The 141,259-nt window shown below is 50.3% G+C and overlaps 3 protein-coding genes across 7 annotated transcripts in view; 2 read left to right on the top strand and 1 right to left on the bottom strand.

Moving 5' to 3' along the window:
• The first annotated feature begins 31,395 nt into the window (after positions 1-31,395).
• AHCYL1 (adenosylhomocysteinase like 1) lies at positions 31,396-79,351 on the top strand. 2 transcript variants are annotated; one of them, XM_077839145.1, is made up of 17 exons: positions 31,398-31,575; positions 62,236-62,347; positions 63,117-63,260; positions 64,453-64,553; positions 64,968-65,070; positions 65,719-65,813; positions 66,804-66,910; positions 67,440-67,556; positions 67,783-67,846; positions 69,328-69,416; positions 69,995-70,065; positions 70,912-71,006; positions 71,175-71,273; positions 72,103-72,171; positions 73,371-73,449; positions 76,419-76,539; positions 76,933-79,351. In XM_077839145.1, exons 1-17 carry the CDS (start codon positions 31,468-31,470, stop codon positions 76,937-76,939), a joined length of 1,581 nt encoding a protein of 526 aa, XP_077695271.1. In that variant the 5' UTR covers positions 31,398-31,467; the 3' UTR covers positions 76,940-79,351. The 2 variants fall into 2 exon arrangements, with proteins under 2 accessions (XP_077695272.1, XP_077695271.1); XM_077839146.1 differs by lacking the exon at positions 76,933-79,351 and having other exon boundaries at positions 31,396-31,575; positions 76,419-76,543.
• Positions 79,352-82,652: 3,301 nt separating this feature from the next.
• STRIP1 (striatin interacting protein 1) lies at positions 82,653-101,803 on the top strand. 4 transcript variants are annotated; one of them, XM_077839254.1, is made up of 21 exons: positions 82,653-82,808; positions 84,423-84,492; positions 86,090-86,164; positions 86,838-86,972; positions 88,061-88,181; positions 89,444-89,512; positions 90,609-90,715; positions 91,354-91,481; positions 93,474-93,656; positions 93,892-94,109; positions 94,652-94,717; positions 94,972-95,035; positions 95,554-95,625; positions 96,133-96,207; positions 96,683-96,780; positions 97,714-97,840; positions 97,948-98,048; positions 98,656-98,722; positions 99,156-99,260; positions 99,504-99,708; positions 100,490-101,803. In XM_077839254.1, the coding sequence occupies exons 1-21, from the start codon at positions 82,689-82,691 to the stop codon at positions 100,735-100,737; spliced, it is 2,454 nt and encodes an 817-aa protein (XP_077695380.1). In that variant the 5' UTR covers positions 82,653-82,688; the 3' UTR covers positions 100,738-101,803. The 4 variants fall into 4 exon arrangements, with proteins under 4 accessions (XP_077695380.1, XP_077695378.1, XP_077695379.1 ...); XM_077839252.1 differs by having other exon boundaries at positions 86,045-86,164; XM_077839253.1 differs by lacking the exon at positions 82,653-82,808 and adding an exon at positions 83,091-83,383 and having other exon boundaries at positions 86,045-86,164.
• Positions 101,804-124,024: 22,221 nt separating this feature from the next.
• Positions 124,025-141,259, bottom strand: part of ALX3 (ALX homeobox 3) — a 23,570-nt gene continuing 6,335 nt past the window's right edge. Inside the window, exons 2-4 of the mRNA XM_077839581.1 lie at positions 132,987-133,300; positions 127,393-127,521; positions 124,025-124,342 (exon numbers count right to left, since the gene is read on the bottom strand). Coding sequence (XP_077695707.1) covers positions 124,025-124,342; positions 127,393-127,521; positions 132,987-133,300 — 761 coding nt within the window. The remainder of the gene's footprint in view (positions 124,343-127,392; positions 127,522-132,986; positions 133,301-141,259) is intronic.

Genomic DNA, 141,259 nt, shown 5'->3' with positions numbered 1-141,259 from the left:
TAGAGGCGCTTAGCAGGAGCACCCCCCTAAGGGAAGGCAGCTGCTTTTGTCCTTGCTGCCAGTGCCTGTTAAACTCTGCAAGTGGACAGGTCAAAGCCTTCAGTAGATGGATCTAGATGGGGAGAAGCTGAGTAATCCAGCTCCTGGAGGAGAGCTGGGGTCTCCTTAGCTGAGGAGCATGAGTTGATTTAGCTGATGACCTAGCTCTGGGAGGAGGGCTGAGGACCCCTGGTTCAAGAGACCGAGACTGTGAATTACAACCCACCTCCAGCAAGGAGGACTGTGCATCTCCTGTGCCCAGGATGGAGAAGCCTGACCAGAAATCCACTCAGCCCTGAGAAGGGGAACAGTGTTGAAAGACTCTGGGTGCAAGTGTCTTATTTCTGAACCCTGAGGGAGCTGAGGGTGGGGTTCTTGCAGAACCACACTGTGCCAGCAATGGTAATGATTTGGGACGGCCCCCCTCTTACACTGGTTGTTTGTTTCCTGCTGAGTCATTCCACCCACTGTTCCCAGGCTTAATGAAAAGTGAGGACATTCCTGTGCATTATGAGCTGGGCTTTCTTTAAACAAATTGCAGCAGAATTGTAACCTGGAATCTAAACTGACCACGACAAGGGCTCTGGCCCTTTTGGTTGGGATGCTGTTCTTCAAAATGGGACCTTAGTATAACAAAAACGATGATGACTGCCTGCATCTGCAGGCAGCCTGAGATGATAGCTGTCTGTGACAGGAGTGTGTCTTGTTCCTGTTCACCTCAATGGAGTGTTAACCCTGAAGTCTAATGATAATGTCTAATGAGCTCTTTAGCAGAAATATCAAATGAATGTGCTGTCATGGTAGTAACAGATATTGCAGTGGCATGCTATGGGCCAGCCAGCTCCTGTTCATGGCAGCTTAGGCGTGTGAGGAATCCAAACCTTTGTCCCCTCCAAATTCATAGTCAGCCCCCAACACCTATCCTCAGTATTGGAACTGGAGATAATGCCTCCTTCAGAATACCAGAAACCTCAACTGCCTCCTAGCTACTGAAATCACCTCCCACACAGTCCTTGGTTGCAAAAGACTCAACTGTCCCCTGAGCAGCTGCCGAAACCTACAGCTTCCGCCCCCTCCCCCACGACAACTCCTATGATACAGCTAGTTTTGCAATAAAAAAAATTTAGGGCTGTTGATTAATTGCAGTTAACTCACGTGATTAACTCAAAAAAATTAACTGATTAAATTAAAATTAATCGTGATTAATCGCCCTGTTAAACAATAGAATACCAACTGAAATTAATTAAATATTTGTGGATGTTTTTCTACATTTTCAAATATATTGATTTCAATTACAACACAGAATACAAAGTGTACACGGCTCACTTTCTATTATTATTTTTGATGACAAATATTTGCACTGTGAAAAGGAAAAGAAATAGTAGTTTTCAATTCACCTCATCCAAGTACTGTGGTGCAATCTCTTTACTGTGAAAGTGCAACTTACAAATGTAGATTTTTTTTTTTTTGTTACATAACTGCACTCAAAAACAAAACAATGTAAAACTTTAGAGCCTACAAGTTCACTCAGTCCTACTTCTTGTTCAGCCAATTGCTCAGACAAACAAGTTTGTTTACACTGACAGGAGATAATGCTGCCTGCTTCTTATTTACAATGTCACCTGAGAACAGGTGTTCGCATGGCACTTTTGTAGCTGGCGTTGCAAGGTATTTAGCATATCCTGCACGTAAACATTCATATGCCCCTTCAGGCTTTGGCCACCATTCCAAAGGACATGCTTCCATGCTGATGATGCTTGTTAAAAAAATAATGTGTTAATTACATTTGTGACTGAACTCCTTGGGGGAAAATTGTACGTCTCCTGCTCTGTTTTACCCGCATTCTGCCATGTATTTCATGTGATAGCAGTCTCGGATGATGACCCAGCACATGTCCGTGTTAAGAACGCTCTCACTGCAGATTTGACAAAATGCAGAGAAGGCACCAATGTGAGATTTCTAAGGATAGCTACAGCACTTGACCCAAGGTTTAAGAATCTGAAGTGCCTTCCAAAATCTGAGAGGGACGAGGTGTGGTGCATGCTTGCAGAAGTCTTAAAAGAGCGACACGCCGATGCGGAAACGACAGAACCCGAACCGCCAAAAAAGAAAATGAACCTTCTGTTGGTGGCATCTGACTCAGATGCTGAAAATGAACATGCGTCGATCCGCTCTGCTTTGGATCTTTATCGAGAGAACCCGTCATCAGCATGGACACCTGTGTGCGATTTGCTGGGGAAGGAATAGTTGCCTCTCTGAGCTAAAGCACGGTAGGTTTACAGGAGGTTTCACCTGCTATGAAGCACCAGCTGTGAAGAGGCATACAGGTCGAGGGGGAGCTCTGGTCTTGTCCAGGAATGGGAAGAGATGCTTTCCAGCTCCTGACTCCTGTGGCGAGTCATAGGTTCTAAGGGCAGACGGGACCACGGTCATCACCTAGTGTGACTGGCTGTATAGCACCGGCCAGAGAACGTCCTCAAATAATTCCTAGAGCCGATCTTTTGGAATAACATCCAATCTTGATTTAAACTTTGCCAGCGGTGGAGAATCCACCACAACTGTTGGTAAATTGTTCCAGTGGCTAACTACCCTCCCTGTTAAAAATTTACACCTTATTTCCAGTCTGAATGTGTCTCGCTTTAACTTCCAGCCATTGGATCACGTTTTGCCGCTCTCTGCTAGACTGAAGAGCCCGTTATTAAATATTTGTTCCCATTGTAGATACCTATTGACCAGAATCCAAGTCATCCCTAAACCTTCTCTTTGTTAAGCTAAGTAGATTGAGCTCATGGAATTTCTCACGAGAAGGCAGGTTTTCTAATCCTTTCATCATTCTTGTGGCTTTTTTCTGAACCCTCTCTAGTTTAAATTTGAAGGGGTATTTGCAGAACAAGGGAAGTAGCTGTGTCGGAGGATACAGTGGGATTTCCGCTATGAGCACCCAGTCACCTTACTTCCACCTCGTATAGGACACAGACCCAATAACAGCATCTCTGCCAACTAAAAAAAGCAGGAGGGGAAATTCAGAAACGGTCCCTAACTGCTGAGAATAATAGAGATTTAGGCACAGTTCCAACCTTACTGTGAATAATGGGTCAGAGCCGTCCTCTGTAGTATTGTCCAAAGGTTACGTATACATAAGTCAGGAATTCACAAGTCCCAAATTATTAATACTAGAACTGGGGAACTCCGAAAACCAAATGTACCCCAAGAAAAAGTCCTTCCAACCCAAGCACCCCAAAAATGTACAACCCAAGGAGCTTGGTTTAAAAATGGGTCTGAGGTTCCCGCCATAAATAGAGGAGCAACTGTAAAATTGTATCACAGCCCTGAAAATATGGACACATGGCAATGGGAATGTAATAGGTATACCCAGACCACGTGCTCATTAGGGTATGGCGGTGAATCTGTGTTCAAATGGGAATTCAAAAATAAATGGATAATGGTAAGGAACATCACCATACCACTCTGTAGCGGGGCAGTTACCCCGCTCCTGGGAGAAAAGGGAGGCTGATTGGGGAAGCGGCCACAGCTGGGGCCACACCCAATCAGGCCACAGCTGGCCCTGATATAAGGGCTCACTCCAGCCTGGGAGTGGGAAGGACCTGGCGGCCTGGGAGTACAGGGTACCTGGGGCAGAGCAGTGCTGGGGAAAGGCAAGGGGAGCTGGGGCACTCCAGCCAGGCAACTCCCCAGGCTGAGGCCTTGTTAAGGCCTAAGGAGGTACTGGGGCTGCAGAGGTAGCTGGTCCAACCCCCTTGCCAGTGATGAGTGGCCATCACAGACTGCAGTGTGCCCCAGGAAAAGGGGGCTAGATGATGATTGGCAGTAGCCACTGAGGCAAGGTGGGCATAGAGGGAGGGGGTTCCCTTGAGGAGGGGAGACCCAGAGCATGGGGGTGCTGCTGCGGGGAGCACCCCAACGTAAGGGATACCAGGGTCCGGGAGGGACACGGGGCCTGCGGCAGGCGAGACACCAGCCTGCAGGGGGCACTCTGAGGTTGAGGAGCTAATTCCCAGCACGACCAGCAGGAGGCACCGTGGCGGTGAGTCAGCGATCTCCTACACACCCAATTTAAAAAATGGGAAGTATCTAGACAAAAATGTCCTGAAGAACATCAGTGTGCTTTAAAATGCCAGACCTCATATACAGGGAATATACAACGTATCCATATGTATATACAAGATATTAACCAAAGTAACCCAGGAACATCTTAACCAACAGTTTCCCTGAATGTATAAAATGGCTAATTCTGGACCGTAACCATGAACGCAGATACATATATAATGGGTCCAGATTTAAAGTTTTTGCAAACTTATTCCCTGAAGATTGGATAATTAACGCTTATTACCCTAACTGTTCTAAATGAATTGTACAATATAAAATATATTGGGTCTGGGATGTGAAAAAAAGAGAAACGGTTTTGAAAAAAAATCCATATGGAAAACACTAAACACTGGAACAAAACTGAAAAACACATGGAGCTCCTCTACCCTAAGGGAAAATATAAAAAAGACTTTAAAGCAACGGTCGCAGTCAGCACACAACTGGGGAGCAAGGGAAAATAATAAATCGAAAGATGGGATAGTCTGTGATGAAATTAAGTAAATTGTTGGAAAAAAGTATTCTGAATATTGTTAAAGAAATAAGGAAAATTCATGCAGAATTATCCCAGGGAAAAGTGTGTATAAAAGCCCAGGAAATCTTGGGAGAACAATGAAAAGATATCTTGAAACAGGTCCAAAAAGGAACGTGGCCCCAAACTCTTAACTGGGCATTATGTTACTACTCTTATATTAATCAATCATTCCAAGATACCTGAAAAGTGCAAGTGCAACCATGTACCATACACCAGGGCACTCTTGTCCTTTCCGGTATAGCCAATGGAAAGGCACAGGAAGTGTATTCGGTAACATATGCCAGAGCCTGGAGAAATAAGACCAGGTACTATAAAACAGTACCAGAAAAAAATGAATGATGGTAAATACCTGAATTAGGATGGAAGCTGTCAAGGTTCCTTCCCCACTCTGAACTCTAGGGTACAGATGTGGGGACCTGCATGAAAGACCCCTAAGCTTATTCTTACCAGCTTAGGTTAAAAACTTCCCCAAGGTACAAACTTTGCCTTGGCCTTGAACCATATGCCTCCACCACCAAGTGTGTTAAACAAAGAACAGGGAAAGAGCCCACTTGGAGACGTCTGCCCCCAAAATATCCCCCCAAGCCCTACACCCCCTTTTCTGGGGAAGGCTTGATAAGAATCCTCACCAATTTGTACAGGTGAACACAGACCCAAACCCTTGGATCTTAAGAACAATAAAAAATCAATCAGGTTCTTAAAAGAAGAATTTTAATTAAAGAAAAGGTAAAAGAATCACCTCTGTAAAATCAGGATGGTAAATATCTTACAGGGTAATCAGATTCAAAACATAAAGAATCCCTCTAGGCAAAACCTTAAGTTACAAAAAGACACAAAAACAGGAATATACATTCCCTCCAGCACAGCTTATTTTAGCAGCCATTAAACAAAAGGAAATCTAACGCATTTCTAGCTAGATTACTTACTAACAAAAAAAGAAAAGGAGTACTTGTGGCACCTTAGAGACTAACAAATTTATTTGAGCATAAGCTTTTGTGAGCTACAGCTCACTTCTAACTAACAGAAGTTCTGAGATTGCATTCCTGATCTGTTCCTGGCAAAAGCATCACACAGACAGACGAACCCTTTGTTTCCCCCACACCCTCCCTATTTGAAAGTATCTTGTCTCCTCATTGGTCATTTTGGTCAGGTGCCAGCGAGGTTACCTTAGCTTCTTAACCCTTTACAGGTGAAAAGGTTTTGCCTCTGGCCAGGAGGGATTTTATAGCACTGTATACAGAAAGGTGGTTACCCTTCCCTTTATATTTATGACAGAAGCAAATAATAAAAGCCCAATAAAACCAGGTTACCTTGGTTAAAAAAGGAAATTGAAATTTAGAATGAAAAGGAGGTAAACTCACCATAAATTTACAGTGAAAAAATGGTTGGTGGAGATTATATAATTTAAACCAAAATATATGTTGGCATCAAAAGGAAAAGGGTAATGTAACAATAAACAACCAAACCTGGTTCCTGGACCACGGAGTGTGGTGTATTCGTGGAAATATCAATGTCACCCTCAGATGACTAAAACCTTTATGGCTCACCCTAGATTAACATCGCCAAATTTAAGGGCAATAGCGTGGAATGATACAAATTGGAATATGAAGATACAGATGAATCAAGGCACACTAGACCAAGTAGAACGGTCAACTAAACTAATAGTATCTGTAAAAAGCTCTGCTTGCTTGAAAGTATAAAATTGTGAAAAAAGCTATAGAAAAAATAAGGTCTCAAATGTGTGCTTGGTACAATGTTGTATGTCAAGTAACAACATGGAAAGGGGTTGAATGGCCAATGTTATTTTGGATTTCTGGAACTGCTGTATTATTCTATGGATGTTTCTGTTGTGGATATCAGATGTGTAAGCAATATAAAAAAAACCCAAGCTTTGCGAAAAACTTATCAAATGGAGTTGTCGAATTATGTTACTAATAATCGTAAAAGACTGCTTGACATTTTATAGAAACCAGAAAAGGAGATACAAGATCTAATAATTAGCGTACAAATTGTGGGTATGATTGATGCAATATTACAATTATCTTTGGTAATTAAATATTGAATGGGAGACTGTTGGGATGGTGCCAAATTGCTGTGGCCGTACTCAATGAATGGGGTGAACATCACTTGACATGACTTAAACATGGCTGACGGGCTGCAGAGGATCGGGGGAGCAGGTTCCCTTTAAGCAGAAGTAAATTTGATAAAGAATTGGCAAAGTCTGCGCATACAATCGATATTGAACCAATTGGTCAGCAAATATGGGCCCATGCAAAAGTAAATATCACATGTATAAAGTTCCAGCATGGAGCACAGGTCGACCTGGTTGTAGTGAGTCACCATGCAAAGAGCCAGAGTGAATGACTGATGAGTGAGTAAACATGGGGTGATCTTCATTTGGTGCCACCACCCCCCACCCCAGCCCCTTCTAAAATGCTAATTAGGTGAAATTAGTAACCACACACCCACTGGGCATGCTTTTAAGACAGGTGACTCCTTTGCGGGGAAAAAAAGTATAAAAATCAAGCAAAGTACATTACTGTGGTTGGCATTCCTTAATTGATGCTTGAAGAAGCAATGCTGCTAGACACAGTAGCCAAAACTCTGCTCTGTGGGCTTGAGTAGGACTGTGACCCAGAGGGGTCTCAAGGCGCAAGACCTTGCCTCGAGGGAACCCAAGACAGACCAGAGGGCTGAGAAGAACAGACCAGGAAGAAAGAAGCCATCTATAAAATTGGTAACCACCTTCTTTGTTTGCCAAGCAGGAACTGTGTGAGGCTAGCGCAGGGCCTGTTTGTGACAGAGAGACTCGTTAAGAGGAATGTATAGCTCTTAATGTTTAACATAGGAGCTATGTGCTAAATATGACCCCTTACGGCTTGTGTAATTCTTTCTCAATAAACTGCTGTGTATTGAAGATAAGTACTGTGGACCTTTTTTACTGGTATGACAGTAATCTGCTCCACTGGGAGCCAATAAAGATCCATTTCAGGGGTAGTCGCACCCCCTGTTGTCAACAATCAACATCCATCTTGAACTGTGGACACCAGAACTGGACACAGGATTTCAGCAGTGGTCACACCAGTGCCAAATGGAGAGGTAAAATAACCTTGCTGTTCCTACTGGAGATTCATGGTTATGCATCCCAGAGTCACATTAGCTCTTTTGGCCACCATGACCCCCAAATCTTTCTTAGACTCATGATGGGGGATGTTGGGAGGTCCGGTTGCTACTACATAGCTCAGCAGTGCCAGTAGAGACCACATGGGCTGGTGCTGCGGCCCCCATGAGACGCCAGCTTGTTGCAGTGGCCCCCACACTCAGAAGAAAGCTGGGGGAAATTCATTCCTATGCCAAGGGCTTGGGAACCATTTAAACCCCGGTTTAGGACTTACTTTGAGGGCTCAAGAGGGACTTGCATGTGGGACTGGTGCCAGACCTCTGCTCGGCTGTGAATTTCACTCTGAGAGCAAGCAAGGTAGAGACGTCACACGAGGAGTGCTGAGAGACTTGATACAGAATGTCCCCTTAAGGCTAGTTGGGCCTAGGGGTCAACCCTACCCTGTCCTGGGGTGCGGCCCTTTAAGATTTTGGGAGGTCTTGTGAATGCAAAGATCTAGGAAATAAAAGATATGGGAAGAGAGGAAGCAGTCCTGGGAATAAGTAGTGGGGGGAAGCCCATTACTGTTTCTTTAAGGGCCCAGAACCAGGAGACTTCAGAGTGGGCGGGACAAACTTCCCCTCTATCCCAGCCAATTGGGATGAGCTTTGGGAAGAGGACCACTATATATACTACCTCCTTCTCACATATGAGGAAAGACACCAGCTGGGGAAGGTGCTGATAGGCCCTGCCAAGCCCAAAGTTAAAGGAACTGGTTGGGGGAAAAGAAGCCAGCTGGAGGAGCTGACTGCGGACCCTGCAGCTGGCCTGAAGTGCAACCCAGTGCCAGGAGGAGGGCTGGGGGCTCCTGAGCTGGGGGAAGGCAAGCCATCAGGATTCTTCTGTGGACCTAGAGCAGGGATGAGCTGGAGGACAAGAAGGAGTGGTGTGCACTCTGTAAAAAAAGGGTTAATACACCAGACCCTCTGAAGGGGGCATTTTGTTTGAAGCAATCTGGTCTGGGTAATTGAATGGAGAGCCCAAGCGGGTGCTGAGGGCAGTGCATCAACAGGACTGTGAAGGGGTGTTCTCAAGGGTGGCCCCCTGTTTCAGAGGCAGATGGGACTAGTCTCCAGCGATCTGGAGATCTTTGATGTGAGATGTCTCTGAAGGCGAGGGCAGATCAGTGCTCGTAATGCTGGCATTCTGACACCCTCGCCAAGGTTGATGGAGCCCGGAGAACACTTATCTGAAACTGACTAACTGGAATTTGCTCTGTGTGGTACATTGCTAATTGCTTTAATCTTCCTGCCCATCGGTACTGGGGATTCCTGAGCACGGAGGGAAGTCAGTAGCCCCAGGCTATTGTCCCAATAAAACACTTAGTTGTCACTCAAGATCTCTTTCGCCATGTGTTGCCAACTGGCATGATTCTGTCGTAAATCTCAGGATAATTATTAAAAAGAAAAGGAGTACTTGTGGCACCTTAGAGACTAACCAATTTATTTGAGCATGAGCTTTCGTGAGCTACAGCTCACTTCATCGGATGCATACCGTGGAAACTGCAGCAGACTTTATATATACACAGAGAATATGAAACAATACCTCCTCCCACCCCACTGTCCTGCTGGTAATAGCTTATCTAAAGTGACCATCAGGTTAGGCCATTTCCAGCACAAATCCAGGTTTTCTCACCCTCCACCCCCCCACACAAATTCACTCTCCTGCTGGTGATAGCCCATCCAAAGTGACAACTCTTTACACAATGTGCATGATAATCAAGTTAGGCCATTTCCTGCACAAATCCAGGTTCTCTCACTCCCTCACCCCCCTCCAAAAACCCACCCCCATACACACACAAACTCACTCTCCTGCTGGTAATAGCTCATCCAAACTGACCACTCTCCCTTGGAGAGTGGTCAGTTTGGATGAGCTATTACCAGCAGGAGAGTGAGCCCTCACCCCCCTCCAAAAACCCACCCCCATACACACACAAACTCACTCTCCTGCTGGTAATAGCTCATCCAAACTATTACCAGCAGGAGAGTGAGTTTGTGTGTGTATGGGGGTGGGTTTTTGGAGGGGGGTGAGGGAGTGAGAGAACCTGGATTTGTGCAGGAAATGGCCTAACTTGATTATCATGCACATTGTGTAAAGAGTTGTCACTTTGGATGGGCTATCACCAGCAGGAGAGTGAATTTGTGTGGGGGGGTGGAGGGTGAGAAAACCTGGATTTGTGCTGGAAATGGCCTAACCTGATGATCACTTTAGATAAGCTATTACCAGAAGGACAGTGGGGTGGGAGGAGGTATTGTTTCATATTCTCTGTGTATATATAAAGTCTGCTGCAGTTTCCACGGTATGCATCCGATGAAGTGAGCTGTAGCTCACGAAAGCTCATGCTCAAATAAATTGGTTAGTCTCTAAGGTGCCACAAGTACTCCTTTTCTTTTTGCGAATACAGACTAACACGGCTGTTACTCTGAAACAGGATAATTATTGTCTCCTTAAAGCCCCAGCTCCTGGAGGAACAAGTGGATATGTGATGATTGAGGCCTTCATTCTTACAGAAAAGGTCAGTTTCTAGCCCTTGTGGCTGCGGAGAAAGCGTCACAATGTGACACCCCCCCTCCCCCCGTGCACCCTAAAGGCTCAAAAAGCAGAAGGCAAATCCAAAGAACATGAAATCTATTGGTTTTACATCATCTCATGGATCTAAAGCCAATCTTGTGGGTTTTGGTGAGCCTGACTCATGATATTTGAACATTTGGGGTTGGCAAGACTGCATGTCCCTTCCCCAATGGTACAGTTGTGAAATCAAGGGGTCTGCTGCCCTGGGGAGGGCTAAGTGCCCCCTCACTCCCTCGGGGTGTAAATCAGGAGTAACTCCATTGAAGTCAATGGATTTATAATGCTATACAGCTGGTATGCTAGCTGAATCAGGGCCTGAGCCTAATGCACAGTCAGATCAGGGAAGGAGCCATCTGCGGTCCCTCTTATCATGGGTATTTCATTCCTGTCTCCATCTCGGCTGTGGTGTGTTGTGTTGAAGCGGGACTGTTCTTAATGTTTCCTCTGAATAGTGTGGGGGTGCCTCAGTTTCCCCTATGCAGTTCTTAAGTATCTAGGTGGTGGGACAAGGGTGTATGATCATTGCAGAGCCCTAGAGGGCAGGTGTGTGCAGGGGTCTGGACACAGAGAATGGTCAACACCCTGTTTCCTGGCAACTGATGGCCTGGCCCTTACCCCCTGCAAGGTGAGAGCTAAAGGGTTGGAGAACAAAGGAATCTGGTGACCTCCTGGCCCGGGAAAGGGACAAAGCCCAGAGGAGGAGGGGGTGGAGAGTGAGTCAGTTTGGGCTGGCTGGGGACATGGAGTGAAGGGCAGACGTGGTTGTCTGGCTCACTGCCCCCCAAAATGGACCCGGCTGAGGGGTCCTGTTCTCTGCACCTACAAGCTCTGTGTTAGACCATGTTCCTGTCATCTAATAAACCTCTGTTTTACTGGCTGGCTGAGAGTCATGTCTGACCATGGAGTTGAGGGGCAGGACCCTCTGGCTTCCCCAGGACCCCGCCTGGGCAGACTCGCTGTGGGGAGCGCACGGAGGGGCAGAGGCTGAATGCTCCGAGGTCAGACCCAGGAAGGTGGAAGCTGTGTGAGCTGTGTGTCCTGCAGACAGTCTGCTCACAGAAAGGAGACTTCCCCAGAGTCCTGACTGGCTTCATAGGGAGCAGTTCCAGAGCATCGCCCGGGGACTCTGTGACATGTGTGTTTTATTTTAATGCTTTGGAGTTAAAAAAAAAGTTTTTAAAAAAAGCGGAGGGAGGGAACTGGAGAAGAGAGAATGGGTCAGGAGGAGGTAGGAATGGAGGGGAAGAGAAGGGAAGAGAGGAGGAGGAAAGAGCTAAGATGAGGAGGCGAGGATGAAAGAGACTGGAGGAAGAAAGGAAACGTAGAGGAGGAGAGGGGAATGGAGGAGACCTGGAAATGGAGCGGGGTTGGAGAAGGAAGGTGAGGGGACTGCACAGCAGGAAGGTGGGGAGGCCCTGAGGTCAGTGCAATTCTGTTGCAGTGGACCTAACTCCATCCCTCCTTTAAGGAGGGTTCTCCTCGCTTTCTGTCCCCTCTCAGCACACCCACAGAGCTGCCTCATCTGCCTTTGTTTATGCTGCCCTGTGACTCACTGGTGGAGCTGTTCTCGGCAGCCATATGGATCAGCCAGGGACAGGCACATGCAGATGCCTCCCTCGCTGGGCGCACTGGGTCAGTGTCTGGGATGGCTCCTCCGGAGGCTTGCTCTGGCTGTGAGTAAGCCAGGCACCCACCGCTATGCAAAGTCCTCAGGGCAGCTGGGCCTTATTGCTGATGGAGCATCAAACTTAAACCTGCCAGGATGGGGGCCCAGGGCAGTGCAAATAGGACCCCCACCGACTTGCCAGCCTGCAAACACAAGGATGCTTGAAACCCACTGGGAACAGGGCTGTGGAGTCTGTTGTGGGTTCAAGCCCAGCACAGTAGTGACTGGGAACTGTCACCTCTTCTGCCTTACAGGCAATGAGTTGATGTCTTTGTGTAATGCCCAGGGGATGTATCGACCTCACACCAAGCCTGGGGGCTGATCTTCCCACCCCTTTGTGCCAGAGGCAAAGGGAGTATTTCTAGCCCAATTTTACAGATGGGGAGCAGAGACATTAAGTGACCTGCCCAAGGTCACACAGTGTGAGAGGCAGCTAAGTGGTCCCTGGCTGCTTCTTCTGGTCAGTAGGGGGCGCTCTAGCAGGCTTGTGGGTTTCCTGGGCTATAGGAAGAGCAGCACCGGGGAACTGCTGCGGGAGGCCTGGATGAGACGGGGTGGGGGAGCCTTGGCTGCGGTAGGAGGCTAGCTAAGGGGGAGGGGACCGGGCACTATAGCGGCAGATGCAATTGAAGGACCATCGATGACACAGAGAATGGTGTCCAGTTGTAGCCGTCGCAGAAGCGGGTTTGGTATTTGAATATGCAACGAAGGGGAGGAGCTTAGAAACAGGTCCATTTGCTTGGCTGATATTGACCAGTGGCAGTTGGGCGTGTTTTACGATGAGCCGTACAATGCAGCATCTAATAGAGCCCAGACTTCCCAGGGCAAAAGCACCTGCCTGCTGCCATAGGACGGTGAGAGACGCTCAAGTTCTACACCCAGCTCCTGATAAAGAACCCTGCTCCGGCTGACTCCAGACAGATACTGAATACCTTGGGCATGGGAAAAAGAGCCCAGATCAGATAGACTCAGCCCATCCTGGGAAATCTTTGCTCCGCGCTCTCCCACAAACACACCACAAGCCCACCAAGAAGGCTGACGGGGCAGAATCCTCCCGGAAAGGAGCTGGAGACAGGATTTCCCTTAGCCAGACTCTTTCACTTTCTCACAACTGTGCCAACATCGCTGGTTCGAAACTGGCCAAGATCAGCAGGGGCTTTTGGGAGGCCCGTGTGAAATGATTTGGTGGTTTGGGGCCAGGTCCTGAGCTGGTGCAAACTGGCCCAATAATCCTATTGAAGTCTATGATGCTACCTGGCTTTAGACCAGCTGATGATCTGGCCATTTAACTCCAGTTCCTAGAGAGCAGCGTTAATGGGGTGTGGGGGGGTGGGACATGGCTTTTTGAGCAAGCTGGATGTTTTAATTTGGGGCAAAAAAATTTTTAAAAAAGGAAACCACATTTTTGGGGGGAGGGAGAATTTTTCTGTTTGTGAAAAATGATTTTTTATTTTTACAGGTTTTGGTTTTTTTTTTCCAAACACAGACATTGTTTCAGAGGAGCAGCCATGTTAGTCTGTATCCGCAAAAAGAAAAGGAGGACTTGTGGCACCTTAGAGCCTAACAAATTTATTTGAGCATAAGCTTTCATGAGCTGGCCGTAAGCCCCAGGCACTTCCATCTGAGACTCCCCAGAAGACTGCACCTTTGAGCAGCCTTTGATCCAGGCATTGGTGAGCTCTTCACCTGATTATTACAACTCATAGCACCTTGCAATGAAGCTACGCACCCTGAAAAAGCAAAATGCAGCAGCAATTCTGCGTAGCAACCCAGGTAAGCATGCATGCATCAATTCAGGGCTCTGCATTCGCTCCCCTATGAACAGTGCAAGGTCTCTGCCCAATGACCTCTGTGAGATCAACCCTTGCTACTCAAGAGATACCTCTCCCTGCTTTACCAGGACAGCTGTGTTCCCCTGGCACCATCAGTGGGATGACATTGACCAAGAGGGGCAGGCTTGTGGGGGTGGGAGACAGAACTGTCCGAGCAGCTGAATCTAGAGACTGTGGAACTCACTGCCACAAGAGATCAGAGCCCACAAGCGTCGTTGCCATCAGAACTAAATGCAAAGCTCGCTGCTTAGATTTCCCTCAGTCCAATTTTCACACACTCACATCTAGACAACACACACTGTCTCACACATTCACTCTCTCTCACAAACACGCACAAATTAACGCCCCCCCTCCCCCTACCAAGCCAGCTGCTTTGCCTCCAGGCTGGGAAGGAAGGAAGGGGGAGAGTGAGATTAGTATTGTTGTTTCTATTTGAATACTTGGATGGTGCTTAGATGCTGAAGTGCTGGGGGCCATAAAGCAGCTGGAGAGATGCCAGCAGTGCAGACCCTGGCATGGAGAACCCTGCCTGGCTAGAAAGCTCCCAGAGGTGGCAATGTGGCCATGTCAGCAGAGGAGACTGGGGAGAGTCTCAGCATGATTTCCCGGCTTGTGCCCAGTCACACAGCACCTTAGTTGTGACCTGGTTGTCACCTTCCGGTGCACTGTCAGAGCCGGATCTGGAACGGGAATCCTGCAGTGTGGGGTGGGAGGAGACAGCCCGGCAGACACTGTGTCGCGGCCCCCAGCCTGATCAGGGGCAAACCTACAATGCAGCAACTGTCCTCTCACCCTGATCCCAGGTCTGAGGCCTGAGATCTGTCCTGCTTACTCCACTCCTAGGTAGGATGACCACCTGTCGCTAATTGGGTGGGACAGTCCCAAAATGTACATTTCAAGTCCTGCTCCCGGGCTGAATGACTCTAGGGCCGCATTTGTCCCAGATTCCCTGCCGCTCCACACCACACCTGCCCGACACTCACGGGTGGCACCAGCCTCTTCCTGATGGGGGTAGGGGGCACTGAGGTGGTAAGCGGCCGACCAGAGGGCCCGGGCTGCTGTGGGGAGCCCCAGAGTCCTGGACCCTCCACCTGCTCTGGGCGGCGTGCTCTGCACCGTGGGGACACAGGCTGGGAGCTGCTCTTGGGCCCCCCGACCCCCTGCCCAGGGCAGGTGGAGGGTTCCGTGGCTCCCCACAGCAGCCTGGGGTCCCCGGGCATCTCTTACCATTACCCGACTCCAGTTTCTGGCCTGGCCAGGGGGAGGGGCCTCAGGGGAAAGAGGAGGAGCAGGAGGTGGGGCCACAGAGGGGGCGGGACTCCTGCATGTCCCATTTTTGCATTTTGAAGAGGTGGTCACACTACTCCTAGGGAGGACCAGGCCTCCTACCTACAGCCCATCCCTGCATCCAGCCCCTTCCCCCTCCCGCCTGCCCCCCACCACTCTACTCCTTGCCACCTTAATCCCAGTGCTTCATCTGTGCCAGGGCCACATCAGTTATGAAAGTAAAAAAAAATTGCTTGAGCCCTGGCGCCTAATTGCTTACAAGTTAAGCACTGCTTCCTTCCACCTGCTCCTCCCAGATCCCTGGCAGATATACATCCCTCAGCTCCGAGGAGGCCAGGCCCCCCCACGGAGGCTGGGATTTTGCTGGGTCGCCCCACTAATCCAGATGAAGTGTTGCTTGGATCTAGCAGCAATGGGCGGACAGGACCGAGGGGCCGGGCCCAACACAAAGGTCAAGGAGCTTTCTCCTGGCTGTCCGTACGGCTCCGTTGCCTAGCCAGACAGTTTCCTAATCAAAGCCGTTCCCAGGCCCAATGGCCACTCCCTTCTATGCCTTCAGTCTGTGCAAACCCAGCCCGCTACCTCCCTTCCCCGTGGTGCTAAACAGCATTAAGACACGCTCACGCCTTATTAGCTGCTTGGAAAGCAGCCGCGTTCATGCTCCCTGGGCGATTATTAACTGGAATTCCAGGCTGCAAGCACAGTGTGTGTGTGTGTTTACCACACAACCACCCTCACAAACAGTCACACGCCTAGACAGACACAGGGCGAATGATCTGAAAACCCGACAGGTCTGTTCTGCTCAGCCGGGCTCCGCCTGCCCGGCTTGCCACCTTTGCAGCTGGAGCCAACGGCTCAGACCACGGCATCAGCCTGTCACGACGTGGAAGGCCATTACTTTACCCTGAAGCGCCACTGCGGTGTGTCCTCGCCACGACGCAGGACACAACATCGTCATGTCACGAGATTTCACGCCGGAGCCACGTCACAGGGCAGCGGTGTCACGGTGCACCACAGCCTAGGGCCAGCATGCTGCAGAATGCAAATGGCCCACACATACCATAAATAAACTTTAAAATCCCTACCGAAAGGACCCCCCCTACAGACGACTCAAGAAATTTCATGATTGTTACTGTAATTTCTGAAAACACCTGAGCGGGGCCACTTAGCTAATATAGTATGGCGGGGCCACAAAGGTGTCTAAATCGAACACTGAAGTGAAGACCAGACTGAATAGTGTCTACAGAGCAATAAACCAACACCCAGGGCTGTGTATCTAATCGCTTATGGCACCCAGATGTCGGTGACGCAACTCAGCACCCACAAGCAGCCTTGTGCGTCACCAAGCAGGACGCAGTGACTAGGTGTTACTTCCTCCCTTGTGCACGGTAAAAGACGGCCAGTGGTTGTCACGACACAGTGTATCGAAAGGGTCGGTTTTCAGTTGAGTACAGGGGGCTGGCTCTTCAATAAAGCTCAGTGCGGAGGGTGCTGAGCAGTTTGGAAAAGCTGGCCCTCATTGAGGGGCCTCACACCTAATCCACCATGTTTGTACAGGCAGAGCCAGGGCAGTGAGAGCTGATTTTTACCCCGAAATGGTTATGCCGATCGGCCCTCTAGTGCGGCTTTATTTATACCAGTACAGAAGTGGCCCAGTCTGTCTGTGATGGGCTCCTTTAAGGAGAATTAGCCCAGCTCGGCCCACCTGTCATCATTAAAGCCCAGATCCACAACGGTACTTCAGCTCCTAACTCAGCTGGGGCTAACTGCTCAGGTGGCCGCTGGGCAGCTAATTGACTGGGGGGGCACCTGGGCCTGAGAAAAGGCTACCAGAGCCCAGTGCCGGGGGGGGGGTCACCTAAGGAGATGATGCTCCCAAACAGCAGGCGGCCACAGCTGCTGTTGCCACCACGACCTACTTAGCTTTCCAAGCCGAGGGGGAAAGGCCTGAGCAGGAGAAAGGGATCAGCTGGGAAGAAGCTGGCTGAGACTGGCCACCAGCCCTGAGTCACTCCCCAGCCCCAGGAGGAGAGCTGTGGACTCCTGCATGCAAGGAGGGTAAGGCTGCCTGCCCAGGGGTAGATCTGTGGGACTCCTGGCTTTAGGCGAGGAGGCCTGTCAGAATTAGTGCCCAGGCTCCCAGGAGAAAGGTGGATTTAAGGGGCTCCTTAAAAAAAGAGCTAATCAATATCCTCCCCCCCCCAACCTTGGGAAGGATCTTGATTTAAATACTTTGTTCTGGGAGTAAATCACTGCAAGACCGGGAGAGGAGCCCAGTGGGCCTGCAGAGCCATCCTGTGCCACACTGGCCTGCCCCTACCAGTACAGCTTATTCCCCGTCCTGGAGCTATATGAGCACCTACGATAACAATAGCTTCTTCTCCGGCACTTTTCATCAGTAGGCCTCAAAGCACTTTACAAAGGAGGTCTGTATCATTTCCCCTGTTTTACATGTGGGGAGACTGAGATCGAGGGAGGTGTGAATTGCCCAAGCCATCCCAGCTGGCCCATAACAGAGCAGGTCTCCTGAATCCTAGTCCAGTGCTTTATGCACTAAGCCACTCTGCCTCTTTATGCCGTTATAACTGTATCCACACCAGGGGAGGCAGGGGGACAGACCCTGTATGGTTAATTAGTGTAGACAGGGCCTAAAGGGGTGCTGAGCTCTTGAAAATCCAACTCCAATGGTAGGTGCTGAGCCCTCAAAAACCTGACCCTGAGCTTGCTGGACCTGTCATGCAGGTGGTCAGGGCCGATGATCACAACGCAGGGCTGGATGGAAATCTGACCCTCTGTACCTGCGTTTCTCCCTGTTACTCATGCAAAGTAGCACCTTACTCCATGAGGAGCTCTGGAATCCAGGCTTATGAGAAAAGGTCCCATGAACAGAAGGTCTCCTCACGATTAAACAGGGTCATGGGACTTGCTGCTAAAGACCCCTCTCCTACCTAGAGAGAAATGGGGGCGGGGGTGTGGAGTCACCCTGTCCTGAAAGGAAGAGGTTTCCTCCTTTAAACTGACTTCCTTTCTGCTCCTCTGGCATTACACGGGCTCTGCCAGGGTTAAAAATGTCCACATGCTGCAGGTTAGGATCATCATCTGATGCTGAGCTCTGCCTCTCTGTTGGACTTTGACTGCAGGCTCCGGACCAGACTGGATCCTTTGCTCAGCCTTCATTTCCTCTTGCTGTTCCCAAGCAGACACCGCACCGGCTCACTGCTGCTCTCTTCTGGCCCAGACGCTCCGTTCGCCCAGCTTGGCCAAAGGTGGCAGGACGTGGACTGTAGGCAGCTCTGCTCGGGGGCCAGAGTTCACCCCTGAGGGATGTGATGGGGGGCGGTCTGGGGAGGGGCAGTGGGCTGTGCTCTGGGGAGGGATGGCAGTGGGGTGGAGCATGCTCTTGAGGGAATGGGATGATGCTGGAGAGGGATGTTGCTGGAGCGGGGAATGACAGGGAGTCTTATCCTCAGTGAAGGGGCCAGGAAGGGTAAGGATGGGTGAGAATCTGACCTGCACTTGCTCTCCAGAGGAACACAAGCATCATGCAGTAGGGGCCCATCTTAGCCTGTCTCTGACAGTGGGCTGTGTTCCTGTAATGCTACCCGCAACACCCCTGCTGGGAGAGGCCAGGACTTGGAGCATCTGCAAATTCCCCCAGTGTCAACTCTGGCGCCCCATTTCCTCTAAGCACCTCATGTTGCAGGAGGCTAGCCTGGGCTCCTGGGATATCTATGAGCTCTCGCAACCAAGCTCTTGCTCAGCCTGTTAATGTTTAGTGAAAGTTAGGGAATATCTAAGGGATCTTGCAACCACTCTGGGCAGAGGGCAAAGCTTCTGTGGTTTGTGCTCCAGCTAGTAATCTGGAAGTTACATAATTCTGCTCCGTGAACTGCCTTGCATGGAGAGGGATCAGCTCAGCAACCCACTTGGCACCAGGGCCCGAGGCCAGGCCCATGCTGAGATCCAAAGCTTAGAGCTGGGGGAGGAGGGCTTGCCACATGCCCCTCCCTGGTGAAACCGATCACAGGGAAAAAGGACTTTGGCGTCTCCCTCTGAAACTCATCCAGTCCCCATGGCCTCCTGCCAGCCAGCCCCAAGGCATTCCGGTTTCCTGCTTAGCTATGCCTGGGTGGAAGGAGATACATTGCCTACCCAATGCTCTAGCCAGGGGGAAGTAGAAGGCCCATTGCTGGACTGAGGTCTTTAGCTGGCAAGGTGCCCCTGGAGGGTACCAGTGTTTGGGGCAAGGGTGGGAAGCACCAGGAGCATCCCATTGGTTAGCAGGGTAGATGCTATCACCCCCATTCAGCCTCTCTTTTCTGCCCACTCAGGCTCCCTCTGCCCCAGCCATAAGAGGATCTAAACAAAACCCAGGACGCAGCTGGCTGCCTGGGTCAGGGCCTCAGGTGGTGTAAACCAGCAGATGCTCAGTGGGGCTTGCACCAGTCTACACCGCACCAATTTACACCAGCTGAGGGTCTGGCCCAGAGGCTGTATTTCTGGTGCCCCAGGCAGGATTCCACTCCCTCCGAATTCTCTGCCATGCAATTGGGTGCTAGGAATATTGGCAGCTGCCTCCCCCAGCTCTCCGCCTGGTCCCTTCCAAGGGGAGGGATTCAGGCAGCTTCATTTGCTCCGCTTTTCTTCTGATACTTCATAAGGGTGTAGCACAAACTGGCCTACCTTTAACCCTTGCTTATCATGACAAGGTCAATACTCATGTGTCATGGCAGGGGTCAGTGTATCGGATGTCCTGAATCTGGTGGCTACTGCTTCGGAATCCACTTCCCCCCTGTCCGCCCTTACATCCACAGCTCCTCCACATGCATCCCAGCCCCTCTCTGCTTTCCACCTCCCTGTCCTTACTTTCACTCTCAAAGAAGTCACAGTGGAGACAGGGGGGCATCTAGAGAAGGCAACAGGTTTAGAACTAGATCGCACTTTGTTTTTATGCTACCCATAATTTATCCTCTAGAACTTGCTGCTACAAGATATCAGGCCAGATCCTCAGCTGGTGTAAATTGGTGTAGCGCCATTGACATCCACACAGCAACAATGATGTATGCCAGCTGAGGGTCTGGCCCATTGAATCCAAGGGCTTGGTGGGGCTCACTCAAGGAGATACCCATGTATGGGAGAGATTTTCAAAAAGTGTGTACAGGATTAAGAAGTGCGGGTGTCAGATCTCCCCCTAAATTGGTAATGGAAACATGCACAGTTAATAAAGATCAGATAAAAATGATAAGGGGTTATAAACCCTCATGCTTCAGGGCATAAGCCAACCACTAGCGGACAGGGGAGAGGAAGAAACGTCCCCAATTGCTGGTTATTCTATAATTGTCCACTCAGGGGTATCTCGCATCATCCTCTGAAGTAGCTGGCACTGATCCTTGTCAAGGTTAAATGGAACCTTTCTGATGGGCTACGGTGATCCCTGTGCTCTCATGTTTTGATGCATGCTGCTCTCTTCCCCCAAGGGACTCCAGGAAGGATGTCATTGCTTCATCTGCAAAGGGACTTTCCAGTGTGCAGCCCTGCCAACCACAGACATTCACAAAGGATGAGTCAGGCCTGCAAGCCTCACTGCTTGAAAACTCCCGACATTTTTTTTCTTCAGAGAATAGATGTGAGACTCTTCTGGCTTCGAGCCTTTCGGGGTCTGATTTTTCTAGCACTTCCCTGCAATCACAAGGGAAAACAGGCGATTTTAAAAAGAAAAAAGCAAGCTCAGATTCTCACCGAATCACCTGACTTCAGGAGCTGGGGCTTTAAGGAAAACACCAGAGAGCATACAAATCTTGATGACAACACCAAAGCTGGCGATGCTGATAGCACCGGGCTCTGGGACCGTACGAGGCCCTGGAGATTGCAACCCCAGGGAACCAGATCAGGCCAGGTACAGAGCCAGACAGAGAGTCTTGCAGCTTGTCTTTGTGCTGATGCTTCTGTGATAACAATCTCCGCGGCTTGCGGGCTGCTGCTGTGGCTCTAAGAACAGAGCTCGGCCACCTTCCTCCAAAGCGCTCCAGTGGCTTTACGCCGACTTATTTGCATAGAGGAGAAAATACAAGTGCTTTTGAATGGAAGCTGTTCAAGAGACACACAGGTTACTTGAGATTGATCCTGCAAAATCCGGGGGTTGCCTGAAACGGAGCCTGGCTCTGGCTCTGGCTTTTTGCAGAATCAAAGCTGAGCGGATGTGAACAAAACTAAGCTCTCACCCAGCTCCTTCGAGCGCCGCTGGGAAGCTGCCAGTGTCAAGAGAGAAGCTGAGGACTGAACAGGCTGAGGGATCCTGAACTGTCCGCTCTGGGTCAGGGTGGAGGGATGCGGAAGAAATGTCCAGCCTGATTCCTCAGAGCCTAAAGTTTTGGATGAACTCTGGACGCAGCCTTTGAATTCTCCAGGGGCTTCTCCAAAGAGATGGGACATGCTGCAGGACTGGCGGACAGCCCCTTCTTCTGTGGTATCAGCAGGATGGGATGTAATGGGGTTACCCCTAGCCTGTTTCAAAGCGCTCTCCCCAAGTCAGGTTCTGGGCCTCTTTATTTGGGCCCTAAGGTGGGCCCCAGCCTACTGGCTGGATTTGCATTTCACTCTCCAGGGGTTAATCTGATGCCTCCAGGGGCGGAAATAAATATCGTGGGTGGTATTTCAGCTCCTGGGCGGCGGCCATATTAAACTCCCAAACCAGGGGTGGTAGTAAAACTGGGGTTTTATTAAAGTTAATATCCAACAGCAAACCCAGCTTCCATAACTCCCACCCATCAACTCAGTCTGACCACAACACCCTACCCATTCTACTGGGTCCTCTTCCCACTTCCCCGCTATGTTCTCTCTGACCTTTTCTGCAGAACCTCAACTTCCTAAAGCAGAAGATGCAGATAAATATCACCCAGAGAGTAAATATAACCCTGACTTTTCTCAAGAGTGCTACGCTCCCCATTCATAAATGTAATGTCCTCCCAATGTTTCTGTTAAAATATAAAACATTCAGTCTATCCATTTGACTTATTAGCAGTCGTCCCCAAGTTCCAGCTCTTAAACAGTTGTTCTCAGCTGAGTCACCAGTTCTGGTACCTAGAATGGAAACTTCTGCACCTCTCCACATTAAACAGGAAATTTCTATGATAAGTGTAAATTCCCTAAAGATACTCATCTCTTACGAAGGTTTCAGAGTAGCAGCCGTGTTAGTCTGTATTCGCAAAAAGAAAAGGAAGACTTGTGGCACCTTAGAGACTAACCAATTTATTTGAGCATAAGCTTTCGTGAGCTACAGCTCACTTCATCGGATGCATTCAGTGGAAAATACAGAGAGGAGATTTATATACACACAGAACATGAAAAAATGGGTGTTACCATACACACTGTAAGGAGAGTGATCACTTAAGATGAGCTAATACCAGCAGGAGAGCAGGGGGCGGGGAAGAAAACCTTTTGTAGTGATAATCAAGGTGGGCCATTTCCAGCAGTTAACAAGAACGTCTGAGGAACAGTGGGAGGAGCGGGAATAAACATGGGGAAATAGTTTTACTTTGTGTAATGACCCATCCACTCCCAGTCTCTCTTCAAGCCTAAGTTAACTGTATCCAGTTTGCAAATTAATTCCAATTCAGCAGTCTCTCGTTGGAGTCTGTTTTTGAAGTCTTTTTGTTGTAATATGTGACTTTTAGGTCTGTAATCGAGTGACCAGAGAGATTGAAGTGTTCTCCAACTGGTTTTTGAATGTTATAATTCTTGACATCTGATTTGTGTCCATTTATTCTTTTACGTAGAGACAGTCCAGTTTGGCCAATGTACATGGCAGAGGGGCATTGCTGGCACATGATGGCATATATCACATTGGTAGATGTGCAGGTGAACGAGCCTCTGATAGTGTGGCTGATGTGATTAGGCCCTAACAGCTCCTATGTGATCCCTGGTATAACCATGTCTCTCCAAGTCACTGGGCAAATGGCAAGCTATTTAGAAAAAAAAAATCTACTAAATTAACATCATAAACTGTTCAGAACTATAAAGCATGTTATTTAGAGCAACATCCATACTTTAAATCAATATCACTTCGTTTGCCGATATTCCATCAGTCTTGGATATAATGCAGAATAAGGTGCCGGAATAGGTATTTTGCACGGCCTATGACAAACATGAGGATAACCCCAGGGTTCATTCACCAGTCCAGGAGTTGGATTTAGACACAGATAAGTACATGTCTCTAATGTTCATATGTCAATGTCTTCTCTTGCGAGTCAGATGACCATGCATGTTGGGTCCCTCGCTAGTTTAAATGAGAGTAATTGGTGGATTCTCCATAAGTCTTTAAATGAAGATTTGAGGATTTCAGTAACTCAGCCAGAGGCTATGGGCCTACTACAGCAGTGGGTGAGTGAGGTCCTGTGTTGCGCGATGTGCGAGAGGTCAGACTATTAGATGATCATGATTGTCCCTTCTGGCCTTAAAGTCTACGACTCAGTGGAAAGCTCTCATGATCTGTCCTTTTGTGTGCTCCTGGTTTCAGGTTCCACGGGCTTGTTTTGGCATTCACGTCTTTCACTAGCGGGTGTGAACGTCACATCAATCTGATCAGCAGTTTCCATGTTTACAGGATCAACGACATCCTCATTTCTCAGACATGGATTGAATGTTTCTGCCTCTGGATGCAGGCAGAGTCTCTGTTTCAGGGGTAGTATCTGCTCCATCACAGAATCACTGGAGTCCAAATTCCTGTCCTGATTTTGATCTCTTGTGGCACTAGCTTGTCTTGTTCTCTGTGTCTTCCGCTGGGTAGTTTAGAGGGCAGCATTATACCAAGCGTAAGAAGTCACAGGGAAGTAAAGAGACATCTTTCTTTATGCAAACTTTACTTTTCTGTTGGCAGCTTTTCCTGGCAAAAACCATAGCCTGCTACAGCCGCACTCCTGGGAAACCAGGCCCAAATGCTTGCAAAAGTAAAACATCTGCTAGGACCTGCCTATACCCCAAAGTCCACAGGCACAGAGGCCGCATCCAACCTGCCAGCCAAGCAGAGACGTTATTTCAGAAAAATTGGGGGGGTGGAGAGGAGAGAGCATTGTGTCAGCATACGGAACATATGTAACTATAATTCCGGAGTGGAGGGGTAGCGGAAGATATTATGGTCCCGATAGGCCTATGAAAATCACCTAGTACCAGCTGTGCAGAGAGGTGCAACTGCGCCACCTGGGGGCCTTGCCCAGCAAGTGAGCCCTAAGCCTGCACTGTGTGTGACCACACACAGTGCCAGCTTGCTGCGGGCTGATAGTGCCCGTCCCCATAGCTGGGTGCCTGTGGGGGGCTGGGCATTTGGGTGCCTTGGTGTTTATCTGCAGTTGCATGTTTCACAGGGTTTTTTATGCCGCAAGGAACTGTCCGGGCAGCAATCTGGTCTTCTCAGGCTATTTCGGTTGCTGGACTGTCTGTGAATCTGGGAAATCCTTTCCTTGCCCTTAGATGTTGCTTATTTCTACATAAGAAAGGCCATATTGGGTCAGACCCATGGCCCATCTATCCCAGTATCCTGTCTTCCGACAGTGGCCAGTGCCAGGTGCCCCAGATGGAATGAACAGAACAGGTAATGATCAAGTGATCCATCCCTTGTCGCCCACTTCCAGCTTCTGGCAAACAGAGGCTAGGGACACCATCCCTGTCCATCCTGGCTAAAAGCCATTGATGGGCCTATCCTCCAGGAACTTATCTAGTTCCTTTTTGAACCCTGTTATAGTCTTGGCCTTCACAACATCCTCTGGCAAGGAGTTCCACAGGTTGACGGTGCGTTGTGTAAAGAAATACTTCCTTTTGTTTGTTTTTAAACCTGCTGCCTATTAATTTCATTGGGTGACCCCTAGTTCTGGTGTTACGAGGAGAAAATAACTCTTCCTTATTTACTTTCTCCAGACCAGTCATGACTTTATAGACCTCTATCATATCCCCCCTTAGTCATCTCTTTTCCAAGCTAAAGGCACAGTCTTACTAATCCATCCTCATATGGAAGCTGGTCCATACCCCTAATCATTGTCATTGCCCTTTGCTGTATCTTTTCCAATTCCAACATATCTTTTTTTGAGATGGGCGACCACATCTGCACCAAGTATTCAAGATAGGTTTTAGAGTAACAGCCGTGTTAGTCTGTATTCGCAAAAAGAAAAGGAGTACTTGTGACACCTTAGAGACTAACCAATTTATTTGAGCATAAGCTTTCGTGAGCTACAGCTCACTTCATCGGATGCATACTGTGAAGAATACAGAAGATGTTTTTATACACACAAACCATGAAAAAATGGGTGTTTATCACTACAAAAGGTTTTCTCTCCCCCTACCCCACTCTCCTGCTGGTAATAGCTTATCTAAAGTGATCACTCTCCTTACAATGTGTATGATAATCAAAGTGGGCCATTTCCAGCACAAATCCAGGGTTTAACAAGAACGTCTGAGGAACGGGCGGAGCGGGGAGGAAAAAACAAGGGGAAATAGGTTACCTTGCATAATGACTTAGCCATTCCCCGTCTCTATTCAAGCCTAAGTTAATTGTATCCAATTTGCAAATGAATTCCAATTCAGCAGTCTCTCGCTGGAGTCTGGTTTTGAAGTTTTTCTGTTGTAATATCGCAACTTTCTTGTCTGTAATCGCGTGACCAGAGAGATTGAAGTGTTCTCCGACTGGTTTATGGAAGTTATAATTCTTGACATCTGATTTGTGTTCACTTATTCTTTTACGTAGAGACTGTCCAGTTTGACCAATGTACATGGCAGAGGGGCATTGCTGGCACATGATGACATATATCACATTGGTAGATGTGCAGGTGAATGAGTCCCTGATTGTGTGGCTGATGTTATTAGGCCCTGTGATGGTGTCCCCTGAATAGATATGTGGGCACAGTTGGTAACGGGCTTTGTTGCAAAGATAGGTTCCTGGGTTAGTGGTTCTGTTGTGTGGTATGTGGTTGCTGGTGAGTATTCGCTTCAGGTTGGGGGGCTGTCTGTAGGCAAGGACTGGCCTGTCTCCCAAGATTTGTGAGAGTGTTGGGTCATCCTTCAGGATAGGTTGTAGATCCTTGATAATGCGTTGGAGGGGTTTTAGTTGGGGGCTGAAGGTGACGGCTAGTGGCATTCTGTTATTTTCTTTGTTAGGCCTGTCCTGTAGTAGGTGACTTCTGGGAACTCTTCTGGCTCTATCAATCTGTTTCTTCACTTCCGCAGGTGGGTATTGTAGTTGTAAGAATGTACTCTTAGCCCTGCAGAAGCAGCTGTCCTATCTCGGGGCCGCTCCTTCTGCCCCTCCACCCCCATGAACATGATACAGTTCTGTGGTGACCTAGAATCCTATTTTCGACGTCTCCGACTCAAGGAATATTTCCAACACACCTCTGAACAACATACTAATCCACAGACACCTCCCTACCAACACTACAAAAAGAAGGATTCTAGGTGGACTCCTCCTGAAGGTCGAGACAGCAGACTGGACTTCTACTTAGAGTGCTTCCGCTGACGTGCACGGGCTGAAATTGTGGAAAAGCAGCATCACTTGCCCCATAACCTCAGCTGTGCGGAACACAATGCCATCCACAGCCTCAGAAACAACTCTGACATCATAATCAAAAAGGCTGAGAAAGGAGGTGCTGTTGTCATCATGAATAGGTCGGAATATGAACAAGAGGCTGCTCGGCAGCTCTCCAACACCACTTTCTACAAGCCATTACCCTCTGATCCCACTGAGAGTTACCAAAAGAAACTACAGCATTTGCTCAAGAAACTCCCTGAAAAAGCACAAGATCAAATCCGCACAGACACACCCCTGGAAGCCCGACCTGGGATATTCTATCTACTACCCAAGATCCATAAACCTGGAAATCCTGGGCGCCCCATCATTTCAGGCATTGGCACCCTGACAGCAGGATTGTCTGGCTATGTAGACTCCCTCCTCAGGCCCTACCCTACCAGCACTCCCAGCTACCTTCGAGACACCACTGACTTCCTGAGGAAACTTCAATCCATCGGTGATCTTCCTGATAACACCATCCTGGCCACTATGGATGTAGAAGCCCTCTACACCAACATTCCACACAAAGATGGACTACAAGCCGTCAAGAACACTATCCCCAATAATGTCACAGCTAACCTGGTGGCTGAACTTTGTGACTTTGTCCTCACCCATAACTATTTTACATTTGGGGACAATGTATACCTTCAAATCAGCGGCATTGCTATGGGTACCCGCATGGCCCCACAGTATGCCAACATTTTTATGGCTGACTTAGAACAACGCTTCCTCAGCTCTCGTCCCCTAATGCCCCTACTCTACTTGCGCTATATTGATGACATCTTCATCATCTGGACCCATGAAAAAGAAGCCCTTGAGGAATTCCACCATGATTTCAACAATTTTCGTCCCACCTTCAACCTCAGCCTGGTCCAGTCCACACAAGAGATCCGCTTCATGGACACTACAGTGCTAATAAACAATGGTCACATAAACACCACCCTATACTGGAAACCTATTGACAGCTATTCCTACCTACATGCCTCCAGCTTTCACCCTGACCACACCACACGATCCATTGTCTACAGCCAAGCTCTGCGATACAATCGCATTTGCTCCAACCCCTCAGACAGAGACAAACACCTACAAGATCTCTATCAAGCATTCTTACAACTACAATACCCACCTGCGGAAGTGAAGAAACAGATTGATAGAGCCAGAAGAGTTCCCAGAAGTCACCTACTACAGAACAGGCCTAACAAAGAAAATAACAGAATGCCACTAGCCGTCACCTTCAGCCCCCAACTAAAACCCCTCCAACGCATTATCAAGGATCTACAACCTATCCTGAAGGATGACCCAACACTCTCACAAATCTTGGGAGACAGGCCAGTCCTTGCCTACAGACAGCCCCCCAACCTGAAGCGAATACTCACCAGCAACCACATACCACACAACAGAACCACTAACCCAGGAACCTATCCTTGCAACAAAGCCCGTTGCCAACTGTGCCCATGTATCTATTCAAGGGACACCGTCACAGGGCCTAATAGCATCAGCCACACTATCAGAGGCTCGTTCACCTGCACATCTACCAATGTGATATATGCCATCATGTGCCAGCAATGCCCCTCTGCCATGTACATTGGTCAAACTGGACAGTCTCTACGTAAAAGAATGAATGGACACAAATCAGATGTCAAGAAGTATAACATTCATAAACCAGCCGGAGAACACTTCAATCTCTCTGGTCACGCGATTACAGACAAGAAAGTTGCGATATTACAACAGAAAAACTTCAAAACCAGACTCCAGCGAGAGACTGCTGAATTGGAATTCATTTGCAAATTGGATACAATTAACTTAGGCTTGAATAGAGACGGGGAGTGGCTAAGTCATTATGCAAGGTAACCTATTTCCCCTTGTTTTTTCCTCCCTGCTCCGCCCGTTCCTCAGACGTTCTTGTTAAACCCTGGATTTGTGCTGGAAATGGCCCACTTTGATTATCATACACATTGTAAGGAGAGTGATCACTTTAGATAAGCTATTACCAGCAGGAGAGTGGGGTAGGGGGAGAGAAAACCTTTTGTAGTGATAAACACCCATATTTTCATGGTTTGTGTGTATAAAAACATCTTCTGTATTCTCCACAGTATGCATCCGATGAAGTGAGCTGTAGCTCACGAAAGCTTATGCTCAAATAAATTGGTTAGTCTCTAAGGTGCCACAAGTTCTCCTTTTCTTTTTAGTATTCAAGATGTGGGCGTACTATGGATTTGTATAGAGGTAGTATGATATTTTTTGTCTTATTATCTATCCCTTTCCTAATGATTCCCAGCATTCTGTTACCTTTTTGACTGCCACTGCCCGTTGAGCAGATGTTTTCAGAGAACTCTCCACAATGACTCCAAGATCTTTCTTGTGCGGTAACAGCTAATTTGGACCCCACCATTTTATGTGTATAGTTGCAATGATGTTTTCCAGTGTGCATTGCTTTGCATTGATCAACATTGAACTTCATCTGCCATTTTGTTGCCTAGTCACTCGGTTTTGTGAGATCCCTTCGTAGCTCTTCGCAGTCTGCTTTGGACTTAACTATCTTGTGTAGTTTTGTATTATCTGCAAATTTTGCCACCTCACTGTTTACCCCTTTTTCCAGATCATTTATGAATATGTTGAACAGTTCAGGTCCCAATACAGACCCCTGTGAGACACATCTATTTACTTCTCTCCATTCTGAAAACTGACCATTTATTCCTGCCTTTTGTTCCCTGTTTTTTAACCAGTTACTGATCCGTGAGACGACCTTCCCTGTTATCCCATGACTCTTTACTTTGCTTAAGAGTCTTTGGTGAGGGAACTTGTCAAAGGTTTTCTGAAAATCTAAGTATACTATATCCACTCGATCACTCTTGTTCACATATTTATTGACCAACTCAAAGAATTCTAGTAGATTGGTGAGGCACGGATTTCCCTTTACAAAAACCATGTTGACTCTTCCCCAACAAATCATGTTCATCTATGTGTCTGATCATTCTTTTCTTTACTACAGTTTCAACAATTTGCCTGGTACTGAAGTTAGGCTTACCGGCCTGTAATTGCCAGGATTGCCTCTGGAGCCTTTTACAAAAATTGGCATCACATTAGCTATCCTCCAGTCATCTGGTCCAGAAGCTCATTTAAATAATAGGTTACATATCACAGTTATTCTGCAATTTCACATTTGAGTTCCTTCAGAACCCTTGGGTGAATACCCTCTGATCCTGGTGACTTATTAGTGTTTAATTTATCAATTTGTTCCAAAACCTCCTCTAATGCCATCTCAATCTGAGACAGTGCCTCAGATTTGTCACTGAAAAGAATAGCTCAGGTTTGGGAATCTCCCTCACATCCTCAGCCATGAAGATGGACACAAAGAATTCATTTAGTTTCTCCACAATGGTCTTATCTTCCTTGAGTGCTGTTTTAGCATCTCAATTGTTCATACTCCATAAAGCAACCAAAAGACCCTAGGTAAGAGACAGACTCCAAATCCTGAGTCATGTGGGTGCTTCCTGATTCTCCGCAAGGGCTGAGGGATTCAGACCTGTTCCCAGATATCTCCCCCAGCCCAGGGGCAGAACTAATGGGGGAAAGGAGGGTGACTGCCACCCTTGTGGCATTTCAGTGTATGGGTAGTGTGTTATACATCATACTATGGAACTGACAAAAGGAGGTGTATGCCACGACCTTTTGCATGGGGCTGGAGAGTAAGCCCACCCTGCACTCACTCAGCAGTGGCGGCTCCTGTCCTGGCTCTGTGACACGGCACACAGGGTTGTGTGATGCTGTGACCCCGTGTTCCAGGTCAGGATGTCACTCAGGTAGATTTGGCCTAGCCACCCCTCCGTCATGACCAAACCAGAGTGATGCTGTAACCCTGTGTGCCAGATTGGCGGGGGGCTGTCCATAAATTACATAACACACTATGGGGGTGGTGTATCCTTCCTTTTGCACCTTTGTTTCACTGTTACAAGTGGTGGGGGGAGGCTTGAAAAATCACTCAAAAAATTGTTATGCAATTTATGGACAGTCCCCGACACCCAGAGCAGGAAGCCAGGACCAGCTGAGCAGGGGCCACCCTGCCACTGCCCCGGCACTGAGATCCCACCCACCCTTTGGGCTGGCCCAGATTTCTCTGGGTGCCAAGTTTACCCAGTGTGTCCCCCCCAACCCTGCAACCCCCCCTCCCACCAGCAGCAGGTCCCCCAAGCTGAGCAGCACCACCCCAACCTTGCAACCCCCCTAAACCACGCAGTGCCCCCCCATACGCAGCACCCCAAACCCAGCAGCGCCCCCTAGCAATGGGAAGCCCAGTGCTGAGCTCAGCCCCCCCCAGTTGCTCCCCGGCCCCAGTCACACACCCCAGGCCCAAACGAGGGGCCCCTGCAGCCTCAGGTGTGGACAACGGGACCCCCGCCCCATGCCAGACCCACGGCCTGTCCCGAGCTCGCTCGCTTCCGTTCCTTTCCGCCAGGGGGCGCCGCTCGACCTGCCCGCTCTGCGCGCACGGCGTCGCCTGCCCGGTCCCTGCGTACGGAGCGACGCTCGGCACCGCCCCGTGCGTGTGACGTCGGCCGGTGGCGAGCCCCGCCCCCCTGCCGGTGCGCGCGGCGGCCGCAGTCCCCCCGCTGCAGAGCGCTCGGAGCCGGAGTCTCCCCGCTGAGCCCCCCCCCGCGCCGGGCCCTCCCGGATCCCCCGGTTCGCGCCCCCGCCCCGCCGCCCCCCTCCCCCCGCTCCAGGATGTCGGTGCCGGAGTCCGCCGTCGGGGACGAGATGAAGCAGGCCAAGGAGATCGAGGACGCCGAGAAGTATTCCTTCATGGCCACGGTCACCAAGGCGCCCAAGAAGGTACCGGCGGGGGGCGGGTCCGGTCCGGGGGGGTCCGGTCCCAGGGCAGAGAGGGGTCTGGGAGTGGAGGTGGGAGAGGCCTGTCCTGGGTAGGAGGCTCTGGTTGGGGCGGGGGAGGCTGGTCTCGGGGCAGAGGGGGGGTCTGGGAGTGGAGGGGGGGGAGGCCGGGCCCGGGTAGGAGGCTCTGGTTGGGGGGGGGGGGGGGGGAGGCCGGTCCGGGGCAGAGAGGGGTCTGGGAGTGGGGAGGGGGGGAGGCCGGGCCCGGGTAGGAGGCTCTGGTTGCGGGGGGGGAGGCCGGTCCGGGGCAGAGGGGGTGTCTGGGAGTGGAGGGGGGGAGGCCGGGCCCAGGTAGGAGGCTCTGGTTGGAGGGGGGGAGGCTGGTCTCGGGGCAGAGGGGGTGTCTGGGAGTGGAGGGGGGGAGGCCGGGCCCAGGTAGGAGGCTCTGGTTGGAGGGGGGGGGAGGCTGGTCTCGGGGCAGGGTGGGGGTCTGGGAGTGGAGGGGGGGAGGCCGGGCCCAGGTAGGAGGCTCTGGTTGGAGGGGAGGGAGGCCGGTCCGGGGCAGAGAGGGGGTTTGGGAGTGGAGGGGGGGAGGCCGGGCCCAGGTAGGAGGCTCTGGTTGGAGGGGGGGGAGGCCGGTCCGGGGCAGAGAGGGGGTTTGGGAGTGGAGGGGGGGAGGCCGGGCCCAGGTAGGAGGCTCTGGTTGGAGGGGGGGGAGGCTGGTCTCGGGGCAGAGGGGGGGTTTGGGAGTGGAGTGGGGGAGGCCGGGCCCGGGTAGGAGGCTCTGGTTGGAGGGGGGGGAGGCTGGTCTCGGGGCAGGGTGGGGGTCTGGGAGTGGAGGGGGGGAGGCCGGGCCCAGGTAGGAGGCTCTGGTTGGGGGGGGGGTCCGGTCCCAGTGGGGTCTGGCTGGGGAGGGCTGGTCCCGGGGCAAAGGGCTGGTCTGGGATGGGGGAGAGGCCTGTCCTGGGTAGGAGGCTCTGGTTTGGGGGGAGAGGAGGAGGCCGGTCCCAGGGCAGAGGGGGGGAGTCTGGGAGTGGAGGGAGGGGAGAGGCCTGTCCCGGGTAGGAGGCTCTGGTTGGGGGGGAAGGCCGGTCCGGGGCAGAGGGGGGGTTTGGGAGGGGAGAGAGGGAGGCCGGGCCCGGGTAGGAGGCTCTGGTTGAGGTGGGGGGAGGCTGGTCTCGGGGCAGAGGGGGGGTCTGGGAGTGGAGAGGGGAGGCTGGGCCGGGGTAGGAGCTCTGGTTGGGGGGGGGAGGCCGGTCCCGGGGCAGAGAGGGGTCTGGGAGTGGAGGGGGGGGATGCCTGTCCTGGGTAGGAGGCTCTAGTTGCGGGGGAGGCCGGTCCCAGGGCAGAGAGGGGTCTGGGAGTGGAGGGGGGAGGCTGGGCCCGGGTAAGAGGCTCTGGTTGGGGGGGAGGCCGGTCCCAGGGCAGAGAGGGGTCTGGGAGTGGAGGGGGGGAGGCCTGTCCCGGGTAAGAGGCTCTGGTTGGGTGGAAGGCCGGTCCCGGGGCAGAGAGGGGTCTGGGAGTGGAGGGGGGGAAGGCCTGTCCCAGGTAGGAGGCTCTGGTTGGGGTGGGGGAGGCGGGTCCCGGGGCAGAGGGGGCTCTGGTTCGGGGGGGGGGGGGTACGGATTGTGGTGAGCACACAGTTCTGCTCTGCAAGAGACCCTGTTGGCAGCTGATCCAAGGCTCGGTTTGGGAGGGCCCGGAGATGGGAGTGGGTAACTGTCAAGGCCTGGGAAGGGGCAGTGTGTGCCCTAGGAGTGGGGACTACAGATCTTGGGGGAGCTGGCCACCTGCTGTGCCTCCCAGGGGTTGCACTAGGGGGTGGGGGGAGCGTGGGAGCCTGCCGGATGTGGATGGGGGAGCCGTTTGCAGGATGGGGTGCCCCGGTGTTGTCGGGAGGATGCCAGGTACAATGCACAAGGCTTTGTGGGGGAGTTGTGCTGCCCTGGTACAGATATCTGTCAGGAGGCAGGTGGGCAGATTTGGGGGTTGGTTCGAACTGGGTAGGTTAGGCTGTGACCCTGAACTCAGGGTCAGTGCAGTGGCTTGGAAGGGTGGAGGCTGAGGAGAAAGTAGCTTATGAACTAGGGCATGATAGCAAGGTGCTGGGTGGCCCAAGAGATGTGATGGAATATTCAAGGGGTATTTAAGAGACTACAGCAAGCCAGGCATTTTGGGGAGCAGGGGTGGTATGTACATTTGTGGGTGCAGTGGACATGTTTGGGCAGCCAATGAGAGGAGGGATTTGATGACAGCTTTGAGAGAGAGACCAATCTGAAGGCAGGTTTGTGGGAATGTAACTCAAGCTTCCTGGAGTGCTTGCTGCACTCAGCATTCCCCTCTTGTCCCTTCACCCTTAAAGTGAGTGAAATTCTCCCATCTGCTCCTCAGTGCTAGCAAAGATGAGAGCCCTAATAGAAACTGGTCACTGTGCTTTTACCGCTCCGTCCTCTAAATTCTGTCTGAGTAGGATTAGACAAGGGGGTGGTCAACTACAGCCACCGTTGGTAGGGTTGCACTAATGGTGACTTAACTTTGCGTGTGTAGATGTAGCTGAGACTCTAGGATTTAGACTTGCTGTGGGCGGTCCCTGCTGTGTTGAATATCATGTTCTCCCCTAAGCTGCTGCGGCTGCCACATGCCTCAGTGTTAGGACTTGAACAGGGTAAATGGGAAAAACACCAGAGACCCTGGAAATGCAGAGCCTTCCTGCTGGGAATTCTTTGATTGTTGACATAGGTGCTGGAATTTTAGAGGGTGGAGGTAACTGGTTTCATCTACATGCCACTTAAAATCATTTGCATTTGAGATATCCCCTCTTGCCTAATCTCCTCAAATAACTAGCATTCAGCGGCCAGTGACAGAGAAACTCGATAGATCTATCTGTTTATGCAGACTGTGGATACAGCCCGGAGGAAGAAGCAGAAGAATGCAGAGGCTAAGAGCTGCTTCTTTCTAGAGGTGGTTCTGCAGCTGTAGCCCGACTTTAGAGAGAGCTAAAGCAAACTATTTCCTTCTGATTGTTGTTACCTCCTTCCAATTATGCAGGATGGTTATGAAAGTAACAGTCTGAGGCTTGTGACCACATAAGCCAGACTGGCAGTGATCTGACAGACACATGTACTGTAACACTTAAGCAGCCCGTGGGGCGGGGGGAGCTGCTATGGTGGTGGTGTGGGAAACCCCTTTAATGTGCGGATGAGGGTACCTAGGGTTTAGCTCAATCCAGTGTTCTTGTGGGAGAGGCTCTGGGAGGGGTGATATACTTGGGTATATGTGAGGTAATAGTCGCCCCTTGAAACTACTGCTGTAGTTCTAGGCCTCTTTCATAGCTTGATGTGCAGTCACCAGGTTGCAGTGCTGCCAAGGCCTTGCCGGGAGCACTTCAGGACATGCAATGAATGGCCTTTTGGGCGGATAACTTCCGTAGCCAGTGAAATCTTGGGTGGCATTGCCATCAGTAAGAATGAATGCTTCAGGCCACCGCTTTCCCAGCCCACCCGGTGATTGTGAATAGCACTGATAGCAGAGGCGTTGGCAAAAACTCCAAAGTGTACAGTGCTAAGTGCCCGCAGCTTATCTCAGAGCTCAAGGCATTTTCAAATTGCCTCATAACAAAATCCTAACCATTAACAGGCCTCTTTCCTTCTTGAGACTTGTATTTTTTTCTATTAATGCAAAGCTGATGTGACTTCTATGTCCCTGTTTTGAGCTTTGAAACTCCCTCCTTTCACACAGGCCCCCCAACCTTAGCTCCACATCTCAGGCAAACAGCTGAGAGTGACTCCCTGTATTCGCCAGGAGAGAGAGTCCAACAGCAGGTTTGCTTTGAACATACCATTCTCTAAAGGCTGGTGGGCATGAAGATCAGACGTAGGGGAAGGATGGGAACATCTCCAGGATTTGAGAATGCTGGTACTGGCTCCGTCTCCTTTGTACTAACCATTCTAGAATAGCTTTTCCAAGAGCAGTCTTGTGTCACTTGCTGAGAAGTGCAGTGAAAGTGCTGACAGGAATAAGCATCTCTCAGCGTTCATTTGGATGGGGGCAAATGTGTTCAGTTTCCCAGGCTAAGTGCCGCACTCGAGAAGCTGGAGGGATTGTTAGCGAGAAGCGACTCTGATAGGAACTGGGCTGTGGGAAGATCCCCATCAGTGGATTTTCTGCAGAAGCAGATGTGTTCCTCATGTTTGATCAGCCTGAAAGAGCTGGATGGTGAGATCCCGGTTAGCTACATATCCTGGCCTTGAGGAGCTCCTATTTCTTCTCTTGTCATTGAGTTGGTAAAGGTTAAAAAGTGAAGCAGCAGGAGGTAAGTGATTAAGAGATTAAATGTATCAACTCTGGGTTTAAATTCAAGGCCAAAGAAGGCGAGGTGAACTGGCATTCGACCCTGCATAGAAACATGTGGTCTTTTTCCCTGAGTAGGTTGGGGAAGCTAGTTTAGCTGAGGCTCCCTCTTGACTGCAGTCTACTTAATGGAACTCCTCTTGCTTTGTCTTTTCTGTTAGCAAAATAATTCCAGCTTTGTTCTCCAGTGCAGTGGGCAGTTGAAGAAAGGCAGAGAGGTATACTTAGTCTAGGACGTTAACCAGTGTGTTCTGTACTGTAGGGCCTAGATGGTTGTAGGAACTTTAGAAAAAGATGGATTGCCACCAACAGGTTTCCCTCCAGTGGTGAATTGTGTTGAGGGTTTTATAGATTTAAGAATTTTATTAAGATGTTAAAATAAAAAAAAGGTACAGAGTTTAAGCGTAGAAGTTTCTGGTTATCTGGGAATAAGGTACAAATTATTAAGGGGTGCGAAGTTTGGTTTAGGATCGGATGGCATAAGGAATACAATCTGCAATATCCCCAATTGGGGGTAAAAGGTTGACAGGTCAAAGTACAGACATTGAGATATGAGGGTATGTTGTTCTTGTAATGGCTATGTTCAGGTGTGGAGTATAATGGAGTGGATATGATAAGGATAGATTTACCCTCATTTGGTGAGATTTAATGTTCAGTGAGTTTATGGTTCCAGTTCATATGGTCCAATGGAAAAAGTCTCTTGGTCCCTTTCTCGTAGTTGATGCACAATGTCGTTCCAGCTCCCGTCTCCTGGTACTTTCGGTGGCCGGTGATGTGTTCGATGTAGATGTCCCCGGACCATCGGATGGTGTCCGAGACCGTGAGGCACCGCATGAGCCATGCATAGTGTCGACCGATCCCACAGGTCCGCAGCACATGCTCGTTGCAGGGGTCCCAGGCACCCAGGGCTCCCACAATCAGGGCTTCCATCTGCATCTTGTAGCTCTTCGCTCTCAGGGTGTCGGCCAGGGGGGCAGAGCTACGCCCAGAATCGTATTCTTGTAATGGCTCAGGAATCTTACCTTGTTAGCAAAGAACGGAAATAATCTCTTCCCCACAGTTCACTGTCAAACCAGGGGCTGTTCAGTATAGGGTGCGTAATGGTTTGAGCTGTTTTCATTAGGAATACCAGTTTCCTCAAGTCCCTCCTGTTCAGTGAGCAGGGCTTTCTGAGGCTTTGGATCATATTTCACTAACAAATGATTGTATATTCAGGCGGGAGTGATATTTGCTGTTTGATCTAAGGTGGGATGAATTCTAAGTAGGGAAAACGTGCTGAGATAGTAGTGAATGGTAGAACCTCAGGATCAGGGAGCCCTGACCCTAACTAAGGGCTGACTACAAAGCATAGTGTCTACCCAGGGTTTCTATCATGGAATGAAACAGCATCAGCTTAGTGACATATCTCTGCAGCATCCTCTTGCCACACCACCGATGAATAGGGCCCTACCAAATTCATGGCCCATTGTGGTCAATTTCAGTCGTAGGATTTTAAAAATAATAAATTTCATGATTTCAGCTCTTTAAATCTGAAATTTCACAGCGTTTGTAGGAATCCTGGCCCAAAAAATGGAGCGTGTGGGGGGTGGGGAGGGGATCGCAAGGTTACTGTAGGGTGGGGGTTGCAATACTGCTGCCCTTACTTCTGTGCTGTTGCTGCCGGCGGTGCTGCCTTCAGAGCCGGAGCGCGGCGGCTGCTGGCCGGGAGCCCAGCTCTGAAGGCAGAGCCGCCAACGCCAGCAGCTGTGCAGACGTAAGGACGGCCTGGTCTGGTATCGCCACCCTTACTTCTGCGCGGCCGCCTGCAGAGCTGTCAGCAGCCACCGTTCTCCAGCCGCCCAGCTCTGAAGGTGGCAGTGCAGAAGTAAGAGTGGTAACACTGCGACTCCCCCCGCCCCCCCAAATAACCTTGTGACTCCCCCCCCCGCAACTCCCTTTTGGGTCAGGACCCCCAATTTGAGAAACGCTGGCCTCCCCTGTGAAATCTAGATGGTAGAGAGTAGACACAAAAGACCAGCTTTCACAGTCCATGAATTTAGTAGGGCCCTACCTATGAAGCTTAACAGCCCAGCTCGCACCTTGATCTACTTGCCAGGTGTGAGCTACTTTTCATCAGGTTGACCTGTAGTCAATTATGCTTATTCATGCAACAGAACTGAAATGTTTTCACATTTCACAAGGGCCAAAAGCTGTCTCATGCTCCCTGCTCTGTCGGGCAGACTGGAGCTCGCAGCACCTGCCCAAGGCTCTGTCCTCCTTGGCCTGAGAACCAGGTAAGTGTGGTGTATTCCTGCCCCTCCCGCCGCATGAAACCAGCTGCCCTGGCTCTGTGCTTTTTTTGCTTCTGAACCTGTGTATGATGGCATCAGTGGAATCCCGCTGAGGCTGTCTTCTGGAGGTGCCAAGGAGAATGCTAATGTACTGCTGCAGCTTTGCAGTGGTACAGATTCAGAGCTATTCTGTGCGTGGTGGGGGAAGGACAGAGCCAGGGAGGACTGGGGGGTGGGGGGAAGTGAGACACTGGGAGGACTGAATTTGGGGTGGCGGGGGGTATAGGTGCATATGGGATCCATCAATTAGAGATACGATTTAAATCTCTCCGGATTGCACTCGGTGAATTCCCTAGAGTTTTTGTGTCTGTTGCTAATTTTTTTGAAGTCACTTGCACAAGCTGCTCTGGTGCTGGCTAGCCTTGATAAATGGGGCCTGTTTGCTCCTGGCACATCAGTCCTTCTGTGGATGAGGTTCATAGAATATCAGGGGTGGAAGGGACCTCAGGAGATCATCTAGTCCAACCCCCTGCTCAAAGCAGGACCAATCCCCAGTTTTTGGCCCAGAGCCCTAAATGGCCCCCTCAAGGATTGAACTCATAACCTTGGGTTTAGCAGGCCAATGCTCAAACCACTGAGCTATCCCTCCCCCCAACAGAGCATGTCTAGCAGAGGATGGCTAGTTGTGTCCTTCCCAGGGCAGAATTGCCACATGCTTCACGGCCTCTTTCCGTAAATACAAGATTACTCCCAAGAGGTATGTTGTACTCCATTAAGCCCCTGCTGGATTGCTGGCTGTCTGCAGGATACCAGTGAATGAAGCTGCTCTGACAGTCTGGGAAGGAAATGTGTTCTGGACTGCATTTCTCAGCATCTCTCGATTGAACAAGAAATTAGAGATGGAAAAGACCACTTAGCTCTCCTGTCCCCTGCTAACAATAAGATGTTTCCCTCTAGGATCAGTACACTTTGGGGCTTCCTCCATTAATCCCCGGAGGCTGTCACAATCTATCCAATAGATTTCCTTATCAAAGCTTTTCTTAGTCATTCTGAATTTCTTTCTGACATAGATTTGCTGGGATTAAATTATCACCCATAAATCCTTCCCCACCCTTCAGATTCATAGATTCATAGATTCATAGATATTTAGGTCAGAAGGGACCATTATGATCATCTAGTCTGACCTCCTGCACAACGCAGGCCACAGAATTTCACCCACCACTCCTACAAAAAAAACCTCACACCTATATCTGTGCTATTGAAGTCCTCAAATTGTAGTTTAAAGACCTCAAGGAGCAGAGAATCCTCCAGCAAGTGACCCGTGCCCCATGCTACAGAGGAAGGCGAAAAACCTCCAGGGCCTCTTCCAATCTGCCCTGGAGGAAAATTCCTTCCCGACCCCAAATATGGCGATCAGCTAAACCCTGAGCATATGGGCAAGATTCATCAGCCAGATACTACAGAAAATTCTTTCCCAGGTAACTTGGATCTTACCCCATCTAAAACCCATCACAGGCCATTGGGCCTATTTACCATGAATATTTAATTACCAAAACCATGTTATCCCATCATACCATCTCCTCCATAAACTTATCGATTTTAATCTTAAAGCAAGATAGATCTTTTGCCCCCACTACTTCCCTCGGAAGGCTATTCCAAAACTTCACTCCTCTGATGGTTAGAAACCTTCGTCTAATTTCTAATCTAAATTTCCTAGTGGCCAGTTTATATCCATTTGTTCTTGTGTCCACATTGGTACTGAGTTTAAATAATTCCTCTCCCTCTCTGGTATTTATCCCTCTGATATATTTATAGAGAGCAATCATATCTCCCCTCAGCCTTCTTTTAGTTAGGCTAAACAAGCCAAGCTCCCTGAGTCTCCTTTCATAAGACAAGTTTTCCATTCCTCGGATCATCCTAGTAGCCCTTCTCTGTACCTGTTCCAGTTTGAATTCATCCTTCTTAAACATGGGAGACCAGAACTGCACACAGTACTCCAGGTGAGGTCTCACCAGTGCCTTATATAACGGTACTAAAACCTCCTTATCCCTACTGGAAATACCTCTCCTGATGCATCCCAAGACGACATTAGCTTTTTTCACAGCCATATCACATTGGCAGCTCATAGTCATCCTATGATCAACCAATACTCCAAGGTCCTTTTCCTCCTCCGTTACTTCTAGTTGATGCGTCCCTAGCTTATAACTAAAATTCTTGTTATTAATCCCTAAATGCATGACCTTACACTTCTCACTATTAAATTTCATCCTATTCCTATTACTCCAGTTTACAAGGTCATCCAGATCCTCCTGTAGGGTATCCCTGTCCTTCTCTAAATTAGCAATACCTCCCAGCTTTGTATCATCTGCAAACTTTATTAGCACACTCCCACTTTTTGTGCAGATACTAGGAGATGGTTATGTCCCCACCATGTCACTTCCACAGGCTATGTCTACAGTGTACAGTTAACCCAGGTTATTGGCCTCCAGTCTGAGGAGCTGGGTTAGCCTAGCCCGGATGTGAGCATCCCCACTGCAAAGCCCTATCTGTCCACTGGTTGCACACTTGCCTGTGTGTGACTGGGAGCATATCCCGTGGTTCTTTGTGCTGAGATGCTCTAGGATTCTTTCCTGATCAGTTGTGTCAATTGCGGGAGAATTTCTGACCTTCTGGGGGAATTGTGGGAAGCCATTGGAGGACTATCAGCACTTGAGTGATTTAGCCCGTTTTCTCAATGCAAAGTGGGCAAGTTTCAGCCTGACTTAAAGCAGAGCTTGCCTTCTACTCCACGTTCCCAGCTGAGTAAGCAAGCCTGGGTTTAAAGTACTTCCAGACCTGGGTCAGAGGTGTTTCTTTGGATGGTAGGAGGATTAAGGCTAAAACCCAGGTAAGAGCCCAGGATTAACTCTGCAGTGGAGATGTACCGTTAGACACTGATGAGCCAGACCCCGGACGTTTAACTGTCAGTCTTTCTTAGAGTCTTTTTCTGTGTGGCTCTGTTGTAGCTGTTGGTCCCAGGATACAAGACTCGCAAGATGGGTGAGGTAATATCTTTTACCAGACCAACTACTTTTGGTCCCATAAAAGATATTACCTCACTCACCTTGTCACTCTTCCTTAAGTAATTCTCTGCTGCCTCCTGACTTTCTTTCTGATCTTCCTGAAGTTTGTTTGTTTGTTTTTTGTTTGTCTGGTGCCAAGGCGCCCAAGCCTGGATGCAGTATTCCAGGTGCTCTTCCATCAGAGCCACAGAGAGAGGGGTTGTCACCTCCCCAGTTCTGTACTGAGATGCTTTCATATGCACAGCCCGGCGTTAGTGGCCTTTCTTCTAATTGCTGTCTGCTGTAAGTTGCTCTCAGCATTACAGCTTTCTAGGTTATTCCCGTTACTGCGCAGGTGTATTTTTTGTATAATTTTTCTATAAGTATTAACAGCACTCTTCCAAATTGAATTTCATTCTGTTACCTTCCGTATTTCTGATATTGCTAGAACCCTTTATATTTCTGCCAGCACTGGTATTCGCTTCTCCTGCTGGTGTAGTATTGTCCGTACATTTCATTAGCACACTCTTTACCTCCTTTCCAAATCTGTAATGTAGAATTAAAATTGAACTGGACCTTGCTTTGATCGCCATAGGACCCTACTGTACGTTCCCACAGGGGGGCTGAGCAGGTCCTTCTGTGCATCTTTGCTGCAGTTGGACTGGGATGAGGAGTGTGCACATAGCAACAACCTGTGATTCTTTCCAAGGGGAATTCTCCTTGCGTCTCTCCAATGATACGAGGGGGAAGTGATCTGACTCTTTCGATTCACCAACATAGATTTTAAAATAATTCTGCATAAGTTTAGGGGAGGAGGACCATAGCTGATGTGGAGAACCGGAAGGGGGCCCATTCTTGCACACCAAGATGGGGGTGACCTTTGGGGTCCACTTGAATGGCACATGCATCCTTTCTGCGTTGTCCTTTGGACTGACATTCCAGGGATCAAGTCCATTCATTCTCCATATATTTGCTGCTGTGGCCATTGGAAATAGGCTGAGTTTCCAACTTTATGACACTTTGGACATTAGAAGGGTGATTAAAATCCTCCCTGTATTCCCTGTCCTCCTGTACAGCTGCTCTGGCAGGCTTCTCAAGAGTCTCATTATAAAAATGCCAGTTCTAGATGATTAGGGATCACAGATCATGCAGGTACAACCCTTTTTGAATAGTGCAAATTTCCCTGTCTGCTCCATCAAACTGTTATCTAGTCCTGTTAAGAGGTCCTGAGGCTTTTCCTGATGGGAACCTGGTTCTGGTACAAGCAGTGCCCGTTCTCGAGTATAGGAGATCTAGTGGTGATAGTTTTTTAAAACTCTTCCTGAAATGGAAGGTTGTTTTGCAGTATGGAACAGGCTATAACAATACTTTCTTTGGGATCCTGACAATTCTTTCCACAGTTGGATTCCAGCTTGGACAGTGTTTGCGTCCATTTGTTCCCAATTGTTAAGGGTTTCTCAATCTTGCTACGTGAATCTGTTCTCCAGAGCCAGGTTTGAGCTGACTGTTGGAGATAAACATTTGACATTTTTAGCAGCGCATTGTGTATTCATCTGTTTTTACATACAGAGGATCCTGTTTTTGATGGCTACCCAGTGGAGTGGCAAATCAGTTGCTTAATGGAAGGGATTAGTAAAGGGGGGAACAAAATTGTGCAAACAGAACTATGCTTAGTATGTTTGCCTGGTTTTAAGAACAGGATGTTGTCTAATAAAGGAGGTCCCTTTGTTGTACGGGTTTCAGTGCATTATAATATATTTATATGGTCTTCAGTGCAGGAGATGTTACATTTTGTGGTAAGGTTCTTGAATTTCCTGTTAAGCTCTCTGATCAGTTGAGGTGTTTTGTAATTGAGAGAATCAAACCCTAATGCAAAATGTGCTCCAAAGTGAGGGGGCAACCATATGTAAATAGGACATTGAAAAGGTACTCCCCTCATTTGAGACCAGCAGTGGACTGGAACTTAGCAGGTTTGAACAATGCCATCAGTGTCGACTTAATGGCTTTATCAAGTCCATCAGCCATAAAGCTAAGCAGCCCTTTATGAATGGTTATTTATGGTCCGACTGTGTCTATTTGTCATTAAAAATTATTTGAAATATGCCCCTTTTTCCGAAGGCTAAATGTAGCTCAATGTTCTCCACCCAAGCCAAGAACGGTTGTTGACCTGGACCCCATGGGATGCTGGCAACGTGGCAGCAGACATTGTGGGGCGAATGTGTAAGGCAGAATGTGGAGGCTCCAGGCAGAGAGGTGGTTTTCGGCCTTGCAGAGCATATAGAGTGAATTCTGAGCAGCAGTCGTGGCAAATTTGTTCTTGAAATCGAGGCTGCCTCTGCACTAGGAAAATAGCTTCTGCTGCACCCGGAGTCTTGTGGGAAGTGTGCCTTTGAGAAGGCACGACACGGACGTTGCAGCTGTTCATGCCGCTCGTGGGGCTACCCAGCTGCCCTGTCACATCGGGCCAGTTGAACTGTGAATTTTAATTACACTGTCTGATCAATACCGTGACCTTGGTAACGGGCTCATTGCTGCTGTAGAATCTGTTTACTTCAGGTTTGTAGCAGAGAAAGGACTTCGCTGGCCAGAGACACGATGTTCCGATTAGTCAAACAGGCAGCATTGTAATGCAGGGTGGGAAGCCTGCTGCTGTAGGGGAAGTGTTTATTGCCTCAGTGCTGCCTACTGTTATCCTGAGAGAACCATCAGATCCCGGTGCCATCCTGGCTCTCACAAGGGGTGGCTGAGTTCATAAATACCAGAGTGAGGCAGCAGGTGCCTGAACCAATGGGGGATCAGGCTTCTCAGGGTGGGGGCGGTGGCTGGAGCCTGCCTCAGAGCAGCTTCCTCCTGCAAAGATTCTCTTTGCTTTCCTTTCATTGAGTGACTTGGGCCTTGGTGCTTTGGAAACTCTGCCACTTGTGCCTGCTGTTTCCAGGATGTTGATGTTCTCCCCCTCCCCGTCCTTCATCAAAAGTCAGGATCAGAATATTGCACATTTTTCCCTGGTACCACAGGGAGAAGACTAATTCCAAGCTGGGCATGTGTGGAATGAGAGCATTTTGCCAATTCCTATTGAACTTGGATCAAGAGACTGTATACATATAGTGTGGCCGCAATCTTCCCATGTAAAACAACCTATTTGCCAATAATCTCCTAGATGCAGTTCCATGGGCTATTGTATTTCATCCTGTCATCAGGTGGAGGCAAGATAAAAATTGACTCCTAATGACCCCTTTTACTTAACTGACAGGAAAGTGGGCGGATTCATTCCCCAGCTGGTGGAGGAATTGCAGTGCATGGTTGGTGGTTCTTCAAGTATATGTCCCTATGGGTGCTCCCTTGTAACATGTACGTGCGCCTGTGAGCTCTTGACTGGAGAATACAAAGCAGTGGCCATGGGCCTTCCCAGAGCAGCATCTTGTGCTCCCAAATGAATCATGAAATCATAGAAGATTAGGGTTGGAAGAGACCTCAGGAGGCCATCTAGTCCCACCCCCTGCTCAAAGCAGGACCAACACCAACTAAATCATCCCAGCCAGGGCTTTGTCAAGCCGGGTCTTAAAAACCTCCAAGGATGGAGATTCCACCACCTCCCTAGGGAACCCATTCCAGTGCTTCACCACCCTCCTAGTGAAGTAGTGTTTCCTAATATCCAACCTAGATCTCCCCCACTGCAACTAGAGACCATGGCTCCTCGTTCTGTCATCTACCACCACTGAGAACAGCCGAGCTCCATCCTCTTTGGAAGGCTTCTATCAAATCCCCCCCACTCTTCACTTCTGCACACTAAATAACCCCAGTTCCCTCAGCCTCTCCTCGTAAATCATGTGCCCCAGCCCTCTAATCATTTCTGTTGCCCTTCACTGGACTCTCTCCAATTTGTCCACATCCCTTCTGTAATGGGGGGACCAAAACTGGACGCAGTACTCCAGGTGTGGCCTCACCAGTGTTGAATAGAGGGGAATAATCACTTCCCTCTATCTTCTGGCAATGCTCCTATTAATACAGTTCAATATGCCGAGAACACACTGTTGACTCCTATCCAGCTTCTCATCCACTGTAATCCCCAGGTCCTTTTCTGCAGAACTGCTACGTAGCCAGTCAGTCCCCAGCCTGTAGCAGTGCATGGGATTCTTTCTTCCTATGTGCAGGACTCTGCATATAAGGAAGCATGGATCCACCACCACTCGGGTCCTTCTCAATCGCCTGCTTAAGTGGTTTATTTAGATCACTTAGGTTGGCTGCAGCAAGGAGCTTTGTTGCTGAAATTCTGTCTTTGTGTGTAAAAAGAAAAGGAGTACTTGTGGCACCTTAGAGACTAACCAATTTATTTGAGCATAAGCTTTCGTGAGCTACAGCTCACTTCATCGGATGCGTGGTATCCCACTGACCTAAACAGGTACAAGAGCTGGTTCTGGGCGTGAGAGTCACAAACCAGAGGCGATTTGATCTGCTGAATTAAGTAGGTAAAGATGCTGATTTGTTCCTGTAAAGAGTGGATGCGGCCTTAAGAGATGGAAGATCTATTCTTCGTCCCATAGACAGAGGTGAATGGTGGGGAAACCTGCACATTGGATCCCAATGATGGAACTAGCTAGAGACTCTAGCCCTCCTGAGTGAGGAATAGCTGAATGAAGGGTAAGTCTAGTGTTTCAGAGCGGGTGTCTACCACAGTGTGGCCATGGGTTGCAGTCTGTCTGGAATAGTTTTATGACCAGTCAGGCTCATGCTCCTGGAGTTAAATGTAATTTTCCAGTCCCGATGAGTTGCACACAGATTGCACTGGGTATAAATGAGACCTCAGCTCTAGAACATACCCTCACCTTTGCCTGAACTCTGCACTGATGGTCTGCCAGCCAAGATGCAGTTTCAGTTCTCTCACCAGAGCAGTGCTCAAATGGTTAGGCCTGTCTGGATTTTAATCTCAGTGTAACACACACATTGAGGTTACGCTGCTTATCCCGATGCTGACAGGCTGCTGTGGAAGAGCCGCTTGCTTTTAAACTGGCACTTTGCTTGTCAATGAACTTGTCTTTCTGCTGGTACCAATCACAGCAAATTGGCCAAAATCATGTCAGTTGTATGTTCTTCTTCGTCTTGGTCCCATTTCAGGCTGTTGATGTTGCAGAGTTTTGTTCTCCGTTTTTACGTTTGTTTTACAATTTTTACAGTTTTCCTGAGACAGGAAAAAGTACAAGGATATCATAACGCTCAATGTCCTTTATATCCTATAGGCTAAATAGTCATGTGAGGGCCATTGAAGTCTGCTTGGTATTGAAGCTCATACAGCTTTTTGTTCTGTTTATATACCCCAGGTACCATAGGGTCCTGGTCCATGACCTTATCACAATACATATAAGGCCTGAAAGGTTATGGTAAATAACTTGTACTTGTGTTTACCCTGTAAGACTCTCTGAAGAACTGGAGAACTAATAAGCTTATAACATCATGGATACCAGGGAAGTCCAGTCCCATTACTTAGGAAAGGAAGTGACTTAAATTGCACTGTTTAAAACTTTTTTTGTGTATGGTTCTGCGTATATAACTCAAACACCAAACCCAGCTGGGAGAAAAGTTATTTTGCTAAAGATTCAGCACATCTCCTCCCATCATCTAACTTTCTAGCCCATCCCTGGGTCTTCAAAAGAGAGACCTCCAGCAGAACCAGGGAGACCCAGACTTGATATGTTTGAAATCTCTAAAGAGTAATAAAAAATAATCAAGTGGAAAAGATCTCTTTGCAAATTCAAAGCGGCTTTTCAGTCTCATAACCAAAAAGGGCCCAGACTCTACATATTTTTTTCCCTTTGCAGGTCACCTTTAAACACACTTCCTGCTCTGCTGCTGATCAGCATTACATTGCAGGTACCTTCCATGCTGCTGTCACCATTCAGCCTGTATAAGAAATATAGCAACCTTGGTGTGCAGCTGGTTTGGCAGCCTGAAGTAAATGATCCCCAAACAGTTCTAAATTAAATACTTAAAATTGCATTAATGCAACACTGATAAGACTTTACTGCCTCAAGGTAAAGATTCAACTATGATTGCTACAGAAAACTCAGCCCAACCCCCTGGGGTAATTGCAGGGCTCTGTATTGAGCCCTGGGGGCTGGGAGTCAGGAGACCAGACTGCTGCTCACCAGCAGTGTGACTTTGGGCTCCTAGCTTAACCTTGTGTTGACTCAGTATGCCCACTTGTGAAGTGTGTCCTGATGCGGTTGTATGCATGTGTGCAGTATTGTGTAAATGCTTTGGGGGAAACTAACACTGTGGTTGGAGAGCAAGTGTGAAATCTTCAGTTCAAAAGGCAGCTTTTATAAAAAGCTCTTAGCCCCTGACAGCTGGAGCTTAGCGTCAGCGCTTCCCTGGACCTCTCTGACAAGGGAGTTGCTACTGGAGTATGACACTAATGTAAGAATTGAGTAAAATTCCCAATTCTACAGTCCTCCTGGCTGTGTGTGTAGTATCCAAATACCATTATTTATTTAAAGTCACTTTGCTGTTAGTTTGTGGCATAATGGGTAACAGTTCCAAATGTGACTGTGTAAAGGTAGACATCTAAGGAGCTTCAGGATACTGAGCTCTCCTCACCCACTGACTTTGGTGGGTGGTGGTCTCTACTTCTGAAAAACGGACCCTTTATTTAGGGTTGGGCTCTTCCAAAGATCCAGAGGGAGGTAAGTGCCAAACTCACAAAATGCACACTTCACTCTCTTGGGTCTTGTTGACATTCAAAATTGCACTGGATTAACTTTAAATTCGTTTTAAAATGGATTTGGTTAGAAGTGGATGCTCTATAGGCCGAGTTTAAGTCAGATTAGGAGTTGGCCTACACAGCTGCACTAATTTAACTAAGGGCATGGCTACACTTGCAGATGTAGAGCGCTGGGAGTTAAACCAGCCTTCGGAGACCACAGCAGGGAAAACGTCGCCGTGTGTTTACACTGTCAGCTGCAAGCGCACTGGCGTGGCCACATTAGCAGCTCTTGCAACGCCATGAAGAGCAGTGCATTGTGGTAGCTATCCCAGTGTGCAAGTGGCTGCAATGTGCTTTTCAAATGGGCGGGAGGGTGGAGTGTGACAGGGAGTGTGTTGTGTATATGTTGGGGGAGAGACTGTGTGTTTTGGGGGGTTGAGAGTGTGTCAGCATGCTCTCTTGTAAGTTCAGACAGCAGCAGACCCCTCTCCCTTCTCCCCCCCAACAGCAGCATTCCACAATCATGGTTTGCTTTGTCCCAGAGCAGATAAATAGCTGGCTCTCAGAAACGGAGCTTTGAAAGGGGATATCCGCATGCATGCAGCCGATTTTAAAACAATGAAGAGTGGCCCACCGGACTTCAGGGGATTATGGGACGTTTCCAGAGTCTGATCAGCGCAGTAATGCAACACCTGGTCCACACTGATTCCCGGGCGTTTCAGTCGGGGCGCAGCAAGCTTTATGCTTCTCGTGGAGGTAGATTATCAGGAGCGCTCCAACTGCAGAGTCCGAGCGCTCTCTGTGCCTTGCCAGTGTGGACACCTCAGGAGTTAGGGCGCCTGGGGCTGCTTTAATACGCTGTAACTTGCAAGTGTAGCCAAACCCTAAATTGCTTTAAACTCTCACCTGCAGTTACAGCTTGTCTTTGAATATAGGCGAGGTCTCAGTCTCCTTTCACAATCCCAGCCTGGGCGTTTAACCTTCAGGCACGCTTTTAAAAATTGATCCCTATATGTATAATCTGTGCAATCTCCTGCTCTGAAATCCTTCCCAGAGTCCAAGGGCTGTATACTTTATCTCTCCTTTTGGTGGCAAAACTTTGCCTATGCTCCTTGAGAAATGAGTTACTTTGACCCTGAGGTTTTTATAAAACAGTAATTGTTATTGTTCCCAGTTACTATTTAACCATCAGACCCTTAAGATCACATTTATTTTATTTAATGTTGTGTTCCATTTATTATTCCCTTAACCACCTCTTCACACGTATCATTATATGATGATTGAAAACCAGAAGCTGTTTTTCACCCCATTAACCTTTGTAACTTGCCTGCTTCTTTCAAGAGCGTCTTAATCTCTGTTGGGTTTCAGATTCTTGTGAAAGCCTTTAACCCTCGTCTTGAAGCAGATGGAGACTTCTCTTTAATGCTCACTAGCACAGAAGCCCTTCCTTTCAATGAGGAACCCAGATAGACTTTAGGGTTTTATTTGCATTATCAGGAGCTTAGTACCCTTTAGTTCCTGGTTGGGTGTGGCTTGGAATCCCAAACTAGAGTCTGGCAGCTGGCCTTAGAATCATAGAATATCAGGGTTGGAAGGGACCTCAGGAGGTCATCTAGTCCCACCCCCTGCTCAAAGCAGGACTGATCCCTAATTAAATCATCCCAGCCAGGGCTTTGTCAAGCCTGACCTTAAAAACTTCAAAGGAAGGAAATTCCACCACCTCCCTAGGTAATGCATTCCAGTGTTTCACCACCCTCCTAGTGAAAAAGTTTTTCCTAATATCCAACCTAAATCTCCCCCACTGCAACTTGAGACCATTACGCCTTGTTCTGTCATCTGCTACCACTGAGAACAGTCTAGATCCATCCTCTTTGGAACTCCCTTTCAGGTAGTTGAAAGCAGCTATCAAATCCCCCCTCCTTCTTCTCTTCCGCAGACTAAACATCCCCAGTTCCCTCAGCCTCTCCTCATAAGTCATGTGTTCCAGTCCCCTAATCATTTTTGTTGCCCTTCGCTGGACTCGCTCCAATTTTTCCACATCCTTCTTGTAGTGTGGGGCCCAAAACTGGACACAGTATTCCAGATGAGGCCTCACCAGTGTCGAATAGAGGGGAAAGATCACGTCCCTCGATCTGCTGGCAATGCCCCTACTTATACATCCCAAAATGCCATTGGCCTTGGCAACAAGGGCACACTGTTGACTCATATCCAGCTTCTCGTCCACTGTAACCCCTAGGTCCTTTTCCGCAGAACTGCTGCCAAGCCATTTGGTCCCTAGTCTGTAGCGGTGCATGGGATTCTTCCGTCCTAAGTGCAGGACTCTGCACTTGTCCTTGTTGAACCTCATCAGATTTCTTTTGGCCCAATCCTCCAATTTGTCTAGGTCCCTCTGTATCCTATCCCTACCCTCCAGCGTATCTACCTCTCCTCCCAGTTTAGCGTCATCTGCAAACTTGCTGAGGGTGCAATCCACACGATCCTCCAGATCATTAAAGAAGATATTGAACAAAACCGGCCCCAGGACCGACCCTTTAGGCACTCCGCTTGATACCGGCTGCCAACTAGACATGGAGCCATTGATCACTACCCACTGAGCCCGACAGTCTAGCCAGTTTTCTGTCCACCTTATAGTCCATTCATCTAGCCCATACTTCTTTAACTTGCTGGCAAGAATACCATGGGAGACAGTGTCAACAGCTTTGCTAAAGTCAAGGAACAACACGTCCACTGCTTTTCCTTCATCCACAGAACAAGTTATCTTGTCATAGAAAGCAATTAGATTAGTCAGGCATGACTTGCCCTTGATGAATCCATGCTGACTGTTCCTGATCACTTTCCTCTCCTCTAAGTGCTTCAGAATTGATTCCTTGAGGACCTGCTCCATGATTTTTCCAGGGACTGAGGTGAGCCTGACTGGCCTGTAGTTCCCCAGATCCTCCTTCTTCCCTTTTTTAAAGATGGGCACTACATTAACCTTTTTCCAGTCGTCCGGGACTTCCCCCGATCGCCATGAGTTTTCAAAGATAATGGCCAATGGCTCTTCAATCACATCCGCCAACTCCTTTAGCACTCTCGGATGCAACGCATCCGGCCCCATGGACTTGTGCACGTTCAGCTTTTCTAAATAGTCCCGAACCACTTCTTTCTCCACAGAGGCTGGTCACCTCCTCCCCATGCTGTGCTGCCCAGTGCAGCAGTCTGGGAGCTGACCTTGGTTCATGAAGACAGAGGCAAATAAAGCATTGAGTACATTAGCTTTTTCCACATCGTCTGTCACTAGGTTGCCTCCCTCATTCAGTAAGGGGCCCACACTTTCCTTGACTTTCTTCTTGTTGCTAACATACCTGTAGAAACCCTTCTTGTTACTCTTAACATCTCTTGCTAGCTGCAACTCCAGGTGTGTTTTGGCCTTCCTGATTTCACTCCTACATGCCCGAGCAATATTTTTATACTCCTCCCTGGTCATTTGTCCAATCTTCCACTTCTTGTAAGCTTCTTTTTTGTATTTAAGATCAGCAAGGATTTCACTGTTAAGCCAAGCTGGTTGCCTGCCATATTTACTCTTCTTTCTACACATCGGGATGGTTTGTCCCTGTAACTTCAATAAGGATTCTTTAAAATACAGCCAGCTCTCCTGGACTCCTTTCCCCCTCATGATTCCTGCTCCTTAACCAATGCCATGTGTGCTACAGAAAGTAAGAAGGTCTCTGAGCAGCTTTTAGCTGCAGTGACACAAAATCAGAGCAAGGAGGCCTTGATGTTAAACACCTAGACCTACCAGTGTCTGAAATGGCAAGTGTGCCTTAGAATTAGCCCTGCTAGGGGTGGATCAGTAGAAGGCCCCAGACTGCAAAACTGCTAGGCAGAGTTGTCCTAGCTTTGGCTGTGATTTGTCTGAGCAGGGCATTCTCAGATACTTTTAAGGACTATCCAGATGAGCCCTTCAGGAGGTTGTGGGAAAACAGAACTGGGTAATCCCAGCTCCACAACTAGGGCAGAGTGGGCCTAAGGACACTGGCAAGCAGCTCAGTCTTTTGGTGGGAGGGGGAGAGTGGGTATGGCTCAGTGTGAACCGTTGGGAACGCTGCCCTGGCGCAGCACAAGCAATCTTTCATGTATTTGCCCCTTAACTTAACCAGCTTTGTGGTAGTTGGATGGCAGCGTCATCCATTCAGGGCTCCCGCTGAGACTGACAAAGGAGGGTCAGCTGCAGTTCCTGTTCCCAAGGCCCCAGAAAAGTCTGGAATAGGAAACTTACTAAATATCTGTGCCATGACGAGTTGCTGTTGAGGCTTCTCAGGGTGCTCCAGCCAGGTGAAGCTGCCAGCCCCCTCCATTCAGAGAACAGCAACTCTGAGGACTCTGTGACAAGTTATAGCTCTGTGTTTTCAGGATTGGGGAAGAAAGCAGTTGCTAAATTTTCATTAGTTTAAGCTAGCAATAGATACTTCCCAGCTGGCCCTACTCAGATGGTTTTTAATGAACTGCTTTCTGGAGAGAGAGAGAGTGTGTCCCCATTAGGACATGTAAGGGGTATTAGGACATGCCATAGGCAGGAATTACCTGAAGGACTAGACTCACCTGGGCAAGATGGATCAGTGGTAGGTGTGGGTCGTGAACATTACATAAGTAGAAAAGGACAGTAGGTGACTATGCACAGAGTGCCTGACACGCAGTATTTTAAGTGGACTCTCATTCGAAGTGGAGTTCGGATGATCTCAGATCTGCATCCTGAGAATTGGTTACTCTGGTATGCATAACGGTTTCATTGGAGGATGGAAGATGGCCACAAATTAACCTACTAGTCCGCTCCTGTTCTTGACCTAGAAAAAGAAGCTGCATGGCAGCCAAATTTCTGCCTGTCTGAGGATTCACCAGGCGCTTGTATGCCTGACATGAATAGTAACGTTCTTCCTTCGCTTCCTCTTTGTGGCTAGAGTTAATAAACATGATGATTTTCTTCTGAAAATACGTGAATTAAAACCATCACCGTTTAAAAGCTTCTGAACTCACAAGCACAGCGAGAGCCTGCTGCTTACGAGAAAACAATTCCAACCTCCCAGGAGGAAATAAATAATCTTTCTGTAGAATAATTCATAACTGATGGTAGCAGTAGCATTTCAAGACAGTTTTCCAGGCCTCTTAAAATCAGTAACTGTAAATACGAATTACAGAATCAAAGCTGCAGTTTTCTAACCTTGCTGCTGGGCTTTGGGCCATAAAGAGGATGGATGCAGGTTGATACTGAGCTTTTTATTCTGATAAGTTTACAATCCTAGTCTCGGAATGAAAAAATAACCCGTAAAAGAACAGGTAGCATCAGGGCATCATGGACGTGACCTGCAGAGCAAAGCGTGCAACCAATAGTCCCCAGATCCACCGAGCTATTGCTAGGGCAAGTGGATTAAATCAAGGAACACAGTGCTCACAATTGTGTCCTGATCTCTCTGTTGCTGGGTTTCTGCAGCCCCCGGGGGCAGCAGTTGCATTGTTCTCTCAAGCAAGTGGCGAAGGTGCCTAATTCACTGGCAATGCCAGAGTCCTGGAAGGACATGCACACCCATTTTCTCCTGGGTGGCGATGTCAATCTGCTGCTGCATGTTGCGAGTCTGTGTGTGTGTACTCTTGGTGTGATTAGTCTGACAAACGATTACAGAGGAAGTTTTTGAGATTTTGAGATTGATGGCATTTTCTCAGCTGGCAAATAGAAAAAACACCCTTTTTTTTAATCTCCCAGCCACACTAAAGCAGCCTGGAATGTGAGAGATGAGCAGGGTTCTTTCTGGTTAGCATATTATCACCAGTAATAAACCTACTGATAGCCAAATTTCTTCCATAGGCGTTGGCTTTACCAGGCAAATGCGCTTTTTATCACATGGTAACATCCTAATGTAGCCAAAGCAGTATTCTTTTTCCTGTGTTAGCAAGTCGAGGTTTGCCCTGGGGCCTCTCTAGAGTTTACCTCAGCCAGCCAACAGATGTAAAAACTAAAAACCCTTGTCCAAACACTGAATTCCCCTCTTGTTAAATTGTCATTGGACACTTGCCAGATATTTTCCCCCATTCCAGTCATTGAAATTGCTGTAGATGCACTTTTCCCCCAGTATGGAACTCACTCAAACTTGCTAGATACTAGTAATTGAAGGTACCTTTCCCTGCAATTGGTACTTTGGGATCGGTTTGTATTTTCCCTTAAGCTCCAGTTCATTCTGGGAGACCGGGCACTGGGTCTGGTTTCTGGGGGCATTTATAAGAACCATATGTATAAAATTAGATTTGTACAGAAGTTACATGCAGCAGCTCAAATGTAGCCCACTGTTCCAGGAAAGGTCATTTAATTGCCTAAACACATTCATAATCTCAGAGAACTGTAGAACCCCCACTATGTATCAGGGACAAAATCCAGATGGCTTGTCATCCCATGCAGAGTGACTATGTTGCTGGAAGAATTGGCGGGTGTAGGTCAGATGAGTTGCTGGTTGATTTGAGCAGCCAGGTAAAACTGCCAAAGAAACTTACCAGCCAGGTATAGAACCTACTTGCCTGCCTTTTGCCATGCTCATGAAAAACTAAGGACATTTTTACATATCTGTCTGATCAAGATTTGCCATGAGTGAATACAGCACTAGATTAGGCTGTGGCCTACCCGTGAAGACTGTGGGCTATCCATCAGTGAAGAAGCAGTTAACGCAGTAAGACTGTAGTGTGCCATTGAGGTTGGTCTGTAACACAGCTGCACAATGACCGAGAATGGAAGTATCTAATAGCATAGCTGACCTGCGTTTCCAGCATTAGTTTCAAATGGCTAGGTGAGAACGGGGGTCATTTTGACCTTTCAGTCTTTCTCAAGACACAGCACTATATCTGGAGAGGTCAGAATGTCTTTGTCTTCTGTCCTCCTGCCATAGACTGAAGAAAATTAAATACTGTTTGCATTGTTGCACTTAGGCATAGCTGGAAAGTATTGGAACTGCTTGAAATACAGTAGAACTGCACTACGTCTCGCTGATTGCAAGGAATTGTACCTTTCAGTTATTGACAAGTGTAATTAAAATCAAGGCCCCAATCCTGCACTTGAGGTGTACCTATGCTCGTCAGGGCTGATACACTTTGTTCAGTGCTTGATACTAGACTTCTAAATATATTGTGGCAGATTTAAAGGTTGACAGATGAGAATCTTTCTTGTTAGAAGCACCTCCCTGAAAGAACTGAGCTTGGTGCGGTCCAGTGGATCGATCACTGGAGTGGACCTGGGTTCTAATCCTGACTTGTCCAAGGTCACCCAGCAAGACAGTGGCCAAGTTGCTTCCCCTCTCTGTGCCTCAGTTTCTCAGTTTGTAAAAAGAAGGCCTTGCTGACCTTCCTTTGTAAAGTCCTTTGAGCTGTAGTCACAGAAAGCTCTGTGTAAAAGCTAAGTATTGCGTTGTTCTGCCTACTTAGTATTGACGTGCTGGGATTAAAAATATTTTCCTTGCTATTAAATGCTGTGCTCCACCCAGTCGGAAAAGCCACTTCCAGCAGAGTGAGAAGTTTGGGTTCCAATAAAAGACATTTTAAAGATTGCTTTTGGCCTTGGGAGCCCAGAGCTGCCTGTATTCACAATGAAAAGGTGGGCAGCCGTACTTTCCAGCCCTCTCTGGGAAGAACCAGACTAGCTGGCTTGTGAGCCTTACCAGCAAACCTAGCCCATCCAAAGGAGACGGCTTGGGTGGCTGCATGCCACAGTAGTGCGGTGCAGGAGATACTCTGCACACTCAGTATGTAATTGGAGTTTGAGAGATTACAAAGAGGATTTTCCCCTTAATGCCAGCTAGAGATCCCGGCACATGAACAAGTAGGATGGCTGGAATTAACTGGAGGACATCACTGAGTGTGCAGTCAGACCTGGCTCTTACCCTGGCTTGGGTAAACTCGCCTCCCCAGCCCCCTTCTCAGCCAGTCAGGAAACACCCTGTTAGTTTGTTGCAGACGGGGTTTGAAGAGGGTTTAAGGCTGGAATAATTCATTTGATTAGTAAGCTGCTTGCAATGTTTGATAATATTTTTAGACAGGGCAGATTTTGCTAAGCTGCAGAGTTCAGATGAGCTCCGTTAAAGCCGGCCCAGGGATTACTGTGGTTAATTCAGCACTTGGTTTCTTTAGCAACCAATTTCTCTGGATCCAAACTCGCCTTTTTAGAACTGAAAAATCTTGGTGCAAATGCCAAGACAGGAACCCTTTTGAGAATGAAAATGGCATTTGCCTACAACAGGGGTTGGCAACGTTTCAGAAGTGGTGTGCCGAGTCTTCATTTATTCACTCTAATTTAAGGTTTTGCGTGCCAGTAACACATTTTAACGTTTTTAGAAGGTCTCTTTCTATAAGTGTATACTATATAACTAAACTATTGTTGTATGCAAAGTACATAAGGTTTTAAAAATGTTTAAGAAACTTCATTTAAAATTAAATTAAAATGCAGAGTCCCCCGGACCGGTGGCCAGGACCCGGGCAGTGTGAGTGCCACGGAAAATCAGCTTGCATGCCACAGGCTGCCTACTCCTGGCCTACAACATGATGCAAAGGAACTGCCAGTGGGGGCAGCATTAGGATTGGGAAAAGGGGGTTGGGTGTACTGGTGGGGATTATCCATGCAGCATTGGTGACTGCAAAGGAGCTGTGTGGGTTAGTGATAGACCATCATGTAACCCAGGGGTCAGCAACCTATGGCACGTGAGCCAGTTTTTAATGGCACGCTGCTGTCTGCCAGACCTGGGCAGACAGCAGCGTGCCACTAAAAATCTTGCCCGGCCCACTCTTTTCCGCCCACTGCTCTCTCCTTGCAGGGCAGGCAAGCTTCCCCCTCCCCCGCCTGTTCCCCCAGCGCGCTGGGTTCCTGCCCCTCCTTCTCTCCCTCCCTGCAGCTGATCAGCTGGTGACCCTTGCTGCAGAGGGGGAGAGGTAAAAGTGGAGCCGCAGCATGCTCTCTGCTCCGGGGACCTTGGGGAAGGGGCTGGAATCAGGGCATATCCCCTCCAGCCCCCTGCCATGAGCCGCTCAGGTCAGGGGGCTGGGAGACCCCCACGACGCCAGCCCACACCCCTGCCCTGACCCCTGCACCCCCCACACACCCCCCAGGCCCATGCCCTGACCCCTGCACCCCCCCCACAACCCCAGCCCTGACTCCTGCACCCCCCACACATACCCACCCACCCCCGCCCTGACTCCTGCACCCCCCACACATACCCAGCCGCCCCACACCTCATGCCCTGACTCTTACACCCTCCACATCCCCACCCCCACCCTGAACACCAAACGGGAGCTCCTGCACACTCTCACAGCCCCACCCATTCCCACCTGCACTCCTCGCACCAAATGGGAGCTGCCCAGGTAAGCGCTCCACACTCAAACCTCCTGCCCCAACCCTGAGCCCCCTCCCTCATTCTAGCTCCTGGCCAGACCCTGCACCCCAACCCCCAGCCCTCTTCTCAGCACACTCCCATCCTCATCTCAGCTCACTGTCGGTCTGGGGTTCTGGTTGCCTGCCCCTTGCCAGCCGGGGTCCTAGCCGCAGGCCCCGCTCAGCCCGCTGCCGGCCTAGGTGAATGGAACCGCGGGCCGGCGGCGTAAGATCAGCATTCTAATTTAATTTTAAATGAAGCTTCTTAAACATTTTGAAAACCTTGTTTACATACAACAATAGTTTAGTTATATAATGTATAGACTTACAGAGAGAGACCTTCTAAAAAACGTTAAAATGTATGACTGGCACGCGAAACCTTAAATTAAAGTGAATAAATGAAGACTCGGCACACCACTTCTGAAAGGTTGCCGACCCCTGATGTAACCTCTCCTGCTTCTGGTCAAATCCTGAACAAGCTTTTTTCAAGAGAATATTCCTGCAGAGGAGGGTTTAATTTGAAATCACCCTTGGATGAGAAAGAGGCTTTTCCCATGACTCTCTTGATGACCATGCCATAGTTACAGTGAACTTGGATGATTCTGGGGATAAGAGCTTTAGAAACAATGGTCCAAGCATATGCCAGGCACTGACTGACAAAATTAAGCAGTTACCTGCTCTTTTCACAAAGTACATGTATATGCTTTTCTCCTCCCATGTTCCCAGCCCTGAAAGCCTCTCCTGCCTTTAACTCGGTCTAAGAAAATTCTCAAACTAACATTTTAAGCTGTTTTAATGTCTGCAGCTGCTTTGGGGGGCACTCCCCTCCCATCTTGGTTTTAAATTCTTGGAGGAAGTGGGAGCTTGCATTTTTAAAGCTGCTAATCTTTCTCCGTAAAGTTATGTCAGTAATGTTGTGTATGAGTTCCTCCTCCAATCAGCTTGAAAAACCCCACACCTTCTTTGAGGAAGATTGTTGCAGGCAACAGGCCATGAACAGAGTCCAACAAACTGTTCCTGGATTGAAAATTTAGTGCATTCTTTAACATCTGATTGTCAGCCTGCCAACTCCTGATCTGCACACAGAGTACACTAATTCTACCTGTTTGTTCTTTATCTGTCAGTAACCAAATATTCTAGGACATTGTTGTTGTGATGGCCTCTTTATTATTTTCCACCTAAAATAAATCAGTGTAAAATAACTGCAATAGCAAACTGTGTAAACTATATTTAACCACTCCAGTAAACCAAATTCATCCTACTGCACGCAAGTCACATGATGTCTGCTGGGAAATCCAGACTCGAGGACATACCAAACTGCAACAATCCTGATAAGGAAGAGCAAGCTAAAAAGAGTTACTTTCTGCAATCACAGCTTTAAAACATACAGCCTTCTTGGTTGCGTCTAAGATTGTTTTAATCTGCTTTTAGTGCAAGTGGTTGTGCTCTGGTTTCTGGATGCCAGTACGACTGTTTCACTAGCCTGAGGGTTCCTTAAAAGTTAGCACTCATTATGAAGAGCAGTGTCAAGGTAACTTACAAGAACATGGCACAGAAGTTTGAAATGGCTATTATTAGAGCCCTGTATGGATACAAAATTTGTTTCTGCATCTGATCCGCAGATATCCGCAGATTTGCAGGGCTTTAGATATAAAATTTGGTTCCTCATTCATCCATGATCTGCAAAAGTGGTCCACGGATTTGCAGGGCTCGAGCTATTACTTTGCCTTGAGCCCTTGTCCGTTATGAACAAATGGAGGTGGTACAGACTTCATGTGGTAAATGTAAGCCCTATCTACAAGCCTGAAAGCCCTGGCTGTGAGAAAAACCACCATGCTGAACAGATGAAGTGAGCTGTAGCTCACGAAAGCTTATGCTCAAATAAATTGGTTAGTCTCTAAGGTGCCACAAGTCCTCCTTTTCTTTTTGCGAATACAGACTAACACGGCTGTTACTCTGAAACCTGTCATGCTGAATAGGTTTCAGAGTAGCAGCCGTGTTAGTCTGTATTCGCAAAAAGAAAAGGAGGACTTGTAGCACCTTAGAGACTAACAAATTTATTTGAGCATAAGCTTTCGTGAGCTACAGCTCACTTCATTGGATGCATTCAGTGGAAAATACAGTGGGGAGATTTTATATATACAGAGAACATGAAACAATGGGTGTTACCGTACACACTGTAACGAGAGTGATCACTTAAGGTGAGCTATTACCAGCAGGAGAGCGGGGGGGGGGGGAACCTTTTTTAGTGATAATCACTCTTGTAACTGTGTATGGTAACGCCCATTGTTTCATGGTGGCACATAAATTGCTCAAGTGTCTCCTGTATGACTGTGACAGTGCAGATTGGTCAATCTGAGGTACGTATCTGTCCCCCGTTACTGTACTGCCTCACACTTTTATTTATTTTATATCACTTAACCTCTCTGCCTCAGTTCCCCGTCTGTAAAGTAGTGATAATAGCAGTGCTGTGCTGTACAGAAGGTTGGGAGGGTAAATACATGAATGACTGAGAGGCATTTAGGTACTACTGTGATGGGGGCAGATAAATACATATTAGATATTTATCCTTACAACACCCCTCTGAGGTATGGCTGTGCGGTTATCCCATTTTGTACAGATGGGGGATCTGAGGCATATGGAGACTGAGTGACTTGCCTAAGCGCACCCAGGAAATATGTGGCAGAGCAGGGAATTGCACACACATCTCCCAAGTTCCAGGGTAGCATCTTTCCCACTGGATCATCCTCCCTCTCTTGGCTGATGGGTTTCAGTCTGCGTTCTAGCTGCTATTAGGGGATTGAGACAGTGTTTGTTTCAAATGATCTATAAGGTTGTTTAATTGTTCTGATCACATCTCTTAAGCCGGGAAAACAAAAGCCTTGCAGGTGTTTGTCCTTGTTATGCTCTTCTTGTATTCCCACTTACTGAGAGTGGGATGTTCAGATATATTGAGTCAGATTAAAACTCTTTCCAACCAGCCCTCCCCAGGGGAAGTCCCTTCGTGTTGGCCCTGGTACAAACACTTCAGCTGCAACTCCTCTCCACACAACTTTGCAACAACATGCACCCTTGCTACTATTTATCTTAGCTAATGCTGTTCTGTTCAGATTCTTATACCATGCCCATCACCGGGGTTTCTGAGCACCTAAGATGCTCATCCCCTTGGAATCTGGCTGCGAACAGGCCAAGATTGTTGCTCCGTTTTTAGCCGTGCTTCCTGCAGGACTTCTCTGGTTGCAGCAGTACAGCTGACTGACTGTGATAGTGTTACTCCCATTGTGTATTTGGGCTCAGTGGGTGGACAGGTTCTCCGTGGGGTGGGTCACCTTGGATGAAGCATTTGTTCCTCCCCTCCCCTGAGGTCCATCGCAGTTTGTACCTCCCTGTTCTGAAAGCATCCAAGGAAGCTTTTGGTTTTAATGGTTTTGCAGGTCTAGTTTGCTGTGTAGAACCCCCCTGTTACTACCTGTCTCGACTTCTTAATTGTCTCTTCAGGACTGTCTTCTAACTGTGCTGTGCCCTGGCTCAGTGGGGGGCTCTGTTAATCTGCACTCCTCAGAATGATATTTCATCCCTGCTAAGAGGTACAATTAAGTCACATGCCTCATAATCAATGATGGGGTCAAACAGGACCAGGGGATGCTTTGGGGGGTTTATCATCATGTATGGGATTCTGCTTTTGCACCCTATAAAAGTGGAGCATAAACCATATTTACTGGCTTTTCAAAGCCAGTTTTATTTCCCGTTTAAAGAGGTTCTGAGGAAGAGGTTTTCAAATACTGTGCCCAAAACTTGCACTTGTTTCCCTTTCACGTCTTTCTTGCTCTGTACCTTGAGGTGATAAAGATTTTCTCACTCTGATCATACAGTATGTCCAAAAAACTGAATTCTGAAGCAGTTTGGGACTAACCCTGGCACTTTCGTTCTCCTCTCAGGCCCTACATACTAGGATTTTATGAGCTAGCGGGCGATACAGTCCTGAACTGAGTCTCGCTGCTGGATGAAGTGGAAGCAGAGGCCAGCTAAGAGCTCTGATTACAATTGAAACATCTGTAATAATAGCAGAGGAAACTGAACATTCATACGATGTCAAATGCTTTTTGTTGAAATGTTCTTACTTTTCAGCTTTTACCCTAGTGTGCCAGGTCCTCCTTCAATGTCATTTTTGGGATTGCAGTGTTTCTAGTCCACAGGATGCTTCTTCCCTTCTGGGGTCAATGTCTTTTGAGGCCCCGTTCACGCAGATCCAGCTAGTATCTCCCTACTACCCTGACTTTTTTGCCAATGCATCTTCACTTGCTACTCAGTCTAACCAAATCGGTGCGCAGTGTGAAGCTTCAGTTTCAATGCGTAATCTGCTGTAAGAGTGACACCTGTGCATTTGTTGCCAGCAGGTTTGCCGATAAGGGATGATCACCCAGTGTTCTGTGGTTTAAGGGTTACTCTAACCATTCTCGGCTTGTGTCTCAGGGAGCCTGGGAAGGGTTAAAGCAGATGTTTCAAGGTTTGCAGGGAAGTATGCTGGATCCTTGCTTAACCTGTTTCAGAGTGGCAGCCGTGTTAGTCTGTATCCGCAAAAAGAACAGGAGGACTTGTGGCGCCTTAGAGACTAACCAATTTATTTGAGCATCAGCTTTCGTGAGCTACAGCTCACTTCATTGGGTGTAACTTGGGGTGACTAATCTGCATTAACCTGCTGCTGACCAAGATGACTGAAGAGAGAATAGCCATTATTGAGCAAAGTGTAACTTCAGTTCCTAGGGAGGCAGAGCTGTTAGCTCTGGTAAGGGAACATTGTGTAATGCTCGCTTGTTACTGCAGCAGTAGGGACAGAGAAGGGAGCCCAGGGGCAGAGCAGAATGAGTCACTAGAGCGTTTCCTGCGAATTTCTGCTGTTAACTCTTACTCCTTTGTACTTCTCAGCAAATCCAGTTTGCGGATGACATGCAGGAGTTCAGCAAGTTCCCAACCAAGACTGGCCGCAGGTCCTTGTCTCGCTCCATCTCGCAATCTTCCACTGACAGCTACAGCTCTGGTAAGTGTGGGCCTATCCCCACTCTGGTTTCCATGCTACAGTCCCTCCCATCTGGAATTGGAAGCACTCAGCAGGGCTGGGGATGTGGTGCAGTATGTGAATAATTGTGGGGATTGCCTCCAGCTTGCATACTGGTCAAATTCCTTCACTAAGCCAGAGAGGCTTTTGTCTTGCCGAGGCTCCTCTTCCCCAGGTGACTGCTGACTGCTGGGTGCTCTAAAGCCTGTGCTAATGCCTGAAACTGACAGGTCTCTCCTTATTTTGTTACATCCTGAACACTTTGAGTGGCCCGTACCTTCGCTGTTGGAGTGGGCTTTGCAATGAAACCAGACATCCTGAAAACAAGAACATTTCTCTCGTCTAACATGCAATTAAAGCCAATCTGTTGCTGGGTTAGAGACTTTATGGGCTTCCTTCTCACAACCCAGAACAACCCCTTTACAATTGTTTTGACCATTTTCAAGTAGTTTTGAAATTCTTAACAAAGCAGCTCCCCTTATAGAACATTTCATGTGCTGCTAAATCATAAAACCACCTTGTCCCCTTTGGCATTTACACTCCTGAATGATTAACTTCTTAACAGAGATGCCATTAAGAAATTACAGAATTTAAATGCAAAGTTCTTGTGAGACGTTTGTTTTGTTTTCCCTTGCAGCGTTGTGCTAGCTCATGACAGACAGGAAGTGAAACTGATTAGAAACGCGGCTGGTAGAAGGTAATTGGGCTGCTGAGCCTCTGAGATTCTCATGTTGTTTCTTTCCTGGTTTAGCTGCATCCTACACAGACAGTTCTGATGATGAGGTCTCCCCACGAGAGAAACAGCAAACCAACTCCAAGGGCAGCAGCAACTTCTGTGTGAAGAACATCAAGCAGGCAGAGTTCGGGCGCCGGGAGATTGAGATCGCTGAACAAGGTAACGGGATGTCTTCTGAGCCAACTGGGCTGTATGCCTCCTTGGTACCATAAATCAAACCAGGGTATATCCTGATACCTTCAGTTATGGTCAGCAAATATCCTGATGTTCTCCTTGAGGCATCAGCAAGCCATGTAGGAAAGAATTGAACTCCTCCGACAGGTGGTGCATTAATGACAAGACATGCAGGGTTTTAAGTACCCAGTCTTGTGAGCAGCAGGAATGTTGATAGACTTGGATGGGGAAGTTCGACATGTGAAGAGCTCAAAGCACTTTCCAGAAAGTTTCAGAGTAACAGCCGTGTTAGTCTGTATTCGCAAAAAGAAAAGGAGTACTTGTGGCACCTTAGAGACTAACCAATTTATTTGAGCATGAGCTTTCGTGAGCTACAGCTCACGCTCAAATAAATTGGTTAGTCTCTAAGGTGCCACAAGTACTCCTTTTCTTTTTCCAGAAAGTAAAACTGGTAGCACCAGGAGGCCCATTTCTTTAGATCTCATGAAAAGTGGTGATTCGTATTTTCAACTGGGATTTGATGGAGCTTGGCTGGTTCAGGGAATGATGGACATGCCTTCAAACTCCATCCACCCACACATTGTCCAAGCCATGGAAGGTGGAAAAATTCCCGTTGTAAAGGTGCTTGCAGGATGACCGTCTTGGGAGGAAGGAATGCATTATAATCTCTTACCTTGAATGCTTCCTTTAAAATACCCCGCTCTGTTCCTGGGATCTGAGTTACTACAGAGAATTCTTTCCTGGGTATCTGGCTGGTGAATCTTGCCCACATGCACAGGGTTCAGCTGATTGCCATATTTGGGGTCGGGAAGGAATTTTCCTCCAGGGCAGATTGGAAGAGGCCCTGGGGGTTTTTCGCCTTCCTCTGTAGCATGGGGCGTGGGTCACTTGCTGGAGGATTCTCTGCTCCTTGAAGTCTTTAAACCATGATTTGATGACTTCAATAGCTCAGACATAGGTGAACGGTTTATCGCAGGAGTGGGTGGGTGAGATTCTGTGGCCTGCATTGTGCAGGAGGTCAGACTAGATGATCATAATGGTCCCTTCTGACCTTAATATCTATGAGTCTAGTCTGACTAGATGGAGAGGTAGGGTGCAGGAGCTGGCCGGGTGTCCTGGCAAAGAGGCCTGTGTGGTGGACAGAGACCTCGTTAAAAACCCTCTGTTCCTTTCACAGACATGTCTGCTCTGATTTCACTCAGGAAACGGGCCCAGGGAGAGAAACCTTTGGCTGGAGCTAAAATAGTGGGCTGTACACACATTACAGCACAGACTGCGGTGAGTACTCCTTGGGCTCACGGCTTTGTGGGTGGAGGGGAGGAGGAAGAACAGAGACTGGCTTTTCCTGTGCTCTGTTATCTGTGCGGATAATCTTGGGAACTTTCACAGCCCTGGGGAGGAAGTGCTTCAATATTTCAGAAACACACATGAGCAAATTGTCCCCATTTTCACACTTCCTAGGGGTGGGTGGGTGGATGGATGTGGGTGTGTGGATGTGTGTGTGTAAGTGCTCTGCAGCTGCATTTTCCAATATGGCTGCTCCAGGATCCCAATCAGCAGATGTTTCCACTCTGCAAATAGTCTATGGTTGAGTAACACTGTCCCCTTCCTGCTCTGTGCTGGAGTTCCCTGAATCCAGACGGGCATTACAGCTTCCTCTTGGGCTGACTGTCGGTTTGCTTCTGTCTCCAGGTGTTAATTGAGACACTGTGCGCGCTGGGGGCTCAGTGCCGCTGGTCTGCTTGCAACATCTATTCCACTCAGAACGAGGTGGCCGCTGCCTTAGCGGAGGCTGGTGAGTAGTGTGTGAGCAGCAGGAGGGGAGAGATGTAAACCCAACTTTCCCTGGTTTTGAATTGCGCTGCGGTGTTTTTGGAAATACTATGCTTACCCAGACTCCTGACTGCCACTTTGCCCCCATGTCTGGAGAAACATTCCAGGGAGTCCACAGAGCTCCAGGACTAGATTACCCCTAAACAAAGGGAGAGTTTGGATACTCTGGACATCTTAGCCAGTGCCATTTCTGCTCCTGCGTATTCCAAATCAGTTGGCAAGCCAGAGGCGCTTGCTTTCACTTCATCATACATTTCTCCGGTGCCTTTCAAGGAATCCCAAGCCACTTTACAGACTATGTGTAGGAATTGCTTCTTCCACCTCGTCAGTGCAGTCATTTCTGGGGTGGGATACCACAGTTATTCAACAGCGCACTGCAACATGGTCCAAGAGCTCAGGGCAAGTTTATAACACTGGCTTGCCCTTGACTGAGCTTGCTGTTTACCTCTGTTCAGCTTCACTTGTTCTCAGCAATGTTAGTGTAGACTTGGGGAGCTGGGGGAAGTTCAGCACCACAGGGACAATCTCACATGTGTTAGGCCCTGGCCGTGGTGTCTGTTGCCTCCCAACAGAGCAGCAGCAAATGACTCCTCCTTTGTCTCCTCCCTAGGTGTTGCTGTGTTTGCCTGGAAGGGGGAGTCGGAGGATGATTTCTGGTGGTGCATTGACCGTTGTGTTAACATGGATGGTTGGCAGGCCAACATGGTAATGGGAGCATTTCACAGCCTTTTCTCTACTCCTCCCCTGCAGAGTATTCCACGTCCTGTCCTCCTCCCCCAGAGCACTACTTTGCTTTCCAAGAGCTGCTGTTAATGGAAAATAGATTAGATTACCTGGTGGTTTTCACTGTCCAGTCGTCCTCTTGTACGACCAGTCCCTGGGTGTATCGGTGGAGCGTTTTTCTCCCTCTGCATTGAACAGGGCTGAATGCTGGTCAGAAAGGGGAGTTCCCAGAGATTGTGTGCTTCTCATGCTGTGTTTTAGAGCCTGTGACTAGATAGCCAAGGTGAACTGGCTGTGGGGAGGAGAGGAGACTTTTGCCTAGTCATACATTCCTGCAAGTCTCAAGACGCCTATAGATATTGTATGTATTGTGGTCTAAGCCATGCCCAAAATAGTCTGATTGAACTCAGTGACTGGAGTACAAAGCAGTCCCTATGCTCCCTGGCTCAGCAGTATGTCCTGGCAGAGCCATGCTTGTGGGTCCTGTAAAACTCGCATGCAGTTCATGGGGTGGCTTGTTCCCCCCCAGTCCAGTTTCTTGGGATCTGCTCCCTGACTGATATCAATCTTCCTCCCCCACCTAGGAAACAAGCCCTTTAGCAAAGCTGTGTCTAAGCCTGTCCCCGGGACGGTTACCTTTTGAGTGGGGCATAGATTTCTTGGGTCCTTTGTGAGCATGTGCAATGTTTAGGTACTAGTAATGCCTCTCAACCTAAAGATTGGAAGTGGTATACAAGCAACCCTTCCAGTCCCCCTGTGAGTCAGTAGTTATCCCATTTTACAGAGGGGAAACTGAGTCAAGTTATATGCCCAGAACCACACGACAAGTCTCTCACCTGGGAATAGAACCCAGGAGCAGAAATCCTCCTATCACCTCGTGTTTTAATGGGGCTTTTCTGTAGCTGACAGTGACCTGGCTTGCTGGCAGTGGAAGGACTGAATGTCCTTTGTGTTTCTCTGCATGTTCCCTAGATCCTGGATGATGGTGGAGATCTGACCCACTGGGTTTATAAGAAATATCCCAATGTTTTTAAGAAGATCCGTGGCATCGTAGAGGAGAGCGTGACTGGTGTGCACAGGTATTGGACCCAGGGGCAGCCAGAATTTAGGCCTTTCACCGCTCTTTTGCTCATGGCAGGCAGCTGCTGTTTCTATTCTCCATGGTATCTGCTCTTGCATGGTAGCTAGAAGAGACTAGCAGTCAATGTACTTTTTCTGGTCATGTGAGGTAAGGTCTGCAGGTTTCCCTGATCCTTGCTGTTTACACGTGCACTATGATTGCCTCCAGGAAGTGACAGAAATCGTAAAGGGCCTTAGGCTCTGAGGGTCAAGGTGCATGCTTTAGCTCTGCATTCACTTCCTCTGCTGAAAATGTTTGGCCTTGGATTGCATCTGTCCTGAGAGCCTGAGCAGCTGTGGATCTACGTGTTCTGTGGCAGTTTGCATCCGGGACTGCCAGCTCCCCATCTCTAGTGCTAGGCTAGGAGGTTACAGTAGTCCTGTCTTTCTCTGGGGCATGGTGTTAATTTGGATTCCGTTTGCTTTGCTGTGTGCAGAGCTCTAGTGTGTCTAATGGAACGGTATCTGAAGTGTCCTTTCTCCCCGCAGGCTGTACCAGCTGTCCAAGGCTGGGAAACTGTGTGTCCCAGCCATGAATGTCAATGACTCTGTCACCAAACAGAAATTCGATAACCTGTACTGTTGCAGAGAGTCCATCTTGGACGGGTGAGTCTAATCCTTCAGGATACACAGCCATTCCCTTCCTTTAACTCATGCCGATAGATTGGTCTTTCTCTGGCTTCTGTGGCATTTCAATCAGACTCCGTCGTGTCCTAGTTGAATGTTGCAGTGTCTGGTCACATGATCAGCTGTCGCTTCGGAGTATCACCCCATGCAGACTGCTCTGTCTGGAACTGACTAATCCCAACACAGGTCTGTTTCTGTCTTGTAGCCTAAAGAGGACCACAGATGTGATGTTCGGAGGGAAACAAGTGGTGGTGTGTGGCTATGGTGAGGTGAGTTCCATGAACGAACGTGAGGCAGCATCTCTCCCCGATGCATAGTCAAGATCCATCCTTTCCCCAGTGTTCCTTATCTGCCTTTGACGAGCAATGACCTCTTACCCTTGCTAAGAGTAGGAGCGTTACGAAGAGTTCATACATAATAGAAGGAAACAGTGTCTCTCTAGACAGTTTTCCCTATGTCAGTGCATGGCTGACTGCTGATCCTGGAGAGAATTCTTTTCAAATCATGGGAAGATGGACGCCCACTCTGTCATGCTTGTGCAGGAAAGCCTTGCTAGAAGCTGCTGAGACATTGTATACAAAGTCTCTGTTTCCCAGCTTGCTTGGAGATTTGTCTGAATTGCCATATTTCAGCGCAGTTGTTGCTGGTAACACTCTGAATTGCCACACCGTGCCTGCCACGGTGTCAGAGCCGTGGGGGTAATGGTGATTGGATTGGTGTGGAATGGAGTTCTGGACTGACTGCATCCCGCACTGCTGTATCCTTGGCTTTATAAAGCAGGCCTGTAATAATGAAGTGATCCTCTTGTTGAGTGGTTTGAAACTCCCTGGTGTCTACAGAACTCCTGGATTTACGTTTATGGGGCGGGGGGTCGTGCTTGTAAATCCTTCTAGAAGAGACGGCGCAAAGCAGGGATCTGACACCTAGCCCCATTCGCATGCTGTCTGTATGCGTGTTTACCTTACAAGCTGAGTCCACTGCAGTGGAGGGCCTGGCGGTAGCAGTAAATGCTCTTCTCCCCAGGAATATGCGTACTAATTTGTTTATACACCAAAGGAGCCCAAACTTTGCCCAACCAAAAGGCTGTGTTGGCAATCTGCCAGGGACTCGAGGGTTGCATGTAATTTGCCTGTCTGCTCGGAGCAAGCTGCAACATTGCATGCTGGGGGCTGTAGTCCCTCAGGGCTGCTTTGCCATATTAAATATGAGATGCCAGAAGCTGAACTATGGGGCCATACTGACTACCCCATGCACGTGCTAAATAAAATAGGGGGTCTGTTACAAAGCTATAAACATACCCATGTTCTCTTTTTTTAAAAAAAAGGCAGTTGGAGGTTAGTCCTGGCCCAGATCTGCATTTATTTATTTTAAAAAGAAAAGTTTAGCTGTGATCTCTCCTCTGTGCGGCGTTGATGGCTGTTTCGACAGCTTAGGACATTCATCTTAGAACCCTTGTACCTGCTGGATGCTATGCCCAGGCCGTGAATGCCAGCAGGTGATCTTGGAATGACACTTCTGGGAGGGGAAGACTGGGCTGAGAGGGGCCAAGTGCCAGTAGCCATGCCTACTGTAAAGCTGATGCAGCCCATTCCTGCTCCTGAGCCAGGCTTTGAACTGAACCTTGCCATTAAGCAGGTGTCTGCGATGAGAATCTCGCTCCTAGCGCTGCCACCTGTATAAACAAACGGGTGCAGTTTGTCCATGGGGACCTCCTGGGTCCTGTGTCTGGAGGCTCTTCATTGCATTGCAGGTTGGGAAGGGATGTTGCGCAGCTCTGAAAGCCCTTGGAGCCATAGTCAACATCACCGAGATTGACCCCATCTGTGCTCTGCAAGCCTGGTAAGAGATGAAGAGTTAAATGCTGCTGAGTGAGCACCTGTTCCTTTACTGTCTGTCTGGTCTTTGAGCTTCATCAGAGGGCTGACTTGAAGTCAGGCTGCTCAGGAAGAGCCTTCATCCACCCGGAACCTCATAACCCATGGCTAGTCTCATGAGAAAGTATATGTCTCTTGGGGACCTTCCATCATTTGTGCACCCATTTGAGCTCCTGTGTCCTTGGCCCAGGACAGCCAACTGGACTTAGAAACCTAGGTGCCTGAAAATTAACTAAAATAGAAGAATGGTGTGGGACTCCATAATGCTCTCCATGCCGTGTTGGGTGCACACTCCCAGGTCTCTCTCACTAGCCATGGCATTCACAACCACAAGCTCACACAGGTTCCTTTGCACATGGTCCACCTTGCACTTACTGCACTCAGGGTGTGGGTGGGAAGCCTGCTCCTCTGATGTTACTGATCGAGTAGATTTTTAGCTATTCTGTTGCATTCCCTCCTGGCTTCACCTTTCCAGGTTGTGTTGTGCAGGCAGGAGGGGGTGTTACGGTTCATCTTCTCACTCTGCCCTTTTCCTTTCGCCAGCATGGATGGCTTCCGGGTGGTGAAACTCAATGAAGTGATCCGCCAGGTGGATGTGGTCATAACCTGCACAGGTACGGAGATTTGGGGGGAAAGGTGGTGGGTGATGCTTGCTTCAAGCTCTGTGGAACCGTTCCTGGGCCCGTGTACTTGGAACAGGAATCTCTATAGGACTTCCCTGCTCCACGCACGTCAGAAAGTAGGTGATGGGCTCCAGTGACTGTGCATGGAGGATGTACTGATTCCTGTGCTTAGATATCTCAGTCAACATATTGCACATGCAGCGTGGGGGGTAGAACTGTGACCTTGGGCTCCCAAAACTCTGTGGAGGGAGCTAGAGCAGCTCCTCTGCTAGTTTAGCCTGTGGAGGGAGCTGACCATGCCCGAGCAGGTCCCCTCTGGCACTAAACATAGCTAGGGGAGTAGTGAGCGTACAAGGGAAGACACTGGAGGGCAGGGTGAGGGGAAAACCCAATCCACTTCTGTGCTGATGTCAAAATGTGAGGTCCACCTGCTGTCCTCAGCGCGTCCAGATGAGTCAAAGGGACTCCCCCTTACTTGGGAAGGGTGAGATTGTGACGTAGGGAGTGCACTTTTTTCTTGCCATTTTGGGCTCTCGTTGCTGCCTCGGTGACCTCCCCCTCCACAGCCACCAATGGGAGCTCACCCTGAGGAGAGGCACTAGGAACTGATCTTCCCAAGACCACAGCCAGCTCATGTGCAGAGACCACACCCATGGCCCTCTGGTCAGCAGAAAGTACAAACGCTCCAGTACACCAGCCAGTCGTGTTCTGGCAGAGACTGAACCTTGCGCCTGGCTTTGGGGCAGAAATCTTCAGCACCAGCCATAGAGAGAGGGATCGGGAGGCACAAGTTACAGTTGTTTGGGCTCATATTAGCAGCATCCTCTTTCTCTATAGGAAATAAGAACGTGGTGACCAGGGAACACTTGGACCGAATGAAGAACAGCTGCATTGTGTGTAACATGGGCCATTCCAACACTGAAATTGATGTGGTGAGTCTCTGCTGCTTATCTGCCCCATCAACCTTTCCAGCAGCGAGCCCATGAGTGCCTATCAGTCTGCTCCTGACAGTCCCATGCTCCTGGGTTACCTCCTTCCCACTGGGACCCACTTGCCTTGGATGACAGGTAACTGACTCCTGCTTGTTTCTCTCCTCACAGACCAGTCTCCGTACCCCGGAGCTGACCTGGGAGCGTGTCCGCTCACAGGTGGACCATGTCATCTGGCCAGATGGCAAACGGGTGGTCCTGCTGGCTGAGGTATGTCCTGGAAGTCAGGCCAGAGAAGCTGCAGCAGAGCATCTGGGCTAAAGCATCACATGGCAGGGGGTCCTGTGTCTGTTCCTAGAGTTTCTGCATGCAGGAGATATGTGGGCACTGGTTTGAGATTGGGATGTAGCTCAGTACAAAGACTACAGAGTAACCTGTGTGGCTGGGAAGGTCTTTGAGCCTGGGGGGGACCCTGTAACCATGGACTACTGCAGCCAGAACTTCCTTGGTTTGATTATTCTCAAAGGGGTGCAGGGTTACCTGTCATACACACGGGTCTCTCAGCAACACAGTTACTAGCTGGCTTGCTCTTGCCCATCCATGCAAGCCAGACCCAATATCTGTCTTGATTTGGGAAGGACCCAATGGCTACAAAACACTGCATTTCTCTTTCCTTCCAGCTGGTCACTCCAACCTTCCGGGCACCCCACAGGCCTTGCAGTTGGAGTGATTCTGTCTCTCCCTTTGTCAGGACCACACAGCTTCTCTGACCTTTAGCTAAGGACAGGAACTGCTCTCACCCATTTGGGTGGGAAGTTAGGGCCTCCAGAATAGCAGGATACTGCACCTTCTCAAATAGCTGGGCTGAGAGCATGACTTACCTCTGCCCCAGGGAGTGAGACTAGATATGGAGCGTGGACCCCTGGAGGTGGGGCAGTAATGAGGCTATGCTCTTTGGCTCCATCAACTGGTGACCCAACTAAATGGGTGAATCTGAAGCATCGGGGGGAAAAAATTCCCCCCATTTTCATAACTCTAAGCTGCCCCAGTGTAATGAGTTCACTGTCCTTAACATGTCTTCATCGTGTTGACATTTTAGGGTCGTCTTCTCAATCTGAGCTGTTCAACAGTTCCCACCTTTGTTCTGTCCATCACAGCCACCACTCAGGTATGTAACTGGAACCATCAACACTGCCCACCTTGCCTAATGCTGTATTTCGAGGTGTGGGGGTTAGTGTTTCAGGGCCTCATGCGATCTTGGGATTCGACATAACCACTAAGCAGCAGGAGACGCTTTCTGTAACATACAACATTTCAACCATTTGGGTTTGCATTTTAAGTTGTTAGAGCATTTATTTCTTTGAACTTCTCTTTGAACTTCTCTTTGGGTAAAATAAATTCTCAACTCTGTTTTTTGGCTCTGAGGTTAAAATGATTCTCGGTAGCAATATTACCTCGAATGGACAGCCATCACCACCACCCGTTGCGTTTCTTGGCACGAGGCTGTCTCTGTAAACAGGATTATAAATAAATACAGCTGTGTGTTCAGCTCTTTGCCATACACAAAATCAAGGCAGTCCCTGCCCCGATCTAAGAGAAATGAAGGGAATGCAATACACTGGGAAATCCAGAAGTGGCACATGGTTAAACTTGTTTTAAAGGAAACTCTCTACCTATGGGCATAGCAGAAGGGAGTTTTGGGGGGATTGTTACAGACCATTAGCTGCACTTCTTTCCCTTGATGCTGAGTTATTTTCATGCCAGGTGGAACACGTACAATGCCAGCATTTTGGTCTAACTGCTGTAAATTGGTGGAGTTTCAGTGACTTCAAGGGAGCTTCTACCAGCTGGAGAGCTGGTCATTTGTCTTTCAAAGGGACACTGTCAGGTTAAAATGAATGTCCATTTAAAACGAATTTCCTTGCCTGTTACTGACAGCCTTAGATTTTTACAAAAGATAATTTTATCACTGATTTACTTTTCCACCACGTCCGAGGGCTGTGCTTTTACCTAGCATTCAGGTGGGGGCTCATCACTGCAAACTGGGACTTGCTGGTCAGTTTCTCTCTGGTTCTCCAGCACCAGGGACCCTGCAGTATTTGAGTCACCTGGCAAGGAGGTGAGGTTATCTTCCAAAGGGAAACATTTATCAGGGATGGTATTGTAAAGGGTTTTTACAAAAGCGAGACCTTGGACCCCACTCTCTTGCATTGCATGACATTGCATGCTGTTTTTGTGTGCCTACATGTCGTCAGTATCACAACATCCACACGTGTCATGGTCTGGCCTCTGGTCAGCTATTCTCTGGCCCCGTGCTGTTGGTGAGCTCTGTACTGGTGACTGACTTGTCCTTTCTGATCTCTGCAGGCTCTAGCTCTGATTGAGCTCTACAATGCTCCCGAGGGACGTTACAAGCAAGACGTGTACTTGCTGCCTAAAAAGATGGGTGAGCAAAGGAAGATACTTGAGTCCCGAGTTGAAGTTGTCCCCAGCCAACAGGGCTGTGAGGGATCTGATCAGGGCCCAGCAAAGCTGTTAGAGCAGTGGTTCTCAACCCGGGGTACACAGGGTCTTCCAGTGGGTACATCAACTCATCTAGATATTTGCTTAGTTTTATAACAGGCTACATAACAAGCACTAGCAAAGTCAGTACAAACTAAAATTTCATACAGACAGTGACTTGTTTATACTGCTCTGTATACTGTACACTGAAATGTAAGTACAATATTTAGATTCCAACTGATTTATTTTATAATCATATGGTAAAAATAAGAAAGGAAGCAATTTTTCAGTAATCACGTGTTGTGACACTTTTGTTGTTTTTTGTCTGATTTTTGTAAGCAAGTAGATTTTAAGTGAGGTGTAACTTGTGGGTACACAAGACAAATCAGACTCCTGAAAGGGGTACAGTAGTCTGGAAAGGCTGATGGCCACTTTGTTAGAGAAGCCACAGTCTCACCAGACTCTGCCGAGATCTCTGATCTATGTTTCCTGCTCCTATAAGGAGCAACTTATGTAAGCTAACTGTGCACGATTGTTTGGCAGAGATTGCAGGAGGCAAGAAGTTTGGGGTGATGTGTATGTACTGTAAGCAAATTGGCTGTTTTGTGCAACAGGCTGGATTGGACCTGTTGCCATTCACTCCCAAACCTTTTCCTGAAACCCCAAGAGCTAGTGACTGCTTGTCCTACCCAGCAGTGTTTTAAGCTAGATGCCCTGTCTGATTGTTCTTCTGACTGAATGTGAGAGTCAACAAGATGCTTTTAAATATTGAGGCCGAGACACTTAGCAGGAAACTGTAGGCCAGTGGTCCCCAACACAGTGCCTGCGGGTGCCATGGCGCCCGCGGGGGCATTTATGTGCGCCCGTCTACTGACAAGGGAGCACTTCCGCCGGACAACCCGCAGCTGCCGGACAACCAGCCGCCGAAACGCTGCCCAGAAGCGGCAACGCCAAGAAACGGCTTCTTGGCGGCATTTCAGCGACAACGCTTGTTGATGACGCCACTTCTCAGCGGCTGGTTGTCCAGCGCCCGCCACGCTCTTCTGGAAATATGAATATGCTATAGCAAGAGAGAGGTTGGGGACCACTGCTGTAGGCGATTCCAAGGTCAGGCTGTCTTTCACATCAGCTCAAGGTGTGGTGGTGGAAGTGAGTGAGCTGCACAAGTGGGAAGTGCAAGAGAGGACTACTGAAGAAACATTTGTCAGTAAGTGGCCTTTCTTGGCATGCTTGAGGCTTGGCTAAATACATAATTTCCCCAGTGGCCTGTAACTGCCCTGATCAGTCATTTAAATACCCACTTATTCCTCTAATGCATTGTAATGGGGTCGGCACCCACCTCTCGTGAGCGCCCGCCTCTGGTTGGGTTTGTCCATGGTCTTTAAACCAGTCCTAGCCCTGCTTTCGGGCTGTCCCCCCCCACCCCTCCTCGGGCTTCCTCGCTGGAGGCAATGGTTTTGCCCTTTAGTCTGTTTTGGCCCCAGTCAGTCAGGAGGCCCAGCTGAAGTTCAGTCCCCTTCTGGGGGTTTAGTGCTGTCCAATTGTAGGCCCTTCTCCAGTGGCCTATGGGGGGACCTGGGCTTGCCCACTACTCGGGGCCCTGGCCTTCACAAGTGTCTTAGCCTTAGCTCAGGGCTCTTCTAAGCTCAGGCCCAGGAGCCAGCCAGGAGCTCTCCCGTGCTCCCCCTGTCCCAACTAGCACTGGGCTGTCTGTCGTGTTGCAGTTCCTTCAGCCAGCAACATCATCTACGCTCCTCCAGCTTTAGTGAAGAACTGCCCTGTGTTTGGTTCTGGCCTCTGTAGCTCCTTTTTATATGGTCCTCCTGGCCGCTGACGGGCCATTCCAGCAGCCCCTCTGATTGATTGCTTCCTTGCAACCACTCTAGGCTGCTTGGAGGACCTGTCCACTGCTCCTTTCCTGGGATGAGTGTGGCAGGAACCTGAGACCTCCAGCAGGGGCCTTTGGGCCTAGTCCACCCCATCACATGCATATTAACTCTCTGAGTGGTGATACGGCTTTTCAGGGCTCTTAGTTTATTGTTAGAGCACAGGGTCTGCCATGCTGGATTGATCAATCTAATCTGGCAGTGTCCATTGCCAGCCCTGTCAGAGGAAGGCATAAAACTCCTGTAGTTGAAGCACCACTCCATGGAGCAGTTACTTCCTGACCTTACAATGGTGATGCTTTTATCCTGAAAGATGAGGATCAAGAGCCCTTGTAGTTTTCAGAGCTCATTCTGCTTGTCTGCTTCTATCCCTCTCCTCTGCCCCTCCATCTATCATGTCTAGATAGTAAGCTCTGCAGGCAGGGATGGATTGTCTATTACTCTGTTTAGTGTCTAATACATTGGACAAGTACTACCATAATGAACATGGTTAATAATAATATAGTTGCAGATGCTTTCCGTATGACATGTGCAATCCTTTTTTCAATTCAAGTCTGCACTGTTTACCCCATTGCGTTAATATTAGATATTTTTTGCCGGTGGGGTAGAGTTTGCTCCATGCTAACACTGAAGATCCTGAAAAGTTAGATTCTAAAACGACTTGAGTTCTGGACACAATCTCTTGAATATGCTATTTTTTACTGAACTCGTTACACTGGGAATCAGTGAACAAGTTGTTAAAATCTGTGCAGTTTTCTCCTAGCTTAAGATGTGCCCTGCTAAGATGTACCTTGGCCTGAAATTTGATCACACCTCTGAACTCCTCATTAGATTTTACATTGGCCTTATCCTGAAGTCTCTAGAGTCTTATACCTTGCCCATCATTGTAGTATTTGAGTGCCTTCCAGTCGTGCATTAAGTGACGTGACTTAACATCTGTTGTGTGTTTGTTGGTACTGTTGAATGTGTTCCCGTGTGCCTGGCCATCAAACTCAATTGCCCATGGCTTCATATTTACTCTTCTCAGATGAATACGTTGCCAGCTTGCACCTGCCTTCATTTGATGCCCATCTGACAGAACTAACAGATGATCAAGCGAAATACCTGGGACTCAACAAAAACGGGCCTTTCAAACCCAACTATTACAGGTAAGACCTGTGTGAGGGGGATAAAGAATCTATCCTCTGGTACCTTCTGAGGCCTCTTCCAGCAGTAGCGGCATGGATTGTGCCTCTTTATTGCAGTGGCATGTGGGTGTGGAGATATCCTGCTGCTTGTTGGGGCAGGGTAATGCCATCTGGGGGTTGGGATATGGACCAGCTGTCTGCTTAGCTAGTTTTGCGTTGGATGATAGTCACCCAGACTGTGAGTACAGCTGGTGTTTGGCAGGGTTGGGGAAGAACTGCACTGGAGAGGAACAAGTACTTCCGGATACATGGAGGTGATGGCTGCTCTCTGAAGGTGCCAGATGTCGCACCGATGGTGTGGCTTCTAGTATGGTACCTGTTGCCTGACTCTGGTCTCCTTTCCTTGTGTTTCAGATACTGATGGACCATAACATCTAAGGACCAGACCACACAAGACAACTTTAGAGAAATTATTTTTAAAGATCATTTTATTTTGTTTTACTCTTTTCTTTTTTTAAAAGCTGTTGGTTTTTTTCTTTTATCTGTCTGATTTTAATGTCACTTTGTTTTACATTTTCACATGATCGCGTCTCTCTGTACGTCTGATCTTGGCAGACAACCTGGGATTTGCTTACTGCTTTATGACTGAAACCTGGCTGTGTGGTTTCAGACTTTCACTCATGGGAAGGGTTTCCTTTCCTGAGTATGAAGGGCAATTCATTCCCACAGTGGGTTTTTATCTTTCCAGTGCACCTTAGTCAGGATATTTGCAAACACTGAGATACTGTACTGTTTGTTTTTTTTTTCTGTGTGGAGTTATCTGCAACTTCTAAATTGCCTTAATGAGCCCAGTTTTTAGCTGCTAGAGCAATGCTCCTATCCCTGTGTTGGAGCAGAGTGGCACCTAGTGGCCAGTTAGGGTAAAGGTGTGTGACCCCAGACCGGGTTTCCTATGTGAACTTGGGAAGGTGGTATGGTGCCTGGTACGGATAAGCCCAGGTGGGTGTTAACTTGTCTATTTCAGGGTGCTAGTCTGAATCTGAATGGGGATCACCTACCCATCAGACTCCTTGTCTCTCCTAGGTTTTAAACTGCATCTTATTTGACTTCAGACCATTTTTCTTTTCTTTTCCAAGTCTAAAATGTTGTTTCAAAGGAGAAAGTGTTTCCAAGTGGGAACTCTGTGGAATAGTCGGGCAGCTGAGAGCATGCAGCAGCCCGTTCAGCCATGGGCAGGCCTGGCCAGAGAGGGGCCAGCATATGACACCTCCCGTGAACTCCTCCGTGTGTTGAACACAGATGACCCTTTCTGCTCCTGTCCCCTTAACGTGCAGAGTACAGGGGATGTTCTGATGACATAGCAACTTTTCCATCAGCTTTACCGGCGAGCTGTCATGTTGAAATCAAAATCCTCCAGTCAGTGGACCATTCTATAAAGCACTTGGCCCCACTCAGAGCCAATGACTGTGGGAGGTGGAATCCCTGGCCAGCTGCACTGCTGTCTTCTAAAGCGGTCAGCCAATCACCTCTTCCTTCCCCAGCCCAGAAGGTGGCAAGTTGTCTTATTTCATCTGGTTCACCACGTTACGGTCCCACTATGGAAGGGCCTGATGCCCCATGGTTTTCAGGCCTGTGTTCCAGGCTTAGCTCAACAAAGATCACAGCACAACAATCCAGATTCCAATTCTTTGCTCAGTGACATGTAAAAGGGAAGGAGTTTCAGCTGCAGTGGCCTAAAGGCCCAGCTCCAGCTAACAAGGGTGTTTCTGCTGAGTATATGGCGTCAGTCCAGCACTTCACGAATGTACAGGTACAAAGACAATCGAGACGCTGCAGCTGGGTGTAGCAAACACCCTTGACCAACCCTGTGCTCCCTTGTCACCCTCGCCCAAGTACACAAGATCCATTCCTAGCATCACCTCTGAGGAACCTCCCTGTGTGTGTTTATGGGCGACCCCGGCTGCTTTCCCTCTCTGGGAGCAAATAGCTCCTTTCTGATAACAGGGGCGGGATTAAGATTTCATCCTCCAAAACCTTCCAGCACTTCCAATAATTCCTCCTTATTCCTCCAGACTCTTCTTCACAAGCTTGCCCAGCTCCTTGATCATGTTCTTTCTTGCCCCCCCCCTTGATAGATTCTTGGTTTCTCATTGACTCACTGCTGCATTGGGCTGACTCAGACTGCCAGGGCTGGTTCCCAATGACCTTACCGAGTTCGCCCATGTACTCCCCCCCTCTGCCCCCCATAACCTGAATTTCCATCAAGATGCAGCTGGGTTTGGAGTGTTGAGCCAGGATCCTTTGGGGGCCCTGCTCTCCTTTCCTTGCTCAGGGAAGAGGACATGACCAGGAGCAGAGGGAAGCTCCCGCTCAATCATTGCTCCAGTCCAGGGGGTTTGCCCCCATGCCACAACTCCCGGCTTTCTTTCTCCCTCTGCACTTCCTGCTCGCATAGAAGTTCTAGTATCCCAGAGCAGGCTTGGTTTTCCCACTCTAAGCCAAACAGAGGTTTATGTACCATCCTAAATGTTCTCTGTCATGACTGTTGGGAGGGGCCCCTCTGTTCCATTTGTCTGTCTCAGTGTTACAGTGTCAATAGGAATCGTAGCTTAAGGGCTCCATCTCTGTATAAGCCATGTAACGAAAAAGACACAGGGGAACAATTGGTCTTATGCCTAGAGAAGCCTTGATTCTGTCAGAGGGAGCATGTTAGCACCAATCCGGGTGAGATAGGTTTATTTTGTATATGAATGATTTTTAATGGATGCAATATTAATCCTTGCAGATGAGCAATAAATCATTAAAGTCTAATTTAAAAATGATTAGAAAAACACTTCTCTTTCCTTGAGGTTTTGTTTCAAGGTCTAACATGGTGGCCTTCAGATCCGTGAATCAGTTGCTATTACTGAAGGCATAAGAACAGAGCTACTTGTCCACTTAAAATCACAGACCAGACAAACAAATTGTGGTGTACCTCACTTATGACACCTTAGATGGTGGCATGTGACTGCAGTAATTAACTGGTCATGTCCTTGTAGATGCCAGCTCGTCACCCATAGACCTAAAAATCTCTCCCTCTACAGTTGCTAGAGTCATGAAAATACCATGGAACTCTTCTGTGTATGTAGATTAGCACCAGTGAGAGAGGATCTGTCATTGGGCTTTGTTATAATACCATATAAGAATTTTTAACATCCTGTGTATTGGGCTCATTACCATGGCTAGCAAATTAAAACCGGCCTCCTTTTGAGGTTATCATTTTCTCCTTCTCCCCCTGACCCCCAAGGGAATCTGCTGTTTAGCTCTGCCTTTGACCCACTGCCATCTAGTTTTGTTTTTAACCTGAGTGTCCCTTTAAGATCTTTCTTGAGATGCCTAAAAGCCCTGTGCTTTGCAGTACTGTCACATGGGTGAGGATTGAGCTGTCACTTTCTATGAAACCATCGCTGATGACCAGCCTCCCTGAACTTCCCTGGGGTCCTTTCTGCTCGGCTGCTTTCAGTGGGTGCTGTATGGATTTGAGATGCCGAGGTGCTAATCAGTCCCTCATTTTGTTGTTCCCTGAAGACAATGGGTTCAAAATCTCAAAACTTTCTTTCTCCCTGGTCTTCTCTTACACAGAACGGTTCAAATTAATCTACAAATCTAACCAACTCCCTGGACCTCTTTTGCCTAAGAACAATGTACAAAGGGGCAATGTGCTAGGGGAGAAAAAGTGGGATGGGTGATCTGGTTTGTATTCTTAGGTCTGGTACTTAATGTGCCTCAGTTTACCTGCTGTACAGCAGGGATAACTTTTACCCTCTGTAAAGCACTGAGATCTGTGCATAGACAATGCTAAAGTGTTAACAGGTTAAGACTGTACTGTCTCAAAGTATATACCTCACAATCTGTAATGAGATAATTCACTGCAGTCCTGTTTGAAATCTAAGGAGCCCCTCATGAACCTCTGTTGCAGTCACATGTCTGCACTGCCAGGCCTCCTCTCTGTCTGCTCTGTTCTTGTGAGGTTGTAGGGTATTGAAACTGACAAGAATCCTGTTCTGGTGATTTCAGAGAATAGCAATTTTGTCAGTTTCACCATCATGCCTCCTGCAATGAATTTTGCTGTGTGGGGTCAGAGTGGGATGCTGAGAACTGTAGGGTCCTGCGTTAGTCTGGCTTGCTGGTACTAATAGCTCATTTTCCATGATGAAAATATGGGCATCCTAATGCAACCTTTTAAAAAGGATAGGAGTTTAGGCTTTAAAATGTTAACTTCAGCAATGCATGTGTCCTCTAAAACTATATTGAACTAAACCAGGGCTGCTTATAGATGGAGCACTTAAGGCAACTACTTAAAGCCCTGTCTGCACCTGAACCTTTTGCTGTTGCAACTGCTTATTGTTCTTGGAAACTGCCTTGCATTCGTGTGCAAAGCTGCTTGCTGTGGTGAGTAGACATTCCTACTCCCACGGCCACTGCTCCAAACCAATGCGGTGCATTTGGAGTTCCCCTCTCCTAGGACTAAGTCACTGAGTTAATCAGACAGATGGTTGGCAGGAGTTAAAGGTTACACAGGAAATTACTTCCACAGGATGGGACTTGGGAGACCTTTTTAATCTCAGCTCTGCCACTGGCCTGCTGGTGACCCTGGGCAAGTCACTTTCTGTATTTCAGTTGCTCCATCTGTAAAACAGGAATAATGATACGGACGGGTAGGAGTGAAATAGCTGGGCTATATGGAGAGGCCCAGAGGAACATCCTTACCCTGAGCCTGGCTCAGGCCCCTTGCAGGAGCCTAGAGTGATCTCGAACCAGAGGGGCACTTAATTCAACTACAGTCCATTAAATGAAATGGAGTTTGTAGACATGATTGAATAAATAAAGGGAAAAAAACTCCCTTCCCTTGAGTTCCCAACCCACCACTCCTCATAGCAGAGTCTCAGCCAAGCAGGCAACAGAGCACCTGACTGCCTGGACTTGTGCAGGCTAGTGTCAGTCTAGAGGCTGTTTGGTATGAAAGCCACCTCCAACTTCACTAGCATGAACAAATGTAGCTGATGTCTGAGAAAAGGGAGAGGGAGAGAAAATCGTGGTCATGTCAACCTTTTGGAGGGTGATCAAAGCTGTTTAAAAGCTAGGAGGGAAGGGTAGAACTGGTGTCAAGGAAGACAAATCCCACCCGCAGCCACCTCCAACCTTAAGCTGTGTCTGTGAGGTCCCTCAAAGGCAAGGAGTGTCAGCACGGACCAAGAGGAGGCTGTGGTCTGAAGTCAGTGGGTTTGATTCTCCCCTTGTGTACCTGGGTAGCTGTTGGTCTCTTGAGTGGACTCCAGGTCCCTCACGTGAAAGCACCCTTGTTCGAGTCTGCAGGGGCCTGGTGAAAGATACGAGCCGGCTGTAGGACTGAGTAGGTGGGTGGCCATCCCAGAGGATAAAAGATGTATTTCTTGCACCAGCTAAGGGCGTGTGATTTTTAGAGCTCGAGAAGTAGGATGCTGGGCCTGGCCTGGCTGGGGGTTGCGGCATTTATCCAGGAACTGGCTTGAGGCTGCCTCGTGGTTGCTCGGTGCCAGGGCGGGGCCGGCGGGCCCTGCGGCTGGGTGAGACGCCCAGGAGGCTGTGGTGGGCCGCGTGGAAGTGCGGGGTTGGCACAGCTCTGGTTTGAAGATCCAGCGGCGTGCGCCTCTTGCCTGAGGGCGGAGGGCACCCCAGCCGGAAGGGTGCTGGGCTGTAGGGCCCTCTCCCCCGTGGGCCTCGGCCTGGGAGCAGGACCCAGGCGTCCGGGGTTGATTTGCGGCTTTTGGAGGGGGAGGGGTTGGCTCTGCTGGATGCTGATGTGTTGGCAGCTCTAGCCCTAGAGGTGCCCTAGGGCAAGACCATAGGGGGACAAGCCTGCAGCCCCGCCCCCCCCCCCCCCCCCCCAGCAGCCAGCACAGGCCCTGAAAAGGCGGATTGATGCAGCTCCCGCCACTCCTAACATAGCTGCCTCAAGCGACCCACGCGTCGGCCGCCTCTTCGCTGAAGGACACACCCGCCATGGCCGCCTGGGCCGCCGCCCCCCCCCACTGCACGCCACACCGCACATGGCCGCCTCGACCCCTCGCCCTCCCGGGCCGCCGATCTCGCGAGAAGGGAGCGCGCGCGCGCCTCTCGCGAGAGAGCGGCGGGGCCCGGGGCGGGCGGCGATGGAGCCGGGCGGCGTCGGCGGGCCGGGGCCGCTGATCGTGAACAACAAGCAGCGGGGCGGGCTGCTGCCGGCGGGGAAGGGCCGCGAGTTCAACCGCAACCAGCGCAAGGACTCGGAGGTGAGCGCGCGGCCGCGGCCCTGCTCCCACCTCGGTCCGCCGGGGTCGCTCCGGTTCCGGCTCCGGCTCCGAATGGGCGGGGCCTTGTGGGCGGGGCGGTTGGGTACCGGGTCCAAATGGAGCAGACCCCTCCCCCTTCTGGGTGTCGGGGGGTCTGACCCACCCCCACGGGGGGGGGGGTCCCGGTGCCGGGTCCAGCCCCTTTCCCCTGCTATGTGGGTCCCTGGGGCCCCGGTCCTGCGGGGGGAGTCGGGTCCTGGCTGGGGCCCGGCCGGTCTGGCTGTGGACATACAGGCAAAGCGCCCCTCGGCGCGGTGTCTGGGCGCCGGGCCGGCGGGGGGTTCCGTGTCGGCCCGCGCCTCGGCGCCCCTGCTCCCCGGCCAGAGCCGCTCCCCCGTCCGCGGGCGGCCCCGCCAGCACACCGGCCCCCCAGGTCACCTCCTCGGGGCCCCACGGGCAGGAGGCGCATTGCGTGGATGGTGACCCGGAGAGCCCGCCGTGATAAACGGGTTGAGACTCTCGGCCTTCAGATGAGTACATGGATGCTGCTGTTTCATTTGATCCCAGTCCCAAAGGTGAATCCGAAGAAGTGTGTCCCCCCCTCCCCCCCTCCCCGAAAGCTTGTGCCCAAATACATCTGTTGGTCTCTAAGGTGCCACCGGACTCCTGGTTGCTTTTCCAAAGGTGGTGCATCCTGTCCTCTGATAGCAGATGGCACAAGATTCGTCCAAAGCTTAGCCAAGGGAGCCTGTTGATGACTTATGTTCATTTCTTTTAAAGCTACTGCATCTTGTTGCAGTCTTGATCTTTTTCCAGTGTCAGTAATATTGCCTCTACTCTGTATTTACTTACTTACCTACTTAGTTATTCTTTGTATTCTGTTAGTACTTAAAGGTGAGGGTGAGGATTTGGACTGTGGTAACATCCCAGACTTCAGAGTGGTTCACATTTATTCTAAATTGACTAGATCTGAGAGCTCCCTGGTCCAGAATAGTCTGCTCCAGTTTTAGGATTAAATAAGCATGTGGATATATAAAATTTTACATAGTGCCTTTCCCTTCAAAGGCTCCCAGAATGCTTTATAGGCTGTATACAAACAGGGGTCACTCACTGCTGAAATACAACTTAATGGAACATGATTTTTCAACAGCACAGAGCAACATTACACAATTGGGTAGGAATAAGAAATGTTGAATATTACACCCATTCAAAATATAGAAGGCATTTTAGTAGGTTACCTTGACACTGTTGATGCACTGGTAAATTTCATATCTGTTAGACTGAAAATACTGTACCGAACTTGCAACTGGATGAATTTTGAAAGCTACAGAGAGTGAATTTGTTTTACTGACTAGGTTTCAGAGTAGCAGCCATGTTAGTCTGTATTCGCAAAAAGAAAAGGAGGACTTGTGGCACCTTAGAGACTAACACATTTATTTGCGCATAAGCTTTCGTGAGCTACAGCTCACTTCATCGGATGCATCCAGTGAAGTGAGCTGTAGCTCACGAAAGCTTATGCGCAAATAAATGTGTTAGTCTCTAAGGTGCCACAAGTCCTCCTTTTTCTTTTTACTGAATAGTGACTCATTAAAACTGTTTTTCTTCTGCCATCAGGGCTATTCCGAATCCCCAGACTTGGAGTTTGAATATGCAGACACAGATAGATGGTCTGCAGAGCTGTCGGGTAAGGAAATAATTTAACCATTAGGTTTAAATGTATTGTTTTTTGCTCACTGGTCAGTAAAAGAACACTGTTGACTCAAAAAATAATATATTTTTCATATAGCTGTTTTTAGCTTAATAACGCTTTGTTAAAATTCTGTTCGTTTTAATTAACTAATTTTTGCCATATACCCTGCTTATTTTTTTTTTTTTTTGTATTTCCCATGTTGGACAACCAGGCTAATCAGTTTCACTTGACTTTCTTGTCAGTTTCAGCTTTCAGTTTTCAGGCTAGGGGATGCAGTGTTTGGATCCCAAATACTTGAGAAATTTACATCCAGATAAACTCTTTTCACTAGTAATAATATTTTAAATACCAAAAATAATTTCTATTTAATTTCACTTATGTAAAACATTGTTCTGAGACCTTTTATGTTTTGAGCGTTTGAGTATACATACGCCACTTCGTTTTCAGTTTAAACCGATTTTTATTGAAAAATGTCCAGGTTTTACAAAAAGTATTATTCATTTTTTTCTGATTTTCACCCTACTTTTGTATCATTCAAATATATAAAAAATAACTTTTTATTAGGCAAATACAATACATTGCATGAGATATATGTATTATGATAATACATTAGTTTGTGTGTATATGCAAAACTGCCTGTTGAAGTAAGACTATGTATTAGTCTAGAAGATGCACACAATAAACAAACAGGCAGGCACGCACGCAAACTCTGAAGTGTATGTGCATCGGTATGTACTGAGGAATCTCACGCCCGCCACGTACACATTTCAAGTTGTTAGCAGATAGCAGTTTAAAGTTTTGACACGCTAAAATAGGAAGAAAATGAAAATCTGTATCAGGATACATTTCAGAACCCAAGGAAGTATTCGAAAGTTTAAAAAAAAAAAAAAAAAAAAACCAGGGAAAGGATGAAGTTGAGTGTATGCGTTGCAAATAGTGTGGCCCAAGTATTAAATGTAAATATTTATAGGCGAATAGTTCTAAGTCTACAACAGTAAACCATTTATTCAAATGAAAAGTTTTATTTCGGGATTAGAGGTGTATTATTTTCTTACTCAGCGGTGGCACTGTGTTTTGAGTTCTGTTTTAGTTTTACAGCAGACTACATTGATGAACGGAATTCAAAGCATTAATCTAGTGAATAGCTTTCCCCCGTCTTTCTGTCCGCCAAAATATACCCCGATATTTACCCAGAAAAATTACTTATATTTTTTGCACTGATTTTTCACCTGTTTTTGTTGCTGTGGTAATAAACACTGATAAATTGCCTGGAAAAATTAAATAAAATAAAAACTGAAAACAATGGGCCCTAAGTGTAGAAAACTTCAGTGATGAGAAATCTTTTTTAAAAAAATTAATATAATTAGTATGTGTAGAAATAACCCATAGCAGCAATTCCCAGGTGACAAGTAAAACCATGCAGATTCTAATGACCACAGATTCCAATAAACATTAAGTGTGATATGACTGAAGTGAAGTCCGTGCTCCTTAGTTTCACAGCTGAGAACTGTTTAGTTTTTGGTACGTGTTTTCTGGTTGGATGCAGAAATGAAATTGGCAACCAGCAGACACCAGTGTGCTCTCTTGGCAGAACTATACAGCTACACGGAGGGTCCGGAGTTCCAGCTGAATCGAAAATGCTTTGAGGAAGATTTTAGGGTCCACGGTAAGAGATGTTGTCACCTGTAGAACATAGACAATAGGAGACAGAAGTATTGATGTGCGCCTATCCCTGTGTCAGAAGGAAGGAACCAGCCATGTACATTGATTCCTTGTTTACCTTAGGTAGTGTTTGCTAACAGATGTTGTCAGTGTTCACAGGACACCTAATGTGTCTCACTGTGAACTGAAGGGGAAAGAGTAGATTAGTGTCCATGGCCCAATCAGCACTTAGTCTATCAAAATGTGTTAGGTGGTTAATTGGTGCCAACTGTGACTGTGCTGTAAGATGTGGAAGTCTGTCCATTAAGAACAACCATCTCGTTTTATGAAGGTCGTTGACAGTACTGGCTTCTGATCACTGCTGATGTGGAATCAGACCGATGAGTCTGATTAATTCTGTGCTGTACTAGAAGGCAGACAGTTCCTGCCGCCTGGCCCCTTGATGATCAGACATACCTATGCCTTGTCCCATGGCTGTGATGAACACCCCGTCCAAATTGATGCTCCACTTAGGCTGAATGCTCTGAATTTTCCTCTATTTGTTTTACATCCTATGAAAGAATTGCAGCTGTAACTGCTTCATAGTTTCCTGGCTTTTGGAGAGGGGAAGAAATATACATCCCCTTCCAGCTGCGGGGAGCAACCTCTGACAAAACTAGCTGTGTTTGGCTTTTCAGTGCTGGATAAAAAATGGACCGAGCTGGACAGCAGCCAGCATCGAACCCATGCCATGCGGCTCCTCGATGGGCTGGAGGTCACTGCCAGGGAGAAGAGGCTCAAGGTGGCCCGAGCCATCCTCTACGTTGCACAAGGTACATTGCAATGTCGGCAGAAGAATTGGTCCTGTTCTGAAATCCCTGTTAACTTTTCTATGTAGAATTTTTATTACACGGGCACGCAGGTTAGAAACCAGCTTCCCTCCTCATGTCCCTGGTCACACCTGCAGCTGTTCGATCTGAATTAACTTGGTACGATTGTTGCCATCTTACCTGTTGTGCGTTTCACTCGGCTCAGGCAGCGAAATCGATGAGTCATTTTCACCTTTATTTCTAGTTGGGTTCCTGTTTAGGGGCTCGATTCTTAAGTACAGCACATAAGGGGTAGCCCAGGAGGGTCTGGGGCGAAGGTTGATTTAAGCTGCGGAGTTGCATTTTCCAAAGGTGCCTCTAATAATAATAATAATTAATAAATAAAAAATTATGTTGTTTAAACCGCCTTTGCAATACCCACGTTCTTCCTGCACTGAGGGCTGATGTGGCCCCAGTCAAATTAACAGCAGCTAGGGGGCCTGGAGCAGTCTCCCTTTGTCTGCCAGTGGAATGCTCCACAGGCCAGAATGGCCATGGTGCTGAGCACTGTCCCTACTCCCTCTCCTACCCCCAGGCCTGTCCCCTATGCTGTGGGCATCATGGGGCCATGCACCTGAGCCTTACAGAGCTGCCACAGCAAGGGGAATCCTCCCTCTGGCGGTTGTGTCCATTTTACAGTCCCTATATCAGATCAGCGCGTATGGGCTGGGGCCAGAATCTGGCCCCTGCTTCCCCTGCACTAGCTCAATGTGGCAACGTTTGGGTTGCAAATGCTTCAGGGGAAATCTTTAAATCCAAGTGGATCATTTCAATGGAAAAATATTTCTCTTAAATGCTTTTGTCCAACTTCTAACCCAGTAGATGGGGCACTGGAACGGGAGTTGGGTGATCTGGATTCTTCGCCCAGCTCAGCCACTAATTTTTCTTTTTATCCTGAGACCTGGAGCAAGTCTCTTCCCCTCTTAGTGCCTGTCTTCCTGTCTGTAATCTGTGGATCAGATTCGCCTGGGCTCTCTGAGGCTTGCTTCGATGTCTGTGAAGTGCGCTGAGATTCTTGGTGGAAAGGTGACCCAATAATACCGTTCTTACAGGCACCTTTGGAGAGTGCGGCTCCGAGGCTGAAGTTCAAGCCTGGATGCGATATAACATTTTCTTGCTACTGGAAGTTGGGACCTTCAACGCTTTGGTGGAGCTTCTGAACATGGAGATTGAGTAAGTACCATGGGGCTGGGGATATGAAAAGCTCTGCCAAAGGAGTTTTGATAACATGAGCGTGAACTGCTCCACCTGGATCTTTTTCCAGTTTATGAAAGATGTGCACTTCCCAGCAGCTCTCTGCTCCCAATCCAGTTTCCGTCAGAGTGAGCGGGAAGGCTCCTGTTGACGCCAGCGGGAGTCGGATTGGGCTTTGGCTCCAAGGACCGGGGCGATGTAGGCAGTAGTGAGTTTTGCAAGTTTCAGAGTGCTTCACGCGTGTCCTGGAGATACTGCTTCTAGCTCAGTCCGGTCAATCCTCGGTCTCTCTATTCAGGCTGCCAACAGTGGGGGTGGGTTTTGGCTACTAGGAACGGAATTCCCGCCCGCTTCCAACCAGTGGTTAGTTGGTGGCAGCTGGGCTGGATTTGAACTGGAGATCTGTAGTGGAAAGGCTCTTTGTCCCATTTCCAGTCCCTTGAGCTGCACTTCCCTTGCCATCCTAAGGAAGCGTGCTCACGCAATGATGAAAGGCATGTTTGCAAAGAGTCATCTCTTCCTGCATGCTCTCTAGAACACTTTTATTCTGCAATGGGAAGAGGGGCAGGGAGGTATATGCATGGTCAGACACCTGTTCTGGAGAGAATGGTTCTTCCCGGGGGTTAGTCCATTTACCCAGCGAGCGTGTTAGATGTGGTGCAGCCTTAGGTCTGCCCTGAGCGTAGACTGTGAGTCCATTGTTGATGGGCACCTGTGGGGGAGAATCCGCTAAGGACCAAGCCCTTTCACGTCAGCAGCGGGCTCCGGAGTGGAGAGCTTTGCACTTGAGGGAGGGGTTTCTGAGAGCAGGCCTGGGAGCCAGGAATTCCTGAATGCCAGTTCTGGCTCTGATGCTGATTCCCTTTGAGGCCTAGGGCAGATCACTGCATTGCTGTGTCTGTTTCCCCATCTGAGAAATGGGGCTAAGTTCTGGGGGAGGTTTAGTGAGATGTTTAAGAAGCGCAGCTGCAGCAAGTACTAAATGTGACTTAGTTTTCCCCTAGGAGAGAGTCATATTCTTTCCCAGGGACTCTGAGCTTGCTCCCTGCGTAGCCAGTTTGATTTGAAGGCTTCCAGTCTTTGGCATCCGTAGATGCTAGTCATGTGTGAGAGTCCAGCAGCAGCGATCCTGTGTGGTTTAATGGGTTGTTTACGGTGGTGTTAAACCATCCAAACTGCGTTTTCCCAGGGGGAGGTGTGGGCAGCCTGATCTGAGGGTCTGAGTCTCTTTCCTCCCTCAGTAACAGCGCCGCCTGCAGCAGTGCCGTGAGGAAGCCCGCCATCTCCCTGGCCGACAGCACAGATTTGAGGTGAGTAAATGATGGGGACAGGCTGGTGAGGGTCTAAGCTGAGGGCCTGGAGGTTCAGAAAGGAGCTTTGGCAGGTGCATTATGGGATTTGTTTCCCTCTTTGAGAGGTGTGCAGTCCCACAGAGAGGGCTAGAGATCGGGCGCCATTTCCAGAGTGTTGACTCCCTGTGGTCTCTGTGCCTCATTTACCCCACCTATAAAATGGGTCTAATGGCACCCACCTTTGTTAAAGTGTGTTGAGCTCTGGGCTCGAAAAGCACTGTAGACATGCTAAGCTCGTTAGCATCTCTGCAGGATCAAGTACAGGCTGCTGCCAGAGGCTGGATACTGGACTGATGGACCAGTAGGGCTTGCCATACAGGGTCAGACTATCTCCTAATCCATGTACACAGCGAATTACTGCTACGGGGTCAAAAAACGGGGGGCAAAGGGGTGAGGAGTGGAGCACACTTTCTCAGTCTTTTCAGGTTGGTGACCCGTTATCTGAAGTTAAAAATGTTCACGACCCACTTTTATTTATGAAGAGTAAAAAGTGTATCAGTGATGCCGATGCAGAGCCTAGATAATTGGTTAGTTTGTGTGTCACCAGAGAGGGGATCCTTGACATGTTCTCTGCCTGTGCCACATGATAGTTTCGTCTTCTGAGGGCTGTAACGCTTTGGTCTAAATCTGGTTGTTGGCTTGGTGCGGGGCTGACTGGGGGATGTTCCGTGGCCTGTAATATACAGTTGGTCAGACTGATCATCATGGCGACCCTTCTGGCCTTAAACTCTATGATCTTGAAGGACCTGGTGGGGGGGAGGGTTTCTTTGCTTTAGATTATAATAAGATGTTCAACATCTCGTGATTTCCGCCTCACCCCCACCCCCCCAAGTTGGGTAACACTCCTCCAGGGGGTTTCTTACCCCCAACTCCGATATCTAACTCTAGTCCCCTTGAGTCTGATCTGTTCCTCCTGTGGGATGTTGACAAATGGGAGCAGAACATGACTGCCTTTCTAAGTGTTGTTGGAGCCAGCAGGTCATAGGCAGCTCCTCTGAGACCTGCTCCCCCCTTGGTCATCCCATGGTACTGTCTGACTCTCTATGATTTGCAGGGTGTTGCTGAACATCATGTACCTGATCGTAGAGACTGTCCGGCAGGAGGCTGAGGGAGACAAGATTGAGTGGAAGACCATTAGGCAGACTTTCCGAGCAGAGCTAGGTAGGATCCTCCCCTGGAATGTCCCGGGTGTGTAATTACAGCAGTGTTCCCTGCAAGGTGATGAGCCAGGGCCTGGAATCTCTGTAGTGGTTCGAATCTGGCCCATTTGGTAGTGACCAGCAGTCCTCCTCTTACAGCAGTTCAGTGGCCTGTGTGAAGTGAATTACTGGGTCCCATTCCAATTCCCAGGCAACATGGGCCCACTCTGCAGAATCCATTCCCAATGCTCTTCTTGTCTGTCTTGGCAAATCAGCCAAAGCCTGAATGGGCCATGGAGACAGGATTCTTTTGCTGTTATTGGAGGATTCCTCTGGGGCACGGCTAAGCCACACCGGAGGTGGCAGAGCAAAGGAAGCCAGCATTCTCATTGCCCGTACTGTATCTCTGCTGTGGAGTCTGGTCTCTGGGGCCATCCTTGCCCAACATCAGAATTATTTATAAGCAGATAGGGTAGGTCCTGGGCTTCAGAAGGGAGGAGACGAGCTGGCTGGAGAGAGGATGAGGGCGGGGGTGAGCATGTAGGGGATTTAATGGTGAGGTTAGGAACATGCTGGAGCTCTGCCCTGAGAGTGAGGTGGTGATGGGAGGGTGGGCGCTCTTCAGGCGAGCCGGGCTGTCATGGGTGTGTTTGCTTCTAGGGGCCCCGCTGTATAACAACGAGCCGTTTTCCGTCATGCTCTTCGGAATGGTGACCAAATTCTGCAGCGGCCATGCCCCGCACTTCCCTATGAAGAAGGTGCTGCTACTGCTCTGGAAAACGGCGCTGGTAAGAATCCCCTGGCCTGAGCCGGGGAGTTGGGACAAGGTTTCTAAAGCCATCATCCAAGTGATTCGTTCCTTGGCATCTCATCTGGGGCCGACTTGGCTGGAAGCAAGTGATAGGGGCCCTGACTGTCTTGTCCTGTGATAAATTTGGTACATCCGCCCTGAGATGCAGCTGAGTAATTGTAAACAGGGGATCGTTGTGGAGTGGGTGTGTTTCCAGTGGGTCCTGCAGGGGTTGGTTCTGGCCCTACGCTATTTCACACTTCTATCCCTGGCCGGGAAGAAAACATAAAATCATCACTGATAAAGTTTGCAAGTGACACACAAATTGGGGGAGTGGTAAAGAGTGAAGAGAACGGGTCACCTGATTCAGAGCGATCTAGATATGCGTTTTAATACAGCTAAATGTAACTGTATTCCTCTAGAAACAAAGAACGTAGGTTATACTGACAGTATGGGGGACTCTGTCCCGGGAAGCAATGACCCTGAGAAAGACTGGGGGTTGAGATAGACAGTGAGGTAAACATGCAATGCTGTGGCCCAAAGGGCTAACGTATCGTTGGATGCATAAACAGACTGGGAGCAGAGAAGTTATTTTACCTCTCTTTGTGATCTCTGGGATCTGGGTATTTGACACTGGTGCGACCGCTGCTGAAATACTGCGTCCAGTTCTGGTGCCCATAATTCAGTCAGGATGTGGATAAATTGCAGAGGGTGCAGAGAAGAATCACGAGAATGATGAAAGCATTAGAAAACCTGTCCTCTAGTGAAAGACTCAAGGACCTCAATCTGTTTAGCTTAACAAAGACAAGGTTAATTGGTGACTTAATGACAGTCCGTAAGAACCCCGGGGAACAGATATTTAATAATGGGGTCTTTGATCTACCAGAGAAAGGCCTAATAGGATCCAATGGCTGGAAATTGAAGCTAGACAAATTCAGACTGAAAATAAGGCATACATTTTTAACAGTGAGAGTAATTAACCATTGGAACAAGTGTGTGACAGCTCTGCTCACGGTCAGGGTCATGTCCCTGTACCATCCTGGCAATGAGTAACTGCTTGATAACTGGCTAGACACAAACAGTATGTGAGATCAACACAGTATCAGTCTGTAATGTAGACAGTCCCCAGTGCAAGTTGTGGCTTGGAGCAGGTGAAATTCCATAATCTGTTTACAGGGAGCTATTGATAGGGTCGATTTTCTGTTAAATTCCCCCTCCCTGTGTTGCTAAACACATTGCCAGCTGTCGAAGCTGAAAGCTCCTTCCGTGTATGAATAACAAGGGTTATGCTGACTTCCTGGAGCCTTTAACTCCCAGCTGCCCTTGTGCTGAATACTGCTGGGTTCCTGTAGCAGATCCTCCATTCCTTCAGAGGAGGTAGAATGGTAGGGCCCCCGGGGCAGAATCCCATTGCGCTTTTCACAGTCAGAGCGCACCATAGAGATCCTCTCACGGTGTGGTAAGGCCTGTCGCCAGTGTTGTCCCCACATTACAGATGGGAGACCTGAGGTGCCAAGTGTTTTGGATGCTCATGGTCATAGAGGGAAGATGGTGTGAGAAGTGGGATTAGAGCTTCTGATTATCAGCGCTGTGCTCCCACCTCTAGACCATACTCCTCTTTCCTGAATGGCCTCTTGACCAAAGGAAAATGCGCCCTTCACTTCACTAGATCTGTGACGTCCTGTAGCTAGAACCCCAGCGGTGCCTTCTGTCCATTGGCTTTTGGGCTGTCTTCAGACTGAGCAGTCCAGTGTCTGACGTTCTAGGATCTAGCCTAGATAGACCCTAAATAACAGACCCCATACGTAAGGTTTATGGGCAGAGCTCTTTGCCTTGGGGATCTGTTCGCGTGGACTTTCTGCCAGGCAGCGTTGGGTGCTTGGACCTCTGACGCGTGAGCGAACCCTGTACGCTGTGGGTCCGGCGGGAGCTTGTCCATGCAGTCGCCTCAGTCACAATCCCGGGTGTGTGGGGGGCGTCTGTGTTGCAGTGCACTCTGGGAGGCTTCGAGGAGCTCCAAGCCATGAAAGCCGAGAAACGGGAGATACTGGGCCTCCCGTCACTTCCAGAGGACAGCATCAAAGTGATCCGCAACATGAGGGCTGCGTCCCCACCGGCGTCTGCCTCCGACCTGATCGAACAGCAGCAGAAACGGGGCCGGCGGGAACACAAGGTGAGGCTGAATCTGGGCGAGATCAGGGGCAGTCATGGAGGGAACGTCACCTTGCCCTCAAGGGGACAGTGAAATTAACAAGGGTAACACAGGGCAGCCAGCTTCTTGCCCTTGGCATGCTGGGGAGTCAGGTGTGATCTTGGGGTGCCTTGCACCCCAGAGTTATTGTCTCCCCATGTCTCTCGATCTGACGTTCACCCGCTCCCCATTCAGCTGCCTTCTCCCTTGGTTCCAGGCTCTGATTAAGCAAGACAACCTCGATGCCTTCAATGAGCGGGACCCTTACAAAGCTGACGACTCCCGTGAGGAAGAGGAGGAGAATGACGATGACAGCAGCCTCGAGGGGGAGACATTCCCCCTGGAACGAGACGAGGTGATGCCTCCACCCATCCAGCACCCTCCCACTGACCGATTCGCCTGCCCAAAGGGGCTGCCCTGGGCTCCCAAGGTCAGGTGAGTTGTCACCTCAGGACCACTAGGACTGACCTTGTGTCAGGCCCCTGGCAGTGTTCTGCCATCGGCTTGTCTAATGAACACTGAGGGGTGATGGTTAAAGTGCGAGACAGGTTTCCGCTCCCCAGATGGAGACCACTATCCTTCAGGATACAGACACGACCCTCGCAGAACTGTCCAGCAGTGAGGCTGTCGAGATCAACCACCCCAGTGTTATGAGCCTCCAGGGTGGTGGCATTGTCTTGGAGCAACGATGGGTTATCGTGTTCCACACTGGAGCCCAGCCTGGCTGTTGTCTTAGAGACAAGATGGGCTGCAGTGCTGTTCTCTGGAGCTCACCTAGGGGTGGGGACCCTCCTGGGGTGGGACTTTGGAGTGGAGGCGGGAGGTCTGCTGTCTCTGAATCTCACTTGACCCAGGAGAGCTCTGTTGGGCTGATTCGTTTTTCCTGGTTGTAATTAGCTCTCCACCACGGTAGTGGTGGTACCGTGGTGGAAGGCCTGGGCCTGACTGCATGGTAAGTGGTCTCCTCCTTCCCGCAGAGAGAAGGACATCGAGATGTTCCTGGAATCCAGCCGCAGCAAGTTCATCGGCTACACGCTGGGGAGGTGAGTTAAAGCAGAGCCAGGCCGTGGAGGTATAAACTTTGGGTCCTGGGCAGAGCCAGTTCGTGGTTCGTCCGACTTTGGCCTCATGCTGATGCACTGGCAAGGCGACAGCTGATGGACAAGACCCCACTGGGCTCTTTCCCCAGCTCGGTGGCTGCTCTCTGCCCTCTAGGAGAAATGGATCCTCTCCTTTCTGACCAGGAGGAGGGGGTGTTTTCAGCCTCCATGTCAGTCTGGCTCTTTCCTCTCTCTAGTGACACGAACACGGTGGTGGGGCTGCCCAGGCCCATCCACGAGAGCATCCGAACCCTGAAACTGGTGAGTGCCCCCCTCACGGGCTCCCCTCGACGCTGCCTGTGTGTGCGGGTGCCTCTAACCCCTCCTGCCAGTTGAGGGCCAGCTGTACCTTTGATCCTCCCAGACTGTGCAACCCGTCCAGGTGCCAGGCCTCCAGCCTGCCCTCTCTCCTGTTCTCCCAGGACTGCCCTCTTCTCCCCTGCAAAGTTCCCTTGTCTGCCCTGGGTCTCCTGAACCAGGTCAGCCCCTTCCCCTGCTGTGACGACCATCCAGTGGTGGTCAGTGGAGGGTTACCAGAAAGGTCCATTCGCTTTCCTGTTGGAATGAACCCCTTGAGAGCAGGTAGCAAACAACATAACAGTCAGGTGGACAGAACATGTAATAGTCATAAAATGTTACAGGCACCTGCCTTCACAAGCATGGCTGTGGCTTCCCTTCTGGGCGGGCTGCAGCTGGTGGCGTGTCTGCTGTCAGCGAAGGGACTGCGGGAGTCTCCCCGTGCCGGTGGCATTAACCTCCCCTGCTCTGTCTCTGCACAGCACAAGTACACGTCGATCGCGGAGGTTCAGGTTCAGATGGAAGAGGAGTACGTGCGCTCCCCGCTCTCCGGGGTGAGTGCCACAGGGGTGCTCCTCTCTCTGGAGAGTCCACATGTTGCAGGGAGGCAGATCCGTAAAGTGGCTCTTCGGGGAGGGTGAGGAGGAGGCCAGGGGGCTGGTTGTGGGGCCTGCAGAGCTGCCGATTGGGGTTCCCTTGGGTGGCTGGATGTCCTCGGAGACCCTGCCAATCCTGTATCCCCTGAGGAGGTGACTGCATGTAGGAGCCTGTCACTGCTGCGTCTTCAGTTAGCCGGAGAGGTTTGCTCAAGGGTAACCTGTGGGGGGAGGTTCCTCCCCCCTCACGAGCTCTGATCCCTATGTGGCAGCATGCTGTGTGACTGCTAGGCTGTCCTTTGGGGGAGGGGAGGGCTGGGCCCGTGTCCTGGGAGGCTGCGTTGTGCTCACGTCTGGTTCTGCAGAGCCACGAGCCAGGCAGGCCCCGGCACCCCACCCCACCACCGGCCACCTGCCGAAGGCTGGAGACGTTCTCAGGGTGAGGTTCTCTCATCTCTGTACTAGGGGGAAGAGGAAGTGGAGCAAGTTCCTACGGAAACCCTGTACCAGGGCCTCCTTCCCAGCCTGCCCCAGTACATGGTGAGTTGTGGTCACGCTACTGATCCTAGCCCGAGCCCCATCCCTTCCCGCTCTCCCGTCTTGACCAGTACAGCTGGGCTCTCCTCACCAAACTTACACTGGGGTGGGCCCGATCCCATGATCTCAACCCCTTTCCACTGGTAGGTGCCAAGTCATACCGGATCACTCCTCCTTTCCCTGTCCATTGGCGTGTGCTTGATTGTGCCCTCTGCTGCTTCAGAACCGTCTCCTGACAAGTGCCTGATTGCCCCTGCTTGTGCGTATGTTCCCAGTCACATGACTTCAGCCCATCCCTGCCCGTTGGTATGTGCCCCCTCTGTGTTCACTGGCACACGCCTGGTGGCATCTTCTCGCCTTTCCCCACCACATGCTGAATTGAGGGCCATTAAGCACCTTTGCGTCAGCACCCCCAGCCCTGTTCTCTGCCCTCGGAGGCCCTTCCTGCCCTCACCCAGCTCTTGGATGCCCTCCACAGATTGCCTTGCTGAAGATCCTGCTGGCCGCAGCCCCCACTTCCAAAGCCAAGACGGATTCCATTAACATCCTCGCGGACGTCTTGCCAGAGGAGATGCCGTGAGTGCCCTTTTCTGGTGGCCTGGAGAAGCCCACAACGGGGTGAACGGGGGGTGAGATAATGGGGGTGACTAGGTTTCTGGTAGGTAGAAGGCCCCTCCTGGCTTTGCATGGCAGCGCTTTAAGGCCTGGCTGGTTGTGCTGGAGCTGGGGAGTCTAAGCCAGAACCTGGGCTGTGGCTGGTGACTCAGTTTCCTGTGCCGAGGGCGAGTCTTAACTCTGAGCTAGGAAATGGCCTGGAGCTAGACTCCCTAGATCCTGTCAGATCTCTCACGCTAAGCAGGGTTAGGCCTGACCCTCGCTTGGAGGGGGAGATCTTTGGCTCATGCCCAAGATGGTGTAGGTTGCGGTGCTGGTGACTGTAGGAGGCACCTTCCCTCTGAGTCACGACTTGCAGCACTGGGTGCATTGTGCTTGCAGAGGTGCTGTCTTTCTGCTGAGATGTTGGTACAGATTCCAGGGCGGGTTAGCCCAGCGTCCTGGCCTGATTCCAACTGGTGTGCCAGTCTGAATTGTGGTTTCAATCCGAGACGGGATTTGTCCTCCCCTGAACTGTTGTGGAACATTCCCATGTTCTGTTAGTCACTGCTGCCATCCGCCCCGGAGATGGCTGCATTTCAGCAGTGGGCTGGAGTGGCTCCAAACTAGGCACAGAGATGAGTTTGTTGGCTGGACACCTTGGGATCTTTGGGGTAAAACGTACCATGGAAACCCTATTCATTAATTGAAGGTAGCATGAGAGTTGGAGATGCAGGAAAGGCCTTCAGGGGACAACGGAGTGGTGGCTGTGGAGAGGGAGAGCAGGGGAAATTGGCGGTGGGCGGTATTCCCTTGGCGGGGTTATGGTCTGGCTGTCTCTGGCCATCCCCTCTCCTGGGGATTGGTTACCCCCTCCCTGAGACAGGGGGCTGAGGTTGGGGCTTTGTCCTCCAGGACCACGGTGCTGCAGAGCATGAAGCTGGGCGTGGACGTGAACCGGCACAAAGAGATCATCGTCAAGGCCATTTCCGCCGTGCTGCTCCTGCTGCTCAAACACTTCAAGCTGAATCACGTTTATCAGGTAAACCTGGGCGGGGGACCCCCCCGCACACTGGGGGAGCATGCAGCACTGGGGGGGAGGGGGCTCAGATCTGCTCGCTTACCTGCCTCCTTTATCTTTGCTCTTAGTTTGAGTACATGGCCCAGCACCTGGTGTTTGCCAACTGCATCCCACTCATTCTGAAATTCTTCAATCAGAACATCATGTCCTACATCACTGCCAAGAATAGGTAACGGGGGGCCCAGGGCCCTTCGCTGACCCTGCAGCTGCCATGGGGTGGGATCGCTGCACAGTGGGGTGCCCCCTAGCATCACTAACCCTGCAGTGAGCTACTCAAGTGGGTTGTGGGGCACCTTGAGGGCCCCCATCCCTGGCCCTGCAGTGGGGTACCCAAGTACCTTTGGGGGTACCTGATGGGGTCCCTCACCATTACTGCCATGCGGTACCTGGTTTTCCCTCCCCCCCCATCAGCAGCCCAGCATGAGGTACTGAGTGGGTTGTGGGGTGCTTTGACCCACAATGGGATACCCAGCACCTGCTCTCCCTCCCCAAACGCTGCTCCTGCCGTGGGGCCCACGGGAAGGGAGCTGTTCTCTAATCTCTCCTGTCAGGCTCCCTTCCATGCTGCCTGAATCCCCAGCAACGTCCCCCCTCGGTTGTGGCACAGGCAGTGGGACCCATTCTCAGTAAATGGATGTTGTCGGCTGTCCCCAGCATGGGATCCTTTAGGAAGCTGCCCCAAGGGGTGCAGGGGACTCCACAGATATCCTCCCACGCAAGGCTGGGGCTGTGCATCAGCAAGTAGGAGAGGCTGAGGCCCTCTCTTCTCCTTCTAGCATCTCGGTCTTGGATTACCCTTACTGCGTGGTGCACGAGCTTCCGGAGCTGACGGCAGAGAGTCTGGTGAGTGCCCTGCAGGGTACCCATGGGCCCGCCTCCCTCCTGGTTGTCAAGTCCTTTCCCTGCTGGGGCCAGAGCAGAGGGGGGCTGTAGGGCAAACCAGGAGAGCTCTCTGCAGCACTGGGAGGCCTAGCAGATGGGAGCAGGCGTGTAAGCACCCAGCAGGATCCGCTCCTCCCCCAGGGCAGGCTGCTGCTCAGAGGACTGGGGCAGTGCTGGGCTCCTTGCCTTGCTGTGACAACCCAGGCTTTCCGGAGATCAGCTCCCCGCACATGTGACTGGGCTCCAGTTAGCACTAGGGAAGGGTTGGGTGGAAAGGGAATCCTGTCCTTCAGGTTGGCCCTGTTCAGCGTGAGCCTCCTCCCACAGGCAGCCCTGCGCGGCACACCCCCAAGCCGGCTGCTCACCCTCCCACCCGGCTCTCCTCTCCCTGTAGGAAGCCGGGGACAACAATCAGTTTTGCTGGCGGAACCTGTTCTCCTGTATAAACCTCTTGAGGATATTGAACAAGCTGACAAAGTGGAAGCACTCCAGGACCATGGTGAGTGGGAGTCCACAGGGCGTGGGGACCACGAGGTGCAGAGACCTGTGTGGGTGGGGGCTGTGTAAGGCTCTTACCCCACACTCCACTTGCGGAGGTTTTTGAGTCGTTGATCCAGGCCTTGTCCCGGTGCCAGGGATGTGTGTGGATGGGCTCGGTGGACATGTGCCTGGCACAGCGTTAGCCACGTGCGTGCTGAGGGAGCAGGTGCCCCCGGCGCGGTGTGACCGGTGTGCCTCCTAGATGCTGGTGGTGTTCAAGTCGGCTCCCATCCTGAAACGAGCCCTGAAGGTGAAGCAAGCCATGATGCAGCTCTACGTCCTGAAGCTGCTCAAGGTGCAGACCAAGTACCTGGGACGGCAGTGGAGGAAAAGCAACATGAAGACCATGTCCGCGATCTACCAGAAAGTGCGGCATCGGCTCAACGATGACTGGGCCTATGGAAATGGTACCCCTCGCCCCGTGGCCTCTCATGTGCCTCCTGCCTCAGGGTTGGGTCGAGCCCAGTGGGAGTGCTTATCCCAGGGGGCATCTGCTCACTTTGCCCAATAGCAGGCCAGGCTGGCACCTGGCCAGGAGCCCAAAGGGCATCGCTAATTGGCATAAAACAGAATAGGTCTTTAATACACCAGGGGGAGGCGAAGCATTGCATGCTGGGACCTGCAGTCTCCAGGAGGCTGTCCCTCCATATTACAGATGAGGGCAGCTGCCTGGACAAAGATGGAGCGTTGTATGCTGGGAGAATGGTGTGGGTGGGTGAAGATGGAGCACTGCAGGCTTCATCTCCACCCTGAAGATGTGGGCAGGGGCATTGGACCTAGCAGCTGTGGTTGAGCCGCTCCTGTTTCTGTCCCTCAGCTATCAGGAACCGGCAGCTGTACCAACCTCCCCTTATGGGGAAGTGCCATCCCAACTGCAATATGGCAGCAGCTCAGTGGTGTGCTTAGCCCGGTATCCCCTCTTGGCAAAAGCCATAAAGCACCTAACTGCCCAGTTCCCTCCCTGACTCCCACTGGTGACGGCTCAAGCCCTGAAGCCTGGGCATTGGGAGCCCTGATCCTAGGGTTCCCAGTGAAAGGGGCTTTTCCTCTTTTGACACTCCTGACTCGCAGGTATGGACTGGGCAGGGGCATCTGCCTGTCCAAGGGAGGAGAGGGTAGGCAAGGTCTGACCAGGAGGCCACCTCTCCCTGGCTATCTAGGCCTAATGTCCTCTCCCTTCTGCCCTAGATCTGGATGCACGGCCCTGGGACTTCCAGGCGGAGGAGTGCGCCCTGCGAGCCAGCATCGAGCGCTTCAACTCCCGGCGCTACGACCGGGCGCACAGCAACCCCGACTTCCTGCCCGTGGATAACTGTTTACAGAGTGTGCTGGGCCAGAGGGTGGAGCTGCCGGAGGATTTCCAGATGAACTATGACCTGTGGCTAGAAAGGGAAGTCTTCTCCAGACCTATCTCCTGGGAAGAACTGCTGCAATAATGCCTGTGTGACACTAGGGGGCCCGGCAGAGACTCAGAGCTGGGGCTAACTTGCCAAAGGGGCGGTGCCGGGAATGGCCGAGCTCCTCTTCCTCATCTGCTGAAGGCATGTTCCAGGTGTGGCTTAGGCTGCTTGGAACAGGTGTTCCTCCATCCTCCTCCAGGCGGCCACCTGGCTTCATCCCACCTGCCCAAGGACACAGCAGCACCAGCCACGGGCCTTTGTGGGGACCCGACAGTCGCTGCCGTTCCTGGGTCGCTTGGCTTCCATGCTGTTCAGTGAGAGGTCTGGGGGGAGGACAGAGCCCCTCCATCATCCCCAAGACACTAGAGTCCAATCCCATCCGAAGGAAGCACGTTCCTTGGCCCCTCTGCTTGGCTCAGACAGGGCTCTGGGCTCTATGCTCTGTCTCAGTGCCGGGGGTTGGATGTGGCTGCCCGTTATGGTCCCAAACCAGTCACTCCTGCCCACGCAATGTGGTGCTCTATCCCCCCTCTAGTGGTGGTTGAGCCCGCTACAGCTTTGGCCAACTGACTGGGGGTCTCTGCTCTGGCTGCAGAGGCTCCTGCTTTTAGAACCACAAGTCCCGGGTTCAATCCCCACCAAGGATGATTCACCCAGGGGCATGGCATCACTCTAGCCACCTGCCTTTTCTCACTGCCATTTCCTACCCTCCTTCCCTGGACAGAGGAGGGGAAAGCAGCTCCAGTTAAGGCAGAGGTGTGGGGGGCATAGGGGCTTGGGAAGAGGGTGTGGGGAGCAGCAGGCTCGGTGCCACCACCTAGTGTGTAGAGGAGGTAGGTGGAGAGAGGGGTAGCAGCAGCCTGTGCTCTCGCCAGGGCTGGGCATAGCCGAAAAGACCCCTAGCAGCGAGGCGGCTGATGCTAGGACGCAGGGGACATGGTGGAAGTGGAGCTGGGCTGCTCTCCCGCCTCACCCCACTGGGTGGCGCAGGGGAGCTGTACATATCTATAAATAGCCCTGTAACCATTTCTCCTGTGTAACTCCAAATGCCAGGTTTTTAATGTCTTTGTGACTCTGCATTAAACAATCTGTTGCGCTTGGACTTGACTTGAGCTAGGTTTGGGGCTCCTCCCTGTAGATATCCAGCAGGTCCCGATCCACCTTCCCCAATTGGGCCTTTTCTTCTCTTGAGGCCCAGTCTCCCCTTCTTCCATCGGGCCTTGGGCCCAAGGTTCTGCTGGCCAGCCTATATTGGTAGCTGTGCCCGCAGTGGATGTCTGGCTGTTCAGCCAGCTGGACCAACCTGCTCCTTCCTAGCTTGCAGCTATGGCTGCTCCAGCCTTAGCCCCTCTTAGACATACAAGGTTTTTCTCCTTTGCCAATTACCCTGAGCCGGGCAGAGTTTCCAGTGTACTCGGCTCGCCCCTGGGTCTGTTCATACAGCCGATCCCCATGCACGCCAGCCACGGCCACAGCTAGCAGAGCGGGTGAGGTGGGGACAAGGGCAGACGTTAGATGGTTCGGGTCACACAGGGTGGGGATGAGTTATTGATCCCTCTCTACATGGCTCTGGTGGGATGTGCCCTGTCTTGCTGGGTCCATGGCTGGATAAAATGGTAGTTCTGACCAGCGTGGGTGATCAGGGGGCTGCAGAGATTGACAGACAAGGGAGGCAAGGAGCATCGCTGGGCTAAGTGACCGCTGAAGCTGGGGTGGGGACTACATATCCCCAGTGATGAGGAGGGTGAGGTGACCAGTGGGCTGGTGTCTTAAAGGTGCTTAGCTAATGTCAAGGATCAGGGCCTGCAGCAGAGCCGGCTCTGGGGAACCTGCCGAACACAGCTGGCCTGCATTGGCTACCCTGCCTGACTGGTGGCAAGAGTCAGCAGACCAGCTCTTAAACCCAGCAGCTGTTTGGTTGCTGCTCAAAGCGTTCGCCCACAGCTGTGATAGCTTCTGGGCGCACTTGTGCCCAGCCCTGCTCCTGCCTTGGACCTAGCCCTGCTCCTGCTTTGCCTTTTCCAGTTCTGACCCTGGGCTCCTATTCCTGGCTCCCAACTCCTGTACTAACCACTAGGTGTGACTCTCACTCCAGCCAGTAGGCATGACCGCCCACATCTGACAACGAAGAGGAATAGGGTGAAAGCAAGCGTGGGAAATCTGCTTACATGGGAAACCTATAAGCCCGTGGAGGGGCCTCCTAAGGGAAGCAGGGGAAGGCTTGTGTGGGCCATTTGTGGGCATGAGGCCCTGAGAGTGGCTAGACTGTGGGGCACACTCCCACCTTGTCAGGACCCGCGGGCTAGCTCCCCTTGCAGTCCTGTGGTGCTGTGGCTGCCATGGACGCAAGTTTGCTGTTAGCCAGCAGTTTACGGTGTGAAACTCGTCTTCTGCTGTCAGTGCTGTGGGGGCTGGCAGGGCTGCCAATTGCCTGCCTCTGCCTCCTTGGCGTGCTTCCTGTACCAGCCGCATGACTGAGGTAGGCTAGAGCAAGGAACTAAACAGGGATTAAAAAGATGGGGAGGAGGGAAGCCGCAGTGCTCGTGAATGTGGCTGCTGGTGCTTTGAGGTTGGGGTTACACCTGAACCAGGCTCTGTCTTCAGAGCCCCTCTGATGCAGTCCCACTCCCTTTCCTGGATCTTCCAGCATATGGCTGCTGCAGTCACGGACCAGCCCCTTCCTGCTCCCACTATCGCTGCTGCGGTTGGGGGCCGTGCGGGGAGACGTCGTTTCTGGCTCGGGCAGCAGCCGGGGAGGTGCCGGCCAGCGCAGGCTTCCCGAATGTTTTGCTGTTGGAGAAACGGACGGAATCAGTTTCGCAGCCCGGCTTGAGCTGCCAGTGAAAACGGAATTCTGCTTTGCCCTTGGGCCAGAGCCCTCTTGATGGGAGGGAGGAATGGATGTGGAAAGGTAGGGTTTTAAAGCAGGTGGGTAGTCTCTATACGGCATGATGGACCATGTCGGTATCTTCTACACCCCCTGGCCAGAGAAATCACTGCAGGCCCCACAGCTCCTCCCATGCTCAGCCTGCATGTCCCATGTGGTACAGCGGCACCTCCTGAGATCGGAGCCCCCCGTGTGCTAAGTGATGCACAAACGTGTGCCAAGAGCTGGCCCGTGCCCCAAGCAGCTGATGGTCTGTGCAGACAAAGGGAGGGGTTCCTGTCCTTGACAGATGGGAACAGAAAGATGAAGGGACTTGCCCAAAGTCACTGGGGGAGTCAGACATGGTTACAGTTTGAACCCAGATCTCCTGGGAGCAGGAGATCTCATGGTTCAGGGTTTCAGCTGGCCACCAGCAAGGGAATTTCCCCCCCCCAATGCATTGTGGGAGGGCTTTTTTTAATCCTTCCTTGGCCATGGCTGGAGAAGGGACACTGGGTGGGGTGGGCCAGGGCTCTGTGGTGGCACTGAGCGGTCACTCTCCCAGGCGCTTGGCTGGCTGCTTCTCGTCCACAGGCTCAGTGTCTAGCCGATCGCCCAGGTCAGAATGGCAGGGACCGTGGTGGTTTTTGCCTTGCTCTGCTGCTTGGGGTGCGGGTCGCTTGCTGAGATCATCTGGGTCTTTCTCACTCAATTCCTTGCCATTGCAGGGGCCTGGGGCACTGGTGCATCTCGGTTTCTCCTGTTCTGTCCCTGTGACGCAGCCTGTGGTCTCCAGCTGGTTGGTGGGGGTGGTGTGTGGATGCTGGTGGCCTTTGATGTACAGGGGGCCAGATTGGATGAGCTCATGGTGGCTTCGGGCCTTGAACTCTATGACTCTGACTCCTGCGGCCTGCTAGCCCTTCCTATCTGTACAAACAGTGCTAGTCCTCTTCGCCCATCCCGTACAATGCTGTGTGATAACCTCCCGCTACGCCTTCTTGTGGGATATGCTGGTTCACTGAGTGATCTTTGACCTACCACTCAGCCCTGCTACTGGGCCTTCAAGCCAAAGCTTGATTCCTGCCGCAGCCCTCAAACATTATCCCCATATTACAAAGGGGGGGTGGGGACAGAGACAGCTGGGGGCCGTGACCCCAGGCGACAGTCTTTGGCACAGCTAGGAAGAAAGCCCAGTTGTAGACACGTGAATGCTAAGTGCATTAGATACACAGTGAGATCTGGCTCCCCTGCTAGGAATCTAACAACAAGATCAGGTCCCCTCCTTTTCCACCCCATCCATCTTATAGTCTGCAGTCTTGGTATGGTGCTGCCAAGCTGGGACCCTTTGCAACCCCCCCCTTTGCCCCCCAACTCTGATCAAACTTCTAGTTCCAGCCTCTCCCTCCCTATGCCCCTGCATCTCCTGTCCCCTCTAACTCTCACTCTCCCAGTCCTCAGCCCACCTCAATGGCGCAGGCTGGCGGAGCAGAGGGGCATGGCCAGGCCTTGGCAACGGCTCTCCGGAATAAATCAGCGGGCTGGCTCGGGTAGGGGCAGGGATGCCCTCTGTCCCCTTAGCACAGGGGTGTCCAGCTGGTGGCTCCGGAGCCCCATGCGGCTCTTCAGCAGTTACTGTGCGGCTCCTTGTCTAGGCACCGACTCCGGGGCTGGAGTTACAGGCGCCAACTTTCCCATGTGCAGGGGGGGCTCACTGCTCACTGCCCCCCACTCCACCCCTTCCCGCCCCTCCCCTGATCGATCGGGAGGGGCGGGGAGGGAGGGGGCGGGGCTGCCGGTGGGTGGGAGGCGCTGGGGGCTGGAGGAGGGGGAGCAGATGGGGGGCTGCTGACGTATTCCTGTGGCTCTTTGGCAATGAACACTGGTAAATTCTGGCTCCTTCTCCAGCTGGGGTGGGCCACCCCTGCCTTGGCAGGTGAGGGAGGGGTTAGGAAAACAAGCCCTTAAATCTGCAGCTCGTGGCTGTGTTCAAAGCAAGGCTAGGCCAGGCTGGCATGAGCTCCTCGCACTCCAGCGCTGCTGGATCAGCGTGGGGGTTAGTTTGGGAGCTTTCCCCGTGGGCCGGCAGCTCCCAGCCTGACTCTCTGGGGCTGGCTTCCAGTAGCGGCTGCAGACACGCACCTGTTTTTCTTGTGGAGTTCAGGGCTCAGAAGAGGGGGATGCAGCGGTGCCTAGGATAAGGGCTGTGTGAGCAGGTTCTTCCCACAATGCCCCTCAATCCTGACCCCCCAGCTCTGCCAGCGCCCCTCAGGCCCAAGCGGCAGGCCCAGTGCCGGGCTCCTCGCAGGCTGCTGTGGATGCTCCTCAGTCATAACCTGCAGCTCCTCCGCTTCTGTTCCAGGACTGCTCCCTCCTCCTGCTCTGCTCATATGCCTCACTCCCACGTGCAGCACCTTGCGCTGATCCTGCCCGGCTCACTCGTGCTTTGCCAATGCACCTGAAGTCTGCACCGAGGGCCCATTCCGGGCCCGCCACAGCACCCGGGCGAGGGGCTACACGCCTGGCCTTCAGCTCTCTGCAATTCCGGCCGCGGTTTTCTCTGCTGAGATCACCAGTGGTGCCAAACTCTGGTTTGGGCAAGTGCCCAGCGGGGGACTTTTGTCTCTTGGGATCGTGCTCCATGGCCCAAGGCAGGGCTATGAGCGCAGTGTCTGGCTCTCAGGCCTGGGATTTGTTTCTCACTGACGCTCTTCCAGCAGCTGGTTCCACTCTGTTAGTTGCCAAGATCCACGTGTGTCTAACAAGATCTCTGCACCCCCTTGCTGCCTCTTTCAAACTGCTGGCAGAACACGGAGCCTGGCACTTCATAAACTAAACAGAAGGATCGATGGTCTTTGCAACTCTCTGGACTAGGTATTTTCCAGCTCTGTCGTCGCTCGAGCTCTAATCCAGCCGGGCGACGGAAGAAATGGGAGTGGCTGGACGGGGAGCCACGGGCAGGCTTGCTGGAGAGAAATTGGCATTTTGGGGCTGCTGGAATGGAATTTCCCTCTCTCCCTGCCAAAGCGATACCCGGAGATGCTTGTTTTTCTCTTTTTTCCATTCAGCTTAATCTGATGCAGCAGGAGGGAAGCTGCCCCAGGCTCCACGTGCCCTACGGGGTGTGTCCGTCTCATGCATGGCATTACCACTGTCCTAGCCTGCAGCACCCTGCAGGGGTGTATCCCCATCCCAGCTGCATCTTGCCTGGTCAGTGGCTGTCACTCCTGCCTGTGCCACCTCTTGCTTTGATCCCCTTCTTGTCTGGACCTGCTGCCAGGATCATGATCTCCCCCTTCTCCTTGGTGCACCCCAGCCCTCACCGGCACCACGGGGAGCTGCACCTTCAGGGCCAGCATTTCCACCCACTCCCTCCGGACCCGTCACCGTGACGCTGTCTGCTGCAAGGTGGGGCTCCCGGCATGGTACCCCCATGCCGTGCTCGTTGTGTGTCCATCATCGCCACGTCCCGTGTGCACTAGCGAAGGGCCCTGCCCTGGCTGCGGAGCTGCTGCACAATGATGGATGGTGACCAGTTTCTCGGGATTGGGACTCTGTAAATGTTGGTTTCGTTCAGCAGTTGCCTGTAGAGGAAATTAGCTGGAGGAGTAAAGAACGGCTCAAGACAGGCCCACCCCAAAACAAATGCTTGAAGGTTGAAGGCAGGGACATCGATTGCCAAGGGACAAGGGGAGCAGTTGCCCTCGGACCTTTGTTTGCCCCTTCCCCCGGTTTTCACCCAATTTTGCAGGATATAATCTAATCCCATGTAATGTTCTATGTGCTGACGTAACTTTGCCCCCCATTGCATTTTTCTGAGACCACGCCAGGGCAGGAGAGGCCTGGGACCCAGAGCTCAGAAGGATGCTAGCCATGTATAAAGGGGGGCGGAATTGGTGAGGACCTGTTGGAGGAGGAATCTGGCTGTGACACAGGTATCTGCGGGGGTGTCTGAAGAAGCTATGCCTGCCTAGGGCACCACTGTGGGATGGTTACGCCTTGGGGAAGACAGATGTTTGTGGACTGTCTGTCGTTTTCTCTAAATGTCCCGTTCCTAGTGATAAAATAGCCGAGACTGTTGCTTTCACAAGCTGGGGGTGCGGACGCTGCTCACCACTGGCCACAGACGCCATCAGGGGGTTTATTCCAGCTGGGTAAGCAGGGTGCTGTGGCCCAGGCTGCGAGTGGGAGACTCTGGGGTTCTACCCCAGGGAAAGTCCCAGCACGAGGAGTGCACTCAGAGAGACTCGCTAGGGGACCGGGGCTGTGGGTGCAACAAGCCCTGTGGCCGGCACAGGCCCCACGCGCTTCCTCTGTTTACGTTCCTGGCTGGCTCGGCTCGTCTTCCTCCAGCTGCCGGGACAGGAAAGATCCTCTCGCTGGGTTCTGCCCCAGGCCGTGCCAGCCCAGACCCCCATCTGGGAGCTGCTGCCAGCCCCGGGGTATGCACTTTAGATGCCATGACAGAGCCTTGTGAATCCCTGGCTACGCTCGCCCGTCAGCCGGGCATGCACCAGGGCAGGCTCCAGAGGAGGCCGAGGAGTTGTAATGGCTCTGAGCTGGTAATTCGACGAGGGCTCCAGTTCTCTAACAAGCAGCAGTTGGCTGCCTGGTGACGCCGCATGCGACTGGCCAGAGCGTGCCACGGCTCCTGGGATGCTGGGGACGTGACTATCCCTGCGCTGGAGGGAACTGGGGTCCAGAGTGCCTGGAAGAAACATCTGAGCTGAGCATTAAGCAGAGCTAGGCCAGGGAGTCAGAGGAGGCTCCTAGGGGAAGATCAGGGCTGCTTTGTTTTCCCCAAGGGGTGCTCCTAGATCAGCTGGGCCGGGGACTTTAGGACTAGGCATGGATGCTCAGGATAGGGTCGGAAGCAGGTTCCCAATGGATTTGGGTCCCGAAGAGGCTGGGTTGTGGTTGTGAAGTGCTTTGGATCCAGGTCTTGTTATATCAACGCTCTGAGGATTCCGGGTTTGGAGCCAACTCCAGTTTCCCAGCCACCAGAGCGGTGGGAAGCCAGGCGAGCTCTGTTGGTCTCTTGAAACCTGAGCAGCCTGATTCCCTGGCTCCAGGCAAATCCCCTGGGGCAATGCCTTCCTGGAGCTGTTTCCAGCCCCCAGACGGTAGGATGGCCTAGCTGAAGGTTTGAGGACCGGTCAGGTTCAGCAGCTGATCTGGGAGTAGGATTCTGAGCTGCCTCCGAAAGGGTCTGCACAGATGAACCTCCCCAGCCACAGACCCCACACCTTCCCTTTCCCCTCCCCTGGGCCTTGGAGGGAAAAGCAAATGCGCCCAATTCCATCCCCATCTCCAGCTTCACAGCTGCTGCGGCGGGTATCCTGCTGCTTCCAGGGGCACCGTGAAAGACAATGCGGCTGTGAAGTACCGAGGGATGTCGGCCTCCAGGACGCACAGTGCTGTGGGTTGGAGACACCTTTGTGTGGGTTGGGGGTCTCTGGAGTTTGGGGGGTACACAGCCTGTCCCCTTTGTGTAGGTTGGGGGTCTCTGGAGTTTGGGGGGTACACAGCCTGTCCCCTTTGTGTGGGATGGGAGTCTCTGGAGTTTGGGGGTACACAGCCCCTCTCCTCTCAGTCTGGGGTGAGCTGTGCGGGGGGGCGGGCTGGGAGGAAGTCTAATGGGAAGCAGGTGGAGTCTGTGCAGCTAGCCAGCCCCTCCTAAGCTGGTTAGTGGGGGACAGTTCCAAGTGATGGGGATGCCCTGACGCGGGGGCGTCCTGTCAGGTTCCAGATAAGGCCGAGAAGCAGGTTCTGAGATTACCATTAATATTCATTAAGTGTGAACCGGGCGGTTGTAAAGTGAGCTCTCTGTTCATTTAGCTGTCACTGCGCAAAGAAATATGAGCTGTTCCAGAGCCTGGCTGGAGCTTGGCCAGGAGCAAGGCCTGGCCCCTCTCCTCCCTTCCATCACGGAGCCGGTGCCATGGAGATTCTGCTTAGCTGGAGACACGCGAGCTGCCTCGATTTCTTCTTCGCTGTCTTGTCATCTCTGCTCACTAGAGACAGGGCCTGGCCTCCAGATTCACCCCACCACCCCCACAGTGTGGTGGTCCAGGTTAACAGCCGTCACGTCTCAGCTACTGTATGTACATGCAGTGAGAGCGCACCCCTGCTCCCAAGAGCTTAGTTGAAATAGACCAGGCTGCGTCGTCATCCCCCTCTTCCAAAGGGGGAAACCGAGGCACAGAGTGATTCGGTGAGTTGCCCGAGGTCCCAGAGGGAGTCTGGGAGAGCTGGGAACTGAACCCCGGTTTCCTGAGCCCTTGCCTTAACCATGAGGCTACCCTCCTTCTCCGCCTAGATCCGTGGCCTGAGCTCATCTCTGCTGCCCGCCCAACACAATGACGCCCTCGCTTTCCGGCGGCTCCCAGACGATTCCCTGCGCCAAGGCTGCGGTCACCGATGGGCCCAGGGTGGCACCCGGCTGCCTGATGAGAGGGGGAGGGGAGGAGGTGGATGACTTTTCACGGACATTTGCACTCCTGTTCGCTGCGCTCGCACCTTCCCGACGGGGCGGCCGCGTGCGATTCCCACCGGGCCCGATAGCATTTGCATGTAGGTGGGCTCACCCGGTTCTGTGCTGCTGCCCGGCCCGAGGGGGCCGCTCTTCTACGCCCTGCGCGTGGCCGGGTCAGGATGGGCGCGCGTGCGAGGGGAAAAACTCCCCTCTAAGGATGGCAAGGGGCCGATGGGAGGCGAAACTCCAAAAGCAGCTCTGCCCAAAGGGGCTGCTGCCTGCCAACTCTTGCGTGGCTCCGGACGGGGTCTGATCTCCCACCACGAGCTTGTGTTGAGATGTGTTAAGCTGAAGTGCAGAAGGAGATTTCCTCCTTGGATTGAGAGTCCCCCAGCTCCGTTAGAGACACCCCCACCCCGAGGGCTGGCTTAGCCCATGGGCCTGGAAGCTGCGGCTTCTCTTCCCCCCACCCCTCCGCCCCCCCGGGTTGGAGCTAAGCTGCTGGTGCCGCCTGTCCACAGCTGCTTTGAGTTTCTGCAGCGTTCCAGTCAGAGCTTGTGTGTGCTGGCGGCTGGGATGTATAAACGGCTTTCTGGGAGATTGGAGATGATTCAGCCAGTTATTAATTCTTGGAGTCGGGCCTAAGGCACTCGGCCCGCTTCTCCCTGCTGAATTCCCTAGCCCGGCCGAGATGAAATATCCCCGCTCTCCAAATTATCCAGCTCTCGGCTGGTCAGGGAAGGTTAGGTGCTGTCCATCTGGTACAGATCATGAATCCATCCGGGCCTCCGGTAATGGGGAGGAGAGGGCCCCTTTGTCTTCCACGGGATGTGCAACCGGGATCCCAGGGAGTGTTTAACCCAGCGGTTCTCAAACTGTGGGTCGGGGCCTCAGAGTGGGTCGCGATATTTTAATGGGGTCACCAGGGCTGGCGTTAGACTTCCTGGGGCTGAAATCGAAGCCTGAGGGCTTCAACTCTGGGCAGCGGGGCTTGGGCTTCGGCTTCAGCCCCGGGCAACAGAGCCCAGGTTACAGGGCCCCAGCCCGGGGCTGTAGTCCTTGGGCTTTGGCCCCTCCAGCCCGGGGCAGCAGGGCTCTGCCAGGCTCAGGCTTCAGTCCCTCCCCTGGGGTTGTGTAGTTACTTTTGTTGTCAGAAGAGGGTCACGGTGCAATAAAGTTTGAGAACCCGTGCTGCCCATACGTGACACCAAGGGCCAGGGTTAGCACACTGGAGAGGCTCCACCTATGACCACCGTGTACATCAAAGGCCTGATCCAAAGCCCCCTCATAGATTGTCACCTGGGGTTTTACCACCATCTTGTCTGTCCCTGGAGGTTAAAAGGCCCGTCGACACCAGCATTTGCACCATGGCTAATACGCCAGGCCACTGGCTGAGTTGTTGGCAGAGGGGATTGAACCTGCGCCCTCCAGATCTAAAGCTACGAGCGCCTTCCGCCGGCTCTAAAACACTCCCCTCCGTCAACCAATGCCGTGGCAGCCAAAGCTGCGAGAATAGCTGGTTTCTCTCTTCGCTAGCTGAACAGCAAATGTTGAAACCATGTTTGGAGGAACAAATGTTTTGTTGCATGTAGTGGTTATTTTAAACCTTTTAAAATAATCGAATAAAGTTGAAGGAAAATTTGAAATGACGGGGCGTTTTGAACCAAAAAGTGTGTGTGTGTGTGTTTTCAACCAGGAAAAACCAGCACAAATTCACGGAACATTTCAGTCGACCTCAATCTGGATTTTTTTTTATGAAAAACATTTTAGCTGAAACATATTGCCCAGCCCTATTCATGGGGTCTAGGTGGGCGTGTTCACGCTGCATTATAAACCTGGGCGTGTGGGACCTGGGCTTGTGGACTCTGTGTTTCCAAGTCGGCCCTTGAGCATCCACACTGCACTGTAAACCTGGGTGTGCCGTTGTGCACCCAGGTCTCGCAGCCATGCTAACCTGTCCGTACTGTGTTACACAGACCGTCTGACTTGGGTCTATGGCTTGGCCTGTGCCCACACTGCAAAAGGACAGGGCTTGGACCCAAGGCACAGCCGGACTCAAGATCTGACCCACCCCACTAGCAGGGTCCTCAAGCCCTCGTCTTGAGTGCTTGCTGACCCAAGTCAGACTGATTGCTGTGTGGAGGGAAGCTGGGGGCTTGGGCTCAAACCCGAGTCTGGGCTTAGTGTGCAGTGTAGACGTAACCTGTGTGGCCCCAGCTGCCTCTGCCGGGGACAGAGCGCTGCACTGAGTGGATGTGGATTACGCTGCCACCAATGAAGCTGCACCAGGAGTGAATTAAGCATCTGAATTTCCCTAGTGCAGATGTATGATAGTGTGTATTACCTGATCCATAAAGGAAGTGAGTCGGTTTACTGCTGCCATCAACAGCTTCTGGTCCTTTAGCTCCAGCTGGAGAGGCTCTGGTCCTTAATTTCTTAAAAGGCCCCAGTTTAATCCCTCTGCTGTGCAAGGGGGTGGTTGTCTCAGAAAAACAGTCCAGAAGTGGAGTGACAGTCCCATTGAAATGCAAGGACTTTCACTTGACTTCATGGTACTCTGGGCTCCTCAGGACTGGAGTTCCCCACGAGTGGGTGCTTCTGTCTCTGGGTGCCATTTTTCTTTCTGAATTTATCTTTAGCTTTTAATCTCTCCTAATCCAGCCAAGGTCCCTGCTCTGAAATGACGGCCCTCTCGCCAAGCCAAGGTATGGAACAGAATCTTCTTGACCTGAGCTCTGTTCTCCTGGCCTGGAAACCCAGACCAGCTTACAGAGTGAAGCAGAACATTTTGGGGTAGGAGGGTGGATTTCGGGTTAAGGGTCTGGCCTGGGACTCAGGGGATCTGAGTATAATTCCCAGTTCTGCCACAGACACACTGTGTGACCATGGGCAAATCACTGAATCTCTCTGGGCCTCGGTCCCCACTGATAAAGTTGTTGTTGTTTCGGGTGTGTTGCTGCCTTCTCTTTGTGCCTCAGTTTCCCCCATCTCCATGCTACAGATGGGCAGAGGTTAGGGATTTACTGCCTGTGTTTCTCCTTGCCACACAAAGTGATTGGCCAGGCCTTGGCTAGTGGTGCCGGAAGAGTTTCAGTTTCTTTAGTGATCTTGTATTTCCCCCAAAAGGGAGAGTTTGCGGGGTGGGGGGCTGCTGATCTTGGAGAAATGTGGTTGTGTTTATTGGGAACTGGAGCCCTGTGCAGCTTGAATTTATTCCCCTTGTAAAGCCTGCCGGGGTCCTGGCGAGATAAGGTAGGATTGAGTAGTTAATGCTGCAGAAACCACAAGAAAGAGCTCTGGCTTTCATCTCAGCCCAGAGGCTCAGGTAGCGGCAAAGGGAAGCAGACAGGCTACTGGGAGCATTTCTGACACCCACATCCGTCAGGGGGCTATGTGCTTGGGAACTGCAGCTGCAGATGGCCAACCCCAGCCCAGGCCCACTGCACTTCCTTGCGGCATTTCAGTCAGTGGGCCGGGGTCCTTCCCCGTCTCCTCCCCTTTCCCGTCCGGCTCCCGCCAAATTTCCTTTGTCAGTCAAACTCCTGGCCTGGCTCTGCTGACTCTGGATCCCGAGGTCCTTTGGAGAGGCGAGCAAAATGGAAGCGGTGCCTGTATGCCTCTCGCCTCGCTGGCCTGGCTCCCAGGCCTCTGTTCTGTCCACTGCTTTCCAGGTCCTGAAATAGCTCCCAGGAGTCCTAGGGTTAGAGCAGGGGGCTGGGAGCTCAGATTCCTGGACTCCACAGAAGCCAGCAGTCCTCAACCCAGCGCTGACCCCTGGACCACAGTCAAGACTCCTGGGGTCTGTTCCTAAGGTGGTTGCAGATTTTGGTGTGTGATGCTGAGCAAGTCACGTTCCCCCTCTCTGAGTCAGTTTCCCTGTCAATAAAATGGGGACAGTGATATTGTCCTACCTCCTAAGGGGCTGTGAGTCATTAATTAATATTTGCTAAGTGCTTTGAGAGCCTCAATTCCTCATCTGTATGTGGATAGCAGCAGTGCTTTTGTCTGTTTAGATTGCAAGCAGGGACAGGGACTGTCACTGTGTGTGCTATGAGAGCATATGTATGTACAGCGCCTAGCGCAATGGAGCCCTGATTGCAGTCGAGTACTCTATGTGCTACCGTAATACAGGTAACGGCCGGGTAAAAAGCAGCAGGGGATGGAACTGTATTTTATCGGGGTTGCCATGGATTGAAAGGGTTGGATGTGCCCCACTGGGCAGGGACGGGGCGGAGCTGTTTTACAGTGGGATTTGGCTCTGTGGAGAGGTGCTGGATGGGAACAGGGACACTCTAACGAGCATGAAGTTTAAAGGTAAAGGCTCCTCTGGTGTGTGTCCTGAGGGGCAGGGTGATGGGGGAGCCTGGTGCAGCATGAAGTGTTATCCGCCTTCCAAATAATATTCTGGGAGCTAGATCAGAGTTCACCAGTTCCTCTCCGCTGTAACTGATCCCCTGGTGCTTTGCGTGGCAACTTCATTCAACACAACCTGCGTGCCTCTCTCTAGCTAAGGGTCAGGCTGCCCTGTGGGATGCGGTCAGAGGACCCCTGACAAGCTGGGCTGCCATAGATGGGGACCCTGCCGGTTTCCACAAAGGAAGCGTTGGCACCAGGATTCATGAGGGTCGTACCAGCAGGAGTATTTCCCCCAGCAGCTTGACAGCTCTTCGGGCGCCGTGCAATCAGGGAACAGACACACCAGCAGGGAATGCGGGTGCCCCGTTGTACAGCACGGCTTCCAAACCCCTGGGGCAGGAGGAGTGATACTTGCCTGATCCAGGGAACAGCAAGCACGTTGCAGAGATCAGCATCAGCAGGCTGGGCAATTCACCAGCCCCAAATGAGGGGTTCATCCCACTCTAGTTGGGACGCCCTCTCTGAGGCTGTGTTTTCCCCTCCACCTTCATGCCGTGTCAGTAACGGGCTCCTGCGGTATGAGGCCCCGGCACCATCCCTCCGCAGTGTGACCCCGCCCCAAGCCAAGCCAGGGCGTGCCTCTTCCTCATTGTGCTCAGAGTGCAGGGTGGACCCAGGAGACGCTGGGGGGGGCGACATAAATTGGAGCCGTATGCAGGGCGGGGAAGGAATTTTCAGATTGGCGGTGACCTTGGGCTGGGGAGAGGTCTCGCCTTCCTCTGCAGCATGTGGCAGCGGGTCACACGCCGGGATTATCTGGGTGTCTCTCACTTCATCAATTCCCTGCCATTGCCGGGGGGAGGGGGGGCACTGGTGCACCTCGGTCCCTCCTATGCTCTCCTTGCGGCACGGAACAGGTTAGTCTCCTGCGGGCTGTGACATTTCTGGTCTAGTTTCGGTCGTTGGGTTTAGTGTGTGGGCACTGGGCGGTGATGGCGGCTGCGATTTACAGGAGATCAGACTAGGTGATCTGGTGGGCCCTTTGGCCTGCAACGCTATGACGGGGTGATCCACGAAGGGCTATACGCAATGGGACAGACGCTCTCAAGCTGCGTCTAGGCAGACAGGGCTGTGGCAGAAACCCCACGTCCTCTACAAACGCCTGCCCCGTCGACACCTCCGCCACCGTCTGCAGAGCTGCGCGGCTGGAGACTCGCGGGGCCCGTTTTTCACCGGCGACGACAAGGCCGGCCTGGCTGAGCGTGCGCCCGCAAAGGGAGCCGGGCGCCGGGAGCGGCTGAGTGTGAACGCAGAGGCCTCCTCTAGATGAGGTGTCAGGAGAAGCCGAGCACTTCATCATGCCCTGGAAACCCTGCGCCCTGATCTCCGTCTCGCTCAGAAACGTTCCCCAGCTGTGGGGCGATCGAGCGCTGCTGGCTGCCTTTATAGCACCGCGGGAGCCATAAAGATCTCATTGGAAATGTGTTTTATCGTTTACAAATGAATCGCAAAATCTTTGCAGATGTATCGGTCCAAAACGGGCGTGCAGTGGACGAGCCAGTGCCGGGGGGGGATTTGGATTCCAGGCCCCACCTCTGGGGGGGTGGGGTTGCTGCCATCGATTGTCTAAAACTTTGGGCAAGTGCTAGGATGCACCAGCCTTGAGGTTACCAGAGGCTTTTAATACTCTTGCTGTGGGGAGAGGGGATTTCTGTGCTTGCTTTGATGCTGCTAGGCCTGTTTCCATGGTGAGAGACTTCCAGTTTTCAAAGTCGGGGATCTCCTGTAAGGAGAACACAGCCATCTCCAGTTTGGGTCTCCGATATGGGAGATTTCAGAGTAACAGCCGTGTTAGTCTGTATTCGCAAAAAGAACAGGAGGACTTGTGGCACCTTAGAGACTAACCAATTTATTTGAGCATGAGCTTTCGTGAGCCACAGCTCACTTCATCGGATGCACACCGTGGAAACTGCAGAGTGTCTAGAGTGCATGGCAGTCTCCCTCATACAAAGCGTGGCTGTAGCCGCACTGGGGTGCCCTATGGGGGAGGTGTCCTGTTGTAGGGCGCAGGAATGGGGCAGCGTTTCTCGGAATAATTTGTATGCCTGGTTAGTGGTGCTCACCATGTTCTGTGTTGAGAAGCCTGCAGAAGCCGGCCAGAGCAGTGGTGTGGCCGGAGCCAGGCCTTGCCTATGTGCATACAATTAGTAAACCTGGTTATTTGGGACCCAGCTGGGCTTGTGCTCTGTCTTCGTATTATGTTTGTTGTCTGAAGAGTAAAAGACACAGACCTGTATAGACGGTAAAGCCAGCAGCTCCCATCTGAGGTTTCCTTTATGGGATCTGTTGTATTTACCAAACTGAATCTCCAGTATTGAGATTTTTGGCTGGCTTCTTTGCAGAATATGACCATCTCCAGCATAGTCTTTCTTATGTGGGCTCTCCTACATGGATGTCCAGCACAGACAGTATGCCTATCCATAGTTGGGGGGCTCCTGTATTGGTCTCCCCTGTAGAAACTAGAACTGTCATAGAATATCAGGGTTGGAAGGGACCTCAGGAGGTCATCTAGTCCAACCCTCTGCTCAAAACAGGATCAATCCCCAATTTCCCCCCCGATCCCTAAATGGCCTCCTCAAGGATTGAACTCACAACCTTGGGTTTAGCAGGCCAATGCTCAAACCACTGAGCTATCCCCCAATATAGGACACGTACAGTCTCTATAAGAGGGCTCCTGTTTAGAGAATTTTGCTGCCTTCTGTAAGGAGCGTTCTATAGACCAGTATATAGGAGGACTCTCGGTGTCGTTGAGAGCTCTCCTTCTGGCTTGTGTCCTGAGATTCCTCAGAGGCCTGGTCTACACCTAAAACTTAAGTTGACCTAACTACATTGCTCAGGGGTGTGAAAAATTCACACATATCCTGAGAGATGCAGTTAAGCCAGTGTACGCCCCCACTCAGACTGCGCTAGGTGAATGGAAGAATCTGGCGCCTGCCTCTCAGAGAGGTGGATTTACGACAGCGGCAGGAGACCTCTTCCGTTCCTGTAGCGTCTGCTCTCCCGCAGCGCTGCTGCAGCATTTCTAGTGTCGACACGCTTCCGGCATGGCACGCCCACATATGATATCATCTCACAGAGACCGCTCTGTCGAGCTGGAAGGGTCTCTCTTTGGTCAGTACCCTGGTGCTCCCAGGTAGAGGTGAACTCCCACCACACATCTGGGCCCGAGCACTCCCAAACTTCTGGGGTTGGAAATCGGGAGCTGGAATCCAGGGCCATGTGTCATGGCCTGGATCCTTCTCAATTTCTGGATCTGAGAACCAGCAGGGAATGGGAAATCAATAAATCCAGAAGACCAAGGGTTTTTTTCAAAGCAAGAATGGGCTCAGAAGGTTCCCAAGCTCAGCATGATTCAGGCAGGTTACACTGAGGGACAGAGGGGCTGGCAAACTGATTTGGATGCAATGATAATATTAGACACTTATTGGCAAAATAACCCTCCCAGCTACCCAGTGGAGGTAGGACATTGTCACGATCCCCCTGGCCAAGTGGGGAAAATGAGGCACAGAGCAGTGACCAGGCCACACAACAAGACAGTGGCAGAACCCAGGAGTCCTGATTCCCATTCCTGAACACTGGTCTGCGCTTTCCCGCCGAAGATCTGCCAGAACCTTTGCCCCAAATCCAAACCAAATCTCTCCAGAAGTTCCAAAGAGTTTGACTGACTATCTCCTCCACTGCTTTTTGTCAGTTTCATGCAGCCTGCAAGAGCGGGGCTGGACTGTGGCCACAAAGGCTGTTCGTGCTGTGATTCCTGACCTGACCGGAAGCAGAGGAAGCAGTAAAAATGGCGTAAGGATGCCTCCTCTGAGGAGACTCCCAGACCAAGGGCAGTCTTGCAATGAGATGCTCCCAGGCAGCAGGTCCTTGCACCTACGCAGGGTCTGCCTGCGTGCATCTCCGTGCAGGGTCTGTGCCTCCTTCTGCCGCCTCAAGGTTTTGGAGGAGACAGAATTGGTTGAGATGCTTTTCTTCGTCTTCTGCTGCTTGGGAGCTCAAGCTCCCACATCCATGAGGCAGGCCTGAGCCAGCTCTGAATTTTCCAGCACAGGTAATAAGCCTCTGAGAGTTCAGCTGTTCCTCCCAGCTCCCCAGATGTCTCTGTGCTCAGAATCTATTAGCGTCAGGTGTTCTCACAAGTTCTTTAGTGCTCTCTGGTTTGGGATGGGCTGGAAGTGCCACGAGAATGGCTTCCCAGGGGATGTTTCAATCCTGTCAAGAACACACAGGCACCAACAATTACAAAACCCACAGCAGGATAATAGTGTGACTTGCACCAGCCTGTTCCATCGGAGGATCTCAAAGCACTTTCTGGAAAGGCAGCTTGGGTTTGTGGATAGCGCCTGGGGTCTGTACGCAAGAGGGCTGGGTTTACATCCCAGACTCCCTAAGTGGCCTTGCGTAAGTCATTTAGGATGGGCTTTTCAAAGGGATTTAAAGAAAAAAAGCAGTCCCACTCCCACTGAAAATCAATGGTGTTTAGGTCCCTAACTCCCTTAGGTCCCACTGAAAATTCCCCAACCATAAGGTCTTGGTACCACAACATGGCAACAATAAAACTTCCTTTAGGGGACAAGAGGGTGTCTCTCACTATGGGCAGTGCCTAGCACAATTGGGCCCTGATCTTATCCTGAGCCTTGAGGTGTTACTGTAATATAAACCATTATTATTAATGATAACTTTACCAATATTTATTAGCCCTTGTGACAGCTTTGTTTTACCTATTTTATAGATTGGGGAACTGAGGTATGTTGAGGTTAAAGGAGAAATACATTAGGTTTGTGCCTGCTTTTTGCTTCTTTCTTTATAAAGAAGCCTGGAAGGCTCCCTAAAAAGGGGAGAGTGGTTGCTTTGTTTACATTTCCCTGTTTTTCCTGGAAGTCTCCCTGGATGATTAGAGAACTGGTGGTGACATGTCATCACGGGTAACAAGGGAGAGAAATCTGATTATCAGAAAAGACAGAAGTGTTTAATAAATATTTCTGTTCTGTATTTGAGGAAAAAAAAGAGATGATGTAGCCATATCACATGATAACACTTTTTCCATTCCACTCGTATCTCATAAGGCTGCTAAACAACAGCGATTAAAATTAGATATTTTTAAATCCGCAGGCCCAGATAACTTGCATCCAAGAATTTTAAAAGAGCTGGCTGAGGAGCTTGCAGGACTGTTAGTGTTGATTTTCAATAAGTTTTGGGGAAGTTCCAGAAGATGGGATGAAAGCTTTAATGTTGTGCCAATTTTTTTAAAGGGTAAATGGGATGACCTGGATAATTATAGGCATATTAGCATGACATAGATCCTGGGCAAAATAATGAAGTCACTGAAATGGGACTCGATTAATAAAAAATTAAAGCAGGGTAATATAATTAATGCAAATATCTCCTTTGGATGAGATTACAAGTTTGGTTGATAAAGGTAATAGTGTTGATCTCATATATGAGAATTCTGTAAGGCATTTTGACTTGGTACCACAGAACAACTAAAAAGATATAAAATTAATATGAGACAAGGTGGGTGAGGTAATATCTCTTATTGGACCAACTTCAGTTGGTCTCACCAATAAAAGATATAATCTCACCCACCTTGTCTTTCTAATATCCTGGGACCAACATGACAACAACAACACAGCATGCATAAAATTAACGTGGCACACTTTAAACAGGTTAAAAACTGGCTAACTGATAGGTCTCAAAATGTAACCCCAAACGGTGAATGATTGTTGAACAGATGTGTTTGTAGTGGGGCCCCGCAGGGATCAATTGTTTTCCCGATGCGATTTAACACTTCTTATGTTTTCTTCCAGGTCATCGATAAATCATCACTGATCATGTTTGCAGATGACACACAAATTGGGGGAGTGGTAAATAAGGAAGTGGAAAGGTCACTGATACAGAGAGACCTGGATCATTTGGTAAGCTGGTACAAAAACAAGCAAACAATATGAGTTTTAATGTGGCTAATGTCATGTAAATGTATCCATCTAGGAACAAAGAATGTAGGCCATAGATATAGGATGTGAGGGGGGGGGGTCTACCCTCAGAAGCAGTGACTCTGAAAAAGATTTGGGGGTCGTGGTGAACATGAGCGCCCAGTGTGATGCTGTGGCCAAAACGGTGAATGCCATCCTGGGATGCATAAAGAGGGGAATCTTGAGCAGGAGCAGAGAGGTGATTTTACTTCCGTGTTTGGCACTGATGTGACCACTGCTGGAATCCTGTGTCCAGTTCTGGTGCCCACAATTCAAGAAGGATGTTGATAAATTGGAGACGGTTCAGAGAAGAGCCATGAGAATTATTAAAGGATTAGAAAACCTGCCTAATAGTGACAGACTCAAAGATCTCCATCTGTTTAGCTTAATGAAGAGAAGGTTAAGGGCTGACTTGATGACAGTTTATAAGCACCTACATGGAGGTGTGGGGAGGGGGCGGATATTTAATAATGGGCTCTTCAATCAAGCAGAGAAAGGTCTAACATGATCCAATGCCTGGAAGTTGAAGGTAGACAAATTCAGGCTGGAGATAAGGCATTCCTTTCTCTCAGTGTTAAAAATGTATCATTGGAATAACTTACCAAGGGTCATGGTGGATTCTTCATCAGACAATTTTTAAATAAAGACTGGATATTTTTCTAGAAGATCTGCTCTGGGCATTATTCTGAGGAAGTTCTCTAGCCTCTAGTTATATAGGAGGTCAGACTAGATTATCTGTCCTTGGAACCTATGAATTCTAAGTGAGCGAAGGAGTGATGAACATTGTTTGTGTTTTTAGTGATACATGTTTACCCCAAACATCTAAGAAACAATTGGGAGAAAACTCTTGTGAAAGATTCAGAATTAAGGGCTGAGAGAGCTTCCAGCCTAATCTCTGAGTATTCCAAGGAGACCCCCAGTAAAACTTGGCATTTCTGATACTTCTCATGTAAAGAATTGGGCTGGAAATGAATTTTTTCCCCATGAAAATTTGTGACTAAAATATTTGTTGTCACATATTTTTGGAATTTTTTTCAGTTTCAATAAAAAAGCCATTTTCCTGTGAAACAATCGTTGTAAACTAAATTTTTTTTTTTATGAGCTCTAGTAAACCAAAAAAACGTAGAGACTGGGGGGGGGGGGGGTAATTTAAACCCCTCACAAAAAGCATAAAAGGCTGAAACTCATTTTGCCTTTTTGAAGGTTACCTTTAAGTGACTTACTCAAGATCACATAGTGAGTCACTGGCTGTGCCAGGAGTCGATGACTGCGTTATTCAGGAGGTCAAACCAAATGATCTAGAATAGATAATGGACCCTTCTGGGCTTGTAATCTAGAACTAAACCTTGCCCTGTCCCCATCACTGTGCTAGAACCTCGAACCCAGTTCTTCTCTCTGTAAAGGAACCAGACTTTTGTGAACTTCTGGAGTTCGGGTCTGTGCTTTGGCAGGCTGTCTCTGCAATTGTTCCGCTGTGCCTGCTTCAAAGCTGTTGGCTCCCCCTGCGGACGGATGATTAGCTGGGGATGGTTTCTGGGAAGTCCCTTCCGAGGGTGGTGGCTGCAAACGGCTCCAGACATGAAAACAGCTCCTGCTCTGATAACACAGTGAAGTGTCCCCAGCGGGGTGAATCTTACTGGCTTTGCAGGAACCGCCTAGAAGGCACTTGCAGTAACCAATGCACCATGCTAGCATTTCCCCTCCCGGTGGGTTGTTTTAGGCCTTGGCTACACATAAAACTTAGGTCGACCTAGCTGCGTCTCTCAGGGTAGCGACACGGTTCATGCCCTGATGTCGTGAAGTTCCCCTAAATCCCCAGTGTCGACACAGCTAGGTGGAGGGAGGGATTCTGCTGTCAACCTAGCTACTGCCTCGCAGGCCGGTAGATTGACTACATCAGCCGGATGGAGGAAGTGTCTACGTTCTGGTGCTACCATAGCTCTGCCATCGGAGCAGCTGTAGTGTCGGCATTTTTATTCTTGTTGCGTCGGTGGCTGCCTCCTCGAAGCCGAGGGGCGTGCAGCTACCTTTTGTTCAGACTAACAGAGGGAGCAATTAAATACCCTTTGTTTAGTGGGAGTTGAAGCAATAGAAGCCACTGCTTAAGGCACTGACCAGCATGGCGAGGCCTGAGCTAAGCCACACGGCAGAGGGGTGTTCCTGAAGCCTGGTTGCAAGCACGGGGGCTGGGACATTGATGTTGGTGATCACTGTACGTAAGTGAAAGGAATGAGAAAGCAGGGAGCAGGTGAGCAGACCGCGAGAGGCGCCATAGGAGTGTGGCCCTGGGAGGAAGCCAAGAGAGAGGACAGCTTTTGGGCAGAGTGCTGGCTGGAGGGGCAGGTGTGGAAATTCTGAGCCAGGAACATTGCCTGCCCCTGCTGCTGTTTGTTCCTGCAGTGTTCAGGAGAAGAGGGCTCTGTGCATTCTTAGTAAACCACCAGGATTGCACCAAAGAATATACCTGGCTTGTAGCATCAATTTTTCCTCCTACTGGAAACGACCCTTACCCAGCAAGGCCTCAGGTGCTGGCTAATGGCTCAGACCAAAGGGAAACCATTCTACTAAGAAATCTCCATCTAAAGCAGTTGCAGTTTGGGAGCAAATCCCCCATCCAGCCCCTGCACACAGGACGAGGCTCAGCTCCCCTCCTCTCCTTCCTGGGCTGGATGTATTTTTGTGGGGGCTTTCGGTGAGGTTATACTTGGGACCCCCCCCTCCCCTCTCGCTAAGACCAGGGGCAGGTAGCAGAGCACAGCTCAGTAAAAGTGAATAGCAGCAGACTCCAGCGTTCCATGGTAAATGGGGGATCATCACCACCCCCACCCCATCAGCTCTTGCCTCTTTCCTTCCCCACCCTGTCCCTGCCCATGGAAGCGCTTGCCGGAGGGGAGTCAGGGCTTTGAAGAAGCGTCAGTGGATTATGGGAGGAGAATCCCCGGTGGCTTCTCCCACTCAGGAGAAGGGGACATTGGGTTGGGTGGGAACTAAGGGGACAGCTGACTGTGCCATTCCTGGTCCCTTTTCCCTGCAGATGCGTGTGTGGGTCTGCACTGGATGTTTCCACCCCCTACAATGTCTCAGCCCCACCAGTGATGGCCACAGCACAGGTAGGGCTCTCCGGCCCACTGGCATTTTACCCTAACAGAGACTGTCTACACAACACGGTGATAAGGTCTTGTCTACACTAGGGTTCCTGCAGTTGCTACCACTGCTTTTGGCTCCCCCTGGAGGCAGCCTGAGTGGGAAGCGTGGGGCAAAAAGGTCCCATTGCAGAGCAAGCCTGAGGGATTCTGGAAGGAGGGAATCAGAGTTGGAATAAGAGCTTTCCAGCCTCTGTAGAAATCTCCTGGGGGCTGACTCCAACACCTCAACGCCAAGACAAGGAGAAAGATGGCCGCTGCGCTCCTCAGTTCGCATTAGCCCTAGGATCCTGTCTGAGGTGCCATCTGCTTGGCCTGGAGTGCAGGGAGGCTGAAGGGAAGGGAAGAGCACAGACTGGGAGCTCTCTCTACCCCGTGTGGAAAGTTGGCTTCAAAGAGCTGCCTACCACCTGCTGGGTGGGTTGTGTCCTCAGCCGAGCTCCTTCCAGGGTGATCACGTGGTCCAGTTAAGCAGGCTGGCGGGCTCTTTGGATTTCACTCTCAGCGTGACCAGGCCCGGGGACTTGTAGTCGTTGTCCGGCGGGGGCTCAAAGCCGTGGCTGCCGAGGGAAGGGGGGAAGCCGTGGATGGAGTACAGGTTGTTGATCCCGGGGTGTTGGTTGGGAGAACCAGGGATGCCCATGAATCCGGCAATGTTCCCATGGGCATGCGGGTATGGAGACACGCAGGGGGAAGGGATGCTCTCGGGGGGCATGAGGCAGGGTCCTGCAGGGCTCCCCGATCCGGCGCTCGGCCACAGGTTATTCTGCAGCTGAAACAAGGGAAAACAGACAGACAAGGCTGGGTTAGCAGCTGACTGGTCTGGAGGGCGCGCTGTCCCTCCTGCATGCCTGCTGCGGGGGATGCAGTGCAGCTGAGTGCAAGTCAGAATTTCCATCCCAGGGGGAATTCCACTGGTTCAACATCCCAGTTTAATCTTGAACTGACCCCAAACGAAATGTTCTGTTTCCGTTTTCCTAACGACCATCGAAATTTCGAGTCACAAGTGTTAAAATGAGTCCATTCAACATTAAACTGTATTCCCATGTGGGGCACGCTGCCTCTTGGGCATTGCCGTTTGGGTCTGAGAAGGACCTCGGTCTCTCCTGGACGCCTTGGATGGACTACATTTCACATGATACCCCTCCACCAGTGGGGAGATAGTGTGGTATCATGGGAGATTGTGCAGGGGTGTGTACCCCCTCAGAGGCCAATTAACCCATCTGGCTGCACCTGCAGGGTGGGCCAGGCCTTATTTAAGATGAAGCCCAGCTGGGGATGGAGCTAAGTGGTAACTAAAGAGAGGAAGCCCAGATCAGAAGGGGCTGCATTGTGAGAGGGAAGAACTGTGCGGTCACTCCCTGGGATTCGAGCGTGGAGAGACTGGAGAGTCAAGAAGGAAGCCCAGAGGGGAAGAGTTGGCCCTGGGATCCCCTCCTGAGTAGAGAAGTCTACTAGGAGGCCGAGAGATATACGGAGCAGGCACAGGGGTGTAACAGGCTCTGGTGATGAGCCCTGATTAAGGGGCAGAAAATCTGGATTTCCAGGGGTCGAGCCCAGGGAGGCGTTCCTCTGAGGAACTGAGCAAGGGAAACTTAGGAGGGATGAAAGGTCAAGCCCGAGAAGTTGGTTTAAGTTTGGGATTTGTTGGGGGATTCCCAAGGAGAATCCTGCCCTGAACGAAGGGTGAATTTAGAGAGGCTGTGGGAGAGGCTACAGCAGGATGAAAGTCCAGGAGACAGCAGTCTGAAGGAGCAGACCTTGGCTGCTGGGATAGGGTCCCTGGACTGGAACCCAGCATAGAAAGTGGGTCTGGGCTTCCCCCACCAGTCACTGGGGAAGGTGGGGAAGCCCCTGAGAAGGGGATATAGACTGCTGGAAGCCCTGGGAAAAGGGCGTATACACCATGTCACCCAGAGCTGGGGGCCAAAGGCCTTTTGTAATGACACTGGACTGTTCTGTGTTGAACTTTCTGTTCCCCTGGAAAGGGTGGAATTAAAACGTGACCTGGCTGGAGGGCAGCGTCACGAGAAGACAGACCCTGCAGGACCAAAGCGAATGTCGGCAGCGGTGCTAGAGGGAAAAGCATTACTACACCATGCCCAGCCACGAGGGGGCGCTCCAGCAGTGAGTTGACCCTTCTACAAAGATGTCATCTGGCCAGGAAAACTGGCCCATAGGAGAGCATGGGGGCATCAGGCCTTCTACTTACAACTCCCGTGAGGCAATGCCCCACAATAGGGAAATGCTGTTTCAAGTTGAATTGGCCCCAAATAGTTTGTTTCAGTTTTGCTTAACCAAAAATCAGAAAATTTCAGCAAAAAACAAAATTTCCCCGTCGAAAATGTCAAATGTTGTGGAAACGGTATTCTCCATCTATAAATTGTTGGGAGGGAAAAGGGGCTGTCTGTAAATTACATCGCACAGCAAGGAGTGGCTGGGTCCTTAACTCTGCTCGTTTGTTTCAGTTTTGCAAAATGTTTACAAGGGCTGGGCGGGTCTCGAAAATCAGCAAAAAAGGGTGTTACGTAATTTAAGGACGCAATTTAGGTCTGGTGTTCCCAGGGCATAGGAGAGTCCCGGGGATAACACTGCGAGGAGCGGTGGGTTCCTTGCTACATAACTCCCAATGCCGGAGCTGCACGTTCTTCTGCCCTGGAACATTTGACCCGAACCTGTGAGTGCCCTTAAATCCCACCAACTTTGTGTGATCGGGCACCTAATGAGAGGGCAGAGAGCAGAAATCTTAGAGGGGTCCACTAATTACTGGGTGACATTCAATGGTAGAAATGGTCTTAAGTACGCAGTCAACACCGTCTTTCCAGTGCCCCAGAGTTCTGGTGTGTTTGGATACACGCATTTGGCTCTCGAAAACTAGGGGGTCACTCATGAAATTGATCATGCCCACGCTGTATGGGGCTCCAGAGAGAAATGATCACGCTCCCAAAGTCCTATTCCAGCATGTGCAGGGGGTGGTGTAAAATCTGGGATGGAGTTTCTGAGAGGGGCCAGGCTTGTCTTTAGTTGACTCTGGCCAGGAGCACTGGGGGACAAGAGAAGTGTCTCCAGGGCATTAGAAAATAGAGCTTAGCCAGTAACTATGATTTTTTTTGTTTGTTCCTGGTGATTTGGCTGAACTGAAGAACAAAAATAAAATAATGTTTTGGGGTCAAATGAACCAGTTTGTTTCATTTTGAAGGTCTGTGGGGGGGTGTTGGTTTTTTACCTGTTAAAATAATTCATAAAAGTAAAATTGGAAACAAAAAGTCATTTTGCATCAAAACGTTTCATTTCAAAAATGTTGAAATGAAACATTTTGACTTTTTCTGAAGGGTTTGTTTGTTTCTGACTGAAACAATTTGGTGAATTTGATGCGAAATGTTTTGGTCGACCCAAATCTGCATTTTTCAGGGGGAAAAAAATGTTTAATCTGGAAAAATTTCTCCCAGCTGTCTTAGAAATATGAAGGGTGAATGTGAAGGCAGCACCAGTCGGGCTATTCTGCTGTGTTTATCCCTGGTCTGCGGGGCCAAGGGCTTAGGGGGATACTGGGGAAGTGTGAGATTCCCCAGTGAAGCGATTCAAAAGGCTTGGAAATGGGGCGTAATATGGTGTCACTCTGATCTGCTGCATTATTCTCCCTTTATGAGGGAGATTAGGGCCCCCTTGTCTTCTCATTTACATGGTGTCAATCTGAAGTAACTGCATTGATTTGAGTGGAGCTAATCTAGATTTACGCTCATGGACGTGAAATCCTAATTTGGCGCAGCACGTTCTGATGAGGGTGAGGTCTGGCCACTGTTCCTGATTCTGTCTCAGTACCTGAGGGTAGTTTTCAGCCCTGGGCAGGGCAGAGATATCGTAGGTGGCCGCGAAGGGATTTCTCGCCTCCTGGATTTTCCCATAACGTTCTCGTTTCCGCCACTTTGCTCTCCGGTTCTGGAACCAAACCTGGGGGAACAGTGCAAATCCCAGGTGAGCTGAGACTGTCAATCAACACAGAGACACTGAAACAGCCAAGGGTCAGACCCAGCAGGGACCCAACTGAAAGTGATCAACTTTAGACCTATCATGACCTTACGGGGGGGCAGGAGACTGGAGACACCCAAGGAATACAGGGTTTATGTTGGTATGTGTCTGGGCCTTAGGGGGCAGTGCAGTGTCCGGGGTTCCACTGGCATATGGGGTATGGTGTAGCGGACTCTGCCACTTTATTAGCACAAAACTTATTTTGTCTGGTAAGTGGGTTTAGGGGACCCTGCAGTGGAATGTGGGGTACTTGCATGCATTGGTTCCTATCTGAGCTATAAATGGGTCCATATGGTGCATGTGATTTTAGCGAGGGGATGAAGGCACTGGCAGGGTGAGCACTGGGCAAGCTTCCATCTTCCAGTGCACCTCGGTCCTCACCTGGCACCGTGACTGCACCATCCCTATTGCTCTCATTTATGGAGATCATTCGGAGCTCTAGATTCCGTGGTGGTCTCCTGGGTTCATTTCTGGTCCCATTCGGGGTTGGTACAAGACCACCAGACACATTTCCACCCATGGCCTGACAAAAGGATTGAGCCCAAGTCTTACCTTAGCCCAGATGAAACCAGCTAGCCCCAGAAAGTTACCTTCCATTGTGATGTTGGTGATGGGCTGTACAAGCCCCACACCAGGCAAGAAGGGGTTGAAGGAACAGCTTTGGGGTCAGGCATGCCAACCATGGAGGAGAGGAGCCTTAAAAGGGAAAAGCCCAGTTGAAGAGGGCCAAGCCTAGGGAGGTGGACAGATCTCTCCCAACTAGCTCCCAGCAAGAAGCACCGCGGAGCCAAAGCTGGCAGAGGGTTACTGCAGATGCTACCCGGAGGATGCTGAGCAGGGCCATGGCTTATCCAGTGTCCCCCCAGAGGAGGGAGACCAGGGATGTGTCTGGGCTATTTTTGCATTGTGTCTGTCTTATGTTACCATTCCCCTAGAGGCGGGCCACAGTAGGAAGAAGACTGGGGAAGAAGGAAGAGGTCAGAAGAAGCAGATCTTAGTCATCTGCTCCAGGGTCCTGGGCTGGAACCCAGGCTAGAGGTAGGGAATCCAGTCTCTATAGGCCACCATGGAAAGGCCTGGTGAAGGTCCTGGGCAAGAGGCATAGCTGGCCTAGAGTCAGGCTGGAGCCCTGGCAGAAGGCTGCTGGACTGTTATTGGACTCGTCTCCCCCTTAACTCAGAAGGGGTGAGATTAGAAATTGAACTGGCTGGAGGGCTGAGCCACGGGACCAAGGGCCACTGGCAGACCTGAGGGCTGGTCAGTGCGGCAATGGAGAGGGAAAAATCAACAGCATCATACCCAGCCACAAGGCAACGCATTGGCTGGTGAGTCACTTCGTCAAACTGATCCTTTAAGATCATGGGCTGTGAGCGGCGGGTTGATACCGAGGCATGGAGCCCTTCGTCTTGTGGCCAGCAGATCCGATGCTGTGCAGATCGGCAGCGTCTGAAAGCCTTTGCCACGATGTGTCTGGTGGCTGTCGGTCCGGTTCCTAGCTGACAGGCATCTACAGCACACAAGGAGCCCTAGTGATACCATCGCTATCTCGCCCCCTTGTTGGCAGTCTCAGAGGTGCCAAGGGTTGAATGGACCATGGAGAGACGACAGCAGTAGGGCTGGTCCCTCCAGTTCATGGCTGAGGCTCATCTGTCAGGTGGAGTTTGGAGCAAGCTTATGCTGCTTTCCCTTGCTGTACCTGCTCTCTCTGGATAACAAAAGGACTTCAGACTCCAGGGCTGTCTGCCTTTTAACTGGCACTGAATTCAACAGCAGAAAGGGGGAAGACGTCCTTTCTCTCCCATAACATACAGAGCACAGGTTCCTGGGGTGACTACTTATTTTTATATCCTCGTTATGGCCTTGTCTACACCTACAAATTAAGTTGGCCTAGCTCCATCGCTCAGGGCTGTGAAAAAATTCGCCCCTGGTACGACATAGTTAGCTTGATCTTACCCTTACTGTAGGCGCAACGAGGTTGATGGAAGAAGTCTTCCATCCACCTAGCTACTGCCTTGCAGAGAGGTGAATTAATTACAGTGATGGGGAAACTCTTCCGTTGATGTAGGAAGCACCCACAACGCTGTAGCTGTTCTACTGTAAAATGGACCCACCCTCTGGAAGTAGTCAGATGCTTCCTATGAATAGCTGCAGCCTACAGGCGGTTACCACACACACAACCTCTATTCATGCGTTCCTGGGTCTCAGATTTCCCCAAGCTGCTTCTATTCTGATGTACTCCAGTCCATTAACAGTGAGTATATTCACAGGGGTCTAGCCTCGGCCTGGAGGAACTAGTTGCGGGTTCTCCGTCTGATGGTACAGGCATCACTATCCTGGGATGCAGTGATGGTGCAAGCCTCGGAAGATGACTGCAGTTTGGTGCTATCTAGCAAGATGCTGGTAACGGTGTCTCTGGCAGGCGCTAGAGATGCTGAGGTTTCAGTGGGGCTGTCTCAGGAAGTGCCAGTCTGAGGTTGCTAGCACTTTAGTTACCACCTCAAATAACTGCATTCAGGGGAATTTCCCAAGATAGCATTGCGGGTATCTTCCTATGGGCTTGATGCAGGGAATCACTGGGGGAGGGTCTCTGGCTTTTGCTGTGCAGAAGGTCAGACTAGATGGGCACCTTCTGGGCTTAAAATCTGAGTCTATATCTAGGAGGGCCTCTCCTTGGCTGACCTCTTTCTGACTCTTCGCTTATTGCACTAGCTGCAGCACTGACTGTTAGAGATGAACCCAAGCCTCAGTCTGAGATCCAGGTGTCCCTGAACCATTCAGATCCAGATTAGAACTTTCTGACCGGCCCCTAACTGAGTAACAGGCCAAACTAAAACCCTGGGACCAAACTCTGGGCCCTTTCAGATCTGACCCTCCACACCCATCTCACAACGTCCCGTTCCTTTAAACTCTACATCCATTTCTGCCCTGAGCTGGTAAGTCACTTCACCTCCCTGTGCCTCAGTTTACCCACCTGTAAAATGGGAAGAATGATACTGACCTCCTCTGTAAAGTGCTTTGAGGTCTCTAAATGAAAAGTGCTGTATAAAAACTAGGAATTATTATTATTCTGTCCCCAAACCAAACAACCGCAGCCTCCTTTCCATCACACTTGCTTCAACTCTCCTTAGTCTCCTACGACGGCTGCCACCAGGGGACACCACTAGCTTCCCCCCAGAACCCATCTTGCCTCAGAATGTGCTTCCCAGCTAACTCTGTAGCTGTGGCAGGCTGGGTGACAAAGCATATCCTGGTGGAGTCCCCGCATATGAGCGCGGGCTCAGACACACTGGCCTGTTACATCCCCCTCTCTGCATCTCTCCGCTGACGGGACATTCTCCCTCACCCAGCATTACATTTGCAGACTGGCTCGTCCTCTACAGTGATATTTAATAACCAGAGTGGCGAGGCTGCGCGGATTCCTGTCCAGATGTGTGTTTGTAGCTCTGAGCGCCAGTTTCTCCTGTTGCTTTCGATCATCACTCGCACTCACTTCATTTTGCACATTCCTACAGGCATTCCTGCAAGCCAACTTTTCTGGCTTTCCAGTGTGAGACTGAAACCACATGCCAATGCCTGTGGGGAGAGTTAACCCTGCTGATGTGAAGGGGGTGCCAGAGGAAAAGCTGGGCTGCTCCAAGCTGTATGCCCAGGTCTCCTTGGCGTGGCCTCTCCATTCAGCGAAGGGATAAGTTATCCACTCCAGTCCAGTCCCTATGCATGTCCTGGGGATGCCAGTGGTAGAAACCCTTTAGCTGGGTTGAAAGGTGCTGTATAAATGCAAGATGGTGCTGTTATTAAAAGAAAGACATTGAACAAGAGTTTAAACTTTGTTTGCAGAGTTGTTGTAGCCATGTTGGTCCCAGGATATGAGAGAGACAAGGTGGGTGAGGTGTAGTATCCTTTATTGGACGAACTGTTGTTGTTGAAAGAGACAAACTTTGGAGCTACACAGAGCTCCTCTTCAGGTCTGGGAAATTTAAGTATCACAGCTAAATACAAGATGGAACAGCTTGGTAAGCATAAGAATTTAACACATGTTGCAATAGACCATTCAAGATGAAGAGGGCAATTAACACCTCTACAGTCACAGAACAAAGGAGGGTTAGTGAGTTACAGATTTTTGTTATGAGACTTAAATCCAGTGTCCATGGCTTTTAGCATCTTGCAAAGTTCTGAATTTAAGCTCCCAGGCCTGTCTTTAGAAGGTATTGTGCAGGTGTCCTTTGAGGACTAGGACTGAGAGGTCACCTATAGAGTGGTCGTTTTGTGAAAAGTTTTCACCCGCAGGTGACAGGGAGTGTTTCTTTTATGATTTTTCTATGTGAGTTCATTTGAGAGCATAGTGATTGTCTGGTTTCAAGTTGTTGAGGCATTTGATGCAATGGATGAGGTATGCCCCATGTTGTGATAGGCATATGTAGGACCCAGGGACCTTGAAAAGTGTGGTGTGTGTGTGTGTGGGGGGGATTTATCATTGTAGCAGTAGAGAGATGTCTGCAGGTTTTGCATCTGTTGTTATGACAGGGTCTAGTGCTGCTTTGACTTGGTGTGTCTTGGTCTGTGAGAAGCTTGCTTCGGATAGTGAGCTTGGTGAGTCTGGGGGGTTGTTTGAAGCCAGAGGAGCGGTTTTAGAGAAGGTTCATGGGTTCAGAGTGGGTTCAGGATGTGGTCCCTGTCGATTATGGGCTTGAAGTTGTTTGACGATACCCTGTGTGGGTTCCAGAAATTGGTCCAATAAAAGATATTACGGAGGGTGGAATGTGGCAGAAGTTTAACAGCAGACCCTACAGGAATGCTTCTTGGCCTTTTAGGAAAAGAGGTAAAGATGGCTTTCATAGCCATCTGAGAATACAGGCGGACTTCAGGGAGACAGGCTTGTGCCTAGGTCCAGTACAATGCCGAGCACTTTAGAACATGAGACGATTGCTAGAGAAAGATCGGTTACAATGTAATTATTCCGACTGGAATTTGCCCTGGACGCTGGGATTAACCAGCCTTCTCTAGGCCAAAATACCACAATGGGATATTTAATGGGCCCAAATGGCAGTGGCTCCCTCCATTTTACAAAGCTGGTATTCCAGCAGACAGCGCCCTATAGCACCAGGCTGGGTTCGTTATGGAGACAGAAGAAGGAACACCGACACTATGTAAGCATCTCTTGGCAATCTTCCAATCCAAGTACCAACCTGGCCTGCCCCTGCTTGGCTTGTACAATCCCAGGTGAAGTGATTAGTAGGGTGGCAAAGGCCACTTTACTTTGTGGAAAGGAGCAGGGAGCCTTGCAGAAATCATAGAAGATCAGGGTTGGAAGGGACCTCAGGAGGTCATCTCGTCCAACCCCCTGCTCAAAGCAGGACCAATCCCCTGCCTGCCCCTCGTTCTCTTACCTGGACCCTGGCTTCTGTTAGGTCTGTCCTCAGTGCCAGCTGCTCCCTGGCATACACATCGGGGTAATGGGTTTTCTGGAAGACCTTCTCCAGCTCTTCCAGTTGGAAGGTGCTGAAGGTCGTCCTGTTCCTCCTCTTCTTGTTCTTGTTCTTGGTTAGCTCCATGGCGTCAGTGAGCTCGGGGGAGATGTGCTCCCTCAAGCTGCCCAGAGAAGCAGCCGGGGAGCAGCTGAGATCAGGGGCTTCTTCCAGCTGGGCTCTGCAGTCTGTGGGCACGGGGTGGTACCCCTGCCCTTTGGCGCTTTTCGTTCCAGCTGCAGTGGGAACACACAGAGCAGTAGGTTAATGAATCACAGAGCCATGATGTTGCCTGCTTCCCCTACCCCTCAAACGTTGCTCTCTGTGGATGTTCTAAACTATTCCGGACCCAGGAGCTTGGCTGCTGGCTCTGAATAAATTCATGGAGCACACATTCCAAGTTCCCCCTTAAACACTGAAACAGCACCACGGGTCTGGGGTGGGTGCAGAGAGATTAGGGCCTGTATTTCTGGGGGGAAATCTCCTCCGTGCCCCATCAGGCAAGAATTAAGGACTCCTGCAACTGAATGGCTCAGCCTTGGGGTGGGGGAAGGCAGGGCTCGTGGGATTTGTGGATGAAATCATTAAAAGGGGAAGACACACCAGGACAGATAGTGGGTCCAAATCCATCTTGCCGACGACTGCAATATACCCAGAGGGGAAAGACTACTCCTCTGTTGGGGAATAGGTGAAAGCTCAGAGCCGGCAAGTGAGGCCCAGGTTTTCTCCTGGGGGAAGCCAATGAAGGGCTAGGGTTACAACACCTTTTTGGGTAGTAGACAGCGACTCAGGAGACCAGAGTTCAGTTCTCTGCTCTGCCACTGAGCTCTGTGTGACCTTGGGCAAGTCAAGCAACCCTGTGTCTCAGTTCCCCTTCTGTCAAATAGAGGTAATAGCCCTTCCTAGCTCCTTCCTTAAAGAGTGAGAGTCACTTGGGTACTAATGTGATGGAAGCCACATAGGAATTCCGTCATGATTTCAACAATTTCCATCCCACCGTCAACCTCAGCCTGGACCAGTCCACACAAGAGATCCACTTCCTAGACACTACGGTGCTAATAAGCGACTGTCACATAAACACCACCCTATACTGGAAACCTACTGACCGCTATACTTACGTACATGCCTCCAGCTTCCATCCAGGACAAACCACGTGATCCATTGTCTATAGCCAAGCTCTACGATACAATCGCATTTGCTCCAACCCCTCAGACAGAGACAAACACCTACAAGATCTCTATCAAGCATTCTTACAACTACAATACCCACTGGCTGAAGTGAAAAAACAGATGGACAGAGCCAGAAGAGTACCCAGAAGTCACCTACTACAGGACAGGCCCAACAAAGAAAACAACAGAATGCCACTAGCCATCACCTTCAGCCCCCAACTAAAACCTCTCCAACGCATCATCACAGATTTAGAACCTATCCTGAAAAATGATCCCTCACTCTCACAGATCTTGGAAGACAGACCAGTCCTCACTTACAGACAGCCCCCCAACCTGAAGCAAATACTCTCCAGCAACCACACACCACACAACAAAAACACTAACCCAGGAACCTATCCTTGCAACAAAGCCCGATGCCAACTCTGTCCACATATTTATTCAAGTGACATCATCATAGGACCTAATCACATTAGCCACACCAGCAGGGGCTTGTTCACCTGCACATCTACCAATGTGATATATGCCATCATGTGCCAGCAATGCCCCTCTGCCATGTACATTGGCCAAACTGGACAGTCTCTATGCAAAAGAATCAATGGACACAAATCTGAGATCAGGAATCATAACATTCAAAAACCTGTAAGAGAACACTTCAACCTCTCTGGCCACTCAGTAAAAGACTTAAGGGTGGCAATTTTGCAACAGAAAAGCTTCAAAAACAGACTCCACGGAGAAACTGCTGAGCTTGAATTAATATGCAAACTAGATACCATTAACTTGGGTTTGAATAGAGACTGGGAGTGGCTGGCTCTTTACACATATTCAATCTATTTCCCCATGTTAAGTATCCTCACACCTTCTTGTCAACTGTCTAAATGGGTCATCTTGATTATCACTATGAAAGTTTATTTTCTCCTGCAGATAATAGCTCATCTTAACTCATTAGCCTCTCACAGTTTGTATGGCAACTTCCAACTTATCTGTATGTATATATATCTTCTTACTCTATGTTCCATTCTATGCATCCGATGAAGTGGGCTGTAGCCCGTGAAAGCTTTTCCTCTAATAAATTTATTAGTCTCTAAGGTGTCACAAGTCCTCCTGTTCTTTTATTAAAACAGAGAGAGATTCTGTTATCTGCATTGGCCTAGAGCATGGTACATGTGTGTCTCCTGTCAATTTAACAGATGGGATTAGAATTGGAAAGAGTACAGAGAGAGGCAACAGAAATTATTAGGGAAAGGAAAAAGCTTCCACATGAGGAGAGATTAAAAGGAGTGGCACTGTTCAGCTTAGAAAAGGAACGACTCGGGAGGATATGAGAGAGGTCTATAAAATCAGGAATGGTGTGAAGAGAGTGAATGGGGAAGTGTTATTTACCCCATCACATAACACATGAACCAGGGGTCACCCAATGAAATTAATAGGCAGCAGGTTTAAAAGAAAGTGTACTTCTTCATGCAACACACAACCAGTCTGTGAAAGTTGTTGCCAGGGGACGTTGTAAAGGCCAAAAGTATAACTGGTTTTAAAAAAGAATTAGATCAGTTCATGAAGGATAGGTCCATCAATGGCTATTAGCCAGGATGGGCAGGGATGCAACCCTATGCTCTGAATGGCCCTAGCTTCTTTTTTGCCAGAAGCTGGGAGTGGAGCACAGGGGATGGATCACTATAATTGCCCTGTTCTGTTCGTTTGGGGAGGGATAGCTCAGTGGTTGGAGCACTGGCCTGCTTAAACCCAGGGTTGTGCGTTCAATCCTTGAGGGGGCCTTTTAGGATCTGGGGGGAAAATTGGGGATTGGTCCTGCTTTGAGCAGGGGGGTTGGACTAGATGACCTCCTGAAGTCCCTTCCAACCCTGATATTCTGTGATTCCCTCTGAAGCACCTTGTGATGGCCACTGTTGGAAGACAGGATACTGGGCTAGATGGACCATTGATCTGACCCAGTGCGGCCATTCTTATGATTATAGGACAATTATTGACGATGTTTTGATCCCCTTGCCTCCAACTGGAATTGAGGACACGCAGAACCATTCATTCTAGGGCTTGCCCAGCTGCCTGCTGCTTCAGGGATCTCTGAGTCTTTAGCAATGGGATGGGTGAGGGATAATGAAGCAGGAGGCCAGGGGTGTGAAATGAAGAGTAAGGAGGGGAGTAGCTGAGCAGTGGAGGTTGGTGAGATGAATGGAGGCTAGTGAGCGGGATGAGTTAGGCGGAGTGCCCTTGCAGGGGCAGAGCCTCGGCTGGTGTAAATCAGCAACGGCTTCAATGGCGTTGCACTTATTTACACCCATTGAGGATCTGTCCCGAAGCACAGCCAAGATGAGATTCCCCCCACTCTTTCTTCATCTCCAGACGAGATGGACACAATATCTGTCTCGCCACCGACGGAGCAACATCTTGCCTGGTGTGGCAGCAAACAGACGCACTACACAACCCTGATGCATGGAGACGACTCCCTTCTTGCACGCCCTGGGTTTGCAGCCACTCAGCTACCCCCTTTGCAAATGTGCAGGAGGCCAGGGGCTCCCCAAAGATCTCAATCTTTCTCCAGAAACTATTTGGAAAGAACTCTCCCATGCAAGCGATCCCAGCGCCTTTGAACGGCACTGCCCAGGGAATCTATTTCCCAGCCCACATCAATTGTTTGAGGAATTGCTTTATACAAAACAGCCCCTTGGGGTCTGTGGCAATATATTTATGTTGCATTTTTCTCCCCCCGCCCCGTGTCTGGAATTTGTACTGAAATGTGTTGGAGGGAATAAATCAGAGCCACATACTGAAAGAGGAACTCAGGCTGTCTTTTCCAGCCGCAAGCCAGGAGCATTCTCTTTAACACACGCTTGGCTGCGATGGTGACAAGCAGAACACAAGAGGGAACTGCACCAGTGGGGAAGGTCTTCTGGGGCCAGCCCCTTGGCTGGTGGAAATTGGCATCGTTGTCACCAGTGGAATGTTGTTGATTTTTGCCAGCCAAGGACCTGGCTCTTGGTCAGAAGCCAAAGTCTAAAATACCAGTGTGAGGGAGGCTGCAAAGGGGGCAGCAACCCGGCCTGCCCGTTCCAGGGAACGGCTGGTGTGTTGACGGGTCAGGCCTGGAATGTTCTGGGCCCTGAATCTCGATCACTGTTCCCTGCACTCTTACCAACGTGGGCAGGCAAAACTTTCCCAGGTTATCCGGGGCTCTCGGTGGGGCCCACCCTGAAGCTGCAGTGCCAGCCCCTTTAACCTGCTCGGTGCCCTGTTTCTGCATTGCCTGGGACATTTTACCCCCTCAGTCCCTCAGGGGAAAGGGGTTGCTAGGCAACTGCTTTCCTCACACCTGGTTCAACTCACCTGCAGGCTATTACTCTCAGCAGGTGCAAATGGGGCAAAGGGGCCCAGGGGAGGAAGAGGACTTGGTCTCAGCAGATGTGGACACCATGGAAGTTGGGGTTGGGGATGCCCAGAGGAAGCCCTGGGGCTGAAGTTCCGGTCCTGGTTTCAGTCTAGGGAATGCTTTCTTTCCTAACGGCATCCAGCCTTCTGGGGTTTCCTCTCCCCATCACGGTCTCTTTCTCCAGCAGAAAGGGCCCCAGGGCACAGAGCTTTAACTTGCTTTCTTGATATTGGGCCTGATCCTGCATGACTGGGGGCAAATGGGGATTTTGGTCTTGGGCTTCTGTGAGGGCAGGATCGGGCCCAATATTCTTTGCTTATCAGGGTCTCGTATAGGTTGAATGGGATGGACCCTGGCTCCTGTATAGACTGGATCCAGTCTGGATTGAATGGGAGGGGCCCTGGATCCTGTATAGACTCTATGCGGTGACCTGCCAGTCTGTGTAAACTGTGTGGGATGGATCCGGTGTGGATTAAATGGGACAGGCCCTGGATCCTGTATAGACTGTATGGGATGGATCCGGTATGGATTGAATGGGAGGGGCCCTGGATCCTGTATAGACTGTGTGGGATGGATCCGGTACAGATTGAATGGGAGGGGCCCTGGATCCTGTATAGACTGTGTGGGATGGATCTGGTACAGATTGAATGGGAGGGGCCCTGGATCCTGTATAGACTGTGTGGGATGGATCCGGTACAGATTGAATGGGAGGGGCCCTGGATCCTGTATAGACTGTGTGGGATGGATCTGGTACAGATTGAATGGGAGGGGCCCTGGATCCTGTATAGACTGTGTGGGATGGATCCAGTGTGGATTGCATGGGAGGGGCCCTGGATCCTGTATAGACTGTGTGGGATGGATCCAGTGCGGATTGCATGGGACAGGCCCTGGATCCTGTATAGACTGTCTGGGGTGACCCGCTATCCTGTAGCGACTGTATGGGATGGATCCGGTACGGATTGAATGGGTGGGGCCCTGGATTCTGTATAGACTGTATGGGATGGATCCGGTAAGGACTGAATGAGAGGGCCCCTGGATTCTGGACAGACTGTATGGGACGGCTCCTCTACCCAGGGTATGGCCTGGTGCCTTCCTTGCGGGCTATTCCTGTTCCCTCCCAGGGTTTGTTTTGCAGCTGGGCTCACAGAGCAGCCCCAGAGCTTCTGCCCCTCCCTCCCCCCCAAGAATTTCTGCCTCAGCCAAGGCGAGGTGCCGCAGGGTGGCCGCTGGCGCTGGGGTGAGCCGCAGACCGGCCTGTCTGAAGGTGCTGGAGAGAAAGTTCCTTTCAGATGTCTGCTGGAAAGTGACTGACCCCAGCCCGCCCAGGGCCTGCAGCTAAGCAGAGCATTTACCTTGAAATATTGCATGAGATTCATTTGAATGGATCCATTGTAGCCTCTTTCTGTCTTGTCTTTCCCCTCTTCCCTCCTTTCTTCTCCTCTTCCCCCCCTCCCCCCCATCGCTTCTCTCTTCCTTTTTTCGCTTGTCAGCCGGCTCGTCTGTCCCTTCCGTTCTCCGCACCCGCCCCGAAGTCCCATTTCATTCCTCCACCTCATTTAACAAAACAAGAACAACCGCGAGGCTCTGGAGAACTAGAATGGCCGTCCAGGATCCGAATTTACACCGGATCTAAAGTCGGGATCTTGCACCTAGACCTAAACCTGAAAAAGGAAGGTCGACTCTTTCTTGTGTTCACTGGATGCCTTGAATCAATTTACAGAACACAATCGATCGGAATTCGTGCACGTAACCCTAATAGGAACCCAGCGCCTCCCCTTTCTCTTAAACCGTTTCTAATTCGAATCGGCTCCTTCTCTCCCCAGACTAGGAAGTGGGTTTATTTAGGGATTTTTTTCTTAATTAAACCAATTTGGGGTTTATCCGAACAGCCGAGACTGAGTTAGTTGTTTTGATTAATTCCCACCGGGGGCAATGTTTTCTCTGGAGGTAGACAACAGGACACTTTAGAGAGCTTTCTCTCTTTTCCACAGCTATGTTTATCGAGCTATTTCAAATACATAGCGACCGATATAGCAATTAAATTAGATAGTTGGGATGGATAAAAATACAAGGTCCTGGGTTTTCCCAATTTTATTTCTCCAGGTCTCAACAGAGGCAGACATTCAGGATTGAAGGGCGATCAATGGGACAAAATTTAGCAATGCCCTTAGCTGAGATTATATTTTTAAATTTGCAACGAGGGGGTGACCCCAACTGTTATGTAAAGAGATGGGAGATTGTTCTGTTGAGCATGGAAAGATCCTTGGGCTGAATTGATCCCCCAAATTAGGGTGATGTCCCCCCCAAATCGGATCAACAAAATGATCCTGCCGTTTTTCTCCAGCTGCTTCTCTTTAACACACACCCCATTTCCATGGAGTCTGCGGATTTATACACAGCAACACGGGGACCTAAATCAATCAGGCAGGGTAATAAAGAAAATCAGAGACGAGAGAAGAAGTGGCTCCGCGGTGCTAGAGAGTTTCCCGTGTGTATTTTGATGGGCTCTCTCGACTCAGAGAAGACAGACGGGTTATGAAGCTGGCAGGGTGAGCCGCTGGGGAACAGCTCCACAATTCTCGGGTAAAGGGGAAAAACGCGGAGACCATTATTCGAGGGATGGGCAAGAGAGAAACTCTCCCGCCGTGGGGAGGAAATGGATACAGGCCTGTATACTCAGCCATCACCGCGGTATCTGGGCGCGCTAAGAAGTCAAGGGAGACCTGGCCCTGCCCCTGCCCCGGTTAGCCTGTGGACTAACCAGGCATCAAACCTAGTCAATTTCACCTCGTCAATGTCTCTTGGCTTAAGCAATTCCTCCCTTGCCAATTTCTTTCCTTGGCCAAAGCAAAAATCGGAGAGGGTTTTTTTGTTTGTTTTTTGTTTTTGTTTTTTTTTATTGTACGTCCCACGCAATCTCATGGGGCGCTGGGGAAATAAACGGAGCAGAAAAGTCATCAGGGAATGAATGATTTCTGCCCAGGACCCTTATGGGCGCGGGAGCTTTGTGTCTGTCCTTGCTCAATCCCAGGGACAGCTGTGATTCCCCGCTCTGCTTTTGTACCAAAGACAAGCAAGGAAGCCACCCCCGCATGAGAGAGATCGGCTTCGGGAGACGAAAGCAGGAAAAAGTGAGAGTCAGACTTTCCCTCTCACTTTCTCACACTTTAAATCGCTCCCTTGTCCCTCTGCACTGGCGGGCCCGTTTCTCCTCCGCCCGCGCCCCTGTTTAGCGGCGAACCCCAGCGAGCCTGGTCAGAAGATTCGCCGCTCCCAGAATCTTCCCCCGTTTTCTTTTTAAAGGGGGAGCTGAGAACATGATTTGGGGGGCAGCGCTGGGGCTGCTGGGTAAACCTCTGACTACAACTGTCTCCTGATAGCGGGGAGGGGGCTGCCATTTTTCTTCCACCCAGACCTTTTCTCTTTCTCCCCCCACCCCTCGCCTTTCTCTCTCCTCTCCTCTGTTTGTGGTACCTGCTTCCCCTTTCTCAGGGGCAGAGTTGTTTACACAGCCTGCTGCCTGCCAGTCTACAAGGGTCCGTCCATTCCAACTGCTTCTAATTAAGCTCAAACTGTGTTTTTTATCAGGAGGGCTAGATTCAAAGGGCGCAGACATGAAGGGCCACGTAGTAAATAGTTTCCTA

Source organism: Eretmochelys imbricata, chromosome 21, assembly GCF_965152235.1.
Source record: "Eretmochelys imbricata isolate rEreImb1 chromosome 21, rEreImb1.hap1, whole genome shotgun sequence".
Taxonomy (NCBI): Eukaryota; Metazoa; Chordata; order Testudines; family Cheloniidae; genus Eretmochelys; species Eretmochelys imbricata.
The sequence above is the reverse complement of the archived record's forward strand: the minus strand, read 5'-3'. Positions and strand labels throughout refer to the sequence as shown.

Coding starts and splice junctions, on each gene's coding strand:
- AHCYL1 (XM_077839145.1), top strand. CDS start 31,468: ATGTCGGTGCCGGAGTCCGCCGTCGGGGACGAGATGAAGCAGGCCAAG. Junction 31,576..62,235: donor TCACCAAGGCGCCCAAGAAG/GTACCGGCGGGG, acceptor TGTACTTCTCAG/CAAATCCAGTTTGCGGATGA. Junction 67,847..69,327: donor TGGTGTGTGGCTATGGTGAG/GTGAGTTCCATG, acceptor ATTGCATTGCAG/GTTGGGAAGGGATGTTGCGC.
- STRIP1 (XM_077839252.1), top strand. CDS start 82,689: ATGGAGCCGGGCGGCGTCGGCGGGCCGGGGCCGCTGATCGTGAACAAC. Junction 90,716..91,353: donor GACTTTCCGAGCAGAGCTAG/GTAGGATCCTCC, acceptor GTTTGCTTCTAG/GGGCCCCGCTGTATAACAAC. Junction 94,718..94,971: donor ATCGGCTACACGCTGGGGAG/GTGAGTTAAAGC, acceptor TCCTCTCTCTAG/TGACACGAACACGGTGGTGG.